Below are 144179 nucleotides of genomic sequence, written 5' to 3'. Positions count from 1 at the left end.
TTATTTAGGAGTTTTATTTTAATAATAAACTTTAAATAATGTTATTAATTAAGTTAATAAATATATTATTAAAAATGTCAATGAATTTAATTAAATAAAAGAATAAAATTTAAAGATAAAGTTATAGTTCTAATTTTAGCATATTTATAATTATTTAATTTAATAATAATTTATTTAAGAGTTTTAGTAATAGACTCTAAATAATATTATTAGTTAAATTAATAAATATTATATTAAAAATGTCGCATGATTTAATAAGGGAGAGAAAGCTTTAATTTAATAAAGTTTATTTTAATTAAATTGCATAAAGTGTATACATGAAAATTAAAATATAGTTTTGATTAAAGGAGGTTGTTTGGATTGTCTGCTTTTGATCCTTATTTTGTCATCTTGGTTGGTAGTATAGCCATGGTTTGTAACTGGTTTTTTGAATTTCGAAATTGGTGTTTAAAGTAACCCGAATCCAATTTGAACTTGTTTGTATTCTCGAGGAGATCTATACTAGAGGTTAGGGCTAAAGGCACTATTTGGATTAGGCTTGATTATTTTTCTCGATGAAGATCACAAGCACTCAGTTTTATGTTAATGCATAGGCTTGGAGGAATTCTAAATTTTGAGCATTTTTTTACTAATCACCATTTTTTGAGTACAGGTTTATTCATGTCTTGGATTCTCATAGGTGGTTTTTCTCATAATTATTAATTTACATACTAACTTTGTTGTTCTATCAAGTTTAATGAAAGGAGGGCTATTCTAGCCAAGAAATCTTTGCACTTAAGGGTGTTTATGGACATCAGATTATATGTATTCTGATTTTCCTATTGTTAGTGTATATCCATATTGGATACTTTGTTGGCAGGGGTATGCCCCTAGCTATGATGTAATTTGAAACTTTATTTGATAGGTTATGTGCTCACTGGGGTATGCCCCTTTTATGATGTAATTATATAGGACTTTATGTCCCAGGCAAGACTAGAGGTTTTGTTCTCCGTTCTTTCCTACCAGTGCCTATTTGAACGGAGTCAATTTGATGTAATATTTTTTTTAATTAATAAAATTAATCAAGGCTTCGACTATTTACCAATAAAAAATAATAATAACAATAATAAATATGATATTAAAAACATCTCATGATTAATAAAACTGAGAAAGAAAATTAATTTAATAAAGATATTTTAGTTTAAATTGCATAAAGTTGTTGCATGAAAATTGTATATAGAAAATTCAATATTTAATTATATTTAATTAATTGAAAAATTAATTAACTAAAAAATTAAAAATTAAAAGATCAAATTAAAGTTCTAATTTTAGCATATTTATATTTAATGATGATGTTGCTTCTAGATTTGATTGTGTAAGTTTTTTTATCATCAACATTTCGGATCACACTCTGTGATCCATCATCACTTATTACATCCTTCTCTCATCCTGATGATGGATCATAGAGTGTGATCCAAAACGTTGATGATAAAAAAACTTACACAATCAAATCCAGAAGCAACATCATCATTAGCAATGGATTATGGAAATCTGATATTATTAATATTTATATTTATTTAATTTAATAATAATAATTTAAGAGTTTTATTTTAATAATAAACTCTAAATAATATTATTAGTTTAGTAATAAATATTATTTGATTAAAAAATTAAAATATGTAAATATTTGATTAATTAAAAACTAATTAAATTTATGCTTTAAATAAAAAGGTCTAAATTTAGAAAGCTGGTTAAAGAAACATTAGAATATGATGTTATTTGATTAATTAGAAAAATTAATTAAATGCGTACTTTAGTTTAAAATATTTATCTTAAAAGTCTAATTTAAGAAGTTGGATAAAAATATAATTAAACTATTAAAAGATTAAATATTTAATATTATTGTATTATGATTATTTAATTAATAATTATTAAATTAGAGTTGCATTTAAATAACGAGCTTTAATAATTCTTATTAATTTAAATAATAAACTATGATTTAAATAGTGCTTACACTAATTAATAAGTGGAGGAAAATTTTTTATAAAATAATATTTTAATTAAAGGATTCTTTAAATAGTCATGAAAGAATTAAATATAAAAAATTTGATTAAAGTTTTAATTTAGGCGTATTTATATTTATTTAATTTAATAATAATTTATTTAGGAGATTTATTTTTAATAAATTCTAAATAATATTATTAGTTAAATTAATAAATATTATATTAAAAATGTCGCATGATTTAATAAGGGAGAGAAAACTTTAATATAATAAAGTTTATTTTAATTAAATTGCATAAAGTTTGTGTATAAAAATTAAAATATAGTAATTAAAGACAAAGGGTTTTCACATGATTGCATGATCAAAGCCTTGATTTGGGAGAAAAACTCTTTATTAAGGAAATTAGAGCTCATTTCTAGATACACAAGTTTGGAGGAGGCAATTTCTAAAAAGAGGGTTTTTGAAGGAAAAGGAAGATTCTTGCATGTTTGTGCATTCATTGTATTAGCATCAAATCCAAGTAGGATCTTGTGGGTTTGTATAGTAGTTGCTCGTTCTTCAAATTTTTGACTTCTTCATGTTTGTTGTGTTTATGTTTTCAGAAGTTCTCTGGGTTGAAACTCTTGTTTGAAAAAATTGATTTCCATTATAGAATTATCTGTGATTTAATCTAAAAACTTTTAGTAAATATTGAACTTTAGGGTTTTCAAAACCTAATGAATTATGAAATTCACTTTTGTATGCACTTTATGTAATGTGTGATTTACAGGTGTTGGGGTTTTCAAGTTTGACTTAGCTTTGGCCAGTCAGGATGTTTGCTAGAGGCTCGAGAGTTCTATTCTGTGATGTCATAATGATGTTTTGATCTTTGATCTTTTATACTCAACCATGGTAATGAGTCTAGTATGCTCTATGAGATGTTTTGATGCATTGATTGTTATTGCTTTCCAATGTTCTTCTGTGAAACTAAGGTGAATGGTGTGACCTATCTGATATAACCTTTGAGTCTTCGATTAGTTGTATTTGGATTGCTTTCCAATTGCTTTTATAGGACTGAGGTGTTTGTATGATTTGTTGGTTTATCTATACTTGATTTTGGGATCAATCCTGTTAGGATGATCGTATTGGTGGAATATGTGATTATGATCAATGTTTTTCAATACTTATCAATTGCTTGTTTAAGAAATAATGTATGGTATGTGGTCTTTTGTGATCTTTTGATTTTACTAAGCTTAGGGTAGGTTATCTATATGTCATGTCAAGAAGTGGCTTGCAATGGAGGCTGGGGCCCAAAGTAGTTGCTAGGGTAACCCATTGTAAGTTATTTTAATAAGTGAAAACATTACACTAAATGAGAATAAAATGAACCTAATAAGAGTCTTTGTATGTTCTCACCCATGCCTCGAGTGCTAATACAGACTAGGATGGGAGTAGAGAGAATGCTTGGTCGTGACCATGCATTGTTAGTATGAAAGGATACTAGTGCTGCATAAAGTCAATAGGGGGTCGGGGTCAAGTTAGACTACCAAGGTAACTCTAGTGTTGATTCATGCAATGAAACTTTCCTGCTTTCATAGTAGATTTCCTACATGTCTGTGTTGCCTCTGAGATTAGTTGATACTTGTGTCTTGGTACCCTTTGAGATATTTTGCTTTCAGGTGATTCCTTGAACCTAGATGTTGGTTTTTGACTTTTGAGTTTATCCTATTTAGGACTTGAGACTATATCCTCAACGTGGTCTTATTGGGCCTTTTTGGGTTCCATGAGGTCAAGTTGTAGTGCTTTTTCTTAGACCATTGAGATCCAACCGTTAGATGTCACCGTTGGATGTGTTTGTGCAAATATTTCTTTCTATCTGTTCTTGTATTTCTATGATGGATGGTTGTATTATTGTATTATATTTGATTTCATAATATCTTAAGAGATGCTGCAATTTATTTCATGATGTATATTATTTTAGCCTTTCATACCCTATGACCTATACAATAAATGATTGTGCATTCTATTTATTGCTAAGTGGCATCATATATAATTGTATATTATTTAAATGGATTCATACTGGTATATTATTATTTGTTATGGATTTATTATATATTAGATATATTATTAATTAAACTTAAATCTGATTCAACGTTATGAGACCCTTAAGAATTGTAATTTGTTTTATGGTATGTGTCTATGTGAATATTAATTGCTTCTGCTATGTTATAACTATTGTTGTTAAGTTATTATCTTTAACTTTATACAAAAATAAATGTTTGACAAACTTAGCAAAACTTTAGGTTAACTTCGTCTGGGTCACATGGCGGAGCGTCACAAATACATACATACATACATACATCTGCATATGCAATTTTATCACCTCATTTAACTAACTTTACTTCCAAATGAAAATTTAGGAAGTAAAATATTTAGGAACATTTTTAAAAAGCAACTAAGTTTTTTAGTGGAGAGAGTCTTATGCAAAGAATATGGCTTTTTTTTTATACCATGAAGGCATAGACCCATTTTATTATCACAATTAGGGGCACTTTTTTGGTTCAATAAACACGCTTTTCATATTGAGTTTCTACACTCCACAATTTCACAATCCTGCTTAACTTTAAAATCTTAGATGACTAGGTCTTTACAAAATACAATCGAGAAATTGGGTGAGATCTTCTAAAGGGGTTATCATACCGGCTTTGTTTCTCTAATGAAAGAAGGTAAGAATGTGAATGTAATTCAAATGAGGTATTCTATGTCCTTTGTAAAAATGTTTTCACATTTCCTAATTTGTTTCCTGAATTGCTTTCTATGCTTTGTGCTTGGTGCATGAATGATGTTTTAGAGGATGATTTGAATGATTAAGCAAGTTGCAAACAAAAATTACCTTGAACCCTTATAACAAAAATGCAAATTACCTTGAACCCTTATGACCTTGAAATTAAGGAAGTTGCAAATAGAAGAGGACGAGAACAAAAATGAAAATTACCTTGAACCCTTATGACCTTGAAATTAAGGAAGTTCCAAATAGAAGAGGACGTGGAGAATGAAAATTAATCCATCAATCTTACCTTGATGGCACTAACAAGCTCTTAATTGGTCATGCCTGAAGCCTCTCGCCTGCACTTTGTCATGTGAATAAAAGAAGTTTCATTTTTTTTTTATATCCCTCATAATGTCAAACTTTTGACACCAAACATAACTTTCATCAAAATTTTAACGCTAAACTTAACTATCATCAAAAATTTGATGTTATCAAGATCAAAAAAATAAAAATTTAAATGAATTTAACAGGCCAAATTGGCCTACTATCAAAAATTAATGCAAAAATTATCAAATTGGTAAAATGGGAAAGACAAGTTTCAAGAGCAAGAACTATCATTCTGAAGAAATCTTGGAGCTAGTTCATACGGACCTTTGTCTACCTATTGGCATTAAGAGTTATAGTGGATATAAGTATTTTATTTTATTTGTTGATGAGTACTCTAGAACGATGACGATATTGTATCTAAAAGACAAGTCTGAAGCTTTTCAAAAGTTTAAGTGGTATCTAGATAGAGTTGAGAAGGAAAAAAGAAAGAAGTTGAAATGCTTGAGATCAGATAAAGGAGGTGAATTCATTTCTAATGAATTCAATGAATTATGCACTGAAAGAGGAATCAAAAGATATGTATCAGCCCCTGGTACACCTTAGCAAAATGGTATAGCAGAAAGAAGGAACTAATCAATCATGGATTGTGCAAGAACCTTGATGATAGAAAAGAATATTGTAATCAAATACTGGAAGGAAGCAATTAGTATAGCAGTTCATACCTTGAATAAAGTACAACTGAAGAAAGACTCAAGTCAAACTCCTTATAAACTATGGTATGGCTATAAACCTAATGTAAGTTACTTGAAAGTATTTGGTAGAAAATGTTATATTTTAAAGGAGATTAGGAAAGGTAAATTTGATGTCAAAAGTGATGAAGGTATATTCCTAGGATACTCCAACAGAAGTAAAGCATACAAAAGTCTAAATCTAACCACTCATAAGATCATAAAAAGTTCACATGTGAAGATTGATGAGTTTATAGAAAAGAGTGAAGAAGAGAGTAGCAAAGAACCTGAAGATTACATAAAGTTTATTTACTTTGAACATGATATATTGACTAATCCAATTGGAAGTCAATAGACTTCACCTCCCAAGTTTTCAAAATCTCCAGAAGCACCCGAGTTCCAGCTAGTGCAACCTGAGTCATAGTTCGAAGGACCTAAGTCATAGTCAGAGGGTACTGAGTTGTAGCCAGTGCAACCTGAGTTTGAATATGAAGGACGTGAGTCACAAATAGTGGGACCCAAGCATGATGTTGAAGATCATGGTGAGGCAAATGGAACAAGTTCTAAATCTAAAGTTCTTGTATTAGAAAGATATGTCAGAAGGCATCATGCACCTAAGCAGATCATTGGAGACAAGTCAGATGGTACAATGACAAGGAACAAATTGAAAGGTACATGTTTGCTTACTGAATTTGAACCTAGAATAGTTAAAGATGATTTGGATAATGAAATTTGGATTGAAGCAATGAATGAAGAGATAGAACATATAGAAAGGAATAAGACTTGGACTCTTGTTCCTAGACCCAAGGATAAGAATGTAATTGGCACAAAGTGGGTTTTCAGGAATAAGCTAAATGAAGATGGAGAAGTTTCAAGAAACAAAGCAAGGTTAGTATACAAAGGTTATTCTCAAGAGGAAGGCATTGACTATGGTGAAACTTTTGCTCTTTTTGCAAGATTAGAAGTTGTTAGGACCTTACTTGCTTATGCTTCATACAAAGGATTTAAAGTGTATCAGATGGATGTGAAATCTGCATTCTTGAAGAAGAAGTTTACATAAAACAACTTGAAGGTTTTGTAGATCCTAGCAAAAATGATATGGTTTGTAAACTACCCAAAGCATTGTATGGTCTCAAGCAAGGTCCCAGATCTTGGTATGAAAGACTTTATAATTACTCGATGAAGATTAGTTTTCAAAGAACAAATGACAACAACAACCTGTATATCAAACAAGAAGATTTTGTTGGCAGAAATCTTTGTGGACGATACATTGTTTAATGGAAATGATGATTTGTGCAAAACTTTTTCAAAGGAAATGAGCAAGGAATTTGAGATGTCAATGTTTGGAGAAATCAAATTCTTTGTTGACTTGTAGATTCAATAGAAGAAAGATGGTATCTACATTACTCAATCTAAGTATATTAAGGAGATACTGAAGAAATTTGGAATGGAGGATTCAAAATCAGTTGAAACACCTATGTCTACTGGACATAAGCTTTCCAAAAATGATGATTTCAAAGAGGTAGATCAGACCACATACAAGTCAATGATTGTAAAACTTTAGTATGTTGTACATACTAGGCCTGATATTGCTCTTGTAGCTGGTATGGTGGCAAGATTTTCAGCTAATTCTAAAGAAAATCATATGATGGCAATAAAGAGAATCATGAGACATCTAACAGATACTAAAGACTATGGATTATGGTACAAGAAAGGGGGAAACTTAGATTTGAAAGCATTCACTAATGTAGATTGGGTAGGAAGTGTTGATGATAGGAAGAGCACTAGTGTCTTGGACAAGTAAGAAGCAAAATTGCATTTCTCAGTCTAGAACAGAGGCAGAGTATGTTGCAGCAACAATTAATTATTCCAATGTTGTTTAGTTCAAGCAACTATTGCCAAGTATGAAGGTAGAAATCAAGGATCCAATGGTTATCTTCTATGATAACATAAATGCAATTAATATATCAAATAATCTTGTGACGCATACCAAGACCAAGCACATTGCAATAAAAATATCATTTTCTAAGAGAATTGGTGCAAGAGAAAGAGGTAATATTGGAATATGTGAATTCCAAAGAACGAATTGTAGACATATTCACAAAGCCATTACCTAAGGATTCTTTTTTGTATCTAAGAGGTAAGTTAGGGGTTATTCCCCTATTTGAAGCTTGCTAAATGAACTTAGTGATGCATCAACCAGTTCATGTTGAAGATCAGTCAAGTTGATGCAGTAACAAAAGGGTAGATTACATATGAATCAGTACATTAGGTACATTAATATTCACTAAGTATTGTCTTTGGCATAAGATGTCAAAGAGGGAGAGTTTTCTATCATATCATATCAATTTTCTAAAAAGGAAGAGTATACATATCACATAAATTTTTTTTGAAGAGGACAAACTTGGTCTGATATCAAAGAGGGAGAGTTTGCTATCATAAGAAGATGTTGAAGATAGAGTTTGCTGACAGAGGGAGAAATTGAAGTCAGAGGGAGTTCACACTGATAGAGGGAGTTCTCATGGATGAGAATCATAATGAAACTAAGAATATTTTCCTTTTTATTTTTCTTTGAAATTTCATTGTATTATGACATGTTGTGTTGCCATCAATGCCAAAGAAAGAGATTGTTGAAAACAATTGATCAAATGTATATTATCTTTGATATCACACAAAATGTCATATCTTTACTAGACAATGTATGCTGAGCTCACTCGGGTGATGAAGATAGTTTCCTTTGTCTACTGAGCATTCTAGTATTTGCCAAGTTCAGAAGATAATGTCTACCAAGTTCACTCGGGCATCAAAGAGAAGTTTGCAAAAGTTGAGTGTTAACCGAGCTCACTCAAGTAACAAAGGAAAGTTGGATGGAACTAGTGTTAAATGAGCTCACTCGATTACCAAAGGAAGTTTACAAAGATGTAGTGTTACCTGAATTCACTTGGTTAACATAGGAAAATCATTTTAGTGTTAGTAGCTACCAAGCACAATCGACTAACAAAGGATTTTCTTGTTCTAGCATATTGAGTTTTATGGATTTGTTTGTTGGTTTTACCCAACTAAGGAGATGAATATTAATTATTCTAAGTTGTATTGAAGATGACTTGACAATGTTAATTATATAAGTATAAGGTCAAGTTGAGGATTGAATGTGTGTGAGAATATGTGGATGATAAGAAGATGCTCAGAGGAAGTGAATTGGAAGGATAAGCATAATATTCTTATTGGGCGGAAAAGATTAATCTAATCAGGAAGGATCAAGTATTCGAGACAAAATTGAGATCTGAAATTAGCAATACAGTTGCATCAACAATCAAGTCATATCATTGTTACTCTGTAACCATTATAGCAGTATATCAAATCTCTTAATAGAGTTGACTTAACAGCTATTTGACAAATCCTCTAGTAAGGTGGCATTTCTAGATTGAAGTGTCTAAAGACCTCTATCAAGGCCACTCCTAACAGGGTGATTAAATCCTCTAATAGGGTCACACCTAACAGTGCATTTTGTAACCTTTAATAAGGTTGGCTCCTAACAGGGTTCACTTCACAAGAGTGAAAATAGTAACTAGTTGCAATTGATGGGTTTTCTCAAATTGGGTTTCCACGTTAAATCTTGGTGTCACTTGTGTTCAAGCTATTTCTTTTATGTGTATGGAACTAAGTTAATTAAGGTTAATCACAGATAGTATCTTAAGATCTGCATGTTTAGTATTTTCCAAGTAACAGTTGATATTATAGTGCTTGCCGAGTTACATCATATTGTTAGTGTTTGCCAAGTGCCTATGTGTTAACCAAATAACAACAGTTTCAACATAGTTTATGTTTTGTATTGACATCTAAGGTATCTGAGATTTATTTTAGTGGTAATTGATTCATCCCTCCCCTCTCAGTTACTCCTCCTATATTTCCAACATATATAAGGTGTTAATGATATTTACATATGATAAAGGTTTGATCTAGATGAGAATGATTTATTTTTATAGCAATTATACCTAGCAAATAAAAGTCCTATAATCATTATGTTGGAAATTAAAGTCCACCAAGATAACTGAGGGGGGGGTGGGGTGAATCAGTTATGCATTTAAAACAACTCTCAATATCTTTATCAATTCTAGAACATGTAAATAATAGATGCAATAATCATATAAAGATAACCATGCACAATAACACCATATATGTTAACTAGCAAAACCCTTGATCAAAGGGAAAGCCCCGGTGGGAATGATGCCCACAAGATGATGTATTGACATAAAATTTCCTTGTAAAAAGATATATATTTTTAGGAGCCAATGAAATACATTTAGCAAATATGATTCCTTGTTAGGAGAGTTTGAATTCTTGTTAGAAAATTCCAACCCTGTAAGGAGATGTGCTAACCCAATTAGTAGTTGAAAGGAGAACAACTGAACCCACAATTCAAATAGCTTCAAACTGTCTTCACCAAACAATCTTTGTGATAATCTATCCAAGTTTTGAACTAACTAAACAACAACTTCTTTTCCAATTTTCCTTTGAGTCTCTGATTACATCATCAACATCATTCTTTGTTCTAATCAAATACAATTCACATCTAGCTCACATACATAATAACCATCTACATTGCATACCAATCCACAAGGAAATGATCTTTCCTTCTATACCAAGTCCTAAAACAATCGATGAGTTAGTCTTGAGGCTTTCTCAATTTATAATGAATAATATAGTACATCATTAAGATATGGACAAAATCATAGGAGACTAATGCATAAATGGAACATATGACATATTTTGACTATGCAATTTGAGATGCTATCCATGATGCATCACCTGATGGTTCTCAAAATATCCCACATAACCCAAGCTCACACAATCCTTCCAATTTACATATAGAAAAGGAACACAAAGTCACAAAATGAAAAATGTACTTTGTGATTCAGCTCTAACATGACTATTGAGCAGTTTCATTGAAAGGTCTTTTGTCACTAGGCTTTGCGCAATGTAAAACCCCCTCTTGATTTTCTTGTTCTTTAGACTTTCCACTAGTGGTAAAATAAAGAGTAAAATTGTTGCTCTTCCTCTAAGCCAATCCACATGGTCTCACTTTTGTGCTCCTGAACACTTTCTTTAATGACATCTAGTGTAAAATAATATTAATAGTTTGTATGGAGTTCATTGGTGAAAATGTTGATGTCTAACCATAGATCTTCAATCATAGACTCTTCCTTTATGACTATTCCTTGTAAAGAAACTTCTATTTTGGGCACACTTAATGACTTATACTACACACCACCTATTTTAAACTCCATTTATAAATGATTCCAAAAACGGGTCATCAGGAAGATCAAGGAGAGAGTAGAGAATCTTGAATCTACATAAGCTCCATCACATTTTGATGTGAGCATGTGGCCTATTCCAACGGTCATGCCTTTCTTGTTCTTTTATGTACATGCCTTGGAATAAACTTGTGGCTATACATCACATATGATTAGATTACTAAGAGGGGGTGAATCAATAATCTATTGATGAAGCAAATTTTCAACCACTCAAAGCCTCCCTACAAGATAAGCTTAATAACAATAAATGAAGCATCAAATATGTAAATACATCCACAAAATAATGTAATAATTGACATATGTGTGTGTGTGTGTGTGTGTGTGTGTAGATATATACACACATATATATGTGTGTGCGCCTAATATATATATATATATATATACACACACATGTATATATGTACATATATATGTGTGTATATATCTACACACACACACACACACACACACACACAGGTCTTGTAGAATCCCAATTGGGGTGAAAACCAAGGCAAGAATTAGCACCCACAAATTGGGCATTCTTATCAAGTACACCTTGTTAGGAGGTTAACCTTGTTAGGAGTTTACAAAGACACTATTAAGTGCCACTTGTTTGATAGATTTACCTCTAGCCATGTTAGGAGATTTAACCGATCAAGAGTAGCCTTGTTAGAGGACTTAGATCACTAATTAAAGTATTACCCCTTCAAAGGATTTATAATAAAAGATCTATTAGGATCTACTTGGTTAAGGGATTTTATGGTAACAACTATCAAGGAACATGTAGAATTATTTGTTGAATAAAACCTCATTTGCTTGATTAGATCCAATATAGCACACACAAATGTTAGGATTAAACCACATACATAAATGATAGTTACATGCAAATATAAACAATTCTAAAAAATATTGAATCAGACAAAAGAGAACACAGGATACCAAGATTTAACGTGGTTCACCCAATCCCTGGGCTATGTCCACCAAACAACAAGTCCAATAATATTACGATCTAGTGATTACAACTTGATTACAATCCATAATCCCTTACAGCTCAATACCATCACAAGAAGCAATTTTCACATCACAAATTATTATAAAAGATACCTAACCCTAAACCCTTTTTATACAAGTATTTTTCCACTTTAGGGTTACAACATGTAGACCATATGTCGACCACAACCCAATTTTATTTTTTATGAAGTATGTATAGTACTTCCCTAATCAATCACCACAAACTAACCATCTCCCACTTGGGGATTGATTAGGCTCCACACTAAATAATAACAAACACTTCACTTAATTCCACACTAACCTCTAGCTTGATTACAACTTCACACTTCAACCACACCTTGATCAACAACCCAGTTCTTTTTCCTTTATCAAATATATAATGATATGTGAAACCCTAAATGTTTGACTACCTTAATGTTGCCCTAATACATTTTTCCTTTGAATTTTAAATGCATCAATTGTACACCACATGCACAAATGCATATTTTAATGCACATAATGAATTTACTATACTGCATCATCCCACAATTAACTTTAGATTCAAATTCGTGAAGAACAATCTAACATGTTTTGGCCAAACAAACCTTTCTTCCAGAATCTTCATGACACACTTGCATTTCTTCTTGGAATACCATATTATCACCCACAATTATTGAGATATGTCACCACATCATGTCCAAATTAGTTGAATTCACTAATTAATCCAATACTGATCATCGATCTTTAATCTACCATCAATGGCTCAAGAACATAAACAATCTAGAAACTTTGTTTATCTTCACAATTACTGCTCATCAATCATCTAAATAAGTTGTAATCATAACCACAAAATCTCCAACCTATTTTCTCCTTACTTTTGTGATCAATGTACTTAACTCTTCATGGATTTGATGAAATGATCAATTTACCTATTGCATGTCACTAATTGTTCTACTAGTTACACTATTAACCTTCAACCAATAATAATTTACTTAGAATTTCACATCAAGACTAGTGGTCATATATTTGATTAATAGAGACACTCCTAAGTCTCTCATAAGGATAACAACCATGAAAACCTACCACAACACCTCATTCATCATATTCATACTCAACACTTGTTAGGAAGAGAATAAATTATCATCATGCAACCAAATCTATATCATAACAACTCCAAACATCACTGCATCATTTATGCCAACTCTAATGCATTTGGAATTATTGCAAGGTTTCAAGCAAAAGCTAAAGAAACACATTTTGTAATTGTATAAAGAATATTCAAATATTTGAATGGAACACTAGATTTTGGCTTGTTGTATGATACATCTAATGATTTTACTTTGTATTTCTTTATTAACATTGATTGGGCAAGAAGTGTTGATGAAAATAAAAATACTAGTGCATGAGCATTATTTCTTGGAAAGAGATTGGTTTTATTGGTCAAGAAAGAAGCATGATTACATATCTCAGTCCATTGTTGATGCAGAGTATAGTGTTCTTATAATTATTTGCACTCGATTAGTATGGATGAAATAATGTTAAAGGATATTGGTATTGGTATTGTTGAGCCTATTGTTATTCATTGTAATGACATGAGTATCAACACGTCAAAGAATACTATTTTGCATTCAAAGGCAAAGTACATATCAATCAAGTATCACTTTTCAAGAGAAAAAGTTGTTGTGAAGGAAGTGAAGTTGGAATTTGTAAGCACAAAAAAACAAATAGAAGACATTTTTAGTAGGTATTTACCTAAAGAAACCTCTAAGCATCTTAGAGGTATGCATGGGATAATAGCCCCACATTATGAGAATTGAATGATTTAGGAATGCATCAATCCAAAGGTTATTAGATAACTATCATTTTTTTGGATCTAATGCTTGGGTGCTAGTCCTTATTTTGTATGTTTTTATTAACATTAATTGGGCAAGAAGTGTTGATGAAAATAAAAATACTAGTGTAGGAGCATTATTTCTTGGAAGGAGATTGGTTTTATTCGTCAAGAAAGAAGCATGATTGCATATCTTAGTCCACTTTTGATGTATAGTGTTGTTGTAATTATTTGCACTCAATTGGTATGGGCGAAATAATGTTAAAGGATGTTGGTATTGTGATTGTTGAGCCTATTTTTATTCATTTTAATGACACAAGTATCAACATGTCAAAGAATACTATTTTGCATTCAAAGACAAAGTACATATCAATCAAGTATCACTTTTCAAGAGAAAAAGTTGCTGAGAAAGAAGTAGAGTTGGAATTTGCAAGCATGAGAAAACAAATACAAGACATTTTCAATAGGAATTTACCTAAAGAAACCTCTGAGCATCTCAGAGGCATACATGGGGTAATGGCCCCACATTGTGAGAACTGAATGATGTAGGAATGCATCAATACAAATGTTATTAGATAATTATCATAAGTTCATATCTAATGCTTGAGTGCTAGTCCTAAGGAGAGTAGTCATTGCGGTAAAAGATAGGCCTAAGAGATATTTGGATCTATTTAAGGGAATAAGTTTTGGTGAGCAAATCACCTAGTATGTGGTACCTATTTTTACTTTGGGTAGTATGTATGCTTCTTTGATAAGAGGAAGTGTGTGTGTGTGTGTGTGTGTGTGTGTGTGTGTGTGTGTGTGTGTGTGTGTGTGAGAGAGAGAGAGAGAGAGAGAGAGAGAGAGAGAGAGAGAGAGAGAGAGAGAGAGAGATAGAGAGAGAGAGAGTGAGAGAGAGAGAGAGAGAGAGAGAGAGAGAGAGAGAGAGAGAGAGAGAGAGAGAGAGAGATGTGTAAGAAGGAGTTCATTTCAGGGTTTAGCATTATTTTGCACCCTTCAATATTAATGTCAAAGGGGGATAGACTATGGAAAAAAACTCTATCTGAGTTCCTAATAGAGGAGAGTTGTTTCTAAGGGAGACTAGTGTTGAATATACTTACAAAGTTGTATTGAGATGTTGATTCTTTCTTTGAAGGAGATTGGTTTTATTGGTCAGGAAAGAAGCACAATTGCATACCTTAGTCCACTATTGATGTATAGTGTTGTTGTAATTATTTGCACTCGATTGGTATGGATGAAATAATGTTAAAGGATGTTGGTATTGTGATTGTTGAGCCTATTTTTATTCATTGTAATGACATAAGTATCAACATGTCAAAGAATACTTTTTTGCATTCAAAGGCAAAGTACATATCAATCAAGTAACACTTTTCAAGAGAAAAATTTGCAGAGAATGAAGTAGAGTTGGAATTTGTAAGCACAAAAAAACAAATAGAAGACATTTTCAATATGAATTTACCTAAAGAACCCTCCGAGCATCTCAGAGGTATGCATGGGGTAATGGCCCCACATTGTGAGAATTGAGTGATGTAGGAATGCATCAATACAAAAATTATTAGATAATTATCATAAGTTTTTATCTGATGCTTGGGTGCTAGTCCTTAGGAGGAGTAGTCATTGTGGTAAAAGATAGGCCTAAGCGATCTTTGGATCTATTTAAGGAAATAAGTTTTGGTGAGCAAATCACCTAGTATGTGGTACTTGTTTTTTATTTGGGTAGTAAGTATGCTTCTTTGATAAGAGGAAATGTGTGTGTGTGTGTGTGTGGCGCGCATGTGTGTGCGCGCGTCTATGTGTGTGTGTGTGTGTGTGTGTGTGTGTGTGTGTGTGTGTGTGTGTGTGTGTGTGTGTGTGTGTGTGTGTGTGTGTGTGTGTGTGTGTGTGTGTGTGTGTGTGTGTGTGTGTGTGTGTGTGTGTGTGTGTGTGTGTGTGTGTGTGTGTGTGTGTGTGTGTGTGTGTGTGTGTGTGTGTGTGTGTGTGTGTGTGTGTGTGTGTGTGTGTGTGTGTGTGTGTGTGTGTGTGTGTGTGTGTGTGTGTGTGTGTGTGTGTTTGTGTTTGTGTGTGTGTGTGTGTGTGTGGTGAGAGAGAGAGAGAGAGAGATGTGTCAGAAGGAGTTTATTTTAGGTTTTAGCATTATTTTGCACCCTTCAATATTAATGTCAAAGGGGGATAGACTACATGAAAAAAATCCATACGAGGGAAGTGTTTCCTAATAGAGGAGAGTTATTTCTAAGGGAGACTAGTGTTGAATATACTTACAAAGTTGTATTGAGATGCTATTTTTGGATTGATGATTTTTCACACATATATTGCCATCAATGGTAGAGGGGGATATTTTTAGATGGAAAACGATATTGTTGAGCATTGGGGGAGATTGTTGGATATTAGGAAATTCTTTAGTTTTAATTATTGTTGTATGATTGTTGACATGTAGGTGTTGCCATCAATGTCAACATATGTTCAAGTAGTTTAGAGATTAATTAGACATGTTATGATTTTGTATTTTAGAGCTTATTGAGAAAGATAATACGGTCAATGTATGAAATTATCAAGTATACATGAGCTTGGATTTATGTTTTTGAGTGTAGACACTGTGTCTATCATCGTAGAGCTTTATGTGTCAATTTAAGAGAGTTACAAATGTTTTGGTAAAGAATGGTTGGAAACCAGTGATAGGGTATTATGCTAGAGGTGGGTGATGTGTTTTGAGTATATGTTGTTGGAAAGCAAGAATTATTGTATGTGAGCATAAGGCATGGTAGAAGAATTGGTTTAGTGTGTGCTTTAGGATTTGTAGCTCATTTGGTCAATGTTCTATTGGTTGCTTGCGTGTAGCATCTAAATAATTGCTTTTGGGAGCCAAGTGGAAGGTGTAACATGTATTATGCATCAATGAGAATTACTTGTGGATATTGGCACATATTTTGATATTTGTAATAGGTATCATGTATGCCTTATCATTGGATGGTGTAATTATTTATGCATTGGGGAAGTGCTTATAGGCCGATCCAATTGCCTGTTTGTAACTTCTATAAAAAAATATATTTTATTTTCCTTTACTATAATGTATGAGAATGTGAATATATGTGTGAGCCTTAATGCTAGATATTAGAGAAGAGTTAAAGGTTGTTTAGATGCTTTGGTAGAGGTATGAGTGGGATTCGTGATCATTCATTATTTCCTTGATTATATCTAAAGAGGAAATTGATTTGTCATTCAATAAGTTCATCAAAGGTGGATTTAACCTTTATCATTTTGGATAATGAGTCCTCTTAAAATGTGGCTTTAACATTCACCCTTCGAGAAGTGTACTCAAGTAGTGAGTCTTTTGTTCTTTATCATCTCCTAACAAGGTTGTGGATCTTTTAATAGGGGTTCTATTCTTTAACATGGATTAATGTACCAAATTTTTTGTATTGACTCCTAATAGGATTAGGTCTCCTAATATAGACACTTTAATATTAGTGCATGATCTTGTGCATATCGTCCCTACCAATATTTTTCCCTTGACAAGGCTTTCCTCAAGAGCAAAAATCGTTTGCCTTACAATGTTGATTCTTATCTTGTTCATACTATTATATATTGCTACATCTTTCATTGGTGATTTGATTAAATAAATTAAAGTTTATGACTATTGCACACAATTGATTCACTCCCTCCCCCTCTCAGTTGTGTTGTGAGGATTATTATTCTTAACAATATCTATCAATGGAAAGAGTTTGACAAAGGTGTTAGTTATAATAGTTTCGCATTATCAAGCAATTGATTGGGTTTACCCAATTAAATTAGCTCTTCTCTCCTTGAAATGACATAGATTTCTTTTTTAGATTTTACCAACTTCTCATTTATAATTTTGTTATCCTTGTTTTATCCATTCTTTGTGACTTTTTTTTTTTGTTGCCTTGCATTCTTCATCACACCACAAGTTAGATGGGAAAATGTTGTTGACTCCTTTCTTATATCGAGACCTTTTGCATTCTTTCAAATCTTTATACACTAATGGATCAAGCATGTTGCTACGAATTTAGTCCTTATTTTACCATACATCCTTATGTGGAGAGTCATCTTTTTCTATTTGAAAAAAATAATCTAAAGCAACCACAAATACCTCTTGATTTTTTGGAGTCACGATGATTTTTCCTTGAGGATGAATTTTCTTATACAAGAGACCACCTTTTGATTTTTGAGCATTATAGGATTCCAAATTTCATGAGAAGTGTCATGTGATTAGATTTTAGTTCAAAAGGATAAAGTCCTAATAATAAAATCTAGTAGTCTAGGAGTATAATCTTGAGAACATAGAATGTAGTCCACAATGCTTTGTCCATTGTATGTTTTACGGATAATACCCCAAGATCTGGGAAGCTTTTCAAACCATTACATATAACCAAATCATACAAACTCAAATCACCTAAAAGCTTTGCTTTGAAGTGCGCCACATTCCCCTATCCATCTTGTGAAACCCTTTCCCAAACACAATCGCTATTTTCTTCTAACCAAAGTGAATTACCATCTTCTCCTTCTCTAATGTCTAACTAAACGACTTGATTGTTTCTTGTCCTCACATTAAAGTTCCCCATCAAAACTATATCTCCCAAAGTGCTAAAGTTAGATATATCTTTTTTTTAAAACATTGTATAATGATCTTCATTGTCAAAAGTCTTCTTTATATATAACTTAGAAGTTTTCAAGGCAAAGTAACACATTGTAAACCAAATCGCAACACCATTTTATGCTAATTTAGCCATATAAACTGCTTATTTTGATCCTCTCTCTTAACTTTTACAATACCTCCCCACTCTTCCTTGATTAGAACTACAACCCCCCATGTCGAATATTTATTTTTTGACTCTTCATTCCACGCTAGATTTTATTGTAACCTTCAAATTCTTGTACTTTGCACCCTTAATGTTCATGCAATTTTGTTTGCTATGGGGCCCAAACTCAATTCTCTTCTCCATGGGAAACCTCTACAATTCTAACTTACTATATGTAAGTACTCTCATGGGGCCTCACATCCTTATTTACTGTGTGAAAATCTTATGCCAATCTGAGCTTTGCCATTCTTTAGCTAATCCCATTTCCCTTCTTCTCTTATTATTTTTATTGTCTGACACTCTTTCCTTCATTTTTCTTATCGTACGAATGTCAAATCCTCTTCAAAATAAAATTACGTGTCTCTTAACATTCCCTTTTTCTTTATATTTGTACTCATATGTTCCATGCACTTTAGTGTGACTCTTACATGTCTAGATCTGTTGTCACCCATCTTCCTTCCAATCTTATTTGCTTGTTGAATATTCCTGCCCACTTTAGCTATTCCCTAAGAAAATCTCTCACTAAGATAACAATATTTTCTTTCTCCCCAAAATCCTTCAATCCTTTGAATACGAAATTTGTAGACTTATGTTGTTTATCCTTCTCTTATCCTAGTTAGTTTCCAATTTATTTTTCTATAATTTCTATTTCCTCATTTAAAGAAGGTCCTCATCCACGATTTGTGCCTAGGATTTCACTACCTCTATTTGATCCTATAAGAATTTTCCTTAGGGAAAAATTCACCTAGGAACTAAGAACTCAAACACAAGCACAACTGTAGACCAAAAAGAGAGAGTATGATCATAATGACGATATATTCATTCAATATGCATTGAGAATACACTAGGAGTGCCTATATATAAAGGCCTTTGAGATGCATCTAGAATGCCTCAAAATTAGCTAAATGATAAGTTATACAACTAGACACATGTCCACTAGATATGGGTTATCCTCCATTAAGCATGAAAGTAAGTGTGATGATGAGAGGATAAGCCTACAAGGGTGTAACATGAAAATCAATGTTGTAGACAACATGTGCTAAAAAGGAAGTGTGAATAATTGTGTTGTCTACATGACAACTCAGTGAATGATTCAAACTCTAGTGTTGTAGACACCATGTGTTGAAATAGAGTTACGTACTTCTATGTTGTCAACATGACAACTCAAAAAGGTGCACAAACTCCCAAGTGTCTCACAAAACAAAATACTAAAATAATGCATTAACTTAAGTAAACTTAAGTAAGTGTAAATAATAAGTACATATTTACACCAACACCCCCCCTTAAGTGAAACTTAGGGGAATACCCTTAAGCTTACAAAATTTAGGATGCAATGCATGATGGGTCCCGGCTACTAGGCCATGTTAGGTACGCATGTACATAATGAAATGCAACCTCTCATAAAGCAAAGAAAGAGGGAAAACCTCATGGGAAAAACCCTCCCCCAAAAAGAGAGATGAAAAGAGATGCATGGATGGATAGAGCAATCAAGACACCCCCATTACAACATACATCCAACATATACAAAAGTGAAGAAGGAAAAGAACAAGACCTCATAAGAGGAAAAAGTCCCCCCCCATAAGAAAGAAGAGGAAGAGAGATAAGGTAGTCCCCCCCGCCTAATGAAGAATGTTGACCAATGAGTGCTGCTCCAAGGAAGAAGCTGGTCCAAGAGTGCATAATGATGTTCCTCCCCTTTGGAAGAAACAAAGGCAAAGGTATAATCCTGAAGATGTATGGTGGCCCCGAAACCTATTCAAGTGTCCCTGTGTTGATGTTGATGGTTGCCCCTTGCAACACTGCTGAAAAGAACAAATGTAGATCTGGCAAGGATGTTTGTTGAACCTATGCCAATGAGCCATCTGTGTCCTCAACTGACAAAGAGACCTCCTTCAATTGCTATACATAAGTATCCAAAATCATGCCAACCTATGAAGATTAATCATGTAGAGATGGACATGAGGGTCAGAGTGAGCCCTCACAACAACTGTAGAAGGATCATCGTCACCAATGAGAAGATGTAAATCCTCAAGGTTGTCTCCCAAGTCTGCAGTGTGTGACTCCATGAACAAACCTGCAATGTTTGCCATGTAGTCATCAACTTGGAGCTAGAAGACAACATGTACCCCGTTGTGCCAGACCTTTCACTATGGCAATATAAGCATGTGGACTATACTGATGATGTGACCTCTCACTGCAACTATCAATAGAACCCCACATGTCTAAATTTGTTGAAGCACTATCACTGATGTCATTATCAAATTCCATTGTGTATAAGTGTGGAGAGGATTAGAGGATAAGCTAGGTGAATTTTCCTCAAAGTGAACATCCTTCTCCACAAAAATCTCATGAGTCTCTAGATCCATAGATCTATAAGCCTTAGAACTGTCTTCATATCCTATGAAAGTACTAGGCCTAGGTGCTCATGCCTTGCATTCCCTAGAAGATAGGTTTGCCCATGTTGGACAACCGAAGACTCTGAAGTGACTCACAACTAGTTTTTTGCAGCACCATGCCTCAAAAGGAGTCTTGCCATCTAAGGCATTATGAGGAGACTTGTTAAGTATGTGAGTAACATTGCTAATGACTTCAACTTCTAATGTAGGATCAAGAGACTTGGCTTTTATCATGCAACTTGCTATGAACTTGAGAGTCCTAATCCTCATAGTTGCAACATCTGTCTTATGTGGACTGAATGCTAGTGGATTCTAAAGATCAATCCCTTCAAGTTTACAACAGTCTTGAAGTCTTCTATCCACATATCTGTTCTCATTGTCCACCTGTAGAAACTTGATGGCTTTCCTTGATTTTTGTTCAACATGAGTCTTAAAGGCTTGAAGCTTATGAACCAATTTACTCTTGTGATGAATGAAGTAGACCCATGTGAATCATGAAAAGTCATCAACAAAAGTAAGGATGTAGCAGCCTTGGCTGACTGACGCCACTGCAAAGAGTCCTTCTAAAAATATGTGAACCAACTAGAGAACATTTGGTGCTCTTGAAGACTTCCCTTTATCATACTTCTCCTTGAGATGCATATCCATTGAACATGATGAATACTCACCCTTAGAAAAGTTGATGTTAGGTAGACCTTTGACCATGTGTTTGAAGCAAAGTTGTTGAAGATGGTGGAAGGCAAGATGACCAAACCACTCATGCCATAAGTTGATTTGTGAATGTGAGTGAGTTAACAAGGCTTGAGAAGAAGACTTAGGCACAAAGTGGGAGAAGGAATAAAGCCTCTTGTCATCATTGACTTTCCCCATTGCAACCAATGAATCATCTCTAAGACTTAACACCATCATTAAATTTGGAAGGAACTCAACTTTGTGACCATCTCCAAGGTGAGTGATTTGGTAAACTGAGAGGAGATTGGAGCTAAGGTTTGGAACATAGAGAACATCTTTGAATTCCCCATTGTCCATTTTGACATGTCCTTTTCTTTCAACTTCCATTGTAGTATCATCTCCCACGAAGATGTGTGGTACCTTTGACTGCTTCAATGAAGAAAAATCTCCCTTTGAAGAACCCATGTGATAGGAGATACTTGAGTCAAGTATCCATTCTGAAGAAGAAATTGTGTTTGCCATAAGTGCTTTCCCTTTACCCTTTGAAGAGGTTGGAGTTGAATCCTTGGAAGTACCTGGCATTGAATTTTGTTCTTCCTGAGTAGATTTTCTAACTCATCGATTATTTTCATCTTGCAATGATGCTCGTCATGATTTGGCTTTTTTCCGTATGCACAAAAAAGTTTGTCCTTCTTTTCATTACTTCCCTTCTTGTTGGAAGAAGAATTTCCTTGCTGTGAGGAGGATTGTTTTGTCTTAGATTGTGATTTCTGCTTCCATTGCTTGTTGTTGTTGTTGTTAAAACTCTTCCCTCCTTGACTTGATTGATGCTCATCACTAGCCACCAAGGCTTTGGTCTTTGATGTCATGAGAAGTTCTAAATCCATCAAGTGAAATTGTTCAATAATCAACATCTCTGTGAATGCATCAAATGTAGGCTTTTAGTAAGCAGTTCCCATGGTCAACCCATGAGTATTAGAACTCGAACAAAGGAAGCATACTCTAAAGGTAGCCTCTTCAGGATGTGATCGATCAACTTTTCATCCTTCATGGGATTTCCACAATCTTTAAGAAGTGCCCTATACTCATTGGCTTTGTTGATGTAATCCTGAATTGTGTCAAAGTTCTTTGGATCTAAGAGAAGTAGATTGTCCTCAATCTAAAATCCCTTTTCTTCTTCCACCTTACCATACAATGATTCAAGTTTGTCCCAAGCTGATTTGGATTCTGTACAACTGGCAATGTGAAAGAAAAAATCTCTATGAACATAACTTTTGATAATTCCTAAAGCCTTTTGGTCTTGGTTTTTTCCAATCAATGAGTTCTTTAGCATTAGTGGGTTTGGTAATTGTACCATCAACATAAAGGCTGTAACTTTTTTCCATTAATCTACATCAAGCAATATCTTTCCATGTAGAATAATTGCGTGAAGTTAGAGGTGGACATTTAGATGAACCCATGATGTAGAAAATGAAAAGAGCACAAAAGAGAGACAAAAAATATAGTACACACCCCCCTTTCACTCAATCAAAAGACCCCCCCAAAAAAGATGCTTTTGGCACTTTAGAAGTAGTGTGTGTACAATGGGCCACTTCTCAAAATGAACAAAGTGGACTTTTTTATTTTGCTTTTACAACTTCTTTTTGAGGCTCAAATCTATCACTAAGCATTGTAGCTCAGATATACAACAATTCTGAAAAGTAATCAAAGCTTTAAAATGTTGAAAAAGCCCTAGTTCTGAAAGTGAGAATTTTGTCCACACAACCCTAGAATATGATTGTAGATCTAGAAATTAGATGAAAAATAACACACTTTCAAAAAAAATAGATCCAAAAAAAGTGACCAGATGTGCCCGTATAGAGTGTTTGAAGTTGCAAAACATATGATTAAGCAGGTACAGTCGCCAAATAATGCAATTTCTAAAAAATCCTTTGCACCAAAACTAGAAAAGAACAACACCACTAGAAAGTTTAGGAAATTCTACCCAATTTCAAAAAAAATTGCACTTGAATTAGAGTCCAGATGACCAAGTTATGGGCTCGCAAAGTCAGACTGCCAAATCAAAAAGCAATCTAGAGAGGGGTCTGGCAGGAAAACTGCTATCTTAAAATTTATGGTCAAATAGCTATTGTAGTAGTTGTAAAATGACTAGGAATGACAATTAGATGATAATCAAATTTAACCGAGTGAAATGACGACATCAACGAAAAAGACCAACTGGGTGACGTGGCAGGTAACTAGATCATACGGATGTGACCTGACACTTGTACGATGTACGGATGGGTGATGTGTCCACGTACGACTGGTGACATGGTAAGTGAGTTGGTTGCCTATTGGTATATGGTTGTGCAAAAAATACTTGCGTATGTGTTGACGTGGCTTAAAGTTGCGACTTGAATAGGTCTACGTGGCTCCAAAGAAGCGAGTGTAGTGATGCCACATGGCAGCTTTTGATGAGTCCATATGGTGGATGGGCCTATCGGGTGGCACAAGTAGTGTTGAGCTAGAGTCTGTGACTGGGTTCTGATGTGGCTCGTTGTCTGCATGGCAACATTGAGGGCATAACGTGTGGCAAGAGCGCAGGTCCACGTACTGCAGATGCAGTGCCAGGTTGTAACGTGTTGTCCACAGGAGAATACTGTTGCTGGCCGAAATATCATTGCGGGCCAAAAACTGAATGGGCGGTGCTAGAAAAGACAGTGCATCAGAAACGAGGAATTTGCAGGCTGGAGAATACAATGCATGTAATGTCCCCATCTTTTTAACCTTTCAATAGAGTTCTTAGCCTTTTGTTCTTTGAAGGCTAAGTGGAGAAGTAAGGTGAAATAATTAAATTAATTTCTTATAAAATCATTAAATAATTTTAATAATTAAAAGGTGACTTTATATTTAATTAATTTAATTAAAAAGTGACTAAAATAAATATTAAATCATAAGTCACTAAAATAATATTATATTATAAAAAGGGAATCTTCTAGAAGCACAACTAATTATTGTTGGAAAAGAGGAAGCTTCTAGAAAAGTGCAATAAAATAATATTTATGATTCTTCTAGAAGTGGGGAAGAAATATAATAAATAGAGGAGAGAGCCTCATTGTAGGGCATCCAGATTTGATATTGACATTGCTTGTTCACTTGTTTAATAGAATAAATAGAGGAGAGAGCCTCATTATAGGGCATCCAAATTTGATATTGACATTGCTTGTGCACTTGTGGAGCCAAGGGTTTCTGCAGGACATTTCAGTCATTAGGAACAATAAATCTCTTTGATTGGCAACTTTAAGGCTGTGAAACTATAAGCTAGTATTGTTGCATTTGCTGGAGGTGACATTTTAGTCATCTCATTGGAGCTTACTGAGTTTTTGCAACAATTCATGAAGAAGATATACTTTAGTTTTAAAGGACATTCGATGCCCTCATTTTATCTGCACTTTGGAAGGAGTTAAGTAGCTGATTCAGAGGCATATTAGAAAGTTTATACCCATCTGCTACAGTGCATGACCCATCTACTATAGTGCATGATAGATTATGATTTGCCTACCAATCTCAGGTTCCCTTCATTTTATCTTCATGTTTATGCATTATCTGAAAGTACATCTACATGGTTTTGTATGGGCAGTCCAGTTAGATTGTTGAAGGCATTGTAACCTGATTTTATATCAAAATTTTTATATCAGCAAAATATCAATTTTGAAGTTTGAAATATAATGTTAGTTTGCATGCCAACTGTTTGACATAATGTCACTTGGCTATAAGTGTTAATTTGCATTGAATATATGCCATATATTGCATCAAGAAAAAACAAAAAGAGTTGTATTTCATGTTAGGTGTAGACTAAGCGAAAGAGAAGTCTTTTTCAGTCATCCTATGATATTAGAAGTCATCTTTCTTATTCTAAAAATAAAATCAGTCATATATCCCTTTGTTGTACAAGTGTTTGACAAAATTCCTAAAAGCAAATATAGCAAGTTTCAATCAGATTTTGATAGGGATATTACAGTGCGATTGCTGAAAATCTATAAGGTTTTGGAGTCTATCATGGGTTCAAATTCATGGGCGTTGGGAAGACTGTTATGCTTGTCGAAACAGGTAAGGATAATCCCACATTCACCTGAGAGTGGTGAAGTGGGTATTTTAAAAAGGATGCTGCTGAAATATTAAAACAAATGCTACTTGTGTTGGGCTTGAGCAATCACCAATTGAGGCTCTCACCGGTTATGTATAGTCCAGTCTTGGTCGCTGAGATTATCAAGAATATGTCGATTGTGAAAAAGAATATTCCCTGCGCCAAAAGGAATATGCCATGCTATAGAGCCGGGGTGTGACTGCGCGGTTCTGCAAAAAAAAAATTCTTTGCTGGTTGCTCGAAGGGTAATTTTTTTTCAAAATAAGATAGATGAAAATAAAATTGTAGAGAATAAAACTACAAACTTGAAAAATTAATCAAATAGATCTGCAAATGACCATACCCGAATTGCAAATCAGGGCCTCTGGGTGTCGATTTGCAATTTTTTTTTTGCCTCACAGTCAACTTTGGCCTAGGGTAGCTAAGTTTATAGTTGATCTTCACCAAATTAGCGTTTTGAACATAATGGCGAGGTTAGATCTAGCTCTAGACTCTCCCAATTTTTGCAATTCTCTAAATTCAGGTCGAGGTGTTGAAGCAACAATGGTCTTGAACGACTATGTGGTGAGAAAATCTCCAAGCTTTGATACCATGTAAGAATTTGCCTTAGGAAAAAATTCACCTAAGAACTAAGGACTCAAACACAAGCACAACTATAGACCAAAAAGAGAGAATATGATTAGAATGACGATATATTCATTCAATATGTGTTAACATACACTAGGAGTGCCTGTATATAAAGGCCTATGAGATGCATCTAGAATAGCTCAGAATCAACTACATGATAAGTCATACAATTAGGCACATGTCCACTAGATATGGGTTATCCTCCACTAAGCACAAAAGTAAGTACGATGATGAGAGGATAAGCTTACAAGGGTGTAACACGCAAATCGATGTTATAGACAACATGTGCTAAAAAGGGAGTGTGAATAGCTGTGTTGTCTACATGACAACTCAATGAATGATGCAAACTCTAGTGTTGTAGACACCATGTGCTAAAATAGAGTTGCTGTCACGCCCAAACTACGAGGGCAAAAACACAAAATTTTTGAAACTTTTGCACTAAAGGATATCATCTAATTAAAGTAACATTTCATCCACCATTAAACTCAGATTAAGATTTCAATATTATTTAAATCCATTCTTAAATATCATAACAAACTTAAACTTTATTTCTAAATAAAAATATCAATTAACTTTGTAATCTATAAAAAAAACAAACCATACTAACATTACTAAATAAAGAAATAAAACATACTAATTACAATATTGCGTAAAACTATACCTCATTAAAGATTAAAAAAAAACTTCCTAAAGTTAAAGGAACTAGCCTATTAAAGATCAACGTCTATCAAAACGATAAATTAGTCATAAAGATATAATTACATTTAGATTGACAATCTAACTTAATTAAGGTATTTCCATTGATAATAATAATTACCAAAAAATAAAACTAAATAATACTAATACATCTAATACTAAAATTAACTAAAAAGAAACAAATATTATTTTAAACTAATCCTTAAATTCTAATAACTTAATTTTTACTAACTTTTAACATAACATAAAATAAAAACAAACCATAAAAAAAATACTAACTAAAGTAAATCTAACTAAACTAACCTACCTTCTAACCGCACCCCCAAACTAACACCTATCTCTACCCCCCCTAACCCCAATCTAAACCCTATGCCCCACTTGCTTGGGTGCATCCCCAAGCAGGGTGCGCTGCCCCACGCAGGTCAGACCTGTCCTCTTGGCCCATCAACGTATGGCAACAGAGCCCAAGTTGGGCGCTAAACAAGGTGGAGGAGGGTTTTTAAAAAAAATGTCTTGATTAACACGTCAACCCCAAGTTAAAACTTTTCCAATTCTACAACAAAGTGGATGTGACCGGTGACGTCATCACTATGATGACTATTGAATGTTTTTAAAAAAAAGATTTACTCTTTCTCCCATTTGCATACTGCGCCCAAATTGATGGGACAAGGAGGTGACGTCATCCCATGAGATGACCAAGGACTTGCAAAATTTAAAACATTTTTAATTCTCTCCTCTATATTGGCGTCCAAGGAAGAAAGTTTTGCATTGATGTTAAAAAAATTTATAGGTGAGAAAATAGATATTTAGGGTATTGAAGTTTCTTATTTATTTATTTATTTCTTTTTTCTTTGTTTATTCTATTATTATTTTTAATTTAAAACAAACAATATTCAAATAGCAAGAGGATAATAAGAGAATCTATTAGATTCTTTGTCTCAAGGGGGAGCATTTAAATTGCTCCCCATACAAAATCCAGAGAGTTTTTTTTTTGCTCTCTTGACACATTTTTTTCCTTTTTGTCTTAAATTTTTCTAAGTATGGATTTACATATTGGAATGGATTTAAACCATGGATTTATTGATTTCTCAAACAACTTTGAATTGAACTATAAATCATAATTATTAATTTTCTCTTTCCTCAACATAGTTTTCATTTTGAATCATATAAGGAACTTGAAAATTTTGCTAAATTTAAACCATCACCATTACATCTTATTTTGATATGCATCCATCTAATAAAAATTTACAATTAAATCACATGACATGCAATTATACTCAAACACCAATTTTATTGGCAAACCTGATTCAAAGGCTCAGCCGGGAAAGAATCAGGAAGAAAACTCGGCTTCATTGCCAATTACAACAAGGTTTAAAAATACAATTTACAATAGGATCTCAATCCCAAATTTCAACAATTTAATCAAATTTTCTTCATGACCCTAAACAAGGGATTTATAATGTTTTCTGCAACTCATTTCTAGAACCATGGAAGAAACATAATCTGATCAGGTGACCAAAAGCATGACCAAGAACAATTCAAAACATGCATATTTATACAAGGTTTTCACAACAAGATCTACAATAAATCAACACTAGGGAAAGGTGGATTCTTCCAACTAGGAGAAGTCGAGCACAACACCCAAACAGATGCCCAATCGGGGCTAATTATCAAGAACTTTCGTTCTTCCATTTAGAAATGCCATACTCATACGAGGTTTGTGCTGACGGGTAGGGGCCCATAACACCCTACTCTTTCTCCCTCTTCTCATCCTGAGAAGAGACTCTACACTAGTTGGAGTCCAACTAAACAGACCTTTCCCAAAATTGGTCACTTCTGCCCTCTCCAAGGGTGAGTAATACCAAAATACCCATGCAAGGAAAATCTCAAAATTGCAAACATAAACATGAAAGGAAAACAACCAAAATAACATGATTTTCAAATCTTCCCAACATACCCACAACCATACAAACATTGAAACAACAACAAAGTAGCATGAGCATGAAACAAAACATAAAAACTGAATAAGGGAGATGAGAATTTCCTACCTTCACAAAGAGGTAATGGCAAAGAACAAGTTTGAGTAGAGTTTCCACTTCCTTCCTTCAATCTTCAAGAACTCCTCTCTAAATGTAGAGATTGGGTAACAACCTCCACAAGTCCAAGAAGGGCCTCTAAATAAGCCTCAAACTCAACCACCAAAAGGGGCAATAACTATTTCCACCCACTAGCAATTGTAGAAACTCCTAACTCAACCTACACTATGGTTAAATCCTAAGTGGAGATGAGGTGAGGTAACTCAAGATAACCATGGTCAATTTTCGCACAAAGGCAAAAAGAGACTTTTTGAGTGACTTCAAAAGTCAAAAAAAGGGGCTTAGGGGTTGGAAAAGACCCCTAACCCATACCCATACCCTTTGGGTATAAATATATCAAGTTTTAAGCCTTAGGAAAGAGGTTTAGAGCCAAATAAAATCTAGGAATAAAATAGGACCTTCTAACTACTCTAACATGCAAGTAAAACACTAATCCAAATTAAGGGATGACTAACCTCGATTAAGAACCTAATTAGCAAACTGACACCAACTAAACCAACTTGGGTCCAAAGGTTAAGCAACTAACCCTAAACAACCACTGAAGCACATAAACATTTTACGAGTGTCAAGCGACACTGAAAGAACATAATTACGAACATCAACATTCACTGAACGAAGAAAATACATACATATATCTCACAAGACAATACGTGAATTACAAACAACAAGGTCTCCAAAATTAGCACAAGGAGATTAGTTCTGTTCCTCCGTAGAGTTTCTCGGCTAAATATCTGCACACTCATTGCACACATCAGTAGTCCCGTAAAATCACATGTACATAAATGTATACGTATCAGAATTTCACATAAATTAAAACATACATCAATAAGGGTTTCTTCATCTTGCTTAATTCTTAATCATTTAAAATCTCTTAAATCAAAGTCTCAATCCTACATTTACTGATTTCATCAACATACATATACATGAAACATTAAATGACAATCATCAAATATATCTAAAAGTAACATCACACAACATGAAATAAATAAAGTATGTAAGCATCAGATAATGTCTCGACATCTCGAGTCGTGAATATCAAAATAATAGTAATGTATCACTATGCTTCGATGGGTCGGGGTGAGGCCTCACAGTTGCGTACTTCTGTGTTGTCAACATGACAACTCAAAAAAGTGTGCAAACTGCTAAGTGTCTCACAAAATAAAATAATAAAATAATACAAAATAATAAAATAATGCATTAACCTAAGTAAACTTAAGTAAGTGTAAATAGTAAATACGTATTTACACCAATAAATCCTTTAAAATACTTTCTTTCATCCTAACATTATTCTTTGCTAATTAAATTTATTCCATATATTTTGTGTTGCTACTTCTTTGCGACTTTCAACTTTCCTTTGCTGTTCTAGCTTTGGGTAACTCTTATTTTATAATACTTATCTCGTCTTGTCTCCTTTCCATTGAGTCTTGAAGTTTTATGACTTCCTCTTTAAGTATTTTGTTTTCTTCTTCCATTTTCTTACTGATATATGTAATTTCTTTTAACTAAGATTCACTGAGTTGCTCCTTTGTTTCTATGCAGTCTACATGCTCTTTCAACAACATTAACTCATCTATACATAATTTAGAAGACCATAGAAGTAGAGAGGTAGTAGAACTATATACACCTTTTTGATCACACCATCTATCCTCCATTTTCTTCTCATCCACATTTGGTTATGTTGGTTTTAATTTTCTCTACCTTGTTTTCCTCTTATACTAAAAAGTCCTCTTCCTTCTATTGTTCATTCCCAGATTGCTTTGATTGATTATTGACAACATGAGATACTTTTGAGGTTGCATTTGCTACAAGCTAGGGTTGTTGTTGCACCAAAAGATCGACTTGTTAATGCTCGACACAACCATTAGGTTTATAGAACACGAGATATAATTTAACCAGGCCACAAATCCTAAAAGGGAATACTAATAGTTAGTCCAAAAGTCTCCCCCTCAATGTTATTCGAGGAGATTCAATCCTGTGATCAAGCTCTAATACCACTTGTTACAAGCTAAGGTTGTCGTTGCACCAAAAGATTGACCCATCAATGTCTTATACACCCACTAGACTTATAGAACACAAGAGGCGATTAAGCCATGACTTGAATCCTAAAAGAGAACATTGACAATTAGTCCAACAATGTTATCACTATTTTCAACTATTTTTGAAAGGATCATAAACAATTTCTTTCTTGATTGTTTCACCTTGAAAATCTACCTACATCTTAAGGTCCCTTTATACTAGTTTGAATCTACCAAAAAAAAACTAGCATCTCTTTTATGGTATGGCCTATATGGATCTATGTATCTATATATTAGCCTCCATGGATCCATATATTTAGAAAAATCAACCTTTGTTCTACATTTACGAAAAGTAGCCTCATGGATCTATATATATATTTTTAATGCATTGTCATCGTCAAGAATAATAATTCATTTTTCATTTATACAAAATGCCAAAGCTGCCGTACCAAATATATTAAATGAATAATCTCTCTAGTAAAATCTCGAACGAGACATGGAATAGTAGGCCGTATGCATAAAACCGTTCCGAGGAGCCCTCCTAACCCCAAAAAGGTCACCTCCAAATTAGCAATGAAATGGAAAGAAAGCTCAAACGTGGGGCCCAAGTAATGAAGAGGGGAAAGGGCAAGCACAACAAGCTGCCCGTTGCCCGCGACAGTCCCAGAGGGTCCCGTGACATCCCTTCAATCCTAGTCACGGGCAGGCACTGTGTCGCAGCCAGTTCCTCCACCCATCTCAATCGGCTTCCGCAAACGTGTCACAATCTCATTCGTCATTCACTACCCCTGACCGGATACAACCGGTAATGTCCCTCACCAGAAAAAAGGCAGATATAAATGTTTAACTGACAGGTTATATATCTATCCTTCACGTCTACTTTAGCCCCACCCTTTACGTAATTCCTTCGCACTTTTGCAGATCGGACGGTCAACACACTTGATCTTCAAATGTCACCGTCGATTGTGGCTGCCTCAGTCTGAGCTTTTACTCGTGGGGTTAATAGGTGTGAAAATAATGACATTTTCTCGGGCTCTCAGCGTGTCCATGAATTACTCGAATCTCGCCGCGAGCTATAGATCGCGAAATCTTTAAACAATTAGGGGCAGATCGGCGGTTGATGTTACGGATCCAGTCTGGAATTCGGATTCTGTGCAAAATTTGGGTGCGGTAGCCGTATTTCCGAGCTCAAATTGGTCGACGTATGCTCAATTCTTAGTGATCGAGGCAGGGCTCGATCTACATTGTGGTGGATCGGAATTGAAACTGTGAAATGGAGTTTAGTAGGGAATGTGGACATAAATTATCGCGGAAGAAATAAAATTAGGCTTTGTACTGAGGATTTGTGGGGGTGTATTTAAAGATTGCTGGTTAAACAATGTCTGAGGACGAGAAGTTGTTGAAGGAGGCAAAGAAGTGGCCCTGGGAGGACCGTTTGTTCCACAAGAACTGGAAGGTTCGAAATGATGGGAATATTGATTTGGCCGCAGCCTGTGACGCCATTACAGATCCGAAGGACCCCCGTCTTAGAGAATTCGGTGAGATTTTTTAGCTAAATCTAGCCCTCATTTTTGCTAAATTAAGTTTCTGTACGTGCGCGTTAGTTGAATCTTTTGTGCGTCTGCGACCAAATTTAATGTCAGTGCAAAATGTAACTTCTCGTGAAGTTATGTAAAACCGAGGACATATTATGTAAAACCGAGGAGATATTCCTAAAGTTCGCTTAACAAAATAGAATTACTTTGCTTTACCTGCTCGGCGGAATCCAATTCCGACAAGAACCTTTAGTAGAAATCTTTGATTAATATCTTTCACTGTAGCAGCGCCGCAATCGAATCCTCTGCTCTTTCAAAGCCGTGTACATGAATATGGGGAGATGCAATGCAGCATCAAATTATATGAAAATGAAGACTTCTCCTTATTGCTTGTCGAATTAAAGCTGATCTAGATACGAATCTTCGAGTGATTTCTGGAGATACTTCGAACTAATGCATCTCACTAATACATGTATCGAAAATATGCCGAGATTCAATTATGGTTGCATTAGCCGAGAGGTTCTGAGTTAGTTCAATTTAAAATACGTGAAAATACTTAAAATGCATTTTACTCAGTAAGAGCCGTATAATATCGGCAATACATGCCAATTTATGGCCGTTGTTGATTGTGTCAAATAAGATTTCCGTATTTGCTTGGCAGTAGAATCTTCTCTTATTCTCAGACGAATGTGTTTATTGCTAGCCGGCTAGTGACTGGAGTGAAGTCGTAACAAGGCGTACTGGTGCAAAGGAACGCAGCTTGTCATAAAATTATGTAAAACAGAGGGCGTCTGGTTAAATTAAAACTATAACTCATTCTATCAATCTGCTGATTATGCCCACGATAGCTTGAAATGATACATATCACTGAAAATGTTTCATTTTTTTGTTTTGTCGAAGTAATGAATGGCCCAGTCTTATAAAATTACCAAAATGGGAGATGGACAGTGTAATCATATGAATCTTTAAATATGTAGCTAAATCGAGGCCTGTTTTATGCTGATTTGTATCTCTGAATTTGTTTGGCAATTGATGTTTTGGACATATTGGCTTTTTGAACCTCTGTACACGAATATTGGAAAATCCAAAAATGTAATATTGATGTAAATTAATACAAACCCCAGGGCCTCTTCTCTTTTTGCTCCTTAGAGTCGCAGTCCTCTTCTCTGTTTGCTCCTCTGAATACAAATATATGTAGTCGCAATATGTTAGTTCATTTAACTGGTGAATTATCTTGGCATGGTTGACCTAAGTTCACAAGCCATGACCAGGGTTTTGCACCTCGTTTCATAGATTGGGTTATCCTGCACCGATAATTGGTAATGGCAATTATTCAGATATCCAATTCATTATTCAACCTATATGGGAAGATTTTGATATGTTTTTTGAAAATTTGAACACTGGTCTTTTCTATTGTATCTCTGATATGTAACACTTTAGTTTATCCCATTTGACAATATGATGTAATTCTGTTCAGAAGAACTTGAGCTATTGCCATCTCACAAATACACTGGACAAAAATGTCCTCTTTTTAGTCTTACTGAAGAGTTATAATAACCTAGATTCCGGAGTAGTTGTGTATAGACCCAGGGTCTCTGCTTTATTTTTCCCTTTGAATAGCAGGCTTCTGATCTATTGGTTCCTCTGAATACAAAGCTGTGGAGCAACACTATTACATTATATTTTATTGGTAAATTTCCTTCTCAGGGTTGTCTTTCAGCTTTTAAACCATGACCCAGGAGTTTCACCTGGCCTCATAGTTTGGGGTATCCCACACGAAGAACTGGTTACAGATGTTTGCCTGATTGAACATTCAACATATACCATATGAGGATGAAGCATTTCTTTTGGAGATTTGAACATGGGCCTCCACAATGAATTGTCTGATCATAGCACTTGAGCTCATTCTATTTCATAATGTGGAGCAACTTTACTTAGAAAAACGGAAATTAAAACAATTATACCAATACATTTAACAGAAGCAAACCCTCTGTATACTGTTGCTGAACAGTTAATAAACTACCTTTTAAAGATTTATAAAATTTTGGAGTCTTGGTGTATAATTACATAACTGATATGAATTGAATTTTAACTCTTGAAGCAAATTAAAATGTCGGTAATGCTCAGCCTACTACATTGTTTGATGTTGTTAGCCAAATCTAGATCTCATTTATACTGATTCATCTCTGTAGTCGTGCACAAATTGAATCTTTTGTTTGATTTCAAGCTGTAATTATTACTGGTGGAAAATATGGAAAGTAGTTAGTGTAAGTTAAAACTAGAAAAAGTCTAACAGTTAGATGCTAAAAATAATGTAAAATCTAGGCCCATTTCTTATATCTTGTTAAGTTAAATAAAATTCATCGGCTTGACTTGCCCCTTGATCTGTCCAACAAATTGATCAGAAAACTTAAATAATTGTAATCTACTAGTAAATTTCACTGAAAATGTCGTGCCTTTAAAAGATACAAAATCTTGAGCAATGAGTGTAATTCATTCCATCTGAAAACAGACAAGCATATTCTACATTCAAAAGAAGCTCTGCAAATCTCAGGAATGTTTGGCACACAATTTGTTTTAAGTCAAGTTATAGGGGCTGGAGCAGCTCGGTGAATGAGTCTTGATGACTATATAGCGTTTAGTTTGGTGTTGATTCCTAGACTGAATCAACTTGTAATTCTCAACCAATCCTCTCCGTGATTGCAAATTGAATCTTTAAATTCTAGAGTTCCATCCAGGAGCACTGAAAAATGCATTGTAGCATCATACTGTGTAAAAAAATCAATGGCTTCTTTTAAAAGTTTATTATGTTAAATACAGCACTCAAAAACGTTTGGGGATAGTGAGGAGATGGCTATTAATTCTAATATACAATTATATTCATGCATATAAAATTGTTTTCTATAGCTATTTTTTGATTTTATTTTATACTAATCATAAATGTTTAAAACTTTAAATTATTATAATGTGTTGAAAAATGCTAATCACAGAATGTGTTATAATAAATTTATCATTCGTTATCCATTTAGTTTTATACTTTATACTAACCATATACAGATTTAGAATGTTATGCTTAGCATGTATTTTACCTATATAATAAATTTAATAATTATATTGCATCATGATAATTTCTTCTTGCTTGAAGTTGCATCATGATAATTTAATCTTGCTTGAAGATAGTAGTTTTCCACAATCCATTATATTGTATCCTGTGTTTTTTGGAAATGACCACATTCCTTTTTTATGTATCAACATTTCAGATTGCAGTTTGTGATTCATCTTGCTTGTCAATGAGATCTCATAAAACCACCAATGATAATGAATTTGCAACCAAGTTCAGTTCTTAGTTTCTGATGCTTGACAGAGACTAATTAACAACAAGGAATCTGTTCTTTATATAAAACAATTATTTTTATTATAATTTATCATGGATATTTTCATATACCTATATCATTGCTTTTCACTTGGCAAGGTCTAGCCATAATTTAGAGTCTAGACAAACAATTACCACATTTCAAACAGAACAAGATAGAACTATGAGCAATAAATGACATTTGACAAAGGCCAAGTCTTCACTCATGGTTCTATTTCAACCTATACGCTTAAATATGTGGCAATACCTCAAAATTGAGAAAAACAGAATTGTTGGTAGAACCATGCTCACTACAACATTTCCAAGCATCAGGATAAGATACGATAAATTTATTGATGTCCAACTAGAGACCAATAAGGGTCTAAGGGCCCATTTGGTTGCTGGAATATTATTTAGGAATTGGAATTTAAAATCCTTGATTTGGGATTCTGGAACTTGAAATCCAGATTACGGTTTTTGGAATTTATTTTGGGACTGTTTGGTTCAAACCCAAAAATATTTGATATTCGGAATTTGTTTTTCCAAGCCTATTTGGTTCAAAAATTGAATATTAAAGTTACAGTGAGAAAGGCGATTCATATCATTAATTTGTTCAAAGACCTCTTCATGGTGCTTCCAATTCCACACATGTTGAAAATATCGATGTTCATTGCAAAATAAAAATTCAAGAAAAAGTTAAAAGAAAGACGAAAGAAATTAGATATGTGCGGTAGTAGTTATTTTATTTAATCCAAACATATGAGCAAGTGCAACAATAGCTGAAAATTTTCCCCTAGTTTAAAAAAAATTGCATTCATACCAATTTTTGCAATAATCTTTCTAATTTCTTCAAGCGACACCTACTAATTTTTACAAAATGGCGTTCAAAGGGTGCTTGAAGTAGATGTAAAGGGTGTCATTTTTTGAATCTCCTCACTCTCTTGGTTACAACTCAATTAAATTTCAAAAATATGTGCGAAAATAGGTGCTCCCAAATGGGCATCCAGATGTCAAACCCAATTAAATTTCACTTTAGTTGAAATCCTCATTTTTAAAAAATGGGAATTAAAACAAGAATTCCAAATAATAATTATTTTGAGGGGAGATGAAATTCTTGTTTTGGGGGTCAAATGAAGATACCGAATCCACATTTTGCCAAATTCCAATTCCCATTTTGCAGACCCAAACAGTGGATTAGGAATTTTTGAGAATTCTGAATTCCAATTCCCGCTCGAATTTGTGATCCAAACGGAACCAAGGGACTGAGAATAGTACAAAAGGAATACACCAGTTAGGGGAGCACCGAATAGCATAGTTAGAAAATTCGCCAAAGCCAAAAACTTACCAAGGTCTGAAAATGAAATATGGGGGAAACTCGGCCAGTTTACAGCAAAAGCTCAACAACTTAAAAAATTGCTTAAATTTAATTAGAAATGCATTTTTTTGCAAAATTGAATGAGAAGATACATCCAATGAGTCAATAAACGAGAACATAAAAGAAACAAGCTTAGTCTAGATATATATTTAAACACAAAGTGGGTACAAAATCGCATTCTCCTAAGGCAGACTCATAGCTGAAAGCAAAATAGTAAATAATTTATGTAAAACTAAACGTAAATACATCATTCCAATTACATCTTCCTCTTCTTAATTCTAATAAAAACTAAGGGAGAGGTAGAACTAGAGGGTCTAATCTTAGAAGTTTGCATTAACCATGATTGCCTTCTTGCTCAGTATGTTTAACTCAATTTGTGTGTCTTGCCCTCAATCCTAGATATAGCTTTGCGTCTAGCTTCTCCTGGGACTAGCAGTGACTACTCATACAACTCAATGTCATCCAATGTGAAACCAAATCTACACCGTCCTCCATAGCCCGCCTGTTTAAAAACTCCATTCCAAACCCGCTGCAAATGTGCTTCAAATCTACCTCAAGTCTGCTTCAAATCAATCCAAATTAGTTTGCAAGTGTTTGGAAGACTTTTCCTCTCTCAGCAAAATTTAAGTGAAGAAATGAGAAATGAAATTGATTTGGGCGATTTTTTGCCTTTAACTGCTATTTTAAAATTATGACCGAGTTTTTAACAAAAACTCAACAAGTACTCAACAAGTTCTTGCCAAAAAGCCTGCAAGTTTTTGGCGCCAATAAAAGTCATAAAACTCGCCAAGCTAGAAAACTTGACCAATTTTTGCAACTCGGAGAATACTTTACCAGTAGTCCATCTATGCCAAATAGTGTCCGCAAAAAGAGCATGAAAGCAAAAGAACAAAACGAAGAGCAAACTAAATACTCCTCACAGATGAGAAGTAGTCCATAACAAAAGGGTACGATCTAGGATGAGAAGGTGCCCTAGATCGTCACCTCTGGGACCTGTTGGAAGTAGGGTGACACTGCTGAGTGTGTCCTCTACAGGGCCTCACAATTCTGGTGTGACTTGAAATAGGGTAGAGAGACCGCTTTGTCCCCCATGTAGGAGCCAGGGGTGTGAAGGAGGTGATGAGATGCTGAAGAATTTGTCTTGATGGGCATTGAAGTTGTAGAGTGTGATCATGAAGGTGTAAGGTCACCTAGAGATAAAGTGCAAGACATCGTTGGTCAATGTATCTAAAGAATGAAGAAAGGGGCTTGCACTCCTTGAACAAGCAATAGAACCTCCTCTGCAATGGAAAACAAAATGGGTCTTAGTCTCCACCTTTCCAAGGGGGCAAAGGCAGTAGATCTTGTCCTCTGTTGACCTGGTGGTTAGTTTGGTTATGTAGCCAATGAGAACCTACTCTAAAAGATCCCAGGGAGGTGCGAAGGGCATAAGTCCAACAATGAGTGAGGTACCGAGGGCACATAATGACCCTGTCCTGGATATCAAGTACGTGCTCAGCATAGAAGGCCATCCTCGAGTGAAGCCCCCTCAGAGGGTTACTCCAAGTTGTAGTAATACATTGACTATACATTTCAAGTTTAACTTGCTCATTCAACTCTTGTTGAGGTGGCAGGAGGTGAGCAGTGGCGTTTAGAGAGAATTGAAAGTGGGAAGGCGATCCATCGCAATACCAACCGAACGAAGAAGGGCAGAGGCTTGGGAAAACCAACATTAAGACCTGCCATCAAGATCAGATCCTGTGATCCCCTTGGAAGAGCAGTAGGCCAAGTAGGAATATTTTTTACGACTCTCGGTAGGGTTAGCGAAGCTCCAAAGCCGGCGAAGAAACCAAACCAAATAAAAAATAGTCCCTAATTGAAAAGGATGAGCCCTAAACTCAGCCAAAACGATACAGTGTGGTGTGGACCAATGACATCTAATAATGCACCAAAGAGAAAGAGTCTGGACTCTCTCAACTGAAGCCTAACCAGACTCCAAGAGGAGGGACCCCATACAATAGAGCCATAGAGGACAGTTGGATTGACCAAAGAGTCTAGAAGGGACATCCTAGTTGTGGCATCCTGGAAGTGGTCACAAAAGGAGGCGAACCCATTCTAGAAGCCGTTGTAGCCCCTCGGGGGAAGAAGCTAGGAGAAACACATCGTTTGCAAATAAGAGAATGGAGATCAAAGCTTGGTGTAAGTAGCAGCCATTGCCAAGGAGTGAGAAATCTTGGAGGAAGGCCTCGAGCTCGTCAATATAGATAGTGCAAAGAGTGGGGGAGAGAGGGTAGCTCTGCTTCACCCTAATGGTACTTTGAATAGGATCCAAAAATCCCTGTGGAGTCCCGAATCTGCCCACAACACTCTCATATAGTCTCATAATAGGCATCAAGAGAACCTTAGAAATCCCAGTAGTCCTAAGTCTTTGGAAGAGAGTTGCCCGAGGAACAAAATCAAAGGCTTTGCGAAAGTCTACAAAGCAACAATAAACTTTTGTTGAGCAGTGTCGAGCCTCCTCAATGATGGTTTGTAGAGTCAAAATGTGTCCATGGTCTGAAAATTTGTATGAAATCCAACCTGACCTCTAGCCCAAAAGCATCGCTGATCAAGCTCCTTAGATAATATAGTGTTTAGCATAGTGGCGTAGAGTTTGGCAAAAGTGTGCCCAACCATGATGGTCTTGTAATTGCTGGGGTCTAAGTCTGGTCCAGACTTATGAATTGGATAGATAATATGCTGTGACCATGACTCAAGGAAGCCAGTTGAAACTACTCTATTAAAGAGCATTGTGAGAAAGGAGCCTAGGACTGAAATACCAAGCTTTGGAACCCTTCTAAGCAATACTTAAAAGAAAGAAGAGCTTATATTTTATTAAGTTTGTTTCATTAAAAATAGTTTTAAGCATCTAGAAGAATCAGCAATATGACAAATAACGTGCAAGAATATAAATAAAAACCATCTAAGTTTGTAACCTTCACTCTTTGTCTGTCATATAGCTTCAATACTCTGTTTTGATATCAAGATTTTAACTTTTGCCACTCTCAGTTGTCCCAAGTGTGTCCACAACTTACCTTTCTCAGAAAGGCTGTCATGTAAGATGTTTCATTGATGCTGGAAAATTATTTGGCTCTGGGGAATGTTAGAACAACACTGGGACAGGACAGCTTGGCTCTCAACAAATGGGAGAATTTTGCATGGGATGTTCCTAGAATCTCCCCATTAAAAAAAAAAATCTGAAACGGTGTCTTGTTTCTGTTCCCGGGATGTTCCTGTTTTGGGAAACACCTGACGAACAAGGGAGTTTTACCTAACTATGTTGTAAATGGTGGTTTGTAATATTTTTGTTGACTTTTGTTATTGATTTCCAAACATGTGGTTCTGTCAACTTTTAAGTTCATCACCTGAAATACTTCTGTCTTGTAACATATTTCCTTGTGTTCCGCAATTTTTTAAAATGATATCAAAGAAATCCAACAATGTAAATTCCAATTTACTAAGGGTGAAAAACTTCAGGCTAATCAATATTGTAAGATAATAAAATTAATAATATCAAATAACAAATTGGAAAAATAAGCTTTAATCTGTCTTTAGTTCAAAGAAAACACACCCAAAAAACATCTGGAATAACATGAAAATAGTCATAAAATAAAAAGAAAAAGGTAAGAAAACATTTGAATTTTAAATTTCATACATTGACTTTCAAAGCTTTTGAAGGAATTCTAACCATGAAGTTATTTTACATCAACTCTCAAGCAAATTTGCTAACTTTTTTCAAGGTTAAGAATAACAATAAGCAATACCTAAAGAAACTACAAGTTGAATCTTATCCGTACCCTCTTATTTGCAAAGATTATCTCTCCAGCCAGTTTTAATTAAACATTCTCTCATTGTGATGTTTAAATTATGGTACTGTATTGCTAATATTTGAACTCTGCTAGGCTTCCACTTGCCTAGAACTGTTGATGCAAGAGTCTCTATTTAACTGTTGTGGAAGAAAAAAGGATGATACAAATAGCTAATAAATGTTAATGCTCTCGATGGTAGGACATCCATTCTCTGCCTTAGTATTATAATGAATTGCCAATATGCTGCTTGAATTCATTAACATACAAGCTAAAAATGATAGGGAATATGTGGTTACAGTTCTCCTCATTAGGTTGTTGTGATGAGCAACTAGTGAAAACTTGCAATTTGTGCGGGTTTCTCAAATATACTCTCATATTGCCCAAATTTCTCAAAGAACCAAATTAGAACAACTATTGATGTTGATTCAGTGGAAACATTGTGATGAGCTGTAAACAACCTATGCTTTTGAACAAAATAATGATAGATTTTGTACATCTTGGTTTGCCTTTTTAATAAATACTAGATGTGGGCACATATCCCAAAATCTAAGTAGTTTCGGTAGAACTTATGTCTCCTATTTAGGAGCCACTTTTGGCATCAGAAGCTAATACACGAGCATTGAGAGTACTGGAATGAAGCTCGACAAAGCTTTGTACATCAACATACATATCAATACTTAAGATGGCAATAAGCTAAAGTACTTATCTTCAAAATATCCATAATTAGTGAAGCAAATGGCTGTATGCACAAAGAGCCTATCTTGTGTGAATTAGAAACAAGGAAGTTAAGAAGAAATGTCATTTGGGGAAGATTGAAAATATGAAATGACACCATAGTTGCTATACAATTTGTGGAGACCAGGAATTTGTCAACCTCAAGACCAATTAAAATTTCAAGGGACAAATTAACCATGCACCACCCCACTTAAATTAGTGCTCTAGCATGCTAGGGTGATTAAGACAACTCAAAGGATAAAGGGAGGTTGTAATGTTCGAAAAAAATAATATGCGGAAATGATAACACTGAAATAACTACACTACACTAATAGATAAACATATTCAGACTACTAGAAATAGGAAGCTAACTACAAGGAGTAGCTGTTAGGCTTTGCAAGCTTAGTGTCTCGGACACCCGCATGGTTCAAGGACAACACAGATTCAAGATGTTAGAGTGACATGTTTTTGTCCAGTACAGATAGTGCACACAGAGTAGGTAGAAAAATCAGGGACTAACTGAAATAACAGAATTGGATAAACTAATAACAAAAAGCACAAAAGAGCAACTAGACTATGGAAAAAAAAGACAACGAAAGCTCACAAATGGAGAAGGTTGATGAAGCTGATAAGTTGCTCTATTTCCTTCTCTAATAAACCTGCACACATGGAGCCGATGAAAATGTTGGGTGGCTGTTTTGAGACTTGCCCAAGTCAAGTCCCTACTTTGGTGTTTTCACCTCTGCAACAGCTGAATAGGTGAAATGAACAGTGATAGATAACTGTAAAGACAATAAATAGATAATAACAATAACAATACTATAAAATTATGACCAAGAGATTATGATACATTTGACAAATTATAAGATGAAAACGGTGTGAGGAAATTCCCCTTCAACACCACAAGTTTGGAGCTTGATGGAATGAAGGCAAGGCGATGAATATGAGGAAGCCAAAATGTTGCAAGCTCTCCCAATACAATAATGAGCTCAAGAGAGTGTGAGAGTGGTGTTAAGAACGATGGAAAGAGTGTCCAAGTAGTGAAAAATGTAGCTTATAGAGAGTGAAGAAGCTGAGAGAATGTCCAAGAAGACCATATGAAGACAAAAGAATAAAGTACAAAGCCACCTAGATGATTCTCAATGTCAATGGGTGATGGTGAGAGGTGTTACATTGTAGGGGTGACAGTTGTAACGTCTAAACAACTCATTGCACACCCATGAATGCGTTGTCTGAAAATGTCTTGTGCTGACCAAGCCGCATGTTCAAGAATTTGAGCAGGAAATCGACAATGGAGATGGAGGGATGTGGATGCTTGTATGGAATTTTTGTTTCTCAACTAAGGCAGGTGCAATTTTACGATACTGCATTATGCCCCCACTTTATCGAGCATATCATAATTGAAGATGTGAGCTAATGTAGAGAAAAACTTACCTTACTTATTGAAGGGTCTTTCCGCTACATGAGCTTGTGCCTAGGGGGAACCCCTTAATTATCGCGAGGCCTCATCTAGTATGGAAGCTGCAAAAGAGCATTCTAGATGAAATAGATAAACCATTGGTAATACAATGGTATGGGTAGCAAGTTGTGTTATGGTAGATAGTCATACGCTAGGGCGATTTTGAGTGCGCCAATGTGAGTTGCAATTGCTAGATAGTTACATGATAAGGTGACTTTAGATGTGCATTGATGCGAGTAGCAATTGCTAGATAGTCACATTATAAGGTGACTTTAGGTGTGCATTGATGCGAGTAGCAAAAGATAGATAGTTGTATGTTAGGGCACTTTTAGACATTTGCCAATACAAGTAGCAAAAGCTAGATAGTTGTATGATAGGGCGACTTTGATTAGGGCATTACAAGTAGCAAAAGCTAGATAGTTTTACGATAGGGTTAAACGATTTGATAAATAAGTGGACTGGCCCCCACAAAAACAAACAAATAGATCAAAAGTTTTCAATATTCAGAAAAACTTGTGATGTAGAAACAATTAGAAAAGGAGACATAACAACCCCCTTGAGAATGGACCATGTTGCTTAGAGGGGAACATGATACATTTTAAAGAGAGAAAAAGACATGTGGCATGTTAATATATGAGATGCTTTCATGGAATGTCACCCTACAATGGGTGATACATCATATCCACAACACCCAGACAAAGATAAGCGGATCCAATTATTCAATGTCAAAATCTATAAGAGTGAAGAATATGTATGATATAAGACCTCTAATGGATATTTCATCAGTGCCAACATGTTTCGGATATGAAGAAGAGATCATAAGATAAGCAAATCTATTTTTGGTCAACATGAAAGACAAGCCTAAACGCCCCCAACATTGCATTGTTCTCGAATGTTGAAAGTCAATTTACGACAAAAAAGTAAATAAGATGATAAATAGAAGGTAATTAATAGATAATCCTTTATGTCTAGGAACAAATAGAGTAGAAGGGCCCTCTATAGGGGAAAACATTAACAGACAAGCATGCTTTAATCTAAAGATGTAGAAGTGGGTATACCTCATAGACCATCTACTAGCAGATCCTTGCCCTTCCAATCTTCATCATATGGCGAGTGAGGTCAAGGCTGCAATGGTAGAGCCATTATGGGAGCTCCAAGCTCCCCATCAAGAGCCATGGCTAAGGATTAGGTTGATTCAGCGTTCTCATTCAATAACTTAACCAAGGCGAGTGTTAGGGATCTTGTAAAGATTGTTGTCAATGTCAAAATTGTGATGTGAATACCAGGATTTAACTGTGTGATTTTGAGTCAAACTCGATGACCCATGTTTCATGAGTAGTGATTCAACATGAATCCATCTCTCATGAGAATAAATGGAACACTTAGCACTCATTGGATCTAGGTGATGCTCACAGGGGTGAAGCACCGGGACTTCCCGGGAGGTCACCCATCCCAGTACTACTCCAGCCTGAGCGCGCTTAACTACAGAGTTTCCTCCACAGTTAAACCCAAAGCTTGCAACCCCATTTGCAAAACCTTCACCAAGTGTTGTGCCTTATGAACCATTCATTAGAAAGCCCCTTAAGCTCATCAATTGATAAGTAGGAGATGATTTCCACAGCTAGTCAAATTGTGATGTGAATACCAGGATTTAACTGTGTGATTTTGAGTCAAACTCGATGACCCATGTTTCATGAGTAGTGATTCAACATGAATCCATCTCTCATGAGAATAAATGGAACACTTAGCACTCATTGTACCACATAGAGTTTAGCCCATTATTATATAACATCTCTTCAATGATAATGCTCACATGGCATGCATGGTCAACTATAACTAGTGCTAGGATATAGAGAGGGGATGGCTCTCTTTTGTAAGGATTATCAAGAGGGGTGAATGTTACGCTCATGTCACATGACCTCTAATTAGGTGGTGATATGGGAGTGATCGTCACCATGTTGACAAAAGTATTGTCAATCAATGAGGGGGGAGATGATGTAGAGGATCCTCATTCATCTTGGGTTCAAACGCGGAGAAGGGAAATTTGCTGACCTGGACAAGCTCACCGTTGTGCCACTCACTTTTATTAGCACAATGGTGACCTAGGGCGATCAAGATAACTTAAAGGATAAACTTAGGTTGTAATGTTTAAGATAAAATGATATAAAAAAAATGAAAGAACTGAAATAACAATGTTAAAATAATAGATAAAAATATTTTGAGAACTGGAAATAGGATAGCTAACTATTAGGATTAACTGCTAGGCTCCACAAGCCTACTGTCTTGGGCACTTGTTCGGGTCAAGGACGATAATGCAGATTTAGGATGTCAGTGCTGCATGCGCTTGTTTAGTACAAATAATGCATAGAGAACAGGAAGAAAAATCAGATTCTAAATGAAATAACTTAGTAGCTAAACTAATAACAAAAAGCACAAAAGAGCAGCAAGACTATGAAAAGAAAGATGAAGAGGAAAACTCATAATAATAGAAGGTTGATGAAACCAATATGTTACTCCACTTCCTCTTCCAATGAACCTGTGTTTGTGGAAACAATGAAAATGTCGGGTGGTTATTTTGAGACTTGTCTTAGTCAAGTGCTTGCTTTGGTGTTTCCATCTTCAAAACAACCGAATAGATGAGATGAGAAGTGATAGATGATTGTAAAGACAATGATTAGAAAATAATAATAACATTACTATAAAACTACAATCAAGAAATTACCACATGATCGGCAAAATATAAAATGAAAATCGTGCGAGGAAACTACCCTTCAAGATCATGAAACTAGAGGGTGATGGAGTAAAGGTAAGGTAACAAAGATGATGAAGTCAAGATGTTGCAAGCTACACTAGTACAATTTTAGCTCAAGAAAGGTTGAAAGTGTTGTTAAGAAAGATGGAGAGAGTGTCCAAGTAATAAATATTGTAGCCCAGAGAGATTGAAGAAGTTGAGATAATGTCCAAGAAGATCAAACAAAGTGTGCATCCTAGGGTAGTGGGCAATCTTGTAGGAGCATCGAGCTTGGATTTTGTGGACCTTATGTTTCATGCGGTTAGGGTTATTTTCAAGGCATATTGGAGGACGTTGGCCTATGTGCGCATAAGGATTGGAATGATTGTATTGGAGTTAGAGCTCTTTTGGTGGATTCTAGTAACGTGTTCCTATTTCCTGGGCGGGCTTTGGAGATTGTTTCGGCGAGCTTCAATTTGTGGGAATTGGCTTGTGTGATCTTAGATGTGGATCGTTGGATGGCGTGTGGTCCTATGTTTGAGGCCGCTTAATATTATTTTACCTTATGAGTTAGTTATGCATTGTGTTGGTTAACAGTTTGTAATTCTCCTTTGATTGGTTTTATCTCGACATTTAATGCCCAAACAAACTATTACTAGCAGATTGGATTAGTGCAAGTTGATGTCACTAATGCCTGAATTGAAGGGTACAACTACCCTATATGCAAGATGTGCAATGAATTATGTTTTTAATTGATCAATAGGGTGGGGGTATTATCTTAACCTGAGAGTAGAAGAGGATTTAACCAAGTTACTCATAACTATAAGTAACTCAAGCGGGTTTATGTTCTACAACTAACATGACTCATACTCCTAAGTGCACATTAAATTTACTGAATGCAACTAACAACAAGAAAGTAGAAAAGATTAAATGATGCAGTAAGACTCAACTCACCCTGTCAAGCTATAACAACTCTTAGATCGCCCCTAACTTGATCAGTTTCTCACTTACTAAACCCACCCTTTGGCATTGTATGAAATGAAGCCAAGGAAAAGAGTAGAAATGTATGTGAAAGACAACACTCAGACTGCTTTGACTGTTAACATTGGTTGACTCTAAAATCAGCTAGACATTAACAGCTTCACATGAACTTGTCCTACAATTCCGAGGACAAACTAATTTACATGCATGTTAGCTCAACAAACAAGAGACGGTGAAAGGGAAAGAAACTCACAAACACCATCAGATCCCTCCCTACAACCTTTCGATTCTCACTCAATAGTCTTAGCTACAGGAGAAAAGATTGTAGAACAAATTTTCGATCCTATTTATTTCTCAAAACGTTACATTTATAGGCCCTTTAGAACTGGCTAGTTACATTTCATGATTACCACATAGAGCACTTGAATCACTCAAGAATCATCAGTCATCAGTTACAATTCAATACATCAGAGAAAGAAAGTAGAAATGGTCAGAAACCCTCAAAACCCTAGCAATTTGGCATCATTATACGATTTTGGTAACGTTCCTCACTCTGGATTTGATAGCCTGATATTCCCTATTTAACCTTTGGCATCCTCCATGGCTTTTGTAGTTTACCGTCCTTCTGGAATGTGCTCAAAACGCTTCATTTTCCCTTATTGGTTCAACCAAATTCTTGCGCCACCTTTTCCATTTCATATTTCTAGCCATTTCTCTGAGTTTAAATCTCTGTCGTCGATGTACCATCTTTAGTTATCAAATCGATGATCAAGATTGGTCTTCATGCTTTGACTGGGCCTTTAACTTTATCCTTCCTTTGCTAAGAAAATGGATGGCCACGATTAATCCAGATCAACGATCGTGATTGAGTCTTCATGCTTTGATTGGAAACTGCATTTTAATAAGTTGGGTCTACACCCCTACGTGGCATTATTCTATTTGCTTTGGGTCCACGCATTTAACTTTTCAATTGTTTCGCGACTGCTGTTGATTTCCTTGAAATCTATGACCACAATCATGCAAACTCTTTGCCTTTATAATTTGAATCACAGTTACCATTTACAAGTCAATTTTGATCCTTTTAATTTTTGGCTCGAAATGGATTGAGCGTGGACTAGTTTCATTATTCTAGAGACTTTCTCCAAAACTTTTTGTCCTTCAACATTTAGGCCCAAAATGGATTTGAGTGTGGACAAGTATCATTATTTCGAAGACTTTCTCCAAAACTTTTTTGTCCTTCAACATTTAGGCCCGAAATATGACTAGGGCGATTTGGTCTTTTGCTTTGTTGGACGATTAGGATGAATTGATGATCTGGGTCCGTAACTTACTAGGTGGAAGGAGATCTACAACTTCCGTGGTCTCGTGGAACTTAACTAGCATGCATCTTTTGCTTACGGGACAACGAGGATTGTTTGATCAAATCGAATGTTAATCCGAGCTTACAAGCATCTTGCAGGGCCCTTGACTTTTCAATCTTGATTCTCATTCGTCGATCTTCATACATCTGACGATCCAGATTGATCGATGCATTGGGACCACCTCCTTCCAAGCTTAAAGAGATCATCGACTCCCGCATCGTCATGATAAGTAACTGAAGGTCATCTTTCCTTGGCGGATACACGAGAACCGTCGAATCATCTCGATCTTTAACTTACCTTTACTTAGTGCACTGCGGGACCCTTGACACATGGAAACATCTGACTGGAGCTTGACTATTCAACCTTCAAACCACATAAACATTAGATTAAAACTACTGATGTCGATTAAACCTTCATTTGACAGTCGAGATCACCTCTTCGAACATTTTGACTTTTCTGTCTTCGTTGCGTAGATATGAAGATCAAATTTGTGCCATTGATTTAGTTCTTCATGCAAAAATCAGAATTGACAAGAGGATTCGCCATTGGTGGTCAGTTCCATTGCTTCCTTTCTCCAAGTGACTTCGTACCTGATTCCATTGAACATGATTTCCATTCTTCAATCACCAAGATAAACTCTTTGACTTTGACCATGCAGTTATATGTTGCCTTGTTCTCTTGTGTTAATGTGATCTTCTCCAGCTGGAACTTGTCTCAGAATGAGCATTCATTAAACATATATTGGAGCTTATGAGAGAGATAGCTTTCTTCTCATCTTAGGGATATGCTTGCCACTTACCCACTTGTCTAGAATCACCTAGCAGATTGATAAGCATTGATTTCCCGCTTAGATAGTCTTTGAGTGAGGGGAGATGAGAGAGAAAGCATCCTAGTGACCACTTAGACATGAACCTTGACTAGACAACAAAATAGGAGTTCAAAACTGGGAGATTGAAAGTGCACCAACACATTGTAAACATGGGGCTTGTCTTAAGTGCTATGTAATCTGCCAGGCCGACTTGTGGCTTGAGTGTTTAGTTAATGTAACTTGTTGGGCCAACCTATGGCTTGGTTTAGTATAAGTAGAGGGTCTTGTGATGTCTAGAGTCATGCATTCATGATGAAGTTGAGCAAGAGCAACTGAAAAGAGTGAAGTTTAGCAGAGCTAGTAGCTGAGTGTGGGCTTAGGAAACAAGAAGATTGTTTGGTGGCTTGCGAGCTCAAGTTTAGATCCTTCTTGGGGTTTCTACCAAATTGTTGTGTTGTTGAAGATCTGGGCTAGCTAGGACTTATTTGAATCTTCTGAGAACTTGCAAAATTGTTACTATAATTGCTTTGTATATGGCCATAATAGGGAAGGTTTACAACCCAACATATTGCATGTAATTAGTTATTTGATGAATAAAGAGTTGAGTTTGGTATCAGATCTTGTTCTTGTGTTGTGTTTCCATTATGTGGCTATTAGTTGGTGGCTTGGACATCTCCTTTGGGGATTCTCTAGGCCTTGCATACATCAGGTGGTATGCTAGCAAAGGTTTGATCTGGTGGATTTGTTGCTTTGGGTTTACGAAGATCTTAGAAGATGCCTCTGAGAAGATTGGACCCTAGTGTGATTGTAGATCTCTGTGATGCTGTAGAGACTAAGATTTCAGAGAATGTTAGATCAGATTTCAGATCTGAGTTGGAGTTGATGAAGAATGATATGATTGCTGAGATCATGAGAGCTATAGATGGTGTACTGAGGAATTTAGGTACAAAACATGGTTATGAGGAAGCTGCTAAAGACTTCGAGGTTGTTGGATCTAGTGGAGATGATAGAACTGATCGCATGGAAAGATCTGTGGAAGCCAGAATTGATTGGTGGGATAGATCTGAAGCTCAGTTGAAGCTGAAGAACAAGATGAATGTTTCTAATTTCTCAGGTACTTTGAGTCCAAAAGACTTAACTGATTGGATTAGTGAGTTGGAAAGCTACTTTGAGTTAGAGGATATTGTAGATCCAGTCAGAGTGAGGTTGACACAAACTAAGTTGAAAGGACATGTTGCTTTATGGTGGAAAGAATTGCAGAGAGATAGAGAAGAGGAAGGTGAAATGAAGATCATTATGTGGAGATTGACGTAACAAAATTGAAAGCTAAGTTTATTACTTCTGATTATGAACTTGAGTTGTCTTAGAGATTGTAAACTCTGAAATAGAGGGATATGTTTGTGAAGGATTATACTGAGGAGTTTTACAAGCTAACTATTCGGTCTAGACATAGAGAACTTTCTAAGGAAAAGGTAGCTAGATATATTAATGGTTTGAGATTCAATATTCAGGATGAGATTGACATGCTGAAGATTGATTCAGTTGAGGATGCTTATCAATATGGTTTGCGGGTTGAAGATAACTTGGAAGAGAAGACATCAAGGTAATTCTCGAGGGAAGGAGAAGCAGGTGAAGGAAAAACAAGCTATTGAGGATGAACAAAAACCTGTTGAACAGAGGAAGAGAACAAGTAGAGGTGGATTTAAAGGAACTTTCTACAGATGTGGTGAAGGACATAGATCTTTTGAATGTCCCAGTTATCACAGGAAGGTCGGTGATAGAAGAGCTATTGTGGCGAATGAGGATGTGGACTCGATGAATGAGCCTGAGGTGGAGGATAACTTGCTGGTTTGACAAATATTGTTTGGTAAAAAGTTGCCTAAACCTTGTCAAAGGAGGAATTTATTCAAGATTTGTTGTAGCTCTGGAGGTAATTGCTGGAATGTGATTGTGGATGGTGGTAGTAATGATAACCTAGTTGCTGAGGAGATGGTGAAGAAACTTGGTTTGAAGAGAGTTAGACATCATCATCCTTATAGGATTAGTTGGTTGCACGATGAACATGCTTTGGAGGTGAGGGAGAAATGTCTTGTTAATTTTCAAATTGGATATGTGGATCAAGTGTTGTGTATATTGTGCACATGAGTAGTTTTGTCACATATTACTGTTGATGTCAGTTTTGTACCACTACATAACATATAGCGATTGAATACTTGATATGGAATATCAAACATTCAATCCCTCTCTTGAAAAGTAAATACTCATGAAGAACATGAGAAAAACTCCAAGTTTCCTTACACTTGTGGATACTAACTTAGTTATATTAATGTGATTTGCTGGTTAATCACATAGGCGGGCTTACGTTATTCATTCAAAGATAACTTGGACTTTTGCTGTGATGGTGATGAATCTAGCGTTGCAATGTATACTAGCATCAAATGATGATGGTGATGATGGAGGGTATGTCCACGAGCAATGCTTGAACTTTCTAACTTTCTTCTTGAATGAACTCCAACTATTGAACTACTCGTTGTATTACTCCTACTCTTATGAATGGAAAGATTAGCAAATGAACGGGGATCAAATCTGATAAAAGCTTACTAGCGGCTCTACCTCCATAGATGCAATGATTCTAGGGAAAAAGACTAGACTACCATGCAAGGCTTCTTAACCAGCCGCTAGGATGTTAGTGGCCTAGTTTTTCGATCCCTATCAAACATCCACTAATATCACCATACAACTATCCATCTACTCTTACTCTTACTTAACAACTTTATTGAAATAAAATCTACTTTAACAACTTAAATGAAATTTAACTCTAACTATTGGAAGTAAAAACCATGCAATAACACCAAGTGTTCTTATCACCATGCAAGTCACAACAATGATAAGAGAAGCAATTTTGGTATTATCTTAAGCAACAATTTTCTTCAACCATTGGAAGTAGAAACCATGCAATAACACAAAGTGTTCTTGAAGTGTTCTTAATCACCATGCAAGACACAACAATGATAAAGAACCAATTTTGATATCATCTTAAGCAACAATTTTCCTAACCTTTTACAAATGAGAGCAAATGGCCTTATATAGGGGCCAAAATTATAACCAACGGTAGAGATTAAGAGGCAAAATCAACGATCCAGATCAAAACCCAGAAACCCTAATTAGGGTTGCCACCCCGTTGGCCAATTAGAAGGCACCACCTCATCAAGGGACCAAAGAAAAAAAGGAAAAGTGGCAACCAATGAGAAGGCACCAAAATGGTAGCCAATCAGAATCAAACACCTATCCTACGCAAGAAGAAGGAGAATTTGCCACTTGGGCTTACAACAAATGATCTTCTAATATAATTCTACCCTTTTCTTTCATCTTCTTAGCCAAACCAATGAACTTGTCTAGCCTGTCGTTGACTTCCTTCATGGGAGGGCAAGGTGTGTGCTTCATCTTGAGCTCAATTGAATTTGTCTTGTTGCTTGCTGCTTGCATTGTCTTCTCATGATCCTTCTCATATTCTTTCACATATCCGATAAAGGCATTGAGGGAGGCAAGGGTGCCCAAATGTTTCTTCTTGATGGCACCCTTTCCCAACTCATCCAATCTCGACCTAGACATTGTCTCTTTGACATTCTCCTCTTTGATATCTTCAAAATCAAGTGCAACCCTAACATTTCTCAACATGGTCAAAATGGAAGTGTCTATGCTTGGGCTATGCTATTGAATCTCATTTTGTATCACTTCAAGTACCCTCAATGTGATGGTCAAGTGCAACAAACCAAGACTCCACCGTACTCATTCCTCCATCTACCGACTTGGTTCTCTCCAAATATCTCTCCAATAGCTCAATAAATGCTTGTAGCCTAGGAATGGCTAAGTCCTTGACTGGAAGGAAATCCTTCCATTCCCCTTCAAATGTTCTGAATTTGTCTCTAATAGCCACCAATGACCTAAATGTCGAGATAAAGGAAGGCAAGAAATTTCGCCTATCTTGAATTATATCACTGGTCCAATCTTTGACTTCACGCACCTGAGCCGATATCTATTCTATATTGCTCCTGCTGTCTTGTGGGAGAGCTGCCTGATGCAACTATTGGATAGGTTGGCAATCTCTCCAATACTTGTTTTCAGTTTCCAACTTTACAATCCTTTCATTTGCCTTTCTCAACCTTTCTCTAATTGAAACCATGCCTTCCTGGATCTCCTCACATTCTATGTCATCCGTGATTCTTCCCAAGTTATGCTCCACTATCGAATACTCTTGGGCTACAATCTCATCCACCGCCTTGCTAACCCTTGGTATAGCAATCTGAACTTTTCGGTGACCATCATCATCGCTTCTGATTACCTTTGCCATCATTTCTGCAATTTGTTTCTGTTTCTCGCTATCTTCCTTTTCCACTAACCCTTGAATATCTTTGATTGTTCGAACAATCACCAACTTGCCTCTTGGCATAAGCATTTGCCTTAACCATAGTGGTGAAGTGCATCTCCCCAAATCTGGATTCGGTTCGACTAGCAAAGCATCACCAACGACCTTAGGTGCCTGACTTATTTCCTCAATATCAATTGGCCTATCCTCTTCTTTACTAGTGATTGTCATATCATCTCCATGTTGGTTCTCTGAGAGAGGAGAGTACTCAGTACTGTCACTGTAACCGCTTGATTCCGAATCAGACCACATCTACTTCGACCCCTTGTCCACTTGTATTAATCTCTTGGCTCTTAGCCTCAATTATGCTCTCCCTTGATGGTGCTGCATTCTGTCTCTTTGCTGGAGGCTCCTGATGTTCTTTTCTCAACCTCCAAATTTCTCTTCTTGCTCTTATTTGCTGGCTACTGCCCCTATCTTTTTGTTTGACTGACTCCGCTGGAGCCCTTTCCTCCAGTTTCATCTTCTCATGAGTAAGGCGTACCTTCCAGCTTTGTAATTGCCTTAACTTCCCACTGTACCATGACTTAGTGTGTAGATCAATTGTCCTTGTAATTGCCTCTAAGGAAGGATCATGATGGTTATCCCAATCCACTAGACTCAACTTTGTTCCATCTACTATACCAATCTTCACCTCTAAAAATGAATGAGAATTTTACCTTAAATCTGCCTTTACCAATAATCGGGCCCTTTCAAATCCGGATCTGATCTCAGAAAATTCAATCCCGCTTGCAAATATGATGCCCTAGCAAAAATCAGAATTTCAACTTCCTTGAAATCATCCACATTTGCCAAAAATCAGACCTTAAATCACATTGTCCTTTCACCAAATAAAATTGCCAAATTCTAGACGAGAAATCGCTGCCAAAGATGGAGAAATCAGACTTAAAAAAAAAATATCGCCCAAGTTGGAAAAAAATCAGATCTGCTCCAAAAATCGTCGCAGGGCAAAAATTTGCCGAAGCAAGAAGGAGAAAAATGCTGCCAAGAAATGGAGAATCTGCCCCAAAAATCGCCCAAGCAAGAAATTCGCCTCCCTTTGAAGAAAATCGCACATTCAAGGAGGAGGAAAAAAGGAATGAGGAAATAAGAGGGGGAGCCCCGCTTATATCAAACATTTTGCCTCTCCAAGTGGGCCGACCTGCCTGGAGGGAAAACAAAAATAAGTTAGTGCCTTAATTAATGGCCTAGATTTAAATGCAATATTAAAATTACTTAGCCCTATAGTGAAATTGACCCATTTAATTGCTAGTTTTGATTAGAAATTGCAAAATAGAAATAAGGTAAGCCTAGAAGATGTCAAAATTTTCATTTAATAATGTTTTGGCAATTAAAATATCATTAAAATCGAATTTAGCAAACCAAAATCAATTTTCAGTTCCAAATTACCAATTTCCTTTAACATTTCTAAAATCCTCTAGGCAAAATTTCAACCAAATTAACGAGATTTTGCAATTTAATCCAATTTCAATTTTACAATACACTTACAATTTTTTAACAAAATAAATCCTTTTTCTGGCAATTGAAATTTAAACTCTAAATCCAATTTCATTGTCAACAAATTTCTTTTCACCAATAAATTTCAAGATTTTCCAAAACAACCAAATCTGAAATTTATTTTGAAAATGTTCAAGCTCATACACTTATACCAAATTTCCAAAAACCATCTAAGTCCAAAATTTGCAATTTTATCCTACCAGATATTGTTTTAACCATTGAATAAATGTTGTTGTTGAATTCTATTTGGCCTAAGGATAAAATTACATGTTTCGAAAAATGAAGTCTCGCACCGGGTGAAAACAAACCGAATCCCCTCTTGGCCCGAAGGCGTCCAAGGTGTAAAATTGACAATTAAAAAAAATCCTCTGGACAACTCCAAATTTTGCTAATGCAACTGAAAAATTCCAAAAATTCGCGAAAATTGCCAAGGCTTGCCCGAAAAAGGGGATCCCCAAAAATTTTGGGGCGATGGTGTGAAAACCTCACAACAATTACTTGGTAGACATTGGCAGTATGATTGCAGGGCAGTGCATGATTGTGTTTATTTTTGAGAAGGGTGGTAGGAAGTTTTCACTGATTCCTTTGTAGAAAGCAGAGCTCGGTAGGAAGAACCTGAGTTTTGGTAGGCAAGTTGAGTTGAAGGATTCCTGAAGGGTTAGAGATTAGCATGGGAAATAGGCTTGTGGCACACCAAAGACAGATGTGAAAATAACAGTTGTAGAAAAGGAGTTGCGAAAGTTGAACAAAGGCAAGAGTGCACAAGTGGATAACGTGGAGGACATGTATGTGAAGAACCAGTTTGGGGTTTATGTGTTGAATCTTGGAAGATGTTCTTCTAGCTATTGAGAACATCTTTTCGCACTTGGGGTGTGTGATGCATGAGCATCTTGGGGTAGTGGGCAATCCTGCAGGAGCATCGGGCTTGGATTTTGTGGACCTTATGTTACGTGTGGTTAGTATTCTGTTCAACACATATTGGTGGACCTTGGCCTATGTGCACATAAGGATTGGAGTGATCGTATTGGAGTTAGAGCTCTTTTGGTGGTTGCTAGTAACGTGTTCCTATTTCCTGGGAGTGTTTTGGAGATTGTTTTCGCGAGCTTCAATCTGTGGGAGTTGGCTTGTGCGATCTTAGATGTGGATCATTGGATGGCGTGTGGTCCGATGTTTGAGGCCGCTTAATGTTATTTTACCTTATGAGTTAGTTATGCATTGTAAACATAGGGCTTGTCCTAAGTGTTATGTAATTTGTTAGGCTGACTTGTGGCTTGAGTGTTTATTTAATGTAACTTGTTGAGCCGACCTGTGGCTTGGTTTAGTATAAGTAGAGGGTCTTGTGATGTCTAGAGTCATGCATTCATGATGGAGTTGAGCAAGTGTAGTTGAGAAGAGCGAAGTTTAGCACTGAGTGTGGGCTTAGGAAACAAGAAGATTGCTTGTTGGCTTGCGAGCTCAAGTTTAGATCTTTCTTGGGGGTTCTACTAGATTGTTGTACTGTTGCAAATCTGGGCTAGCTAGGAGTTAGTTGGATCTTGTAAGATCTTGCAGAACTGTTATTGTAATTGCTTTGTATTTGGCCATAACTGGGAGGGCCTTATGGCTTGACATGTTGCATGTAATCAGTTATTTGATGAATAAAGAGTTGAGCTTGGTATCAGATCTTGTTCTTGCGTTGTGTTTCCGCTGTGTGGTTGTTAGCTGGGGGCTTGGACATCTCCTTTGGGGATTCTCTAGGCCTTGCGCTGCATTAGGTGATGAAGCCAAGATTTTGCAAGCTGTGCTAATACAGTTTTAGCTCAAGAAAGGGGGAAAGTGTTGTTAAGAAAGATGGAGAGAGTGTCAAAGTAATAAAAATTGTAGCCTAGAGAGATTGAAGAAGTTGAGAGAATGTCCAAGAAGATCAAAGAAAGGAAAAATAATGAAGTTTAAAGCCACCAAAATGATTCTTGACATCAGTGGGTAGTGGTAAGAGGCGTTCCACTACAAGGATGGAAGTTATAACATCTAAATGACTCACCTAGATGCAATCAGTGCCAAGCGTCCCAGTCATTCTCGTGAGAGATGGGCTCTTGTGAACGAACCATGGGTCAATGAGTTTGACTTAAAAACTACACAGTTGAGTCTTGATATTAATATCTCAATTTGATTTCTTGTGGAAAATATCTCCTATGTAAAAAACGAAATCTGAAGAGCTGCAACACAATTTTTTTAACAGGTGAATCTCTGCAAAAAGTCACTGAGTCCAAGTAGGAAACTTGGCAAGTGTTGTTGAGTTTAAAGTTTTCTTGTTGACCCATGAGTCCTTACTGGATTACTCACAGGGCAGACAATCTTGCAAGTTTAGTGAGAACTAGCAGAAAATCAACAAAAGAAATTTTGCTATTTTCATCAAGGCAATGTATCTTTCTTGACACATTTAAATTTGCTTTCAGTGCTTCAGCATCTTTAGTTCTTGTCAAATCATTTATTCATCGTTAAAGTTCCATGGGCAATTCGTGCAAGGAGTTTGTTAGAGTCTCAAAGTGTGCCATCGCTTTTTTGGTCAAAGATGTCATTTTTTGGAATACAGCCAGCGAAGAGGTTTAAGTAATCTTCTAGTCTCAGCCATTTGGTTGTCTGTTGAACAAACTATAGGAATAGTAAATACATGATCAGATGAGGTGTTTGAGCGAAGATTGAATGCAATATGTGCCATGCCCCTGCTAAAGTAGGAGGTTGAACTTTTATTTAAGAATCAGATTGTAGCCTTTTTCCAGTCAAAGTCATGCTATTAAGTTAATAAAATAGCAACGACCCGATAAGGGAATCAATCAAGGTTTAAGTAGAATATATCATTAACAATTGCCAAAACAAACAAATGAAGATTAATCAAAGTTCGTTGGCATAAAGTTATTTTAGGCCAGCAATAAAAAAGGAAGACATGTGAGTCTTAAGAAAAAGAAGCAATGTTGAAGGGGTATAATTCTTGCACTGGAATTGATTTAACAGCAATTCTTATTAAGAGAAGAATCTGATAAATAATTAGTTTTATAGATCTATGCATATGTTCATGTATACTCGCAGAAATTATTGATTAATCTCAATGTGCTGTCTAATATAAACATTTAATGGATGATTCATATAATAGGCCGTTGTGAGTTTAGAGAAATGGTTGCAAAGCAGGAAGGTCAATCAGCCTTTTGAGTTCACGAGAGGTGAAGACCTGAATTACCCATCATGAAGTATCCCACCTCTAGGGGCCTAAGCCTCGTGGGCCAGGGGATGTATGTGTGCTCCGGGCTTGGCAGAGGGAGGTAGTCTTCATACTTTTATCAAGCATACCACCCATTGGTGGTTAAGCCTCATGGACTGGGAGGCTGATTACTGCTGCTAGGCTTGATTGAGGAGGATGGAGTGCCTACAAGGTGGACTGAGGGATAGAAGGGCAGCCCCCCTTCCATGCTCTCCCAGTACAAGGGCGAGCCAGCTTGAGACTGCAGTTTGCAATCATTTCAATGAATTCCTAATGAGACTATTATAGGAATCTACTTTGAACTGGTGATTGCTTATGTGGATTTCAGTATGAATGCTTCTTATGAATATCTTGATGTTTACTAATGATTAATAAAATATATATTATCATGACTATGATTTAATCCTAATTCAGTGATCAGTGACTAATATTGTGTAGGATCTAGATGAGGATTTCTCTTCTAAAGGAATGGCAATAGGTTGATTTGTCTTCTTAAATGTTCTATAATTCTTATATTATTGAAATTTGATTTTAAGGCAAATTATAGTAATATACCCAAGAGAACCATTACAAACTGGGGCTTCATTTGTATGATTTTGAGATAAAGGTTCGATAAGAAGGATTTGTATTTTAAAATGTGGCCATTACAATGAGGTAAGGAACTCGAATTTATTTACTGCAAGATACACTTCTTTCTTTTATTGTATTTCTTGTGTTTTAAGTATTTCCTCAGAAATGTTAAATACATTCAAGATAACTGTGTATTATGTTGCCCTCTAATATTCACTACTTATACTATATGGCTGTATATAGTTTTTTTTTTTTTTGTGTTTATTGAATCACGAGTTAATGTATTTGGGTAGGAAAAAGTATCCCAAATGTCAGCAATTATATGGCTACTTGATTTACTGGTTATCTTGAATCTTGAATCAAGCCTCGGTGCGAAGGCAGCAGATTGTCTTCCCTACAAGTGCATAGTGATTTGTGTGAAATACTTAATTTATTCAAAATAAGACAATTATGATGACTGAATTATTTTTGTTTCAGTAGATTAGTGTTAAAACATGATTACAGTCCTGTACACTGAGATATTATTGATCAGCATAGCACTTTGAATGTTACTCTAATGAGATAGATTAATATTTAACAGGTTTTAGTATACATGAGCATTGGATTGCCCTGCAAAATTGATATTAGAATTGTGTTCTGTGCATAGATGGAAGCTAATTCAGTTGATGCCTCAGGTTCATTTTTCAAAAAAACAGTAGCAGATGCAAATGCACCAGTGCAAGAGAAGGCGCTTGATGCTCTGATTGCATACTTGAGGGCAGTTGACGCAGATGCTGGGAGGTATGCATTTTTCTTGTTAAAATTAGTCATATCAAAATCTTATTAATGCAATGGAATATATAGAGTAGTTACATATATGATTTATTTAATTATTTTTCAAATGTAAGGAACTTCATTTTTTATAAGATGGAACTTCCAGTAAATCAATTTATGAATCAGTCATGGCAATTATTGCCACAAAGTAGTGCATGCCCTATTGTCTTTAATATACCCCTAAGTAATTTATCATCAAGTAGTGTTTGACATACTCCTAAGTAACTTTGTCTGCAATATTAGCTTCTGTTAATTTAGGAATTAGAGTTATTAAAATGTCCAACCACATTCAGAGGCCTGATCTTCTGGAACCTACTTGTTATTGAGTAACCTTATAAATGCTTGTTTTACCAATAAAATCTATAGGCAGGACAATCATAACCATTGGGACATCAAATTGTGTTCCAGTATTTGGTATTTTAGTGGATCTAATCCCTGTTAGATAATGTAAAATATGCCATTTCATTTAATAATGTCTGAGAGCATTATTCTTTGCCTTAAATAGGAAAGGGAAGCATAATGTTTAAAACCTGTAACAATATTTCTATATAGTTATTTTGAATTAAGTTAAAATTTTAGCTGTAGGATGAAGATGTCTACGGTCTAGCACCAAAATAAAATACTAAATTCATGCATATATAGCACTATACATTACAGCATGGCTCTTTTATGGATTAGATACTACATGAGGTGGTTCTTTACTGCAAAAATAGTTCAGGGTAAACCAGATGGTAGTAATGTAAAATTCCATCAGATGAATGGAGACGCTTCTAATCCTCTTAGACTATGGTCTCCATAATTGTTAAACAAAATAAATTGACTGGAGATTACTGTTGAATCAGAAATTTCAAGCCATAGCCCTATGAACACTGAATAGATTGTTTCAAAAATATTGAATGTGTACTAGATATCTATGTATTTTTTCCCCTTAACTTATTTTCATCTGATTATTCATCTTCCATTGCTTACCAGTATTATCTTCCTTGTAGTTTGTATCTTTACAAGAAGTGGTTGCAAAACTACTGGATTCAATCTTCATATTCATACAGTAGCATATAAATTTATCCTTATCCACTTTAGTAAATTATCTAAACATTTACATTTTACTGTATCATATTCTCATATTCAATTAAACCATATCATTTGATGTGATAGCTTATTTACTATCCCAGGCAAGTAATTCTCTTAGATGTTTTTGGTGTGATTATGATTAGCAAAGATGACAAATTGGTATTTTATGTTTCAGGTATTCCAAAGAAATATGCGACTCCATTGTTGCAAAGTGTCTTACAGGTCGCCCAAAGACGATAGAAAAGGCACAAAATGTGTTTTTGCTTTGGGTGGAGCTAGAAGCTTCAGAAGTCTTCTTAGTAAGTTGGGATGTTATATTTTCTTTGATAAAGCTGTTATTTCAATTCTGAGGGTACAATCTCTTTGAAATGCATTTGGGAACAACCAATGTGGAATATTTTATTGGCAAAAAATAAATTTTGGAATTGAAGGATAATATTTCAGTGTATATGAGCCTTTTTTTTGGACACTAGTTCACTGCAGTATATTTTCTCTTTTGCCACTTACTACTGAACTGCATTTAAGATTTAGATACTGTCTGTCATTGGTCTCAGACTCTCAATACCTGTAGTTTATTTTCTCTTTTATAATCTCCCCTTAGGGACAGATAGCTGAACAGTAACTTGTGGCTAGCTGTTTGAACTTCAATATTAGATTAGCATAATAGTCAATAGGTCACTGTTGAATTATCAGTAATGAACTCACAAATTGTCTTAACTGTTTCAAATGCTTAAGTCATGGCAATCACATACTACTCCAACATGGCCACATCCTCATCGTGAAGTATTGACTGATTAATTGTGATCCATTCTAAGTTTGGATTAATCACATCAAGGTCAATATGTGATCATTTTTTATGGTGCCTTATGTCGTCAAGGCATAAGTTCACGATGTATCCATATGTGCATTATAAATTCAAAATGATTGCAAATTCATAACATGTAGGAATAATTAGATTTTCATAGTTTGACTTGGTAATTTCTAATGTTGAGTTTTATTGAGCCATAGGTGGAGGTTGTGGTGAACAATCCCCGAACCTTTCATATTTTGGGTCAATCATTTTGTTTTCTTGGAGCACGTGTTTAAACACACCAATTATGCTCACAAGTGAAAGTATTGTAGGGCTAGTTTAAAATTTGCATCACCATACATTGTAGGGATTAAGTTTCCTCCCCGGGCCCCTAAAAATAAAAGTCCCACCCCATTTTGGTAGAATATTCTTCCTTGATGGTAGAATATCTTTGTTTCTTTCCAATGGAAAAATCTGATTCTAGATTTTTTTACAAGTAGATTCAAAGAGCTTTCAGATGGTTTTGGTTGTACTTGAAATTGGTTTGTATTTTGCTAGATATTTGATGCCCTAGGCGGATTGGGTAAGCAGGCTTGCTTGTTTTATGATAGAAAAATGGGTCTCTGTACGAGGGGTGTATCTCTCAATTCCACTGCTGGATTTTGTTGAATTTGGAATATGTTAGTGAAAACCTGATTTTCTAGATTCTGACTGAAGTGATTTCAAAATTGATGCCTGGAGCAGAAGTTGTTGATGACTGTGTATGGGTCTATCCAAACTGTTAATGACAGTCATAATAATGAAATAATCATGTATGGTTGTTTGAGATTAACTTTGTAAGCAGAGATTTGAAGGATGTTTAAAAGCATTAGTTTGATGGACTTTTTAAGGATACAAGACTGATGTTTAGTCTTTTTTTAAACCCCTTGAGTTGGACATTCTCCTCAAAGAGAGTACCAAAAGTATTGCTCTGCATCAAATTGGAATTAGAGCTCAGTGAAAGATCTGGGCTGAGCAGCGTTTGAGTATTTTGATTTTTGTTGGTGAAGTGTTGTGGTTGCAAATGCATGTTCACTTGTTGCAACAAGTGGACATGAAGGTCTATTGTGTGTTGCCAAGAGATGAGGGAGAGAGGACTCCTAGGTCCTGCACAATTGTTGTTGGTGTTTGGAGTAGCATTGGGAGAGCGGACTAAAGATTGGAAGCAACTTATGAACTCCATTGATGGGAGTCTAACCGAAGACATGGTTCAGTAGAGGCATCAAAGAAGAAGACACGAAGAGGCAAAATTGAAATGAAGACAAATTTTTTTGGCTCCCTTTCAAGGGACTTGCAAACTTTTGAAGGTTGGGAGTATGGTGTAAGAGCATCTAAAGTACAAAAACACTTGGAGATTAAGACTTATTATGTGAGAGATTGAAATGTATTTGGCTTTTTTGTGATGTATTGAGTCATATTGAATCTATATATAATGTATTTGCACTAAGTTGTCAAAATTGTTCAAATAGGTCCTTGTAAGGGCTATTTCTCAGTATGGTCAAGTATTGTAAATGTACTCACGAAGAGGGTAAATAAGTTGTGTATTGGAATATTATAATGTTTCTTTAATGATCATCTTAGTTAGTCTTTAGTTTATTAGGTAGTTTCTATTTCTGTCATTAGTTCACGATTGTTTCTTTTAGAAACATCGTCTTTGTAAATCTGTATAAGGAGATTTCATCTCTTTTGTTGAATACAACTACAACAATATCGATTTATCATAACATGGTATCAGAGCAGGTCAATGGGATTTCATGAAATTTGGCAGATTTTTTAAGGAAAGTTTAAGCCTTTTGTGATCTGGATTTTTCTTCCAGAAATTTGCTTTTCGATTTTTAGAAATAAAAGCCGTTGGTATTTTATGAAACTTTTGGGGTTCGCCTTCAAGGATTTTTATTGGAAATTACAAACTTGGTTAAGGGTTTTGGTCCCACGATTTCTTAGTTGCAGCAAAAGTCTGCTTTTTTAGGGTTGCATGTACTTGCATATGCTTGCATGTGTTGGTTTACCATGCGAAGTCTTGTGTTTTGCCGCCCTTAGAAATATTATGGTGGGTTTTCATAATTTTCATTATGATTTTGCACCGTATCAGACTTTCATGTGAATCAAATCTGAACTTTAGCCTTTAGGGAGTGAATGTGGTAACTTAGTAAAACAATAGTTTTGAGACTGGGATTAGAGGTAGTAAAAATAAAACATATAATCCTAAGCATAAATCATTTTTTAAAGGGTTGGGTTAGGGCTAATAAAATTAGAAAAAGGCTCTAACCTTAACAATAAACCAAAAAAATGTTTAAGGTTGGGATTAACATTAGAAAAATAATATTAGGGTTAGGGATAGAACTTATTTTTTATAATTTATCTATAAAAAAAAAAAGGTGAGGGCTTTGCTAGGGACAATGTTTCAAGGTGGAAGATTTGATGTGTAACCCTAGTTCTTAGGGTTTATTGTAAATACCCTAATTATTGTAGTTTACGACCTTAAACCCTAATCACTTATTTACCCTAATGCTAAAAAATTGAATAACTTAGACTGTCCCTTATGGCCTCACCTCCGTCGTGTGCCCTAACTGAATGAGAATTAAATGGATAATAGTCAAAGAATTAGTGATTTGGGATGTGGTCTAATTGAATCAATGCTTGTTAAAATCAAAATCTGCACCTCTGCTGCGAAAAGTACCAATTAGTTGTGTAAAGTTAAGGCAAAAATTTGAAAATACGAGTATTTATTAATGGTAAGCTTTGGAAATGTGCATGGGGTAAAAAAAATTGCAACGATATTTTATTAAGATTGGGTTTCCTATCATCCTCTACAGCGATACCTGTGATCAATTGTGCTTTTTTGGTTTTGAGTCCTACACTGTTATTTAGTGATCATGCTAAGTGCTTCTAATCACCTTAACCATGTAGTGTAAATATCGCATTTTTTTCAACAAAATAATACTCTGATATAAACATGATATATTTATAATCTTGCAACAAGGATGTGTAGTTCTATGAGGGGTTTTGAGTTAATCTAGTAATCATTTGTTTTTTTTCTCTTTCTAGTAGGCATAAACAAAAGTAAAATATGCCAAGGAATGCTCTATTGATTGCCACTGTACCTTTCTCTAGCTATAGAATGCTTGTAGTGCCTATATACAATTAAGAGGTTTAGTCTTGTAAGTAGAATGTTTGAGAAATTTCTGAATGTTTCAGGAAGTTATGGAGAAGGCCATAAAAAATAAGGTTGCAAAGGCAGTAGTGCCAGCCATTGATGTCATGTTTCAAGCTGTCAGGTATTATTCTCTATTTTGAATATTTTTCAGTTTGCAACTCTGATCTCCATATAGTATATTTTATAACATTTGAAGCTCAGATCGGGATATCTTTAGTTTTTCTATATACACATTTCTTAGACCATTGTTATTTCAAATAGACATGTACTGTTTGTAGACAATTATATTAATTGTATATACATCCTGTGTTGTCAGTGAATTTGGGACAAAAATAGTTCCTCCAAAGAAGATTTTGAAGATGCTTTCAGAACTTTTTGATCATCAAGACCAGAATGTTCGAGCATCTGCGAAAGGCTTAACAATAGAGCTTTGCAGGTGGATTGGCAAAGATCCAGTAAAGTCAATCTTATTTGAGAAAATGCGAGATACTATGGTAAGTAGTGCAAGTTTTGAATATCTTTCTTGGTTGAGAATTTCATTGCACTTTACTAATGCTGTATTTCATTAATCCAGAAAAAGGAACTTGAGGCAGAGCTGGCCAATGTTGTTGTTGCTCCAAAACCCACGCGTAAGATCAGGTATATTTTTGCCCAATAGTATTTAATTCTTTTTTTTTAGCTGGTTAATTAAGATCTGGAAAGGGACACCATTCCTTTGTTCCCAGAAGATTACAGATTAGTGTGAAATGTCCAGCTTTCATATGAGAAGATATGCCTCAGTTGCTAAAATCAACAATTAAGGATTTTAACATGCTTATACTACTGGCTAACAGAAGCATACATATAAGGATAAATTACAGCTTTAATCAGAGATCTATTTGTTGGTGTCAGAGAAATCATTGATTTTCAAACCATCAACAACTGACTATGCAACCATTGGTAAAAGTTTAAAACAGTGGTGCCTAAGCTATCAAAATTGGAAATAAGGATTGAAAGATTTCTCTTGTACAAGCCTACAGAACCATATGCTTATGTTGCTAAGTTTCACTATTATGTAACAGAGATAACAGATAAGATGAGATAAATTTATTAATGTCCAACAAGAGATCAATATTGGGGTCTAAGGGACTGAAAGTATACAAACAAGGCAAACGCCAACAGCAGGAGCACCAGACGGTGTTTGCGGATAGAACAAGCACTAAAGCAAAAGAACCAAAGAGGGAAGACTAGAGGTCCTTCATAGATAAGAACAGAAGTGAACAAAATAGCCCTTTTGTGAGTGCAAACCATGTATGAGAAAGCTAAGAGGACCACGAAGCATTAAGCAGAAGTTAAGGTTTTTCAATGGCCAGTGAAGGTTTATGGGCATAAGAGAATAAAATGTTAGAATAGCTAGTTAAGAATGATAAGAGGACCTCCAACAACCATAAGTGAAATATCTTAGAATGAATTAATTAAGCCATAAAAATAAGCAGGAGATGGTGGATCCAAATTCTGAATGTAGAAAGGCTAAGGACGAATAATCATTATTTCTAGTTTGAATTAAGATTTTGAATATGATACCTGAGCCATCATTATGTGGTGGAAATGATGTATGGGTAATTCTCTATTCTTGTCTTTTCTTCTATAACAGCTTTGATATATAATCCAATGTATAGAGAGGTGATATCTTGATATTGAGATTTTAATAGACTGTATTGACACATTACTTTGTTTCTTCTTAGATCAGAGCAACTGAAGGAATTGGAGCAAGTAGTTGTGGAAACAGTTGAGTGCCCTAGGCCAATTGATGAAGCTACTGCTTCTGGTAAGTTACAAAGTTCCATTAAATAGTTTCCACAAAGCTTATCTGCATATAGCGACATCTTGGCCATGACACTCGTTACTTTTTTATTCTTTTTCCATTTTTTTTCATACTTATTTTATTGACTAACATATTTGTAGGAGATGTAAGGAATATGGTTATTAAAATTAGTATCCATTTATTTGTCTTAGGTCCACAAGACATTGATGAGTATGATCTAGTTGACCCTGTCGACATACTGACTCCATTGGAAAAGTCAGGTTTTTGGGAGGGAGTGGTATGTATCCCTAGACCTCTCAATTTTTTTGATATTATTGCTTGCTCTCTCCTTTATCCATGTATTTGTCCTAGTCTATGGAGATTCATATTGGATAGTTATTTATCTCATAGCAACTTTTTAGAGTTAGCTGCTAGTATAGTTCAAGTTGTTTTATATTTAATGTTTTCTTTGAAATTTAGGAGCTAGAAAGCTTTAAGTGATAAAGTTATAATTGTATCTAATTAAATTTGTAGAAAGCTGCAAAATGGTCAGAAAGACGGGATGCAGTTGCAGAGCTCACTAAACTTGCTTCAGTTAAAAAAATTGTTCCTGGAGATTTTAGTGAAGTTTGTAGAACGTTGAAGAAGGTGAAATTTTCAGGTTTCTGTCAATATACAGGTTTTGGATATATTTCATATTTTGGAACCCAATTGTGACTGCTAACCTTTTCTTCTCTTGGCAGCTGATCACAGATGTGAACTTAGCTGTAGGGGTAGAGGCTGTTCAAGCAACTGGAAATCTGGCAAAAGGTTTGAGAAAAGATTTTGGTGGGGGTTCACGTCTACTACTTCCCATTTTACTGGTAACTACTTCTGTATAGATTTGTGTATTTGCCCATCTAATAAATTTAGGAGCTGAAGATTTTTTAATTTAACTAAATATAAATCCGTATTTCTGGTTCTTATTTATTTTAATTATTAATTTAAAAATAAATAAATAAAATATTAGAGTATTAAATCCAGTCATCGAAAAGATCAGATAATAACAGTTGCATTGGACTCTGGAGAGGGATATCACAATGTGTAACTTTTTATCATTGAGAACTTGAGGCCAGAACTGCATAGCCACACCTTATTATGTTTGTTTTAAAGACAAGCTACATTGATGTCTTAGTATGACTTATATGAAGGACATGACATCAAAAAGGTTGCTGACAGTAGGGCTGAAGTTTCTGGTGCCATTTGTTAGAATTGGAAGTTGAAAATAGAGCTGGAATTGGTTTATATATTTGTGATTATCTTTATATCATTCTTTCTCTTGACTAATTACTAGGCCCCCAGCTATGACAGGGTAAATGAAATAAAAAGAAAGGCTCTGATCTGGTTAAGTTTATAATTTAATTTTGTGTATAATTTTCAATTTTTAGATTAAGATGCAATTCAGCATCTTCGTCAAAGAGGGCTATGGTTTCACTGGTAAGGATAATGATGACTTCTTCCAGTAAAATAAGTCCATCTGGTTGAAGAGAGAACTTCTTATTGCTGAAACTGAAAAAACATAGTAAAATACAAAAATGAGAGACTGAAATCTGCTGGTAAAATTTACAGAGTACGTAATGCTGAATTTGAAACACCTTTCATAACTACATCTGAATTAGATTCCAATGGTATACTCATAGGGTGATATTTGACAGTATCTAGGTTTATGATTTATTCATATATTAATGCCATTAATATGAACTTTTTAGAAAGAGAATCACAAATACATATACAGTTATTTTGAGTCACTTTGGATATTTTTTAATGGTATCAATTGCAGGACAGAAGTTGCATATGAAGTTTACCATATTTTATTGTATTGTGTCATTGGACATCATGTGATATCAACTTCTAATACATTTAACCTATATATTAAATTTACAGGACAAACTGAAAGAGAAGAAGGCAGTCATGTCCGATGCCCTCACACAAACTCTTCAGGCTATGCATAAATCTGGCTGTCTTTCTCTTATTGATGTCATTGAAGGTTTGTTTATTCCTGATGTGTGTAATAAATAATTGTCTGATTTTATTCGTCAGAATTTAGAAAAGAATATGCATGGATCACATTTGAAGTTTGTATCGTCTTGTTTAATGTATGTGAAGAAGTTGTATTGTCTGTGGTACTACAGTGTGGCGCAAGGATGAGGTGATTGAGTTCTGTATATGCCTTTCATGACCATGGATTGTCTACATACTGTTATCATTAGTTCTTCTATTTCCAGAAATTTGTACAGTGAACAATCTTAGTTTGAGTATCATGCTTTCTTTTCAATGTTACAAGTTTTACTGTTGTTTTACATAGGCCAAATGTAATTGTTGAGGTTTTTTTTTTTGTTTGAAACCCAAAATATTAGACTGATATTGGAAAGTAGATAATAGAGGTTTTCTTATATAGATGCCAAAGTTCAGTCAAGATGCAACTTTTTGTTATGTCTACAGCTTTTTGTTTTGTTGAGAATTCTGTGCCGAATTTCTTGTAATTTAGTTTTCATTTCAGCCTGAAATTACAGCACTCAAGAGTGATTTCTTTTCTTACACGTGCTATGTAGTTTCTGTTTATGTCACATTTTAAATCTTTATACAGTGGGGACAATGGTGTAACCCCAGTTTTTAAGAACATGAGTTCCATCTCTGTCACATTTGGTGTAGCACCCATAAAAAGTACCATGATTAGACTTGATCAATTTTTTTCTAACCAAAGCAATTGTAATCAAACATGCAAAATAACCCCAAATGCATGCATACTGTCACAGTTGCAATTACAATTGCAATCGCAATCACAATCACAATCACAATCACAATCACAATCACAATCACAATGAGGAACCATTACATATTGAAGCAAGAACCATGACCTATTAATAATAATGACTGTTGAACATAAGAATTACTCTGAAATTCCATAGGAGGTAACAACAACTCGATATGATTATAAAAGTAAGCTATGTTCAAAGTTGCAGATGATACTACCTCCAAGAAACGTCTTATGAGGATCAAAATAGGTAAGGAGAATGCAATTATGTTTGTAAAATGGATGGGTCTTACACCACCCTTCCCTTAAATGCGAGTTCCACCTAGAAGTCACCAAGAGGAAGGATATGAAAAAGTAGGGGAAAGAGGTAAGGTCCAATTGTGCAAGCTAGAGATCAAATCTACTCCTATTCCACTTATTTTCATGAGGATTAACACTTGATTCAACTTAAAGCCATGGAGGTATGCAAGAGCTGAATGCAAAGTGGTTTTGAGCGATACACTCCCTTTTTATTGATTTAATTAACTATGATATGTAATAAGACTGAGTAAAAGACATGAAATTGCACATTTATCATCATAAACAGAGAGCTTGTCAGACAAATATGGAAAGGAGAGTAAGAGAGAAACCTATAACTGATGCTTAGTCTCAGAATGGTAGGACTAATTTGCTTAGCTCGATTGCCCTAGTAGGTTGAAAAATGATAGTGTGCGGATGCAAAACCAGAACGCCACTTTGATGTGTCCTTTGAAAAATCTCTGAAAAAGTGCTTTACTAAATCTAAAAGTGCAAACTATGTGTGGAATACAGAAGTGTCCCAGATCATGTTTCAGATTTTAAATTTTCCTTTCTCTGGATCTGCAACACTTCTTTGTATAGGTGCTTGCCCCAGTCAAGCTCGAGACAATTCAACCTTCCCAACAACAATAATGATAAGGCAATCTGAAGTACAATGCTGAATATCACAAGATTATACCTCAGGCTTGATGATGTCGATGAATGCTAATATTTTGTTGACAATATCTTCAAGTGTTGATGCTACAACATTACTCTTCTAAACAAGATCAATCATAAAAGCTTCTTGATATGAAGAATATTACAACTTGCTGCTTCTTAATGCCTAGTTTTGAAGAAATTTGCCCGCAAGGCTTTCTCTAGGAAGTGATTTGAATGCTTGAGGATGAAAATGAATGAGTAGAGGATGCTCTTACATAGGTTTCCCAAGGTATTTCTTAAATTTGGATGACCTAATGGTCATTTGCAAATATCAAGATCAATTACAAATGGCGGGAATGAGCATGCCACAATATTCAAATTTGGGCCCATTTTGGAGGGGACTAAGGTGCTTAGTGCCATAGTCCACTAGGACAATTGCACCTAGCACCTTGGATTACTAGGACTATGGTGTCCACACTCCTAGTTCACCCATAAAAGGGTCAGATCAATGACATGTGGAACATGTAAGGCTTAGTTGACAAGAACTGATAACTTTTCGAGTAGATGACAAAAATTTGATAGTGAAGTGGCCAGAAATAGGCTTGGAAAGAGTAGTGAGAAAACATAGTAAGGCGAGGGCTCAAAAGGGAGTATGAAATTGCAAGGGGTTACAGTTTATGATGCCAGAAAGATAAAGAATCCAAGCTTGTGTTGTATTCTCCCATGTGGTCATCAGAGTATTGCATCAACTGAATTGAACCTTAACTTGGTTTGACTTTTGGTGTTGAAGGCTTGTTTCTTAGGGTTCTAACCTTAGTTACTGGATTCGTGCCCTAGAGGCCGGATCCGGATTCGGGTCCGATCCGGATCCAGATTCGTGCTTGGATTCGTGTAGATCCGGGCAGGATCCTTGTTTTACACAGTGGATTCGTCCGGATTCGTGGGCCACGAATCCGGACGAATCCGCTGTGTAAAACAAAGATCCTGCCCGGATCTGCACGAATCCAGGTACGAATCCTCAAGGATCTAGCATAAATCCTCAAGGATCAATAGGTTTAAGTGAGTCTAAGTTATTTAATATGACTTTTTTAAATATATTTTTTTGCTTTCTAGTGCTAAAATGACCTTTTTATGCATTATATATACTAATAAATGAGAGAAACAAATTTAAAAAATAAAAAATATATATATATATATATCTATTACTAGTTGGGGCTTGGGCAAGATCAGTAATATATATATATATATATATATATATATATATATATATATATATATATATATATATATATATATATATATATATATATATTCACGAATCCTCCACGAATCCTAATTGGGAAAAAAAAAAATCACGAATCCGATTCACGTGCCCGAATCGGTAACTAAAGTTCTAACAAGTGAAAAGAACTCAAGGTTAATCTGTCTTCTACCTACACTAACAAGATAGTCCAACGAAATGATAATCAACCTACGTTACCCATTTCTTCCCCTAGCCCTTCGGATTAGGCAAATTTTGAAACAGTCCTTGGTCCTTGTCTCGACTTTCTTGTAGGTTCCACCTAGGTATAAACCTAGGCAGGCGAGTGCCTCCAAGACTAACCTTGGTCAAACCATGACCAAACTAGGGTAGGCCTAGCTAAATCATGTGTGAACTAGGTACAATTCCAATGAGAAACATTTTATAATTTAGTTTAGGAAACAATTATTATAGAATTTGAATAAGATCTTTAACATTACAAAACAAGATTTTCTGAAGTTCAGATATTTATTACATCAAATTAAACTAGCCCTCAAGATTTCTTTCAATGAAATGTTTATATCAATGTAACACTAGTATTGGGGTAGGTCGGGACGTGGGGAAAATGGGCCTCATTTTCAGGACGATGGGTGTTGTATAGTATACATATAGAACTTGAAGTGCTAGTTATGAAATGATATTTTAGAACATACCAAATTAAAATACTTGAACACAACAAAATTGCAACATGAACTAGAACCATTGAACATTCAACATAGTAACATATTACATACTGAACAGTATCATCTAAAAATCAAAATGCAAATAAAAATTCAAGTACCCATCCCGTCGATAACATGGTTGCTAAATGGTGAAGATGGGGATACTTGGGTACTTAGTTACCAGGTGCAAGACATCTTGGGGACGGGTACTTCGAGGTTTCAAGGGGGTTGCGAGTCCCCATGTTACACTGGTTTATGTTATTAACTCTTGTCCAATCAATTGGAAGCTCTCTCTATATACATCATATTCTAAACATTAAACAATATCTTTAATAGGCGAAGGGAGTTGCAAGCTACTTTTATAACATTTTTCAAGTAGGATGATAATTACAAATATTTGAGGGCTTCGAAAGAAAAAATGTTATTAGTGCAGTCGATCCCATTGGCATTGACATTGTTTTTGAATCAACTAATGCTTTTGATGAAGAAGAAGATGAAGAATTTGAAACTTAGTATACAATTCCTTTTGTTGAAAGTCAAAACAATGATACTTGAACTCAATATTGTATCAAGATTTTGATGTTTAAAGTAGATATGATGCTATGATTACAAGTTTGTAGTGTTTTTGTTGTTTTTATGATACTATGTGGCATTCTATTCTCTCAATTCATGCTTCTAGGTTGAATACATATGTACATGCTTTTGTACTAATGAACCCAAATGAAACCAAACCCTATTTCGAAATTTTGTTGTACTGGCGAATAGGTTCTTCAAACCCAAACCCAAACCAACAACTTAGTAATTGACCAAAAGTAATCTTAAAAAATATGCATGTGTGGTAGTGAGACAAGTTGAGTGGTGTGACTAGGTTATATTTGGTTCTATCAAGAATTGGGTAGTGTAATCACAGGTAAAGAGTAGAGGGAGCCCTAACAATTAGTTGGAAATATTTTGAAGAATTAGTACTAAAATCTCAAGGAGATCAATAATCCACTAGATTAGATTAGAATTTACTTATTAAATATACAAAAGTTCAGCTACATGTTTCATAGCATAAAAGGAAGTCATAATGTGAAAGCACATGCTAGATTTCCTTCAATAACCTTATCTATACACAAATAAGAATTATACCAACATTGTACCACATATTCAAGTTCGTGTACATTTTGCTAGTAAATAAAGCATTTTTTTGCCTATTACTCAAGTCAAATTATTTGCCTAATAAAGCACACTTTACAAACATAATTCAAGGAAATATGTGAATGTACACATCACATGATCCACATCACAAGGTCCATCCATTTGGTTCATGGGGTTCAAAGTTAACATAATGGCATCAAGTTTCCAAAGAAATATTTGATAACATGGTTTTCCTTTGTCTAGGTTTTGCTTCTTGTAAAGTAAGGTTTATAGCCTTCAAGAAAAAAGTACAATTAAGAGATCAAATTTATCACATATAAACATGTAGGGGGTTGGGGGAACTGATTATGATCATCCCATATGATCTCATTTATGGCCTGCATACTTGCAAATAAGATTTCTTAGGCCATCTACTCCCTTGCACAACTTGCCAAAAACCTATGGTGTTTATAATTATACACAATACACCGCAAACATTACTGGGCAGAACACATTGCAAAGTCCAAAATTGAGTAAGTGAAGGAGTTCAAAAACCCGAACAAGGTATGAATAGTTCATTGCTAAAATCTTAATGGGAAAAATCAAAATTCAATCTTCGACAATCAGGAGAAATGAAATTTGTTGAAAGTATTCAAAGTCAAGGCATGATCAAAGGCAAAAAACTAATCACAAGTAAAAGCTAATTATTGCTAATGTTGTGAAATAAGAAAATGAAGTCACAAACAAGAAAATGAAAAAACAGTAAACACTTTGCACAAGACTAGCACATTGTGGCTTGTTAAAAGCCACCTAAGGGGAGGAAGGGAATACTAGAATTGATTGTATGTCATCAATGTGCAACATCTTGTTGTGCAAACACTTGCCACCATGCTGAGTGACATTCGCATTAATGTTTGTCAGTAGTTAAAAATATTGTTATTGGCAACTTATTGCCAAAGGCCAAAAAAAATGGGAACTCAAAAAGTTCTTAAGTTTAATTAGAAATGCTTTTATTCCTTTTTATAAAATTCAACGAGGAGATGCATCTAATGAGTTGGTAAATTAGTAAACAAAACAAACAAGCTATGTTTAGATATATTTAAATGCAAATAAGTTACAAGCCATTGCTAATTTTGAGGGGCGATTAAACTAGAATCCTCATGTGGAATGCTGATGGTTGGTAGCTGTAGCCTAATAGTTTGAACTCTAAGAAAACTAAAAATAGTCTATGTTTTCCTCTTCCTCCTCCCTATAGTTTTAATAAAAACTTTTGATTGGGGGGGGGGGGGGGGGGTGTTGGAGAGGTCTAGTCCTAGAAGTCCACTGTGGATATGCCTCTCTTTGTAGAGCTGGTTGTGACTTGATCTCCATCCTAGATGTGGATGATGTTGACACTGGCAATGACTCCTCATCATCCTCATCCTCCTAAATGTCACCCAATCCCACTGGGAATCCACCCTCCATAGCATGCCTCTCCAAACCGTAGATCTCATCCTTTGTAAACAATGAAGGCTGCTCCTATGATGTCCAATCATAGTAAGGATTTATGTCATCCGAATCAAGTGGATTCATTGGTGTTTCCTCTGCCATTCTTGCATGCAACCAAAGGTTATATTGCACAAAGACGAGGACATTGAGGCATTTTTGTGCTAACTTGTTCCTCTTCCTATGTGGATGGCCTTGAACAAGCTCCAATTGTGCTCACAACTAGATGAACTACATGGTTAGTATAAAATCCTGATGGAAAGTCTTTGCAGATTTGGGCATATACACCCCAACCATCAAGCCTCTGCAAAATAAAATATTAAAGAGTTAGAAAGCAAGGTGAAAATATGGTTTATTTTTTATCTACTTATTATGTAATTGAAAGACACCAAGGGTCCGTTTGGTTCCTGGAAGATGACAGGAATTGGCTGTTTCAAAATCCGGATTTGAAATTTTTTGTGTTTGTTTCAAAATTGGCAAAATGGAATTTGCATACCGGACTTCCAATTTTGCCTCAAAACCAGGTTTTCCAACTTCCTACTAGCAAGTAGGAATTGAAAATCAAAACTCGGTTATGTTTTTTAAAGAGTGTAAAAACAATAGATTGGACTATTTTTTGAAATTTGCCTTCGACTCCAAGCTTACGCATAAAAATGTGTCTTCACATGCATCTTCCGAGTGAAACAAACGGTTTAAGTAAAATCGCAAAAATCGGAACAAAGATTTATAAAACCTTGATTTGGCTAAACCAAGGTTTGTAGAAATCCTGGTTTTTTAAATTCCACGAACCAAACGGACACCAAAATCCAAAGAGAATAGGGTTTGAGTGTTCTTTCCTCTATTTGTCATGTCTGAAGAGAACAACTTGCCCCTTGCATTTTGATACATGTCCAATTCAGACATCTGAGGTCTCTCACTTCAACCTTGGGTACCATCCTCTGCACACCTTTAGCAAGACCCTCCATGACCTTGCCATTGGGATCCAAGTAGGATGGAGAGAATGAGGGATGAGGAAGTACCCTGCTACATGAATGGATTGATGAAGCCGATTGTTCTACCTCCTATCAATAATTTCCCATATGGGGTCAAATTTGAGGCTGCCCCCTTGTAATTTTTGATAGCCTCTTTGGCCCTATTCATGGCCTCATAAAGATAACACATTGAGGTTATATCTCCGTCTACCAAGCGAAGAATTCTAACTAAGGGATTTGTGCCTACAATTGATACGTAGAAAAATTATTATCATTAATCATTAGAGACTAGAGTTATAGATTAATAATGAAAGACTTGAATATTAAAAAAAATAATTAAATTTTCGACTTTTGATGTTTTCAAGTTATCTCCATAGTTTTTATAGCATTCTGTGCAAATTGGCTATCAAAGACAATGTATGCATCACTTTTTCCATCAAGCTTCTTTGAATAACTTGAGTCTAGCCATGCTTGACTCACAAAAATTTGCTTCAAAGTTGTCAAAGAAGTAAGAATAACAACGTTGAGAAAATCTTCACAAACCTTGTGACTCCTTTCTTGACCAACTCCTTCCCTTGGGTGTGTTCTCCCATGAAGTGAAGAACCCAAGGGTGATTGCAAATACATTTTGTTATCTTTCTTGCATCCTCGACAACTAGTCTCACCCAATGTAGCTTTCCTTGTCCTCCAAAAGAAGGTCAAGGACATGCGCTCTACAAGGAATCCAAACTATATCTATCTTGAGAGGGTCTTACTCATTGCCACATATGCCAAACTAAATTAACGGTTTTGATTCACACCACATTATCAATCCCCACTTCCATTACAATTTTCTTTAACAATAGAGAGAAAGTGCCAGCTATCCTTACCTTATTGGAGGTATCTGTGGGGTTAAAAAAAACCACTTTATCCATGCAAGAGACCAATTTTTCGGTGATGGTTCAGTTTTTTTCATCTATCCATCCATTTGAAAGAATGGTGCAGCCACATTGTTTCCATTGTGGTTTTTGCTTTTCTACCACATCTTTGGCTCTAGAAACTACATCTGTGAACAACCTACAAGTAAAACTAACGTTAAGTGCACAATTTTGATTAAAAAAAAACATAACTTTAGTCATTATAAGTTATCAAAATTTAAGTTTAAAAGGTAAAATTGTAGAACATTCAAAAATTAAAACAAGTGAACTAAATTCCCACTCAAGTATGCACAAGAAGGTGCCTTGTAGCCCTTTCCTGCCACAGTAATTCCGGTAACAAAACTCAATCAATATGGACTTCTTGTAACATTGAAGGGGATGATGTTGAATTACCAAAAATCAGTACATTGAATGTTTGCTTGCTGATGCACATCACTATTACATCCAATACCTTCTAATGATGAATATGATCCAGGTGTGTTTTTGTGAACAAAAATTCTATCTATAGAAGACAACTATGGCATTGATGGTGGTGGTATACTAGAAGCAACAAAAGTGGTGATTGAGGGAATATTGGATTCACGGATATGTTGGCCCTAAAGAGAGCCCACTATACCCTCAAGCTTGCTTCTTCTTCTTCTTCTTCAAGGTTGACTGGGATACCTTGTCACAACCCACATTAATTCATTATGATCCTTTGCATTTTGAGTTGAATCTAAATTGTTTTAGCAAAATCCAAACTAATAGTGGTGATTAGATAATAATAAACAATTCTTTAAAAGGAACATAGTGGGATACGTTGAGATTTAGAAATAGCTTTCCTCATGGCTAGATTTTTCCATTTCCTTTGCGATTTTTTCCCTTCTATAGTGTTCTTGCAAACCCTTGTGTCATGCTTTGTGAACCCTCCAAGGTGGTATTTCAAGTAGTATACGCCTCCACTTATACTTTTTCTCACTTTATGCAAATCACAGTATTAATTTCGGGTCCTTCAAAGTACTTCCATGATCTCTAGCCCCTTTAGGACATGTGCCTACATATCTGGATGAACATGCCTTTACTAAGGCATTGGCAAATCTTGCAGCTGACCTAGTTGTGGATGAATCTCTATTTGCCATTTTAATCAATCTTCAACCTACACATACAAATTGAAACCACAAATTAATATATTATATTTTAGTAAAGAATTGTAGCAAGCAAACTCAATTAGTTTAAAATTTAAAATAATTCAAAACATAGTTGACACTTGAAAAAAAAAGTGTTAGGGTTTGAAAATTTTAAGAAAATATGGATTTCTCGACAAAATTAAGAAAATAAATTTACAAGAATATTGGTGTTAAATCTTGTTCATTATAATCTAAAACAATTTAGAGTATGTTGGAAATGCTAGTACAAAGTTTCTACAAACTTGCATGCAACAAAGACAAGAAAAAATTATTAAAAAACAAAGAAAAAGAAAATTGAAAACTTACCTGTGAATCCGATTTTTCTTCAAAAACATTTTCAAATCCTCCAAAAATCGCTCTAGATCCTTGCAAACCACCTTTGTTTTCTTTGGAACCTTTTCTCTTTCTCCAAAGAGAAGTTTCAACTCACAAAATGTAAAGTGAAGTTGAGTTTGGCTGACAATCCCTATTTGGTGATCATGGCCAATAAATAACCATCTAATCATTGGTTTACTGACGATAAGTTGGTGTTTTATTTGGAATAAAATGCCAACGTATGAATGGTAAAGTGCCGAGTTTTAGTGCCACGAACAACTTATCATGATAAAAGCCCTTATTGTCGATTTATCGGCGATAAGTGCATCCTTATGCTGCCATAGTGTCCACAACAATTTTGGGTAACAATCATGCAATACAACTAAAACTGTATAACACTACCAATGAAGAAGAAAACAACTTGGAAATAAATAATAATGTTAATATGCATGGAGCATGCATCCATAGTATGACCCATTTACCTTCTACTTTTAGTATTAGATGTTACCAACCAAGGGATGTGTTATTTTGATGAACATACGTCATATATCCTAGACAATTAATGACCGTTGGCTTTTACACACCACATCGAATTTAACATAATAGGGTTTCCATCATAGGGTTTTGAAAAATTTCAAGTGATTCCAACACAAGTAATGGAATGCCATATGACACTCAACGACAACAAATCTTACAAGGGTTTTTCCTTTATGTGAACAAGAGACATAGTGCAATGTATTCCTAGCATAACACAATAGGTCCAATTCCTTCCGAATCAAACTCAAATTCTAGGATTATCACATAACATAATTTTAATTGCTACACACAATGTTACAAAACAGTGTACATCAGTATTTTACATAAAAGTTGCTTGTCAACCAATAGCATTATTAATTTCTTGTCACTTCATTATTGGATCGATAACCAATCAACTATTAACACCAAATCACTATGAAACAAAATGTTCACCTATCATGGTATTCCTATCATTTAAGCAATTTTAAATAAAAGATTAATCTATTCCATTTCAGTTTCCAAGCAGATTATAGTTTAGATAAGTTAGGCTTAGAGTACATTCGTAAGTTATTAGAAGATTACCATCCAAGAATGACCATTCAAATGCTTAAAGCAACGTTATATGATCCCCCCTACTCAATATTTACCTTTTGAAATTTTCAGACCATGCTTAAAGCAGATTGTGCTCAAAGAAAAATAATCCTAACTGCTAACTGAAACTTAAATCAAAACAATAGACTCGAGTATGATAACCTATAAACACACCCTACTCAGGAAAACAATAAACACTTAAAAATATGCTATTTATTAAACTGAAAACCAATGTAACACCAGCACTTGGGTATGTCGGGAAAAGTTTTGGGAAGGGGGGACAAAGGGCTTCAACTTTGGGACGACGACATGGGACACAACGTACAGGTGTAGGGGGTGTTCTGTATACTATACATATTGAACTATGTTACTTCAATATATCAAAATTGCAACACAAACCAAAACCATTGAAAATTCAATATAGTAACATAGTACATACCCTATAGTAACATTAAAAACCAAAATTCAAATAGAAATTCAGGTACTTGTCTTGAGGACAGAATGGTTGTTGAATGGTGAAGGTGGGGGTACTCCAAGTACCCGGTGTGGGGATGTCTTGCGGATGGGTACTTCAAGGTTCTGGGAGGGGTACGACTCCTCGAGCTTCACAGCTGAAAACTGAAATTGAGTTAAGCATTAGTCTTTCTCTATTCAATATATTTTCTAGTGCTAAGTTATGTGCCCAATATATCTCTTATGAACTAACATAATCTTTTGGGCTTCTAAACACAAAACAAAAACTGAACCTTAAATATACTTTCAGCGCCTAGCTGTGTGACAAAAACATTAAAAGTGAAAACCTAATTTATTGAACCCAATTGAAGGAGAACAACAAATAAGCAATACATTTGAAAAAATCAACAATGCCTCTACAATTGAGACAAACATAACACCCACCATAGGATTGTTCTTGAGTTGGTCAAACTCTAGTTGATTTTCGCACTTGTGATTGACCATGATCGACTAATTCTTATCAGATATTGTGTTGTAGTTGGTAAGGTATTGGTTTCTATCCTTGTGGTATTTGGAATTTCAATATGTACCTTTGGTTTGGGTTTGATGAATTCCAATTTAGTTTCCTACACCAGCATAACTAATTGTAGTTAGGTAGGATTTGTTTTCTATTCTTGAGGTCTTTCGACTCTCAGTTGGACTTCAGGAATAGATGTCTTAGAGAATCTCTGAGTGGGGCTGGATGAATTCCAATTTAGTTGTCCTACACCATCATAACAAATTATTGAAGCTCATGTAGAATTTTTGGTGCAAGGTTCGTGGTTGAGTTTATGGCTTAGCTCTTTATGGTTTGTCCCTTCTCAAAGCTTTTCTATATCTCAATTTTCAATTTTAAAAATCTTTCTCCTCATTGTAGATGCAAGGTCTCTATAGACAATGTTTGTTTTTGAGGTCTGCTAAAGAGTATTGACTATATGATTATGAATTGAGAAGAATAAGAACAAATGAAAACATGTTAGTAATAAGCTTTTTCAATATTAAATATTTTCCCAATGAGATAATTGCATTAAATATTTATTTCAATTGCTTTTATAAGATACAAGTTTTCCCAAGAATTCCCAACCTATGTGATGCACGCATCATTGACAGCACCATAATTACATATTTATTTGACATTACAAACTTAATTACAATCATGCAAGTGAAAAACATACCTTTACCAACAAGTAGATTTTGTCCATTTGTAAATGGACTTGTACCACTTGATTCTCAAGTACAACTTGAGACACTTTGCAACTAGGAAATTAGCTCAACAAGCAACCCTTACAATGAATTTTGTCCTTGTACTTATTGTATTTGGTTATGTTGCAATTTGGTTGTCTGATTGGGGGATGGGGGATTTCTTTGCCAACCAAAACACTTTTCTTGCTAATGCAACAACTTGGAAAAGATATTCCTTGAATTTTTGTTCCAAATGATCTAGAACATTAAAATATTGTTCTTGTGCTCAAAAGAGTAGCCTAGTATTTATTTGTTAACATGCAGATGCTAGTGTTAGTAATAATGGTATTCAAGCACCTCTATACAGATTTATCTCCTTCACATGGGCATTTGTGTCTTTGATGGGCTCAATATCGAGTTGGTTGGATCTAAATGATTTAGACACACACACTATTCGTTTCTAGTCATTAATGTTGTCTTGAGGCTATGCATAGAGGTAGATAAGGTCTACTATTTGACCAATATAGGTCTCTGGGTTCTTGCGCCTGTGAATAATTGAATGGTAAGAAAACATGATAGAGGCTTGATGTTAAGAGTCGAGGAAAAGTAATGCTTAAGGATGAGATGCTTTAGAGGACATGGAGTTAAGGGCTAGGATGAAGGCATGTTAGGTAAATGCCAAACAAAAATGTTTATAGGCTTAAAGGCAGTGAATGGAGGAATGGATTGGGGGATTCATGATATACTCTAGATACATTGCATTAGCAATCCCAAAGGTTTCAAAAAATATGTAATGAGGAGCATGGACAAGGGAAAATGATTGTTAACTACCATTGGAAGAATTGTAGGGTGCGGGGGGGGGGGGGGGGGTGGTAGCCAGTCTCAAATGCCCCAAGGGCGGTGTATGGATCGAGAAAGAAAGCAAGGATTTGGTTTACATATGCATGATATCAAATTCCTATGGGATAAGGTGATAGACAATACTTTGGGAGTATCACAGGGAAAAGATTAGGCATGAGAAAATTTGAAGGTTTGGGAAGGGATGTTGATGTTAAGGTTCAAATATTGTGCTAATAGGGTCCCATGTACCAACTAAAAAGGAGGAAACAAAATTCTAAAAAATTGATGCTAGTAAACATAAACAAAGGGGAGTTGAGGATCAAGATTATGGAACACCCAATGCTTAAGGAATAGGAATGTAAAAGGTCGTCGATGATTAAGGTTTGAGAACATTGTTTGCAAGGTACTAGGTTTGTTGAATCTCCAAAGGCTCAAACTCGATAAAAATAAGTAGATGGGGGGCAACAAATGAATGTAGAGAATAAGAAGGCAAGGGGACAAGTAATGAAAAATTTCAAAAAGATATTGGGGGAGGAATAGAAAAGGTGAAGAATGGAGCACAGGGAATTGGGACTTCTTTAGATCAAGTTCTCAAGTAAAGAACATCCCAGACTCTGGACTTTGGAAGATATAGAATGGCCTCTAAGACTAAAATGTTTTGACATTTGAAATTGAGGGTTATGAAAAAGGTCAAGACTTGGTATAAATTTAACATTGCGACCCCAATGAAGGATTTCTCTAATTGGATATTAATAATGAGAAAATAGGGCCAAGGCAATTGTAATGGCCCCATTTTAGCTCATCTTGGGTTGTAGTGTGGATTAGCCTATTAGTAGTCCTCGTAGGCTAACATAGATTGTTAGAGGGTTTCAATTGGTAGAACCAGAGGCCAATTCCCACTCCAAAGGTTAGGGATGTTCAGGATTACTCTTTGTTTGGATTAGTTTGGCACATTTACTATTTGTTGTAGGTGTCTATTTTGGGGAAGTCAGGGTTACTATTTTTTTTAGGGCACCTAAAAATAGTTGGTAGCAACAAGGAGTTGTGGTGATGTTTCCAGAGCTCTCATTCTGAGACGTCTATTTATAGTAAGTCATTTTATTCAGTTGCTATTTTTGGTAGAACACTTATTGTCAAGCTCAAGTAGTGAGTATCTAGATTGCGAGTTATTCACTTGAAGGAGTCAAGGAGCTATTGGTTTAATTAATTGTTAATTAATTAAAATATACTTAATTAGTATTTAAGTTGACCTTATTATTAATTGGAAAATTCATTAATTAGTAAATAAAGTGTTGTTTGGAGGCCGAAGTGTTAATGATTTGTAGTGTCGGTTGGATTAATCAAATTGATGAATTCAGCCTCGAAGCATTCACTATCTATCCACAATCTCTATCCTACTCAAAATTGTTATGAGTGTTGTTAATACGATACATGATTTAGATAACACTCATGTAATTACACACATGTGCGTGCACACACACACACACAGGCGTACGTGCACACACAGACACGCACACACACAGACACACAGACACACACGCGCGCACACACACACATATTTAATATGTCTATATATTATTTATATTGTTAATAAATAACTATTTCATATATTACAACTTGTATCGATTTTATGTATCAACTTATTTTTGTGTAATATTATCACTGATTATTGATTGCGTGCATGTTGGTTGTCTTTGATATATTTAATATCAACTATGTATTGGTCTCTGTACAAACTTATTCTATGCATCTCATTGATTGCGACTACCAACAGCAGTACACATGTTATGAAATGGCATCATAAGTTTACTATACATCGCATTAACTGTGATCACTAACAAATGAGTGTATGTTATGAAATGGCACACGAGTTGGGTCAGACATGCGTGAATTATGTTCACGTAGGGACATGTTGTTACGTGAGACACATCCCTTCTCCAGTATATCAACATTGAACAAACATGAATCTTGGAAAGTACAGAAAATAAATAAGCGCAAGTACAAGATACAGAAGCAGTATTACTTCCCTTCTCAAGTGACAAAATATTATCATACTTATTCAAATCAGTCTTGATCTTTCATCTTAGTTCTGCAATATTATATTGGTGGCAAGATTAGAGACATTGTAAAACAAGATAATAATTGAAATAAATTATTAAAATCCCGTACCATCTAAATCTGATAAAATTTAACACTAAGTGTTGGAGTGAAATATAACAAATCATCAGAAGCAAATGTATTCACAAGCTAAGTTATGGGTTTAAGCTATGAAAAGTGTGAGAGTGAAGCTTTTGGTCGACTTCCTCCTGCCAATTATAAAAGCTTCATTTGTTAAAATCGAATCATTCATGATATTGTGTGTGTGAGAGTGAAGCTTTTGGTCGACTTCCTCTTGATGATTATAAAAGCTTCATTAAAATTGATTCATTCATGATATTGTGTATTTGCTTTTGTTTTGTGGAGAAAGAATTGAAACAAGGGTTTCAGATTATCAGCTTGAGGAATAGTAAATTCTTCATTGTTGTAGCACTTTGAATTGTTTACAGAGTACCAGTGAATTGTGCAAGTGCTTTGGCTTCATACAGAGGCCAAGAAGGTTTCAAAGGTGCAGGAAACAACAATAGATAGACCTCAAACGATTTCAATCATATTAACAAGGGCAGAGGACAGTATTTTGTGCAGATCACAGCCTCTTAGAGGTCTGCGTTTGGGGTTTAGAGAGCTGTCATTCATCTGTAGAGCACCATCAGTCATTTTAGAGGCTGCATTTGATTATATGGGGCATCATTTGACATCTATGAGGCACAAGTTTTCTGTTTGGTGCCTTAATTCAGAGTTTGTGAGCCTTAGAGAAAATCTGTGATCATTACCATAGGGCTGTGATACAATCTGGAATGTTTATACATGCATGTGATCTATTACAGTTCCTCATAATAAGTTTCAAATATACTTCAATTGCATTGCATTGCATTGTCATTATGAATATTTTGTTTTGGAAAATGTGATTAAAGTTGCTTGTGAATAGTTGCATGGTAATTAGTCTATTTCAAGCATCGTTATTTGTAACTCCATATATTGTACAAAACTTGAAAAAATAGAGCATAAAAATATGAAAAGGCACAAAAAACAAAAAACTTGCAAAAGCAATACTTTCAGTGACAGAGATCAGAGGTAGAACCATTGGGCACTATTAGATGGGGTCCTAACAATGGGCACTCAAGAACACCTAAGAATAACCCTACACCTGAAACAAAATACTAACAACTAAAAACAAAGAACTCACTCGACAACTAAAAATTGTTGTGGAACAATTGGAGATTTCTGGCATCGTGTTTTCATTTGAGTCATCCTTTTTTGAATGTTTTGTTAGTTGAGACATTTTCTGCTTGATCTCACTCATTGTGTGAGTCATTAGATATCCTATTGTGGACTCTCCTTGTGTTGGAGAGATTTATGAGATGTTTGACAACTTTTTCAAATAGATGAAGTGAGCAATTTCAACTAGGACTCAATTTTGGGAGTATATGAGAAGTATATCAAGCTCACTGTGTTGTTGCAATGAACACTATGATGGGTCTGCTTAAAATGACAACCTATGCATTAAATCTCAAATGGGCTGCATTAAGGCTTGTGAGAGTGCCTCCTAATAATGAAGAGATGAAAGAAGGCTGGCACTTGAAACTTTAAAAAGATATACGACAATGAGGAGCCAACTGTACCTTGAATGCAATGGCTTGCCTTCGTCAATCTTTGAGGTTGAACATTTAGCTAGCCCAAGGCTAGGACAAAAAGAGCGTCACTAGTTCAATTCTCTCCTTTTGGATGGTGGAAATGGCATGCAAATATGCACAATAATTGAGGATGCTTGCTTCTTACCTTCTTTCACTTTTTTTAGTTCTATAAAGAGAAATTGGTCCAAATATAGCTTTAAAAATTAGTTGAGATGAATAGGCTTGCCTCATTGAGCTAAAAGTTGGTGGCCATGCTTGGTGCCTTGCAAATTTTGGATTGACATGCCCTTGAGTATCAACAAACTCTACCTAAATGATGGGTTGTTAATGTTGAAGTACCAGACATATTGATGATAACTGATAAGGCATAAGAGGATGGATTAGGGTTCTATTGGATGAGGTAGTCCCTCATATTGGTAATGAGTCGACATTTTCTTAGGTGAAGATGAGACAGAGGCATAGCAACAATAGATCTAGTTGTGTATATTTTTTCATTTAGCAATTTCTTCTTTCTGTTTTCTTCTCAGTTAGTGTATTTGTATTGGCAGTTCGTGCATCTGATGTGGATCTGCAACCAAAAGAAGTCCAGATGTTGTCATGATTCGCATCCCCATTCGGTGGATGCATCCAGATGTGCATCAGCAGCTAGATACGGTCCGAATGCTGTTGGGATATGCATCCATAGTTTGTGGATGCGTTTGGATATTTGTCAAGCACATCCACAAACATGGATGAGTATCTAGAGCACATCTGGGCCCCAGAAGAAATTTCACTTAAAAGCAGTTTTAAAATGTTTTTTTCTCACAAAACCCTAAAATAACACTTTATGAGGCCATATCATCGTAAAAACATATCATTTTTGAACTATCAATTGGCATCTCACATTGATCTATGATGAAGTATCATATTATCAAATGATTTAATTTTGTATATTTCTTTAATTCTTTTGCATATGTGTAAATTTATTAATACACACACACACACACACACACACACGTACCCAAACCCATGTAACCACACCCTTAATTTTTTTTGCTTGTGTCCACGTATCAGATACTCATACCCATATCCGAATCTGCATCCATACCGGTAACTTAGGTGTTCTTGTTTTGTAATGTCCCCTTTCTAGCATTCATAGCATGATGTTGTCATTAGCCTATTTCCCCACGGTCCCATAGGCTAACTAGGACATTAAAGGGACTTAGAGGCCATTTGGCCTAGATAGTTTCAGTTGCAGGTTTTTCTAAGGGGTTTTGAGGCAACTTTGGGCATACTTACTATTTATAGTAAGTCATCTTGGATATGGTCGAACATCCAGTGGCAGCGGTATGTCGATGGTAATTGTTTAAAATTGACAAGAAGACTTGTTTATCATTGATAAGATTTGTTATGCATTGATAAAGCTATTTTATAAAGTTAAATTTAAATATTTAACTTTATTAATGCATAGACTATAGTTTATGGGAAATATTTAAATTAAAAGAGTCCCCTTTATTTTATAACACATTGGAGACATAAGTTACATAAAGGGAGTTATCTTTTATCCCACATTGAGAAAACGAAAGATGGAGCTCTTGTGAGAACACTATAAAAGAAATGGAAGAGTTTCTTTTTAGCATGGTTGGAAATATCAAAGAAATTGAGAAATTTTCTGGAGATTATGTCTCAATAGTTTGAAGGACGAAATCCCTTCAAGCTGGAAATCTTGACGCCATTGAAAGATATGGTCTTGAGATTCAACAAGGTAGCAGTCTGAAAAAGTAGATACGAAAAAAGCAGTCCGAAAAAGCAGAACCGAAAAAGCTGGCCGAAAAAGCAGGCCGAAAAAGCAGTCCAAAAAAGCGGAACCGAAAAAGCAATCCGAAAAAGCGGAATCGAAAAAGCGGAACCGGAAAAGCAGTTCGAAAAAGCAAATCGGAAAAACAAAGTAGAAGGGGCAGCATTGAAGAAAATTATTACAGCCATCTACAACCAGGTTCCTTTATTAGTATTGTTTTTTTAGGGTGTTATAAGTTTCAGCTGTAAGTGTGCATTATACCAGCATTATCATTTTGTAATCCATGTAAATGCCGAAAGTCTTGGCCATATTTCATGAGCATTGTATTAGAAATTTCATTGCAAATTAAGAAGATAATAGTTGCTGGCGTCATTTGAGCAATTCACTATTATTATTTATCAGCTAATTAGTTTGCATACCAACTGTTTGTAGAAATGCCAGTTGGCTGTAGGTGTTCATTTCATTCATGATCAGCTTATTAGTTTGCATGCCAATTGTTTGACAAAATGTCAATTGGCTGTGGGTTCTCTTTTTGGCATAAATAATGTTATAATTTTACATCCCAAGTGTTTGTCAAAAATACTAGTTGCTGTAGCTGCATATTGCAAGTAGTTTTAGTCACATATATGCATTGAATATTGTCAAAATAAGTTGCACATTCATGTTAGGTCATTGTGTAGTCCATTTTGAGTCTTCTAGCACAAGATTCTCATTGATGCAAATTGAAGAAAAAGTCATTTAAAGCAAGCTGAAATACTATATCAGTCATACGTCCCATGCATGTGAATTGTTTGATGAAATTTCTTGAGTTTTTATCAGCATTTTTGAGAGCAGATTTGAGGAGGGCCATTATAGTGGTATCAGAGCTTGCTTGCAAAGTGTTTGACGAAATGTCAAACAACTGTAAGTATAAATTTTTTTGGTGTTTGAAGAAGTTATAACCTATTGGGGTTATTACAGTAGTATCAGAGCTTGCTTGCAAAGTGTTTGACGAAATGTCAAACAACTGAAGTATAAAGATTTTTGGTGTTTGAAGAAGTTATAACCTATTGGGGCTTGCTTGCAAAGTGTTTGACGAAATGTCAAACAACTGAAGTATAAAGATTTTTGGTGTTTGAAGCAGTTATAACCTGTTGGGGTCATTACAGTGGTATCAGAGCTATAAGTCCTGCCATCCTGTAGAGGTCTTATAGGGAATTTGGAACAGCCAGATAGAGGGGAAAGTGTTTGACGAAATGTCAAAACACTAAAATCAGAGCATTTATGTTTGAGCATGCGATAGGGGCCTTATAATTTCCGCAATACCAGAGCAAGACAAAATAGGATTTCAGACCTGCAGAGCAAACAGTCTAGTTCATCCGTGCAGGTGGACATAGAATCCAGTCATACAGACACAGAGGAGATATTCTTTGATCAAGGAGGCAATATGGGAGACAGGAATGCTCGGGATCCTGGAGAGGAAAGATTCGTCAAATGGGGTTGAATGCTAATGTGGTTGGAGAAAATAATTAGAATGGTAATAATCAGGATGGGGCACATAATGGAGGCGAACAAGTTGAGAACAATTTCGGTCATGCACGCAAACTAGGACAGTGAGTTCGAGGCCCATGGTTCCAACATTTCCTCCTAGAGCTCCAGAGCAGCCCATACCAGAGCCCCAGATCACTGATATACAGGACTAACTGAGGAGAGATTGGGAAGCCGGAGGTCCAGACTTTACTGCTGCAATCACCTTTAGGGAGTATATAGATGTGCGGATGAAGCATATGCCACGTGGACATGACAGGAACCAGAGCTATGAGCTACAAAAGAAAGTAGGGAAACTTCAGTTACCATATTATGATGGTTAGAGGAAGTCTAGAGCAAGAGCTTGGGTTCGAAAACTTGACACATACTTTCAAATGAACCCTATGCCTGAGGAAGAAACTATTAATTATGCAGCAATTCACCTGGATGGGTTAGCACACAAGTGGTGGCATCATGGTATGGTCACTATGGGTCATGCACATATTACCTCATATGTGGAGTTTAAAGAGAGACTGATTGAACGTTTTGATAGGCCTAAGGATCGTGCCTTTCTTGTGACAGGCAGAAACTTGTATGAGGAGTTTAACAGACATGCTAATTCGATACAGGGAGACATTAGCACATCTTCAAGTAATGGTTTATCTACATCATCTTCACAGGCAGAAGGGGTTACAGATGTTGTGCAGATTGAGCCAGTTGCATCAAAAGGTGATATCATAGGCACACCGGATTGCATGATTGACACAGATAGTGATTCCAGTACAGTTGGGCTGGATGAAGTTACAACAGTTGAGGATACTGTCATGTTTGAGGATAGTACAGTTGATCAGAAAGTGAGCATTCAGGACTTTGCAGAAAATGAGTATCAAGCACAGTTGGATGCTGCTTCACATGAGATAGAGGCTAGTAGCTCTTCACTTGGTTTGGCAAGCCAGCTGAAGACAAGGGACAAGGATATTGTCACGGTTTTATCTCATCATGACAGGATACATGGATTGATTGAGAATCACATTTGGATGATTCAACTGCAGAAGAGACAGAAAGGAGTCACAACAGGTTATTCTTGTGACGACTTACAACAGATCAAGGAAGATGCAGTGAAGAAGGAGAAGGAGGTTGACCGGCTTTTTCATGAGCTGGAGGATACTCGAAATTCCTTGGTGTGTACTTGGTTGGCTCTCCAGGATTCTGAGAGACACGTGGACGAGCTTTGTCATGAGGTGAGTTCAGTTTGGAAGTTAGCGTGTATAGCAAGGACTCAATTTTCTTTTACAGTCGGGTCACATGATGATGATATGAGTATGTCTAGCATTCACACTCCGGATTCAAAGATTGTAGACAGGTGCGTGAAGTCAGTTGGTATTGTTCACATTACTCAGGTGAGAAGTTTACTTGAATTGCAAGCTGGTTTCCGTTCATGGATTAGATGTTGGGATCCTTATCTTAGTACTTGGGATCGTTTTGACCGGAGATATCTACCATTCCTTGGTAGTAGTATCTATTGCACCATCATGGACTTGATTAGTAGTTTGCCAGGTGTAGTTCTCATCCATGCCAGCAGCTTGTTTGATGCTGGAATTAGTTTTTACACACCTGTGTTGGGCATTGTTCATATATCTAGTCGACCATTCTTGTTGGAATGGGTTGATGATCTCTCAGATATGACAGAGTTTACAGAAGAGTCCCAGGATCCGAGTATTACAGATGATAGCTATTCCTAGGTTACTCCTTTGGACAGTGTACCAGGGATAGAGTATAGGAGTTCGACTAGTCGGCACAATCATGTGTCTAGTCAGCTGAGAGTTGGCGAGCGAGACATTTCTATCGCTTGCGAGCATTTTGATGCTGCTCGTCAGTTGTTAGCAGTTTATGGATGGGGTTCTCCTACTAGTGATGAGCAGGGAGGCAATTATCTTTCCTTGACAGAGATCCACTCTTTATGGGAGGCTATCCGGATTCTGAGACAAAATTATATGCAGTTGGTAGAAGACAGAGATTATCTTATGGAGTGGGGGAGTACAGAGTACGATGCATTATTGGCCAAGGAAGATGAGGTGAGTGAGCTTACTCAGTAGCTCGAGGTGACTTCTGAGATTCTTGAGAGTACACAGTTGGCTTTCGAGGAGTCACAGTTTCATTTGGCTAAGGTGACCATGGAGTTAGAGCGACTTCAGTCTTTACCAGATTCTGTACAATCACAGACCGTGGTGTCTGGTGATCCGCGGATGTCCATGGTCGAGGTTGATAGAGGTAGTGGAGATGAGGATATATCTGTCCACGACACTACTATTGGCATATTTGGTCCATTTCCACTGGAGGCAGGTTCAGCTGAGTTGGGCGCTGCAGCTGAGCATTGTGGTATGTTTGACTTTGAGGGCACAAAGACTAGTGATGTTGTTGTTGATTCTGCACTCTTGGCTATATCATCCTCTGACTTAGTTGATGATCAGTCATAGTTGGTTGTATCATGTCTGCAAGATGAGTCTTTGACTGGGATTGGTTCTTTTTACCGGCATTATACTGTAGAATATGTTCATCGGTTTGCTTTTGATCCATGTGTTGAGGAGTTGATGGCAGACAGGTTTGGTCTGGGCTCTCGTTTTTGCTATCTACCGTGTAATGACTATACACCATCAGCAGTGCATGGGTGTTATGGTTATGAGACAGTGGCCGGTGATTTGCAGAGTTGTGTTAATTGCAACAGGTGTGCAGTGTGTGGATTCTTTGTATTTGGTGCAGTTTCATGCGGGAGTATTCATCGTTGTTGCAAAATTGTATTGTACATTCCACATAGGCTAGTGGGATGTGTTGATGGTATTTACTATGTTGGCAGTTTGGGTTATCTACTCTACTTGGGTTCTGATATTTCGAGATCTTGTTTCTCATGGGTTCCTAACTTTGGAGTTTGGGTGAGTTGTATTCGCCAATTTGATTATGGATTCCTCTTGGTTAATTTTCAAGGGTTGTTGCAGGAGCCTATGTTGACTAATAGCAGTATAGTTCATGACTACATTTGGGATCCAGGTGGATTGATTGGGTTGTTGTTCGACCATTGCTTGGGGACAAGCAATTTTGGGACTGTAATGTCGCCTTTCTAGCATTCATAGCATGATGTTGTCATTAGCGTATTTCCCCACGGTCCCGTAGGCTAACCAGGACATTAAAGGGACTTAGAGGCCATTTGGCCTAGATAGTTTCAGTTGCAGGTTTTTCTAAGGGGTTTTGAGGCAACTTTGGGCATACTTACTATTTATAGTAAGTCATCTTGGATATGGTCGAACATCCAGTGGCAGTGGTATGTCGATGGTAATTGTTTAAAATTGACAAGAAGACTTGTTTATCATTGATAAGATTTGTTATGCATTGATAAAGCTATTTTATAAAGTTAAATTTAAATATTTAACTTTATTAATGCATAGACTATAGTTTATGGGAAATATTTAAATTAAAAGAGTCCCCTTTATTTTATAACACATTGGAGACATAAGTTACATAAAGGGAGTTATCTTTTATCCCACATTGAGAAAACGAAAGATGGAGCTCTTGTGAGAACACTATAAAAGAAATGGAAGAGCTTCTTTTTAGCATGGTTGGAAATATCAAAGAAATTGAGAAATTTTCTGGAGATTATGTCTCAATAGTTTGAAAGACGAAATCCCTTCAAGCTGGAAATCTTGACGCCATTGAAAGATATGGTCTTGAGATTCAACAAGGTAGCAGTCTGAAAAAACAGATACGAAAAAAGCAGTCCGAAAAAGCAGAACTGAAAAAGTAGGTCGAAAAAGCAGTCCAAAAAAGCGGAAACGAAAAAGCAGTCCGAAAAAGCGGAATAAAAAAAGCAGGCCGAAAAAGCGGAACCGAAAAAGCAGGCTGAAAAAGCAGTCCAAAAAAGCAGTTCGAAAAAGCAAATCGGAAAAACAAAGCAGAAGGGGCAGCATTGAAGAAAATTATTACAACCATTTACAACCAGGTTCCTTTATTAGTATTGTTTTTTTAGAGTGTTATAAGTTTCAGCTGTAAGTGTGCATTATACCAGCATTATCATTTTGAAATCCATGTAAATGCCGAAAGTCTTGGCCATATTTCATGAGCATTGTATTAGAAATTTCATTGCAAATTAAGAAGATAATAGTTGCTGGCGTCATTTGAGCAATTCACTATTATTATTTATTAGCTAGTTAGTTTGCATACCAACTGTTTGTAGAAATGCCAGTTGGCTGTAGGTGTTCATTTCATTCATGATCAGCTTATTAGTTTGCATGCCAATTGTTTGACAAAATGTCAATTGGCTGTGGGTTCTCTTTTTGGCATAAATAATGTTATAATTTTACATCCCAAGTGTTTGTCAAAAATACTAGTTGCTGTAGTTGCATATTGCAAGTAGTTTCAGTCACATATATGCATTGAATATTGTCAGAATAAGTTGCACATTCATGTTAGGTCATTGTGTAGTCCATTTTGAGTCTTCTAGCACAAGATTCTCATTTATGCAAATTGAAGAAAAAGTCATTTAAAGCAAGCTGAAATACTATATCAGTCATATGTCCCATGCATGTGAATTGTTTGATGAAATTTCTTGAGCTTTTATCAGCATTTTTGAGAGCAGATTTGAGGAGGGCCATTACAATGGTATCAGAGCTTGCTTGCAAAGTGTTTGACAAAATGTCAAACAACTGAAGTATAAAATTTTTTGGTGTTTGAAGAAGTTATAACCTATTGGGGTTATTACAGTGGTATCAGAGCTTGCTTGCAAAGTGTTTGACGAAATGTCAAACAACTGATGTATAAAGATTTTTGGTGTTTGAAGAAGTTATAACCTATTGGGGTTTGCTTGCAAAGTGTTTGATAAAATGTCAAACAACTGAAGTATAAAGATTTTTGGTGTTTGAAGCAGTTATAACCTATTGGGGTTATTACATGTTTGTACACACTGATAATGAAAATTCAAATTGTTATGTTCAATTATGATTATCAATTGAAATCTATTGTTTTATACTACGTTTATACAATAAATATGGTGAATGCCTCATCTTACAAACATTTGAAATTTCCCATATACTATTTTCTTTTTCAATTTTTAAATTTTTCGTCCCAGAAAAAGTGGCCTCCCAGAAAAGCCATTTCAGAAATGCATCCTTCTGTTCTTTATTGTTCTTATAATTATTACAAGCTGTTAATTGCTTAAGGTTAAGGTGCAATGTGATAAAATGCCTTCCTCATTTGGAGGTTTTGTTTTTAAGGCTTGAACTGTGGAATTTTCTGCCGAAGTTGGTATATAGGTTCCCAAATTGTGTCTTCCTACTGAAATCCTTGTCAGTGGACCAAACCCTGTCATAGTGCAGTTATTGAGTTGGTGTGATTATTGGCCCGAAATAGTTTTAGTGCAAGGATGATATATCCTTTGTTGTTGAATTCAGAAATTGTTAACTGAATGTGATTGTGTTGGGCAAGGACCTTGTTTAGACACGAGACATGGAAAATAGGGTTTATCATGATTTATGAAGGATGGACGAAGATCAAGTTGTATGCCACTTTGACCACTCATTGTAAAATCTAGAAGGGTCCATGAAATTTTGATGCTAACTTCATTTGCCTGTATGCCTCAGAATGTTTACCTATATTCCTGCAAACACAAAAGACTAAGCTTTCTTTGGTGAATGTGTTGTTAGGGTGGTGTTGATTTTCTTGCTATCTCATATGGTTCTTGAGCTTCCCTTTGAGAGTTCAGAGAAGATACGTTTAGTTGTTATGAGTTGAATCAACAACTAGTGCCAGAACTGTACTGGTATTGGCATGGGGGTCTTTAGAGTAGTACTATATGTGTTGCAGAGTAATAGCAGTTCCCTTCGTTACTGCCTTTTTAGGAAGCACATGAAATAAGCAAAATAAAAACATGTTTAATGAGTTGAACAGAGGTCTAGAATGCACATATAATCTCATAGTGCCCTTTTCAGATTCAGCTGCTGAATTCATCTGACATCTCTCTTATTATACATTATTATATGTTTCTTTAAACAGTGATATTTGGCATTTTACCAGCATTGTTAGATAATAAAATTTAACTCAGTATTGCATTTTCTACATGATTGTACTACTTCCTATTTATTCATTTACAGCTCCATGAAACTTGGTGCAATTTCACATCACATTATGTTGAGTTTGCCCAAAATCTTTACACAAAGAATTAAGCTTGTTCTGTAGATAGGTTGTTGGAGAACTTAAAGAATTGAACTTATGGCATCCTTTTAGTATTGAAATTGTGGTAATATTTGTAATTTGTTGAAGTATACGATTAGAACTCTTTTGAAGTGAACTTGCTAAAATTAACAAAGAAAGTATAAAAATGATTTGGAAGATTTGTATGTTTGGTTCAAAACTTTTAAAAAGCTATAAGTTATTGACTCATAAAACCAGGTTTTGATGAGGTGAATGAAATGAGGGGCAGATATTTACTTGGATTCTTTTTAAGACATAAATTTATGTTTTAAGTGATTTCATAATCATCTCCATGAAACTTTACAGGATACAGAGGATGAGGAAATGTATCTTTGGTTGTCTGTTTATGGAACTCACCTGACCAGCTCTTTTTGCTTATATATCATCAACATATTTTTCCTTAAACATTTAAATATTTAGTGCTGTAAATATTTACTTGCAGATGTCAGACTTGCAAGCAAGAACAAGGTTCCTTCAGTACGTTCCTTGACGTTGAATTGGGTTACATTTTGTATTGAATCGAGTAATAAAGCTGTGGTTTTAAAGCTTCATAAGGAGTATGTTCCTATTTGTATGGAGGTATGGTGCAAATCTAGTGTTAGCTATCCCCTGCATATCATTTCAATTTTGATTGATCAAGATCTGGGTTATTCAATCGATACAAAGACCAAAAGTTCATGCATCGTTTTAAGCTTGGATCCAGTAGATCCAGTAGAGCAGGCTTAATTTTTTTATTTTCTGGTTTACTGCAATTTATTTTATGATCTTTTTTTTTCTGATATATAAAAAATTAAAATGATAATTTTCTGGTCTCCATCTTTTCTCAGTGTCTGAATGATGGTACACCAGATGTACGAGATGCTTCATTTTCTGCACTAGCAGCAATTGCCAAGGTATAATACAATAGCCTTTTTATTTCTTGACATTAATTGGACTTTATCATATTGATTTTTAGCTTCTTTTTGTTGATTGTTCTTCATATTACTCATTACTTTTGATTTTCTAATTTTAAGATTACTGTCATGTTCATTTCAACATTCCTTTGTTCGCTTGGTTTCTCTTGTATCAGTTAGTTGGCATGAAGCCTCTTGAAAGATCCCTGGAAAAGCTAGATGATGTGAGAAGAAATAAACTTAATGAAATGATTGCATCCAGCGGGAATGCTCAAGTGCCTAGTCTACCTTCAGGTTTCTCTACTTTCGAAGGAAAAAGAAGACATTTATTATTCATTGTTTATTATGATTATTTTTAACTCCATGCTTGTCCTGGCCAGGCACATCACGAGCAATTCCTAGTGGCTGTGGTTCTTCACCTTTGGAGGTGAGTGGCAGTTGATGTTTCTATTACATTTTGGAACACTTGATTTTTAATCTAGGGCTTTCTTGAATAATTGAGTTGTGCCTCATTTGGTCGAGCCATGTTGAGTCCTTTTTAACTATATTTCTCATGCCTTTAGGAATCTTGCTTGTTTGCTTGTGATACATGCAATTTCTATTACCATGTCGAGTCTTACCTAGGGTCTACAAACAGTCTTCTGTCCTGTACCCACAACCAAACCATTAATTGTTCCTTGGTAACTTAGCAATACAAGCAGGGGAGGTCCCAATGTTGTGACAGAGGAATTTACTGATTTTTGCAACAGCAACTTTTTTATTGACAGATTGTTGCATGATTCTTTCATTTGTTTTACTGCCTAGAATATTAAATTGTTTAAAAAGATTATATTGTACAGTTAGCTTTTCCGGTTTCCACCATCTGTGTTCTGTGATCTGGAATGAATCAGCTGTGCTAAAAACCATTTGAAAACATAAACATTATGTTGTTGAATGGAAACAATGATGCATAGAGCTTTCCTATTCTGCAGTTTCAACAAATTGGGTTTTGTGATGGAATCTGTGGTTTCTACCTTGAATGTTCTATGTTGTGGTTGTTTCCTTTTAATTCTACACTACCACTCTACAGTGATACAATATGAAATAGTAGAAAGATTATACAGAAAATAATGTTTTAATTGCAAACATAGTATTGTTAGAAATTTGTTCAGCGCTCCCCTCGGGATTCGTGACAAGGGCTTAACCGCCTCCTTTGTACTATAAGTTGAATGGTTATATCGGGCATTGATAGATCGGTCTTTTGGTGCAACGGCAACCCTACTCTAACAAGTGGTATCAGAGCTTGGTCATAGGTTCGAATCCTCAGACCCTTGGGTAACGCTGAGGGGGAGATTGTTAGAAATTTGGTTAGTGTTCCCCTCGGGATTCATGACAAGGGCTTAACTGCCTCCTGTGTACTATAAGTTGAGTGGTTGTATTGGGCATTGACAAATCAGTCTTTTGGTGCAACGGCAACCCCACTCTAACAAGTATTCAGTGCAATGTTTCCTTAAAGCAGTTTGTGTCCTGTACTTGTAACCAAACCATTAATCGCTCCTTGGTAACTTAGCAATACAATGCAAGGAAGGTCACAATTTTGTGACAGCGGAGTTTTCTGACTTTTCCAAAGCAACTTTGTTTTGGACAGATTGTTGCATGATTTCTTCATTTGTTTTACTACCTAGGATATTGAATTAATTAGAAAAATTATATTGTACAGTTAGCTTTTCCCCCATCTGCATTCTGTTATCTGCAATGGATCAGCTATGTTAACGGCCATTTGAAAACATAGACATGGAGGGTGTTGTTGAGTGCGAACAATGTGGCATGGCTCTTTTCCATTCTGCAGTTTTCACAAATTGGGTTTTGCCATGGAATCTATGGTTTCTACCTTGAATGTTCTATGTTGTGGTTGTTTCCTATAAATTCTACACCACCAATCTACAGTGCTACAATAGAAAAATAGTAAAAAGCCTATACAGAATAATCAATAATGTTTTAATTGCAGAGATAGCATTCAGTACACTGCTTCCTAATAGAGCGAGGACCTGTCTCAAAATCAGCACTATCATCCAGACAATGGAAATTATATTGGTCAGACTAATAGTTGTCAGTTAAGTCAACTGTTTGTCTAACTGCTCATAACCACTGTTGGCCAATAAATATTCAACAACACAATGAAGACAACTTGAAAACATTTGTCAATAACATAATATTTAACTAACTGTCTACTGTGTTTTTTATTCAGTTTCCAACTTTCCATTTCTGTAGTTAAGTTTATAGTTTTTTCAGTTGGAGCTTACTTTTAAATTCATTATTTGCAACATTTAATAATATAGTTTTTCCTTATTGCACAACAGTACAAGTAGAGTATGCAATTTAATTCATTCAATCTCCATGCCTGTGAATTTTGTTAGGACTGTATTGTACACTTCCAAATATTTGTGCAGACATCTTTTCATATTTGATGTCCATCACATAGAATGTTTCATGTTTGAGGTCCATCATATATTACATTGTATATGAATGTTTTTTCCATGGTATATGCAAATGTGGTGCTAGAAGAAATTTTTTGCTCCATAGAAGGCTTCAATGGAGGGACAAGGACTCTGTTCCCATCTCCCTGCCTGCATTTTCTTGTTACTGAGTTGTATGGTTGGTCATTTCCTTTGGCAGTTGGTTACCTCTCCCAGTCAGTCCAGGTCTGTGAGACCTCACAGGGGCTACATTCAGAGGTTGCCCTCTATCAGTCAGGCTCGTAATAGTCAGTGGCATTGTACTATGGCCTACCCCTCATTTTTGAGGTTCTTCTCTGCTACCCCGGTCTCTTAGTGCCGGCTCGTTAGGTTAAGTTCTGTTTTGGCCCTTCCCGCTTCGTTGCCTCCATGACTGTGGTTGTAATTCGTGTTTTCTTTTCTTTTTCTTGGTCACCAATTGGTGTTCCTGTTGGGCCCTGCCCCCTTGCTGTTCTCTTCAGTCCCCTTCACACATTTGCGGTCACTTGTTGGACATTAACAAATTTATCTTTATCTATATCTTTGGCAGGTTTATTCCAACTTTTATCCTTATCTCTAGGTGACAATTGATAGGTAGATTGTTTTATCAGAATTTCAACTCAGAATTTATAATCCAAATTGAAATTTTTAAACAAAAATTAGCTTTCCCAGATTCTGGGTAAGAGATATTTTTCCCTCATTTTTGTCTACTCCCTGGCAGAAATATTGGTTTTCTGATTTTATCTTTTTTGCTATGTAAGGCAGGTTTGTAATAAGCTGACTGAACATTAGTTAAAATGGAAGGCTAATTGATATTTAAATTGTTGATGTGTGTGCACAAGCAGGCTGATGAGAATGGGTTTGTAAAAAGATCAGCTGCTAGTATGCTAAGTGGAAAGAAGCTTGCTTCTCCAAATACGGTTAGTCTATGATGAACTCAGCAAGCACATTTTGTTGTAAATTTCTGTGCTCAATGTATTTAATATCTAGTCTTAGGAATTTGTTATTTGGTTTGAATGAGATGTTGATTGAACGGCATATGGCTAAAAATCTAAAGAGAACACAATTTTTTAAGGTTATATCCATACTAATGAATCTGCTGAAATTTTTATACATGCTCAGTAAAAACATGGATGAATTGCAACTTTTGAACATCATACAAGTCAACATTTCCTCAAAGGTTGTTATAGATCAAATAAAATAGCAGATTAACATTATGCTTTGTGTTTATTCTGGCCTCCTTTTGCATCCTATCAACTGGCCTCTCAAGTTTCAGGTTAACATAATATATATTATAAAAAAATGTGTCCAAAGAATTGACTTTTAGAAACTCACAGAAGAATTGATTTTCTCAAAAATATGAACTACTGATCATAAATACCCTGTAATTTTATGACCCTTTTAAAGTATTTGACAGATTACAAAAAAGGCTGGGCACAAGAATTTATTAATCTTCACTGTGCAGAAAAAGAACAGTTAAAACTGAGTTAATTCAAATTCATTGTCTATTGAATCTTTCTGTTCAGCAAAGTGCAAAAAGGAGCACAGGGAAGAAGGCTGATGAGACAAAACAGAGCAAGGCTGCAGCTGCAGTTGAAGCTGTTGAAGATATTGAGGTTGATATTTTGCCTTGCTGACTTGCTTTCATTTTTTTCTAGAAATTAAATGAAACTAAAGTTTTCCTGTTGATTGTAATTGTTTTAGTGCAAAATAATCTACTGATTTTCATTTGATTAATTTTAGCCAGGAGAAATGAGCTTGGAAGAAATTGAAGGAAGAGTTGGGTCTATATTCCAAGAGGAAGTGCTTTCAAATTTAAAGAGTACAATTTGGAAGGAGCGCCTTGAAGGTTAGCTATGCATTCCCTTCATTTCATCTATGCCATCATTATTGGTATCAATTTTCTTTTGTATGGATTTTTGAAGCTACATATTCGAGTAAAACACTGTTACTAAAGGTTAGCAAGAGTAGGTGTGTTGGAGTTAGTGTATACTGGGTATGTAATAAGTAGATTTCCAGGAACTTAGCAATTGATTATGCGAGATAGGTACATACAGTGTGCATGTATAGATTGTATATAATATCTCTTTAAGTATTTAATGTATCATAATAAACTATAATTGCAGATGATTAAATATATACTTATCATCAAACTATCCAAAGTTTTATTTTTAAATTTTATTATTATAATATACTAGTTGAGCAAGGCAGTTTAAATATGTATAAATTACTATTGCCCCCAAAGTTTGGGGGATGGGGATGACAGGGGATGGCGGGTTGTGCTTGTATCAATCAGGATGATACAAATATCTTATTTTCTTATTGAATATGGTTTGATACAAGGAATTGGAATACTACTAAATGAAAAACTATAGATTTACTGCATTTGAAAGTTTAGAATTATGCATAAGAAACAATTTTCATTAACCAATTAAAATGAAGCACTAGATATATTGCTTGTAAATTGAATCATAGATGACTTTTTCCATTGTGTGTGTTTGTAGATGAGGATTGTAGAAAAAGTTATTTAAGACAAATTTCCTTAAATGTTATTAACATTTTGGAGGCTCTCATATCAACTGTTACATTGTTCTCTATTTAGAACTTCATCCCACAAATGAATGTTCTTGGTACAGTTCATTGATTATTTGAAAGAGTTACTATTATCTTTTGTTAATTATTAAAATTTTCTCTCGGTTCTTTTGTATCTGTCATCTTTACCCCAGTTACAATGTACTTAATTTTAGGAGATATAACGAGATTTATTGTGTCTTGGTTTCTTATCATGAATTCGTGTGAAGTGTACAATTCTGGTTTTGGTTTGCACACCCTTTAATATTTATAAACTTCCGTATATTATATTTTACAGCAATGAACTCATTGAAGGAGACTGTTGAAGGTTTAAGTGATATTGACCAGCGTGCTGAAATACTGGTTCGTTTAGTGTCTGTGCTCCCTGGCTGGGGTGACAAAAATGTGCAGGTATGGATAGCTTAGTAAAGAAACATACTTTTGTCCATTGAACAAAATAATTTGGAAGCATTATAATCTGGTATTAGTTAATTGTAATGTTTCAATTTTATGAAGTACAGGTTCAGCAGAAGGTACTTGAAGTTATTACACGCATAGCTTCTTCTGTCTCCAGATTTCCAAAGCGGTGTGTTGTCTTATGTATTTTAGGTATGAACTGCCCAACATTTCATAGATCAGCTTTCAATCTTTTTCAGTTCCTACCAGAGTAAGCTTGAAGAGTGTAATTGATAGTTTCAACATTTTGGGCATAATCCAAAGTAGTAACTCATTATGTATTATCCTAACAAACTAGCATATCATTTTAATAGTTTAAGAACTGGTCATCCAAGAGTCACCAATTTTCTTATCTCAATTAAATGATAAAATGGAGTACAAGTCTGTACTATACTTAAACTGAAACAAATAAAGTTTAAACTAAGACCAGTGTTTTTAGAATTCAGGTGTTGCTGAGAGAGTTGCGGATATTAAAACTCGTATTCAAGCCATGCAGTGCCTTACCGCATTTTGTGAAGCTGTGGGTCCAAATTTCATCTTTGACAGGGTAGGTCACTATTTTTTTCTTTCATTTTGGCTACAAGTCACCTTACTTTCCAATCATTCATTGCATTTTTGGTCAAGTGTCCTGGTTTGAAATGAAGCATTGCTTTGAAATGATTGGTTTTATTTCATTAATTCATATTTGTTATAAATATATTTAAAAACCTAATGCCATTTGAATTGTAGCTTTATAAGATCATGAAAGAACATAAGAATCCCAAAGTTCTTAGCGAGGGTATAACATGGATGGCTGCTGCAGTTGAGGATTTTGGAGTTTCTCATATCAAGCTGAAGGTGATATCTTCATAATTTTTGGCACTCTTAATTTATTTTTATGAAGTAGTGTTTTTTAAAAGTCTATTGTGCTTTCTTTCATCCTGATGATGGATTACGGAGTGTGATCTGAAACATTGATGCAAAAATGACATACACAATCTAATCCAGAAGCACTGCAAACATAGTCAGCACTGTAAAAAAATGAAAGCTTATTTGCCCTTATTTTCTTCTTGGTATTGATCTGAATGCTTTTAGTGGACTCCAGGATTTGATAGATTTTTGTAAGGATATTGGATTGCAATCTAGCGCCGCAGCCACTCGGACCTCCACTACAAAGCTGATTGGCATCTTACATAAGTTTGTTGGTCCTGGTACACTCTTGTTATCCGTGTCACATCTTGCAATAGTTTAAATTAGAATGCTAAATTGAAGTGAGATGAAACTAGTAGGATCCTCTTTAAAATTTATTTGTATTTAGAATGCTGACCTCAATATTGATTGCATTACAGATGTTAAGGGGTTTCTTTCAGATGTCAAGCCTGCACTCCAGACTGCAATTGATGCTGAATTTGAGAAAAATCCTTATGAGGTCAGAATAATACGAGTTTTTTTATACTGGTATTCCAAGGAATATTGCTCCAAATATCTAATTATATAGACAGATTACTTTCAGAGTGTAGCACATTGACTTTCTTTCTGAACAGGGCCCACCCGCAACTCCAAAAAAAACGATAAAAGGACTAGATTCTTCATTAGTGTCTTGTGGTTCTGGAGCTGATGGATTACCTCGTGAAGATATAAGTGGAAAGATTTCTCCAATTCTGATTAAAAACTTAAGCAGTCCTGATTGGAAGGTATAGAATTGTCTCTGGCAGATGCCAAAGCAATTCTCTTCAAGCTTCATCCATGTTTCTCTTTGGCGAATTGTAGTGGGCGTTATGCAGAAATTTTTGTTTTTTGATGTTTTAATGTTAACCTCAGGTTCGTTTGGAGTCAATTGAGGCAGTCAACAAGATTCTAGAAGAAGCAAATAATCGCATTCAACCTAATGGAACAGGTAATGTATTTAAAATTTTAATGATAGATATCATGTTCCATTTTTAGTATAGAAAGAATGTGCTAGACAAAACTTTTTTGTCTATATATACATATTAGTTTGTCGAAGCCGAGAACAACATTGGGGATCAAGCAGACTCGAACGCATGATCTCCCAGATGAGAGGCTCACAGCATACTGCTGCAGTATGGGGTCACCCCCTGTTTGTCTATTATATTTGAAGTAGTCCTCATGTGTATTGTTTGAGGGCTGATAACTTTTTGATGTTTGTGGTATTTTGTCCCTGAAACAGGGGAACTATTTGTAGCTCTAAGAGCTCGTTTGTTCGATTCAAACAAAAACTTGGTGATGAATACACTAATAGCTCTTGGAAATATTGCATCTGCAATGGGCCCTGCAGTGGAGAAAAGCAGCAAGGTCCTACGTTTTCTAATTGACATATTAATCTTGATTAATGTTGGGTTTTGGGTTTCTTAGTTAACGACACTCTTTGCCACCCTGATTTTATGTTTTGCTATGTTCAGGGTATAATTTCAGATGTTTTAAAATGCCTCAGTGACAACAAAAAATTAATGCGTGAAACTGTAATCAAGGCATTGGACTTATGGGTTGCCACTGTTCAACTTGACAAGATGGTATACTATAGAAAATGAGAAGTATTTTTCAAGCATAAGTCTGTAATCAGATAGAAGTTTTAAGTTTTAGCACACTTTTTGTTGCAGGTTCCATACATAGCTTCTGCCTTGGGTGATGTCAAACTTGGTGCTGATGGTCGCAAAGACCTCTTTGATTGGCTCAGTAGGCAACTCACAAAAGTAAATGACCAACCTGATTTTGTGCAATTGCTAAAACCGACAGCATCTGCTCTACAGGTAAGACTTGGTATGGTTAAGTCCTGTTTTAATTCTTGATTAACTTGTTGAATATGTAACTGAAAATAGTAAGTCTATATGGGTGATATCTCCGTTATAGAAAATAAATGTTCTCTTGATTAAATATATTTGTTTTCAAAAGGATCCATATTCAATGCTAGATTTCTCAATTGGCTAGTCAAGATTTGTACAAATTTCAGATGATAAATGTTACTGTTTTAGCCATAAAAGAATATTAATGCAAAGAAATATCATTTTGTCACCCTTGTTTCTTTTAATAGGGTTTTCATACTATCTTTTAAGAAATTGTTTGACACGGTGAGCTTCTTTATTCTTATTCTGTGCATTGGTGTGTAGTCCTCAAACAACCAGACAAACTTCTTTTGACAATGGAATCATTTTGTTCATAAAGAGGGGTTTAGCTTTGAGCTGAATTCCAAATGACTTTTATCTGTTAGAGGATTTCTTCCTCTTCTATGTTTGATCAATCTTGTTATATGGGCTTCCATGATAACTTCAAAATTTATCTAATCTCTTATTTGACTTTAAATTTTGCTTCATCTGGCAGAGTACCTCCCCTTTTCCAATTTTTGCAAAATAATGCTCCCCAATCAGTAGCATGAGTATTGCTTTCTTCCACATGCTATTTACCTTTTTCTAAGATCAATATTGAATTTCAATGTACATTTTTTGATCTGTTGGAGATGCCTACAACCAAGGCGGCAAAGCTAGATGATCTTGGGGGGGGAATCTAGTACTCCTTCAGAACATTTCCTAATACCCAAGATGGATAAATCCTTGAATTAAATAAAAGCTAGTGATATGCACATCTTCTTGTGTCCAAGGCTTGGAATAAAGAGAATTACGTGGCTGTCAACATAGATGGAAGCATAACCATGATGGGTAGTATTAGATTGAGGATTGGGATGTGTTGATGTGTGCAGATAAAATCCCATGTGTGCTAAGATTGTGAAAGATCATATGGGTGACTCCAAGGTTCTTTACTATCAGGGCTTGACTTGTGGATAAGCTCAATGGTTGATGTGACATACTGGATCACAAAGGGACTTATGTTCAAATCGTCCTTCACTTTTTCCATAATGTTGATTCAAACTCTTTCATCGGTTATTACAATCTTGTGATGCTCTTTCAATGATTCAAGTGAAGTGTACTAAAATTAAAGGGAAATGGTTAGAAGAATCTAAATCTATGCTTCTATTGGAAATGATATCAATAGATAGTGCTCCAGTGGACAAACTCCCAATAACCAAGCTTCCCTTCGCCAAGATGAACTACAACTCCACAAGAATTGGTGCAATCTCTAAGGGTTATGCAAAGAATTTTTAAATCACACATATTCACCATCATTTTGAACAATGAATATAATAATGGAAGTTAAGCATCCATATAAAGGCAGGCTGAGGCTAACTTTACACAACAATTTACAATCAACAAGCTACCAAACGTATGAGCCAGGGAAATTCGTTAGACACCATTACATTTCTCCAACATCTATTTTACAAGTGAGGGATTAATGAAACCATACAAGAACGAAAATACATTAAGTAATTATCGTGGAGCTAACAATGAAAACTTTGTTATCTTGGTAGCTCGTAAGAACAATTTCAAGATTTTTGCCTTACCAATTGGAAATGAGGCCTTTATATAGGGCCCCAATTACAATGAATGGACCATATTGATATAAGATTGATGCAGGTGCTTCCTAAATTTGTCATCTCTCCATTCAAATTTTGATAGTTGGTCATTAGTTAGATGCATTTAAGTGTTTTATGCATGTTTGTGTCATTTCATAATAAGGTGTAATCATTTGGTCATATTTTACATCAATAATACATATGTTGCTCATTGGTCAATAGGTAGTCAAAGTTGCATTTTGGGCTTGTGATGTAATAAGGTTGATTTTGGCATGTTTTGGAGCTATTTGGATACGTTTGTAAGGGTCACATGGTAGTTTGCATGTAAGTTGTCAATAAAGTTAAAAAATTGCAAAAAATGTTGCAAAAATGCCACTTTTCAACTTATGAATTTTTGCAGAATATGAAGTCATAGTGGATTTTTGCTGTGTTGTTTCACATGGGAAGTTGGGAAGTTATCTCCCATGCTGACTTAAGGTGATGTGAGACATTTTGGCAAGGTTAATGAAGATTGGCATGATTTTTGGGTGTGAAATTGCATGCTTGTGGTAACTGGTAAGCACAAACTCACTTGAAAATTTAATTTCCTTGAATATTGATACCTGTCAATGCATTGAATATGTGGTGGATGTTACTATACTCATTCTTCATATATTGATTGATTGAGATACTTGAATTGGTGAGTTTAGACAAATTATTTCTCCTTGTTGGCCCTATTCTGGCCTAAACCTAGGGTTAGAAGAAGAATGGCATATTCCTCTTGATTTCACCATTGTAAATTCTTGATTCTTTGCAAATAGAGGGGTAGGCATGTATATTAGAAGATTCTATTACAAATTTTATTGCCACTTGCCAGGCCTTAACAAAATGCTGCCAAATTAAGGCTAGGCATGAGCATGTGACTAGCTTGGTAAACGTAATAACTTATAGAAGCAGAGTGTTTATGAAGTGTAAAATGAGATTGAAGGGTGGAAGACATGAATTTGGGATGCCCTTGAAGTGTTGGTGGTGTTAGTTTGGTTGGATTGCTTCTGAAACATTGAAATTGAGGAAGCCCTAGTTGAATAGGCTTAAAACCCTCATGATTTGAGCTATTTGGGGCTTTGTGCCTTACAATTAAGAACTTGAAGCCTTCAAATCCTATAGAGCTCCCAAATGTGTATCCATATATCAAATTAGTTTGGATGGTGGTTTGGGGAAATTTGAAGTTTGCCAAAAACCGAGTTTGGATGCCTAATTCTACTAGGTTTACTTACGTCTAGGAGCAAGTTTTGGTTGTTGGTATTGAAAGACAGGCTTGTAACTTTGTGAGTAGCTGGAAAAGATGTCTAAAGCCTTTGTAATGCTCCTTGGTTGCCTTGTGGTGGTAGTTTTGTAAAGATCCTAGGGGGTGCTTGTGAAGGTTGTGTTGTTGGAGGTAACAGTACGAAACTTTTTCAACTAAGTTTTGCATATCTCTAAGATAATTCACTATTTAATTGGCCAACATGGATCAACCAATTGTTACCAATTCGCATAGTGAATCCTTTTATTGAAGGCTTTTATGAAGTCCTTTTTGTTTTTTCATTTTATTAGCCTACGCTTGATCTTTGAAGCCTTCAAAGTCCATTTCCGCATTTTTGAGTATTAGTTTGGATTGCTTGTCTTTTTGTTTTGTTCAATCTCTTTCTTTCAGTTTTCTCGTCGATTCAATATATCTTAGGGCTTAATCAGACTTATTAGTCAAACGATATGACCATTTAAGTGCCCAAAAAGTGGACTCTCCAAGTGCAATCGCATATTTAAAATATGAATGTCATATTCTAATCTTGAGTTTCACTTTTTGAGAAATGTAACTTTATGATATGTTTTTAAGTTACTTTATCACTTTTGATTTATCACATAAGTGATTTAAGTGACTATAGTGCACTTTATGTTATATTTTCATGTTGAGTTGCTTTTGAATTTTTCGCTTAAGTGACTATAGTGCACTATATAGTCTAATTTAATGTTGAGATTTACTCTAATGTTTTATTTAAGACATCTAAGTAAAATGTTGCTTTTAAATAAATATTTACACAATATGTAAACTATATAGTGTAAAGATTCCATTTTGACCCATTTAAATTGGTTTCTAAGCAATAATCAATTAGACATGTGCTAAATAGAAACTTTAAGTTGTTTAACTCAACAACATGACTTTTTAAAACATGTTTCATGCAATTGCATCCCTAGAGTGATTTTGTCTTGCAAAGCCAAATGCATGTAAAGTCAAAGTCTATTTTCAACACATGCAAATGCACTTGGAGAGTGCGTTTTGTACTTGAGGCCAAAATATAACATATGTAAATGCACTCAAGAAGGGAAAGATTGACTAAGGCAAATGAAAAAGCAAGTTGTTTTAAATATGCAAAAGGCTTCCAAGATCCGATTCTGCATGAAAGACACATTTCTAGCCTAGGCATCACATGCAAGTGGCCTCCTAGAGTGCAATTTGCACTAAAACATGACATTTCCAAGTTCTTTTAAATATGCAGTGCCCTTCAAGAGTTTGACTTGAATGGAAAGTGCTTTGTAGAGTGCGATGTGTAATGAAAAACACAAATACATGTGTCCACACTTCATGCGTTTGGGTTTGAAGACCACGATCTACACGTAAATTACTCTTTAAAGCAAAAACATCACATCTTTGCATGTTGAGGGTCCGATTTTGCTCTCCAAGCAAAAATGTTGGAGTTTGTGGAAGAAATAAAATATGCATATACATCCATAAACTGAGATTTAGCATTTAGATGCATGCAAACACCATTCAAGTCCATGTTTTTAACCATTACATGTCCAAATATCTCTTGTAAAGGCAGCAAAAGGGCACTTTTTTCTCCAAAAACACCCAAACACATTTGTTTTTTCCCATGCGTTTGTATTTGAAAGTTACGTTTTGGTGTTTGAATGCATATAAATCCATTTAAGTCCACGACTTTGACCATTTCAAGCAAAAACGTCTCATGTATTTGCATTCCAAGGGCATAGTTTTCTCCAAAAATGTCCAAACACATGTTTTGCATCTAAAGGAGTTGTGAGATTACATTTTGGCATCCACATGCAAAAATGTCCATGCATTTGTCCTTGGAGATCACGATTTGCAACTTTGAATTTTTTAAAGGCTCTTAGTTATTGCATGCGTTTGTACTTGGAGAACCTGATTTTGGATAATACTTGGTCATCGAAACTTCTCTTTCCTCCATTTTGGTTCATTGAGCTCGAAGTAAGTAGACGGTTTCAACTTTGCTTGTATTTGTTACTTGTTTTGCTACAATATTGCATTCTTTGGCTCGTTTTTGTTCATTTGTTTAAATGCAGCCCATGTCTTTTGCATTTTATCTTTGAAATCTTCTTATTCCAAATTTAAAAGTCTTTCAATTCCAAAAATGAAATTGCATGTAAGGAGAGCTTTTAAAGTTTGTCATGTTTGAGTCAAAAGCAAGAGGTAAGTTGTTGTTTTGTTTTTAGTTTTTCTTTCTTGTTTGTTGCTTGTTTTTAATTTTTAATTTTTTGGAGAAAAGTTGAAGATTTACACCCAAGAATGCAAGTACATTTCCATGTTTCCTCCTCCCTTACTTCATCCATTTTCCACTTTACCATATATGTAATCACACTCTTTGAACTTGATTGCAGAATTTACCACATGCAATGACATCTAGAGAACTCGATTTGGGTGAAAAATCAACTTTTAAAGCACCCAAACTCTCATCTTGCACATACCCAAATGCTTCCAATTTGCATTCTTGACCTTTCCCAATAGAAGCCTTTTTTTGCCCACGTGCAATCCATCATCCAAAACCCCATTTTGGTTTTTTGCCCAAAATACAAGTTGTTCCATTCATTCCCACTAGTGTTCAAAAGTGTTCAACAAGTATCTAATCCATGCTTCTAACACTCATCCCTCATGGGTCTGTCATTGTAACTCAAATTCCAAAATTTTCATGGATCCAATCTCATTGGAAGATGTTTTCATCTTCATATTGTAGCACACTCTTCATGATATGTCAGATATTTTTCAAAGAACAGAGACGAAAATGGTCAAAAAGATGTGTTTGAAATTCAAGGAAGTGATAATTCATTTGGTGCGCACTTTCCCAGTGGCTGGCCTAGAACCTAATTTCATGTGGGAATGCATCAAAGCACTTTGATTTGTAAAATAAAAGAAAAAAGAAAGAAAGCAAGAAAGAAGAATCATTTGGAGATGTTGATGGGAAAGTTGTTCCAGGTTTACATCTAGACATCATTGAGAAGGTTTTTTAAAGTGTTAGAAACTCCAGAACGTACAGATATGACAAAGAAGAATTCACAACCGTGGAATGAGGAATAGCTTGATTACATCAATTTTTCAAATAATAAATGACAATTCATCAAAGAGAGTGCAATAGCGTAGAATACAGGGACTTCCAGTTCGGCTATCGTCCACGTTTTCGTCACCAAGTACAAAGGCTTTTTGTTGACAATCTACATAATTGATTCAATAGTACCAACTTATTTTTCCTATTGTTGTAGTTGTAGAAGATGAATTGCATGTGATGCAATTGTATGCAACTCGATTGCATGTTCTCGTGACATGTCATCCAATAATTCTTCTCGCCTAGTTTGACTAGGTCAAGGTGGGTGAGTTCCACCTTTTTGTCCTTTCTGTCACTTCTTTTCCCTATATAAGTGCCCCTCATTGTTAAAATCATCTTTTGTTGTATGCAAGAAAGCTCTGCCAAACTTGTGCGAGCATAACTTTGATTGTGTAGTACCAATTTGGAAGAAAAATGAATAAAAAGAAGCAATCGGATTCGAAGCTTTAACTAGAAGCAATCATGATAGCACAAATTGGAAGCTTTGATAGTAATTTGTGTCTATTGTCTTTAATTAATGTTTTGTTGTATGTATAAATAATAGAGCATAGTGAGTCAAGAAACAATCAAAGTTGAAGCTTTGACTTGGAACAATTATGGTGATACATAGACTAGATGCTTTGACTGTACCTTGTATTACCATCTCAAGTTCACAACAAATAGTCAAAATTTCCCTACTTCTGGAAGTCTTTGCACCCCAATTGTAGAGGTTTTTCTTATAGAAATCATCTACTTCTGGAAGTCTTTGTGCTCCAATAGTAGTGATTTTTCTTATAAATTAGACAATCAAGATTTAGAGCCAAACCGATAACTTTCAATTAGGCTTTGAGTTAGTGTTTGGTATGGGTATCATTGTTTCTAGCTATTAGATACAAGTGTAGTTAGAGATTTAATCTTGTCCATTACTCGCTCCGCTGGTAAGTGGATTCTTTCCTAAAAGTTAAGAGGAAAGAATATTGGTAACACCCCTTACAAATTTCTCAACTTCTTGCTTACCTTGAGTTGATCTAAGGAATGGCGAGAAGGGGCAGCCTTCCCTTTAAGGTAGGAGAGGCTTTGTCTCATACACTATGGCTGGTTTTCCTATTTTGTGATTGGGTTTGCACAAACTATCGGTCGCAAAATATCCACCCAATAGGTTGAGGGAAGGTAAGGAGTCAAATTGGAGTTAGGTAGAGTTTTGGATGTGGGAGTTGGGACAAGGGGTTGAAAGTGATTAGATAGATTGGGAAAATAATTCAGTATCTATTACCTTGTGGCCTGACCCATATTGGGAAGTAGCTTGGCTTTGGAACTCACCTAGGCTAGTTTGTACTTTACCTAATCCTAGTGCGACCTTACTTGCATCAAAGACTAACGACTTAGATTGCATCATGTTAACCCTAATTAGGGTTAGGCCAAAGAAAGAGAATCTACAATTAATGCATGGGTCCACATAGATCAATGAAGAGAAAACAATTTTCTTAATGGGGTAATAAATATCCACTATGCATGTTCATTCAGTAGGAGAGTAGAGTGAAATAACTATCCATTATGCATTAAATGCTCCTTTGCTAGGAATAGCTTATGCTTGATTCTGTTCCTTAAATACAATGAACTTTGACTTAGGGATATTTGACTAGCTAGTGAAGACGACTGGGTACCATGTCAACATTTTGGGTGTCATCTACGGTCGAGTATCTGCTAATTGCATCATTTTGTAACCCGCATTCAACTTTGAATACTCCTTATGAAACTATCTCTGCTTGAACATTTTCATTCTTCCATGTACTTGATTGTAAATTTAAGGATTAAAATCCTTTGTTGATGATTATGTCATTTTGGAGTTTCTTCACATTGAACTTCCCTTAGCCAAGCTTTTGGATTTTTGGTTTGAACTTTGATCTTTTAAAGTCCTAGACATTGAATGCCTTGATCTGGGGCACTTGAAACTTGGACGTCTTTAACACTGCAACTTGAGTTTTGGAACTTGAATGTCATCCTTGATCATGTGGGACATAATTCTTCCTCTTGCAAAATGGAATAATCAACATAAGAATCACATAATTTTTTTCATATTCTCTCTCTAAAACTCTCTTTAAAAATCGTTTCTCTAACTTTCTCACGCCTTTTCTCCAATTCTTCTACTTCTATGCAAATTCATCTCTCTAGAAATATATTTTCTCTCTCCAAAACTCCCTCTCTCTCTCTCTCTCTCTCTCTCTCTCTCCCTCTCTTCAAAACTTTACAACTTTGTCTTCTCATGCATTAAAATTACTTTGTCATGTTTTTCTTTTATTTTCCAATAATTTCACTTTTGTTGTTTATCTTGATCAACATTTCTCAACCGATGGGGACACACTTGAAGAGGGTGAAATTTGAGACCTAGGGAGGGAATTTCCATACTTAGCCAAAGTTTATCAATTCTTTGCAATTTATTCCACGGAGGAGAAATTTTCCAACACTTAAGTCATTTTCTTCTATAATGAGAAATTTTCCAACACAACCATGTTTTCTTCCATGAAGGAGAAATTTTCAACACAACGTTATTTTCTTCTTTGGAGGAGAAATTTCCAACACTTTACATTTTTTCTTCCATGAAGGAGAAATTTCCAGCATAGCCATTTTTTCTTCCATTAAGGAGGTTATCCAATACTTCATTTTTCTTCCATGGAGAGATTTTCCAACACAACCATTTTTTCCTTTAATGGAGGATAAATTTTCCAACACAACCATTTTCTTCCATGAAGGAAAAACTCTCAACCCATGGGGCACACTTGAAGAGGGTGAAATTTGAGACCTGGGGAGGGAATTTCCATACTTATCCAAAGTTTATCAATTCTTTGCAATTTCTTCCACAGAGGAGAAATTTTCCAACACTTAAGTCATTTTCTTCTATAAGGAAATTTTTTCCAACACAACCATGTTTTCTTCCATGAAGGAGAAATTTTCCAACACAACCATGTTTTCTTTCATGAAGGAGAAATTTCCAACACAACCTTATTTTCTTCTTTGGAGGAGAAATTTCCAACACTTGGCCATTTTTCCTTCAATTAAGGAGAAATTTCCAACATAACCATTTTTTCTTCCATTAAGGAGAAAGTTTCCAATACTTGGCCATTTTTCCTTCCATCAAGGAGAAATTTTCCATCACAACCATTTTCTCCTTCAATGGAGGATAAATTTTCCAACACAACCATTAGTTACCTATTCATGAAGCGAATCCGATTTGGGCATGTGAATCGGATGCGTGGATTCGTGATTCCCCCCCCCCCCCCTCCCCACAATTATGATTCGTGTGGATATACGTGCGTGCGTGCGTGTGTGTGTGTGTGCACGCACGCATGTGTGTGCACGCATTATATATGCTAAAAAATGAGAGAAATATACATAATCCTAAAACTAAATCATTTCATGGTATGAATTTTTGATTGTGGTATGAATCTATGGATCAAAGCTGTTATGATTATAAGAAAATAATTGGAAAAAAAAAAAATTAAAGAAAAAAGAAAAAAGCAGATTTCTTTTGGAAGAATCTAGACGAATCCAAGCATGAATTTGGATCCGGATTGGATCCAAATCCGAACTTGGATCCGGATTGGATCCAAATCCGAACTTGGATCAGGTCCGAATCTGGGTCTGGATCCGGCCTCTAGAGCATGAATTCGGTAACTAAGAGAAATTTATTAACACAACCTTTTTGCAATTCAAGGAAATTCCTTGACTTGGTGGAATTCCATCTCTTTTCCTTTTCCCTATTTTTTTGAGTCATTCTTCAAACTTAACTTGTTTGCCCCACTCATTCTTTTGATATAGAATTGGATACCCTTTTGTCTCTTTATCATCTAGAGGTCACTTGTTGCGAAGATAGACCTGCCAAAAATAGACTTTCAAAAAATACTAAGTTGCTCCATAGTCAAAATAAGGCCAATCTAGGAGGCAGTGAAATTCACTAAAAATAGACTTCTCTAAAACTAGTAAGTTCTTCCAAACTCAAAATAAGGCCATTTTGAGCTGCAGTGAAACTTACTAAAAATAGTAAGTTCCAAATTTAAATTAAGGCCAATCCGAGAGGGAGTGAAATCCACTAAAAACAAACTTTGCTAAAACTAGTAAGTTCTTCCAAACTCAAAATAAGGCCATTTTGAGCTGCAGCGAAACTTACTAAAATTAGACATTTCCAAAATATTAAGTAGGTCAAGACTCAAAACAGTCAAAATTTCATTGGCATTCTTTTTTCAAAGATCAATTCTCAGTCACATTTGACCTAATTCATTGACGAATGCACAGTTTCCATTCTAGGAGCTAGGTAGATGACAATTTTCTGGACTTTGCCAATTTTACCAATTCTCATTCTAAACATGGGGAACCTAATGGAATTGAGCCAAAAACTACTAGGAACGAAAGCCAAAAAGTCAAGGACTCAAGGCTAACAACAAAAAAAGGGGGTCCCGATTTGGTATGGGGCGATGTGTGAAAAAGTCACAACATGATGCTTTAATAGTGTCACTTGGAGGTAATTGTCTTGTGACTTGTTATTAGATCTTGAAAGTCTTAGAGGCCTTATGTTTGAAAGTGATATCTTCCCGAGGGATGGTCCAAGTATCTCTAATCTGTATAATATAGGAAGATGAGTGGGAAACCTTCTAAGCCTATAGAAAGAATGATACCTACCACAAATCTCTTTGTGGATGGGATGGTTGAAAACATAAAGCTTGTTTTCTACTTGTTGTAGAGACACAAATGCCACTTCTTGTTGCTATAGTGTTGTCTAAATTTATAAGTAGTGGGAACATACTTGTGTTGCGAGTCTTTGAGTACTCAACAAGCTTCTCATCATTGTGCATAGACTGTATAGACCAAAATGAAGCATGTTGCCTGATTTTGCTAATTTTGGAATGGTTTGACTATTTTTTTTCAAAAATAATATTTTTGGTAAACTATTCATATACATTGTTTAGTCTACTAATATTTTTCAAGTTCAAGTTTGTGCCAAGTACAAGATTGTGTTAAGTACATTTCTGGTAATTATTGAACAAATCCTCATCTAGACGAGCAATCAGCAAGCCATGTGACCATTGATATGAGAAAACATTAGGTAGGAGGGATGATGACAGAGGAAGTGATATTGGGGGCATATGTTGATTTATTTTTCTTGTTTCCATATGGGATAATATAGGCCTGCGGGTGTCTAGGGATTAACTAAAAGTAGGAAGCCAAGTAACAAAGATTTTGATACTTTGAAGTTTTAGGAATTCCTAATATTGACAATGCTGATGACCAAGGACACCGTAGGAGGCAATAGTCTTTAAATCATTGATTGTAATATATTGGCATCTCTCATGGCCTAAGGCTAAATTACCTTGATACCCAAGTCTATGATTGATTCCAAAGTTATCCTCAACAATGGGTCTGGGAAGGAAAAGTAACTTGGACTTTTGCAAGCTGCTAGTTTGGATTCCTTTCTTGGTTCCAACTGATCTGCTGCCTTATTTTTCCTCTAGAGGTTGTCTATTTATGTCAAACTTTGACCGTAGCAGCTGTTGAAGCAATGCTCCCAAGTTGACAGGATCACGAACACAGATACTTCCACAGAGAGAATGATACAGAATTTACCAGGAAATGAAATGTATTGCTGAGATTGAGATAAACAATGCACACAAGATCTACTTACAAAGGCACAAGTGAGGATGCTAGCACCAATGAGGTGTGAGGGCAGGTACAACCACCCAACAACTATTTGCCAACTATCAGCCCACGTAATATTGTAGGTAAACAATAAAATATTAATAAAGTAATTCAACCACCTAGTCATTAGCCTAAGTAAACTTAAACTTGTGAATAAATAATTATTTACTCTTAGAGGAGCTTCTCTCCACGGTGTTTTCAGCATATTGCCTTTGCAGACATCAGACTGCACTCTTTTTTTTGAACTTAGTAGTTAATTGAAAATTAAAATGCCTTCAGATCTATTTTTTATTAATTGTGAAATAAAGTAAATGTGTTGTCTGATTGCTGGGTAGAGTCTCCGTGTTTTCAATGCCATACTATGGCATTTTGTTGCTGTAATGAGGAATTTTAATTACTGCTTGTGTACCTTTGATATAAGAATGCATTTTTGAAATTAAAACAAACCAATCTTTACCCCTATTGAAACCATTTTAACTTTCTTAATAATGCTTGCTGCTACATTTGATTGACATAGGTACTGGTAATGAAGTTTCCATATATTGTGTTTTTACATCTGGTAAATCCTTATCAGTGCATCTTTCTTTGTTAGGCTGAAGCCCATATTGATGTTCCCAACTTTTTTGTTTGATGTTGGCAGGATAAGTCTGTTGATGTTCGTAAAGCAGCAGAAGCTTGTCTGGCTGAAGTAACCCGAGTCTGTGGGCAAGAAATGGTACTTCTGTTTGTTTATTGACATTTTGATTTAATATACTTTTAGTATCATTTTCTTATAATCTGGATTCAGCAGGAAACTAATGATGATTATATGTTTTGTGGGTCTTAGATAGCAAAGGCCATGAAAGAATTGCAAGGTCCTGCTTTGACAGCTGTCCTTGAACGCCAGAGAACCGGTGTACTTCAGGGTCTGTATCATTGTTGCATTGCTTGTTGCAGGACCTATAATTGTACATTTTCCTTTGTTACTTGCATGCTTTGTTGAAATTGATTCTCCATTTTCTCATTTCAGTTTCATCTTGTGTTGAAAGCAATTCTCTTTTCTAATTTCCAACAGAAATTTCGGAGCCATCAAAGGCTATAATTGCAACTCCTGGACCAAGATCAGGAGGTAAAAGTGTGAAGTCCACTGCAAATGGCAGTGGGGAACGCTCATCTTCAAGATCCAGTCACAAAGTCACAGCTTCTGTAAGTTTCTTGTAATTAAAAAGTTCTCCAGTCTCAGTAAATTATATAGTATTGTTAAATAGCTTGGTAAATTCAATGAATGGAATTATTTTTGAGTGTGCCAAATTTTTTACATAGGTTGTTTTATGACATCTCATTTACAGAGAACTTTTCCCACTAAGGCTTCAAAGCAAGCAGTTGCATTGGCTGCTCAGGATTATGCAGTTCAAGGACAAGCTTTGTTCAACTTAAAAGATTCTAATAAAGTTAGTATTTAGAGAAAAATTGCAAGGCCAACAGCTTCTGTGTTGCTATTTGTTTGAGTACTCTATTTTTGGTGTCCTAGAGCAATATAATTTACTATAATTTCTATTATCTAAAAAATATCTTTCATACATAAAGAATGTGGTACCTGTTTATCTACAAATTTGTAATTCTAACAGGAAGATAGAGAAAGGCCCATCTCACGAAAGCATAAGTTTGAGGAGCCTCGTCTGGAACAGATTCAAGAGCTAGAGGTCTGTGTGCCCACTGATAAATCTAATTTTAGATTATGATTATATGAAATCTTCTTAGGAGAGTTGATGTTTTTTTGTTTGCAGAATGATCTTGTAAAGCATTTACGGGAAGATTTGCATCGGCGCTTACTGAGTTCAGATTTCAAGAAGCATGTTGATGGCTTGGACTTGTTACAAAAGGTTTTCTGTTTATCCCTAGAATTGTTTAGAAAAAATAGGCATATATTCTTTCTACAGTTTATTTGACTCATATTTATTTGCAAGTGGGGAAAACATTTGTTATACAGGCAATACATTCTCATATCAAGGAGATGATAGAAATAGTAGATATTCTCTTAAAATGGACTGTACTTCGGTTCTGTGAGTCCAACACTACTTGCTTATTAAAGGTATGGATTTTGATTCATTTTATTGACTTGCATTTTTAAAATTGTTTCGGCATTCTATCTTATCAATGCTATTTTTGGAATAGGTTCTTGAGTTTCTTCCAGAATTTGTAGATGGTTTGAAGAATGAAGGTTATATGTTGACTGAATATGAAGCTAATATTTTGCTTCCTTGCTTAATGGAGAAGGTATGCTGTGCTACAAATCTATTTCTCATTTTTTTTCTGTAATAAATAAACATTCTGCATGTAAATGAAAATAAAATTATATTGCTCGTGCTATTTACTCCTAAAAGTCACAATTGTTGCATTTTTATGATTATTTAAATTATGCTCTATTATCATGCAGTCAGGGCACAATATTGAGAAAGTGCGTGAAAAGATGAGGGAGCTAACAAAACTTATTGCTAGTATTTATCCACCACCAAAGCTTTTTGCATATATATTGGAAGGCCTGCGTTCAAAGAACAATCGCTCGAAAATCGAATGTGTAGATCATATAGGATTTATGATTGATCACTATGGAGTTGAGGTTTGTTGTCTTATCTTTTGAAAAAGAAGCTTCCCTGAAGTCACTTGTAGCAGAATATAGGCCAACAGGATGCTAATTTGTTTAACATCTTCGAGAGCAGATAGCTGTCCCATCAAAGGCCCTGCAGATTGTTGCTGGATTGACATCAGAAAGGGATGGTGAACTTCGGAAAGCTGCACTTAACACTCTGGCAATTGCATACAAAATACTTGGTACTATTTGGCTGACATTTGAAGCATTCAATACAGTTTTATTCCACAAAATATGATTGTTTGAGTGATCAAAGAAATCAGACTAGTAGGAATTTATGTTTGTAATATATGATTTACTGTTTTTTTAATTTGTCAATCTAGCAGTACAGATTCTAATATTTTCATATCTCAAACCATTTTAAGGCTTATTGTCCATTTCTAAATGAAAACTCTAATCTTTTCACTCTTTACTTTTTGCTTGTAATCTCTCTGCATTTTAGCACTAGAAAAGTTGCTAAGGTATCTAGAATCTAGACGATCACCAGTCTGCCAACAGTTTAACCCCAATAGTTCAAAATTCACATAGAAATCCTATAATCGTGCCACAAAACTATTGGTCATTGTATCTCTCCTTTGTACACAAGTTGATGGAAGTTCGATTTTTAAGTTCTAAATTCTAACATGTAAAAGAAACAAGGATTTTTCTGTGTGCAAGGATCAATTTGTCTTCTTTTCTCTGTTTAAGATTCACGGACTTCAGTATGGACGCTTGTTTAGGTGTGCCATGTTAGTATTTGGTCAATTATTTATTGTGCTAGGAACAACTTGTTTGTGAAGTGCCAAATCAAATATTTCTCTTAAGATGCCAATTTGTTTTTTACTTTGATGCATTTGAATTTTGAACTTGGAGCATTGATGTGATAATCACCCCAGACCAGTAGAGTACATATCAATGGAAGAATGTACCTCTATGGTGAATGCTTTTCTTTTCCCAATTTATGAATTTGATGATGTCATCTTCATTCTTTGAGTCAGCCTTCTTCACATATGTTATTTCCTTTTTATGAACATACTTTAAGGTTTTATCTTTCATTGTTGTCTTTAAATTTCTTTTGAAAAGATATGGGGTGTGACATATGTCAAAAGGGTCTTCCAATTGTAATTTTTTCATTCTCATCCCATGTTTCTTGCTCAAATTTTATTCAAATTTCCCCAAGTTTAGGATTCCAAGGTCATTGGGGCAATGAGATGTCTCGTTTTATTATACGAGTTTTCTATTTATCTTTGAAAGTTTATATCATACGATAAAATGTTTTATTATTTCTCTTTTTCACAGTTTGTGTTAAGTTTAATTAATATGCTTTTTTTAAGAATTCTAATTTTACTTGTACTAGATATTTATGATACTGAGTTTTCCTTCGGGTTTTTTCTTTCAATGGATATACTTGTCAACTTTCAATTTATGATGAATGTGGGGCATACTCCCTTGTCAAGTAGCATTTTTCTTGCAATTCGTTGAAGGCACTAGTAACTAGCTTGTTGTTCATGTAATAAATGTTACATTATTTCTATTGAACATAGTTTGCATTAAGTTAATTAAGACACTTTTTCTCTTATTCTAATTTTACCCGATCAGAAAGCTATGACATCTTTCTGTTGGAGTTTGATTTTGAATGAATTTATATTTTTGAAACTTCTCTTTATGTTTAAAGTGCATTATACGCTTCCATGGTCAATCAAAAGTATACAAAGAAGATAAACTACAATATAAATTCCCATCTAATACCTTCAAATGGAATTGTAATTTGTGATGAGATAAGATAACATAAATTTATTAATGTCCAACAAGAGACCATGAAGATCTATGGGCTAAAAAGAGTACAACGAAACACCTAGTAGGAAGAGCACCAAATAGTGGTCGTAGAAAGAACAAGCAAGAAAGAAAAAGAACGAGGGAAATAAAGCTAGATACTCCTCACAAACAAGAAGTAGGCCAGAACCAAAGGATACAGTCCAAGGTGAGGGTGTGTCCTGAATCGTCTTAGGGAGCTGCAGGCCCATAGAGTGAGATTGTTGAGTTTGCCCTCAGCAAGGTCTCACAAATCTGGTGTAGCTCGAGGGAAGGTTGAGTGTGCCCTTAGCAAGGTCTCACAGATTTGGTGTGGCTTGAGGGAAGGTTGATGTATTATATAACTGAGAGGTGGGGGGGAGGTGAATCAGCTATGAGATAATATTACTTTTATCAATCTTATTAAGCCTCAAACATGTGATCAATATAAATAACTATAAGAAGATACACATACACAATAACACCATATATGTTAACTAGGGAAACCCTTGATTAGAGGGAAAACCCTAGTGGGGATGGTACCCACAAAATGATGTACTAATATATAAGCTCCTTGTAAGAGGATAGACTTTCTTAGGAGTCAATGAAATACATTCAATACATATCAGTCCCTGTTAGGAGTCTTTGAATCCCTATGACGAGATTCCAACCCTGTTAGGAGTTGTAAAAGGCAGAAGGACCCACTATCCAAACAACTTCAGGGGCAAGACCACCGAACTCACTGTCCAACTGGCCTCTATATTATTCGATTCAGAATAATAGAAATACAACTGATCTCAACAACTCAACTCTTGCTTTGTCCTCTTACCTTTCCTTTCTTGCACCAAACACTTCTCAAATCTCCAACTTCGCATTACAATAATCCCTTTGATTGCTTATTCCCACTTACTAATCTTCTCTACTTATCACATACACTTGCTCACTTGCCTTACTCTCTTCATCACAAAGAAAATAACTTTGCTTTATACCAAGTCCTCAAAATAATTCATTGAGTCGGCCTTGAGGCTTTCCCAATTACAATTACAATAGGACCTCATTAAGATAACACACTACATTACATCTTTTCATAATTACATAATACTGTCAGCTCAAAGTCTTTACAAATCTTCACATGTGTGACCTCGGACTTCAGGCATTCACTGATGTCATCATCAGGATGTTTTCTTCTTTTGTTTAACTTCACTCATTCAGATTCTATCCCTGTTAGGAGATATAATCCGATCACCAAAAACTACTACTTAGGAACTCTATTTGCAAATTGTCTTTTGTAAATCTTGAATAATTGCTACTAGTCTTTGACTTTTTGCATGCGCTCTTAGACACGTCATTAGGACACTCTGTAGAACATGTCCCCAATTGCGTTTGACCTCATCTTCAACCCTTTATCCTTACGATCTCTATCTCTGTTTGCTACTTTGCCAATCTTCATAGTATGTTGACATCAATGACACATATAGTCATGAATGGAACACACAGTCATGCTATCAATCTCTCCAATGCTCCAACAATGCTAGGATACTCGCCCACAAGAATATCATCAGCATTCATGCTAACAAAGTGATCGCTTTGTCCCCCAAGCAAGAGATACTGGAATAAAAAAGGAGGTGACAAGCTGCTCAGAAGTCTGCCTTGATGGGAACTAAAGCAACAAAGTTTGATCTTGAAGCCACATGGCCTCCTAGAGATAAAGTGCAAGATAGTGTTGATCAATGTATTTGAAAAAGGAAGAAAGGGATCCATTCTCTCTAAATAAACAACAAAACCTCCCCTTGATCTCGTCATGGATGGGGAAACAAAAAATAAAAGGGGTCTCAGATTTTGTCTCTCCAAGGAGGAAAAGACAGCAGATCTTGTCCTCTCTGTCAATTTGGTGATAGGTTTAAATGCGTAACTGATGGGAGCCTACTCTAATAGACCCCAAAGAGATGTGTAGGGCATGAGTCCAGTGGTGAGTGAGGTATTGTGGGCGGGCAATGACCTTAGTCAGATATTATTTTTAATTAAAATAAAAGCTAAATTTGTTCATGTTGGAGTATATGATGATTATGTATTGTAAGGTAGCAAATGAAACTTGACATATGATGTGGTTGAAGAAGTTAGTGAGATCCACCTTTAGTGAGTTATAAGAAGATAAATTATAAATCTCTGAGTGAAGGTTTGTGACGGCAGTGGAGTGTCATGGGAAGGTAAAAAGGACATTTAGATGACTGGAATGGACATTTAAAAGGAAAATAGGTCAGTGTGGTGACAACAAGAAATATAAGTGCCTCTTTGCAAAGAGGACTGTCAAGTGATATTGTAATGCCCTGCTCAGAGATCCTTGGAAACAAGGATGAATAAAAAGCAAGATTTTTTTTTTTTAATAAGTGTAAGTGCACATAACAACAACATACACGGATGACAAAGATTGCAATGGAAGATTGCCAATCATCCAACACCAACGGATCTCCAAGCATCACCACTGACCAAAAACATAACAAGAAAACATAAGAGATCCACCAAGTTGAAAGACAAAAAGCTGACTTTTGAAAATTGGCTAAGTCTAAAATCCTGAAGCCCTAAAATTTGGCCGAGTCTAAATTTCTGAAGCCCTAAAATTTCCTAGAATCTTTATCTTTGCTCTTAGAGGTCTGGAACCTATTTCAAAAGATTCGTTGCATATATTAAAATATATCTTAAGTATAAGTAACTTATACTTAAAAGATATATTTTAAACCCCTTAGGAAATCTGTTTTGAATTAGAAAGGTGAAAAACCAAAAAGGGTATCCAAAACCAACTTTCAAACTTTTCTCTGACAAGCCTAGATAGCCCTTGTTTTCCACATGAAGCCAACAGAGTTCCAGTTTTTGCACGAAGATGTGCTGCATGCCTCGCGAAGAAGTGCATTTTCGTGCGAGGAAGCACCTTTCCAACAGCATAAAATGATGTTGGGTTTTGCGCAAAGAAGTGCAAAGCTGCACAAAGAAACCCAACATGCCATGCGAGGACTTGCATTCTTGTGCAAGAAAGTACAATCTTGTGCGAGATCTCAAATTAGCACGCAAGAACAAAGAGCAGAAAAAAGCTAAGGAAACTACAAAACAAAGTTCCTCCACACCGGGGAGTACTGGATCCACATTTCGAGGCAAGAACACTCGAACCATAACTGAAGAACGAAATGCTAGAAATAACATTTAACCATCTTTTCAAACAACAAAGGAAAGAATAGAAGGAAAACATCGTAGAGTATTGAAAGCAACATTGCAGTGAATGAAAAAAACAAAGTACGCGGTTCCTCCCAACCCTCAATAGCATCATAAGACTATCGTGGGTCCTAGCAATCCCCCGTGTATAACATCCCAAGCCACCAATCAGATTGTTGGTACTATCGTAATAGGGACGCCACTACTAAAACATGCTACAATCATAAGCATAAGGAAATCTAACATGCTAGTGAAAAGCATAAGATAATCCTACAAGATAGATAACATCACCTATCACATGCTAATCATCAAAGTAAGGAAATGTGTCAGTAAATAACATCATCTAAACATGATATACAAGCATTCCAATGATAGCATAAAAACCACAAGAAAGCACACTCTGGAACCAGAAGTACCAAGTGTCAACATCTAGCAATGGTTGCGCTAGAACAAAAGACCGTCTGTGTACACCAGTCCCTAGCAGTGGTGAAGGTAGCTACACCTCCCAACCACGTGGCACTTGTAGGTCCACACTCGCTGTGCTGATGGAGATAATGATCCAACCACAAACACACGCAAAACAACATCCATGGCTAATACACACACCAAGCAGTATGATGACTGAATCCAAGACAAAGACAATGCATATACTATAGGTACTGGTTAGACATCTCAATGGGCTACTAAGTAGGGGCTAACATCATGGAGAGTCGCTTGGCATCGAAGATGCTCCAAGTTTAGATCACTGTGGCAACACTCTCAAGGGACTCCCTTGGAACCATCACACGATTGCATAACTTTTCATTATCTTAAGTTTTATTACCACCCAATGTTTTGTTTAATTATCACTTATATAAAGCTTCCTTTGCCAACCTCCGGTGCCATGAACACCAAGTTGCAAGATAGAAGCCTCCTCCATATGCTACCCCACCCCTACCCATGCTCATCCAACGATGAGTGTCCGTAGGCATACAAATTCCCAACCCAACACCAATGATCATAACTTCCAGAAGTGCCACAGAAGGTCAAAACTAGCAAGTCCTCCGAAAATCGTATGTGCATGTACTTGTGGGTGGCACACCACCATCACGAAGATCATAACACAAGGATTGGATGAGAAACATGAAGCAGAAAGTCCCTTATCCGAAAACAAAATCGAGGACGGATGCAACACGCATCCCAATGCAACATAAAAGTGCAATAAAGGTCTGACCGATATCCAAATGGATACTCCAAGTCCACAACCCAACTCATGCCAACCCAAGAAAACAATGCGGCATGCAAAACGAGGTATAAACCTCAAATTTTGGGAAAATTCTGAAATAAAAAACCCATTTGGCGTTTGGGTGCAAAAACCTCGAAAATTCAAAAATAAATGAAATTGGACACCGTATGCAAAAAGGGCCAGCATAAGGCTCAAAATCTCAAACCCCCATCCCGAAAATAGGAAAAACGCTCATACCCGACCAACTGGGCAGAACCGACAAACAAAAATGGAGGGGAACACTAGTTCTCAGCCTCCTAATATACTGCTACAAGAACGGAAGCTGAAACGAAGTAAAAACAATAAAACGGGAAGACCCTACCTGATAGCAAAAGGGGCATAAACCGAAACCTGCGCAATAAAATAAATAACCCGCCAAATCTACTGAAAGTGACAGCAAAGCATAAACTCCCCGAGCTAGATCCAACGAGATTGACCTCGCGAAAAACCCACACTCACAGCTCCCAGAACGAACAGAGTTTGAATCCTTCAAAAGAGGATTCTCAAAAAGCTCTCAAATATTCTATTTCAAAAAGTGAGAAGTGAATAATGAATTCACTTTTTTCAACACTTAGTCACTTTTCAAGTGAATAGCCGATTAGGGCAAATAGCCAACTATAGCAACTAGACTCCGAATCGACCCAAACAAAAACAAGTTATTCTTCGTAATGGAAATTCACCTAAGGCAAAGTTGCCAGAAATTAAAACCAAAAAGATTTAAAGCCCGAAAACCCAAAATCACAGAAAATCACCTAACAATTTTGCGACAATACGAACTTCTAAATGCATAGACACACTTACTGGTCATATCACATAACGCAAATGAGTTCAGATTTACTAATCACCAAAAGGTTTCAATTTAAAATAGTTAAAATAAGGATACATCGACCATACAGGGATGACATTGGTAAATTATGAACCACTGAATCACTAACTCCATGTGCCACTGCCAGGGATATAAATTCTGCACACTAAAACACACGATCAAGTGCAATTGTATATAATATAATAGCCGAAGCAATTAATGCATTAAATAACTAATTAATCCATTTACACCACTCACGTTCGCAGAAAGCGTAAAGATACATGAATGAAGTAAATCACCATAGCATAAACTCCATCACATAACATAATCAACAAATATGTCCAATAACCATAAAACCAGATATCATCATAGATCTACTGTCATCTCAAAATAGCATCAACATGCAAATATGATAAATTGAACAGCATAGCAGTATAGCATCTATGGTATTGAATCAAAGTATAACATCTAGTCCAAGGGTCATCATAAGGTACCAAATAAGAGTATCAAGTATCGCTTGAATCAAAATAGACAAGGTACAGACTGCAAACGTGAGAGGTACTACAGATATAAACACCTAAAATAAGCTCTTGGCCGGCTGCGGTTGGTTTATGACTTTTTCATGAAATAGCAACAATAAAATTATGCGCCCAGAATAAGTTTCTGCAAGTAACAACTGGTCATATGTTCTTGAAGAGTCAAACATATACCTACCCTCATCCTTCACCAGGTGGCGGAGTCAGCCACTCAACTTGCTGAAAACATTGAATCAAGTTGCATATGATAGCATATCCTTGATTTCCTACTTGTAGCAGTTTTGAAAGCTTCACAGTAGGCAAGTTCTATCTATTTGATAGAGTGCATGTCAGAAGCATTGCGTAGCTCTCTTTGTGGTGAGTGTCCTTCTATATGATCAATCATTTTTCAACTTTGACTAAACCCCATGAGGTATATCTCAGTTTACAGCTGGATATTTAGCTCTTACAATTCTAATTTTTCTTTTCTATGGAAGACATCAGATTTGAGTTATCAAGTTGGTATGGTGAGGTTATTGACAGATTGAGGGTGTTGAGGTGTTCGTTCTTTAGAGGATTCAGTACTTATAGAATGAAAAGTTCCTTCACAGTTTTAAGGGATGTCTGTGTGCAAATTACTATATTCTGGCACTGACTGTTTCTATTGTTCTATTTTCAGGCTAGGACGAAGGCTTATTTTTAGGTCCTTTTAATTAATTTCTAATATTCACTTTGTTAATAATAAGATCTGCTTGAAAGTTCTTTTCTTTCAACTTTTCAGCAGCCTTTAAGCATTTTTCTTTAAAGCTCACTTTTGGTATTAAATAAGGTTATTTGAAAGTGCCAATGATTGGGCAGTGTTTGATCACATAAATTCTAGAGAACAATAGTGCATGTTCTTTTTTTTAAAAGCCTATTGTTCAAGCTGAAGTTATTGTGCGATGACTTGATTAAGAACTCTTGCACATCCATTTGGTCTAAATTTACTATTTATCCATAAACTCTCAACTCTTTTCTTTGTCCTTCTGTGAGTTGACTTTTGTGAGCATGTTTTCTAGCATTTGCTTCTAGATTAAGTTTGCATATTTTTCATTTTGTATACAATATCTTCCTTCCCTCTTGCTCCCCTATTGTATTCAGAATGTGATTTCTTCTCCACCATTATTGGTGGTCTTTGGGATTCCAACTTAACTGAATTTTTCCTTAATTAGTTCAGGTCCCACTTTTTAAAGCTTGTCGGATTCTTTTTCATGCCTTTTGCTTTTGTTATCAATTTTTTTCTGTATGGATATCCTGAAAGATATTAGGTTTATTGGTTGATCAAATATCATAATTTTCCTATGCTAAATTCTTAATGCTTCTATCTGAATTTGAAGGTGATGATATCTGGAGATTCGTGGGGAGGTTAGCAGATGCTCAGAAGAGTATGCTTGATGATAAATTCAAGTGGAAGGTGCTTCAAATTATTCCTTTAGTGATCTGATAGTTGAGGATGGAATTTCCTCGATACTTGAGTATTGATGTATTTAGCTTATATCTGTTTTGTCAGGCTCGTGAAATGGAGAAGAGAAAGGAAGGCAAGCCTGGTGAGGCCAGAGCAGCGTTAAGGCGTTCAGTCAGAGAAATTGGGTATATCATATTTAACAATTTGATGTTTTATATATCACTATGTACCCACTATTACCTGCAACTCATTTATATTAAATTTTCTGAGTGGAAGCTTACCATGTTTCTTTGTTGTTTCTCAAACAGCAAGAGAACTCTGTATATTAAAATCACAATAGTTTGAAGAGAGGATATAAAAATCCAGTTTATTCTAACTTAATTTCATGCAAAAAGTTATGGCATAGATATCAGAAATTCTAGCCCATTCAGTAAATTGATTAAGTAGACTGCATTTCCATATAATTGAGAACCTGACTAGGTCCAAATTCTACGAAGTAACTTAGTAAGTCTTAACCTATTTAAGCCAACTACAAAGAGTATGGTTCTTCACATAACCTGATGTCCTTCCCAAAACAATTTCTATCAGTTTTACAGTCTCACTTTGTTGAGAACTTTCAGGAAGTTAATCTCTATGGAAGAGCTTTAAATTTTGTCTTTGTAGACCCTTGGAGATTCTAATGATTAGACGTACATGCAAACATGATCTCCTAAAAGTGTTTCCTTTTATGCTGAATTGAATCTCAGCATGTAGGTCAGGTTTGAATTCTGATGAATCTTAAAAACAATCAATTATTTTTTGGGTGTGTAGTATCTAGTCCCTTGGTTTACTACAAATCAGACATTTTTTCTCCATCACGGTGTTTCAAAAGGTTTTGCAATCTTTTCCTTTTCCCCTAGATTTAAGTTTGTCTGATTGCTTATTCTAGCATGCAGAGATTGTTTGGGTGATCTACAGAAGAAACATCGCCTTCCACTAAGCAATCCGTGCAAAGCAAGTTCTGGCTTAGTAAAGCATAAAGAAAGTCGGATAATAATTATGTGAAAGAATAATGGGAATTTCTAAATGTAACCTTCATTTGATTAAATAACCAAAGCAAAAGTGTGAAACAAGTCTCTTTGGATGCAATGACTAGCCTCAGATAAAGATTTTAGAGTCTTTGCCCATTGTTGTAGTTGATTTTTGTGGATAACGATTAGAGACTCCATTGTATGGATTAAAGGGCAGGAAGCTGTGATTACCATCATAGCTCCCGAAGACCAATTTGTCTTTTTCTTTATATCATGCTTATGTTTCTTTGTACGGAAATGCTTTCCATCTGTCTTAAAGTATCCTCTGGAACTTAGAATTTCTTTCCCTGTCAGCAACCATCTAATATGTATTAAGTTTAATCTGTCTTCTTGCTTCATTTTCTATGTTATAGAGATCTTAAACCTAATTTTTGTAGTTACCTTAAACATTTTTAATACACCATTGATAATTGGGCACATAGTCCTGTTTTCTTTTCCTATGGTTTCACTCTGTCTATTTTGCATCATTATTCTTATATTTATCCATTTATCAAGCTCCATAATAAAAACTTGGCTAGTTTAAGTCAGTACTATTATATGACAGTTTAATTGGTAACTTATTGCTAGAGAGAGCAAGTTGTCTAATTTACGATACAGGTTTCTGGGTTGGGAATCAAAACATTGTTTAATATAAGATGTGTTCCAATTTACAGGTTAGAGACTGCTGAACAAAGCGATGATTATATTCCAAGGCCTATTTCTGCTCCAGTTTTGCCAAGGTTTGGTTGTTTTACATTGGTCTTTGTACTTGGGAATGTTATTGTTGGTCAACCTATTTGTTTCCACTAAATGTTCAAAGATTCTGTTCTTGGCATTTGTACTTCAGGTTGATACTTATGTCTTCTTTGAGTTTCAGAAACTATGTAATTGCACCTTTCTATATCTTACTTCTCTGGACAGAGTAGTTACCTGATGTCTGTTGTCCCCTTTGCAGTATTCGCACAAGCTATGGACATTTTGAGGCCCTTGCAGATCAACAAGTTGTGAATGGCCCAGCGACAGGCCCATCCAATTGGAAAGCAGCAATTGATGTTATTGACTGTGGATCACCAGATCAGGTTATTTGAGTGATGTAAATTGATTTTGTCTTAGTTACCGATTCGTGAAATGAATCTGATTCGGGCACATGAATTGGATCCATGGATTCGTAATTTTTTTTCCCAATTATGATTCGTGTGTATATATATACACACACACACGCACATATACATATACATATATATATACACATATACATATATACACATACATACATACATATATATATATACACTAAAAAATGAGAGAAATATACATAACTCTAAAACTAAATCATTTCATAGTATCAATTTATGATTCTGGTATGAATCTATGGATCATATATATATATATATACACACACACACACAAAAAAATGAGAGAAATATACGTAATTTTAAAACTAAATCATTTCATAGTATCAATTTATGATTCTGGTATGAATCTATGGATCAAAGCCATTATGATTATAAGAAAATAATCACAAAAAAAATCAATAAATCAAAAAAAAATCTGGAAGAATCTGGATGAATCCAGGCACGGATCCAGATCCGGCCTCTAGGGCATGAATCCGGTAACTAAGATTTTATACATTAGACCAGATATCAGTCTCTGTCCACAATTGATATCCATCATTTGGCTTTCGAAGTGAATAAGAAAGAGCATATTGCTATTACTTTTAGTCATTAGATAATGTCATTTTCTCCTTATATGGCTTACATTTATTATTATTATAGAATACAGTTGTCCATTTCCCTTTTAATTGTATAAATTGATTCTTAAAATCAAGAAGACTCTTTTCAAAATCATGGTCAAGAAACTTGTATTAATATTAGTTTTTATCGAAGATGTTTATTTCAGCTTAGAGTCTCCACTGTTGTCCAGGCTGTTGAAGGTATGAAGTTTGTTTGTTGTGAGCTGAGCCAAGCTAATAATAATTCCAGTAGCACAGCTATGGAAGACCTTGTAAATGACGCAGATCAACTTGTATCATGCTTAACAACAAAGGTTTGTATGTATGTAATTTTGAGTTTTCTCAGATTTTTATGGGTTGACAACTACCAGCTAACATTTTATTATTATGTTGATTCAGGTTTCCAAAACATTTAGCCTTGTCCTTATAGGTGCATCTTCAAGGTCTTGTAAATATGTCTTGAACACCCTTATGCAGGTAAATTGCATAGAGATCTTAGTTTTCTCGTGTTGTTACGAGTGACGTTTGGATCAGTTGTTTAATGTTCTATAAATATGCAGACATTCCAAATAAAGAAGGTTGCCCATGGGGTGAAGGAAGACACGCTGTATAATCTTATAACCGAGCTTCTCTTATGGCTTCTGGATGAAAGGATTCAATTGGTGGATGATGGGAGTCAGCTACTGAAAGCATTGAATGTGTTGATGCTGAAAATTCTTGTAAGGCTTTTATTGTGTTAAGTCTTTTATCCACCAACTATATTGTCTTCTTCTTTTTGAAAAATATTCCACATTATTAAAAATCTTGCTCTCTGTATTGAGTACCCAAGGACAAAATCTTAATTTTTCTATGTTGCAGGAAAATGCAGACAGAACTTCAGCTTTTGTAGTTCTAATTCGTCTTCTTCAACCTCTAAATCCTTCTAAGTGGCCCTCTCAAGTGTCTAGGGATGCCGATGCTATTAGAAGCCATAAATTCTCTGATCTGATTGTCAAATGTCTCATCAAGTTGACAAAGGTAATGATATGTCTGGCGCCTGTTCTTTGAACTAATGATTCTAGCACCTTGGAGGAATCCAAGACAAGCAAATAATTGGATTTTAATGTTCTGCATATTCAGGTTCTTCAAAGTACCATTTTTGAGGTTGATCTTGACCGACTTCTGGAAAGCATACATCAGTATCTGCAAGAATTGGGGATAGAAGAAATTCGCAGGAGGTATTTGTAATGCACGTATCTAAAAATTTCCTCGACACGTGATAAATATATTTGTTCTAACATGTTACTGATTTAATTAAATTATCACAGAGCTGGTGCAGATGATAAACCATTGCGTATGGTTAAAACTGTATTGCACGAATTAGTCAAACTTCGTGGAACTGCAATCAAGGGCCATTTATCTATGGTTCCCATAGATATTGAACCACAGCCTATAATTCTTGCCTACATTGAACTTAACCTTCAGGTGATATATTTGTGTGAGCCTCTTGTTAACAATATATTCTACTTCCACGGCTGGATTGCATTTGTTATGTATAAACTTTTGGTGGAGGAAGTACTGCATGCTATAGACATGAAATTAGATCTTGATTTGAGATTATAACTATGACAGATATTACAGGAGGGAGCTTTATGCATATAAGTTATTTGTATTCTTAGTATAAATAAAGAAAGTGCAACGATGGTTTATCTGAGCCTTGCATCTCCTTATTTCAGACATTGGCAGCTGCCAGAATGCTGAACCCTGCTGGAGCGGTTGGTCAGTCCAACTGGGGAGACTCAGCTCCAAATGGTCCAACATCAGCAGCACCACACTCTGCAGATGGACAGTTAAAGGTGGAAAATAACCCCTTCTAGATTTTTTTGTTGCTTTAAAGCGGTGTTAGGTAGTCTTTATGTTCTTTCTAGCAATGATTGATTAAGGTCTCTAATATAAATGCTATGTGTACTTGCTCCGTTCTTTTCAGCAAGAGCTTGCTGCAATTTTCAAGAAAATTGGCGACAAACAGACTTGCTCAATTGGTTTATATGAATTATATCGCATAACTCAGATGCACCCTCAGGTAAGGCTGTGATGTTAACTTTCCTTGTCAATTTTAGCCCAGTTGTGGAAATTTCAAGTCTCTATGTGGAGAAACCATTTCAGTTAAACAAAAACTAGTACAAGGATTGCCTTGATCGGAACAAATTGCAGTTCATCATTTACAATATCATCTCATGGGTTTTTTTCTTCCAAAATTTAGGGCAAGAGCCACACATTTTGCTTCTCAACTACACATTAGATAAAAATACTGGCATCCTTGTTTTTAACAAGATTGCTATGCTAGACTCTAAATACATCTTTAATCCTTTGTACCAACAGTTGAAGCCAATATCGGGGAATATGTAGAGACAGTTTTTTGAAACTCATTACCAGTTACTGATGATTGCATTTGCTTGCAGGTAGATATTTTCTCACAGCTACAAAATGCAAGTGAAGCATTTCGGACGTACATTAGAGATGGTTTAGCACAGGTAATACAGGCCTAACTACCATTCATATGGAAAGATTTGTCATTTTTACATCTATTTATAGATCCGCTGAGGCTTTCCGTGTTTCTTGTCTGGGCACGCAGATGGAGAAGAATTCGGCAGCTGGCAGAACACCCTCCAGTGTGCCTATATCAACACCACCCCCAGTTTCTTCTCCCACTTATTCTTCTTCACAGCTTGCCCCACCTTCTCCTCTGAATGATAGGTTACAGATGGTTCCTAACATGCTCTCCTACCGTCAGGAGCCTGTAGATGGAAATGGCCCTGGAACTTTTCATGCCGGGGCCTACGATCAATATGATACAAGGAAGCTTTCACAGATACGCTACCTAGCTAGTCAATATGAAAGCAACAATTTTACAGAAGGTAAAACATGCTCTGTATTTTGCCTTTATTGTTGAAGCTTTGCTCGTCAATAGACTACTAGAAACTTATCAAATGTGCTTGCTTTAAAAGATGAAAACAATTCAGGTAACTCTGCTCCACGTGGCGCGTTGGATGCAATTAGGGAAAGAATGAAAACCATACAGGCTGCTGCTGCTGGAAATCCTGTGACTGGATCTTTGAATTCTTATTCCAATGGATTGCTGCTCTCTCAAGTAAATGATCCTTCTACTCTACAGGCGTTGCCAGAGTCTGTTGATGCACCTCCAAAGGATGAGAAGGCATTATCTGTACTTCAAGCCCGTATGGAGAGGCTCAAAAGTGGCGTCATTTAGGTTGTCTTTATGATAAATACCATGGAATCATATTTTGTTGCTGAAGGTAAAGATATTTCATCCCTTTAGTTCTTGTGCTTTCCTGAACAATATATTGGAATTATTGCACTTGTTGTCCAGAGAGGAGATCTGATATTGCAAAGGGTAATTATAGGCTGCTCAATTGAGGTGAAGACGAGTGTTCTGATTATCCAATAAGCCTAGGCCATTTGGTTGCTCTACGAAATAGCGGCTGATCACCCACCTCCATATATGTACTCTCTTGCAAGGCAGAGCTGGTGTTGAAAATCGTATAGGAGATGTTTTGCAGGTTGTAAATGAAAACTAATTTTGTCAGCCAATATTCTATCTCAGGCATCCTGGCTAGTCTTTTCTCCAACCCCTTATGTGTTTGGGCCTTATAAAAGTCGTCAGCATCTCTGGAAACGTTTGAATTATTCTTACATTATTGAAGAGTCATCAAAGTAATTCTGCCCCTTTGGAACGCTGGCAGCAGCCTGCCTGCGGCTTCCACTTTTTTGATAGGGAGCTTTGGTGGAATTCCATGTAAAAGGTATTCATGATATGTTCTTATAATCAAATGAAGTTGTAATTTTAGGTGCATACATTTTTGTGTTTGGTCTTACATTGTGGAAATACTCTTAATTTACTTTAGTGCTTCGTAAAGGGAGGCGTCTCAAACTTTTAATACAGTACAATTAGTTGTCAAAGCACGATAACCAAAATGAGGCAAACAAAGGCATAGCTAACAGAAAATTTGTTATTAAATTTTACACTATCATAGAAATAAAACCCTTGTTGTCTAAGTGATAGTAGTATCATACCCACCTTAACTAGCATTTGAAACTACATATTTGAGCTATGTCTATTGTATACCAGTTTCAGTCAAATCAAACGAATAAAGCAAAATCATCTGAAGAGTTTTAGTTCTTTATAATTGAAATGAAAGAAGCAGATTCATCGGGAAAGCTTGGTTGTACTCAATCGTTAGCATGTAAAATACTTCGAAGTAGTGGAATTGAAATTGGATGTGGTAAGGATCCGTCGGCATAAGAATTGAAAATTAGAATAGAAAAATGGAATGAGAATGAGAATGGAAATGGAATGCAGAATGAGAATAGAAAAGGGCAATTCCAATCTTATTTGGTTCGAATTCGATTGGGAATATGTTAATCCATTGTTTTGGTTGTGTACAAAAATGAAATAGGAATAAAGTTAAGTTTTGTATTTTTAAAAATATTTCTCTTGATTTTTTTTTATTGTTTTAATTTATTGCTTTTTGGTTTATTTTTTCAATAATGGTAAAAAGGTTTTTTTATTTTTAAAAATTTTTTGGTATAAATTTTATTATATTCATTGAAGGCTTTTTTTAAATCCGTAAACGGTCAAGGCTTTAATAAATTTTATTAATTAAAAAATTGAATTACAATAGCTTCACTTTGTTCAAATTGGCATTGGTAGGAAAGAACGGATAAAAAAACCTCTAGTCTAGCCCGAGACATGTCCTATATTATTACATTTTAAAAAGAGCATACTCCAGTCAAATCATCATTACTACATGTTTAAATTACAATCAATATAGGGGCATACCCCTAATATATTACAAACAGTTTTGAATATATAAAATCTGACAAATAATGCTTGTTGAAAAGTCAGAATCCGCCTTTGAGCTGTCTAGCCACCCTTATTGAATACACATTCCATCTTAACACTTATCGAGGTTAGAGAACATGAGAAGAAAAAAGCCAGCTAACAGAGGCTTCAAAATGCTCATGATTCCTGACTAAATAATTGATTAACTATTATTAAAGAAATCAAGAAACAAAAATTGAAATGTTAGGAATCCTTAAATTAATCTTTAAAAAGCATTGATGAAAAATGCGAATTAATGAATTTACTTAGAAATCCTCTACTAAGCTTAATCATTATACACTAGCCCGATAAAATGGGAGCTCATAAAAATAGAAATCATCATCATTTAACCCGCTATCTAATAGTTCAAGGAATGTATAGATACAAACAACATACCATATAATCGAAAATCATACTACAAGAACCTTGAAGCTAAACATAATCCAAATAGAGCGTTCATAAACCATGCAGAAAAATAATTACCCACAGAAAATCCCTCAGGGATACCAATTTTGACCAGCAACCGAAAGTTGAGAAAACAATAAAACCTTAAATTTAAAATCCATAACCATGAATCCATCGATGATCGAGAATAATCTTTGACAAAATTACAAATCTACCAAAGCTCTCATTATACCAGGTCGCTTCAAGACGGATCATGTAAACCTAAAAACCCATACCTGAACTTAATAAACCAGAGAAGAAACCAAACCTACATCTCATGCATAAACCTTCAAAAGCCATCCCAATTATTGTAAAACCAAACACAAAGGGACCTAGGAACGAAACTTGGATAGATAAATACCATCTACCCCAAGATTTGCAAGAGAATCTACCTTCGAGTTACCTTCTTTGTAGATATGACAAAACCTAGTCTCTTTGAATTTGTTGAGCAAGAGGTTAACTTCTTGTAGTTTGGAATCAAGAATCCAATTAGGAGTTGAGCGCTTCCTAATGGTGTTTAGGACAATATGAGAATCTCCCTCAATAATTAGCTTAGAAATACCTAACTGAAGACGGGTATTCAACCCTTCTTCCAAGGCTAGGAATTCTGCCATGTTATTTGAGGTCGGATTAATAGGCTTGGCCTTTTTGGCTAGCCAATTGCTTGACTCGTTATTAATAATACAACCAATGCCAACCACCCTTGGGTTGCCTCTGGCAGCGCCATCGAAATTCAGCTTAGACCAACCCTTTGGAGGTGGAGACCACTTACAATTTATCCTAGCTTCCTTGTTTGCTTTAGGATATACTAGTGGGGGATTGATCAATCTGGGCCAGAGCTTCTTGATGGAACCATCCCAGCAAGAAAAGGAACCTTCAACCATCCTTGACTTCTTGAGGTAGGAATTAATGTTTTCTACTATGCTAGCTTCTATCTTAAGAATCAATTCTTCTCCTTTTGACTTTTTCTTGCAGAATATCCTTCTATTTCTCTCTTTCCAAATCTCCTACATGAGAATAGACGAGCTGATATTCCAGAGTTTACTGTAAACACCCTTACAAATATTAGTTGGCCATCCACTGAGAAAATCCTTTAAGTTCTCAGGGAATGGAGAAAACCAACCAAGTTTATGAATGAGCCATTTCAAACATTTACGAGAATGGGAACATTTATAAAGGAGGTGTTCAACATCTTCATCGTCACTCTTACAAAGAACACATCTCAATGGGCCTATTAGACCAATTCTCTTAAGTCTATCTGCCGTAAGAATCTGATTTTAAGATGCTAACCATAAGAAAAAGCTCGCTTTTGGTAAACATGCAGAGTCCCAACACAGTTGAAGAGGAATCTCAACTTCCTCCCACCTTTTGGAGTTGATGATGGCTTTGTATCCATTTTTTACATTATATTTGCCGTCATTGGATGCAGTCCAAATCAATTTATCTTCCCTTTCCGATTGTTTGATCACCCTTGTTGAGATGATCTTTTTATATGCCGCTACCTCCTTAGAGTCCAAGTCAATTCCATCCACAGATTTCCAACTCCAAGTAGAATTGTTATCTGTATTAGACTGTGTCTTGTAATCTCTGACTCTTCTACCCCAAAGATTAATAAGTTTTTGTTTGAGACTAAACGGGACGAGACCATTATCTATTGGTGGGAGTCCATCCCAAGGATCATCCCAAAAAAGAGCATCTTCACCATTCTCGACATCCCAAGTCAAAAATTTGCATACTAAATGTTGACATTTAATCATGAAGTTCCAACTCTCTAAACCCTTCGGGAGAGTCTTCATTTTAAAAATCGAGCTTGTATAGTCTATATTGAGATATTTATAAAACATAATTTAGCCCATTTATGTTCTCTTTCAAAATAAAGACGCCAAGCCATTTTAGCCCCTAGGGCTTTGTTTTGCCATAAAAGGTTCTTAATTCCTAAACCACCAAGCTCCTTTGGTTTACAGACTTTATCCCATTTAATGAGTGCCAATTTTTTGAATTTCGTAGAGTCATTCTATAGAAAATCTCTTAGCTTAGCTTCAAACTTATGAAGAAGATGTTTAGGAAGGGGTATACAAGAAAGCAGATAAGTCGAGATTGTCGATAATACTGATCTAATCTTGATGCTCTTACCTGCTTTCGTGAGCCATCTGTCTTTCCAATTACCTATCTTGGCTTCCATTTTCTCCAAGGTATTATACCATACCTTCCCTGATTTCGAACACCTTTCCAAATCAATACCTAGGTACTTACATGGGAAGATACCTTTTCTGTATCCCATAATTTGACAGATTTGATTTTCCATCTTTTCCTCAGTATTAAGAAAAAAGATCTCAGATTTGGTTTCATTAACTTTTATCCTGGAAGCTCTCATATAACCGTCAATGATTGATTTGTAATTAATTGCCTCCTTTTGAGAGCTTTCTCCTGGTAAGATTGTGTCATCCGTGTATTGTTGGTGAGTAATATTAGGCATGTTCTGAGTTATAGTTACACCTTTGATGTCATTGTTCTTATATGCTTAGGTAATAGCTCTTCCAAAGGCTTCGGCCATGATAATGAAAAGAAACGGGGATAACGGATCCCCTTGTCTTATTCCCCTAGAGACTTTAAAGAAACCTTCAGGCAAGCCATTTACAAGCACCAAGATCCTGGTGGTAGAAATGCACTTAAAAATTAGGTTGATCCATTGACGGGAAAAACTGAAAGCTTCTAACAGTTTACATAGAAATTGCCAATCAACCATATCATATGCTTTTTGAATATCCAACTTCATAAACATACATGCTTCTTTGTTCTTAAGAGTTGAATAAATGACCTCTTGTATAATTATGATGCCATCCAAAATAGATCTACCTAACATGAAGCCTGTCTGCTCTTTTGATATAATCTTAGGCAGAATTAGTTTTAGTCTATTAGCTAAAATTTTAGAGTAAATTTTGTAGATAGTATTACAAAGAGCAATTGGTCTGAAGTCACTTGGACTCTTAGGCTCAATGTTTTTTGGAATTAAGGTAATGAAGGAGTGATTAATTTCAGACAGAAGGGAGCCACCCTTCCTCGAGGTTTCTAATGCCTCCCAAAGGTCTCGACCTAGAATATCCCAACATTTTTGGTTAAAAAAGACCTGGAATCCATCTAGTCTAGGGGATTTCTATAGGTTCACCTTAAAAACTACACTCCTAACTTCTTCTAGAGTAATAGGTTGATTTAAGGCTTTATTATCTTCTGGAGAGACCAATTTGGGAATAACTCCAACCATTTTATCTTGCTCTATTTTACTAGACCCCTCCAAATTGTTTAATAGCTGCTGAAAGTGGTTGACAAAAGTTTCAGCAATTTCGGATGGGTTATTTGTAACTGTACCATCTTGATTTCTAATCGTATTTATTGTATTCTTAGTTCTGTTATAAATAGTTGAGTTATGAAAATATTTAGTGTTCCTATCTCCTTCTTCAAGCCACCTTTCTCTGGATTTTTGTTTCTAGAAAACTTCTTCCTTAGACAAAATATCTTCTTGTTTAGCCAATAATTCTTTCTCTAACTCATAACTGTCATTATTTATGCCATATTTGATGATTTCTAAATTCAATTCTTTTAATCTATCTTCAATTTCTAATTTTTCTCTAAAAATGTTTTAAAAATGTTCTTTGTTCCATCTAAGAATATATTCTTTGAGCATCTTCATCTTGGAGACAAAAACAAACATTTTAGAACCCTCAAATTCACCTTGAGACCACCATACTTTGATGTTTTCTAAGAAATTGGGGTCCAAAAATGACAATTTTTTTTGCATTTAAACGCGCTTCTAATGGGCTTGTGTGGTTCAGTCAACTCCAATCTAATTGAGAAATGATCCGAACCAGCAATTGGCAGAATTGTGGACTGGATATTGAGATTATTGATTTCTAGATTACCTTTGATAAAAAATCTATCTAATCTCTCCGCGATATATGCAAAATCCTTACGCTTATTGTTCCATGTATATATCCCCTTACAACAAGGGATATCAATCAAATTGAGATCTATATACCGGTCAGTAAAATCCTTCATGGGTTGAGAGATTCATGAGACTCCCCCAATTTTTTCGCTTAGATTTAAAATTGTGTTAAAATCTCCTCCTAATATGATTGGAATATTTTCAAAATTTTCCATATAGTTACTAATATCTTTCCAAACTGCTTTTTTTTCTAAAGTATTGACAGTTCCATAAACGTTAAATTAAATCAGTTTGATATTAGATTTGAGACTATTGACAAATCCACAGATCCAATTATTTTTAGAAGTTAATATATCTAAAGAAATTTTCCTATGGTTCCATATAAACCCTAAACCCCAAGATGCACCTACCAAATCATGCATGCTACAACTCCAATTTCCTAACTTTTTTCCTAAGTTAATTCCTTTAGTTTTATTTAACTTAGTTTCTTGTAGTAAAATGATTTCTGATTCAAATTTATTTAGATTTTGTTTTAAGATTCTTTTTTTGTTAGGGGCATTTATGCCCCTAACATTCCATGTCATGATCTTCATGGCTCTACGGGAAGGCTCTTCCCCTTCCCTTTATTAAAAAGAGAACTGATTTTTTGTTGTTCCCGTGCCTTGCCATCTACTTCTCTGAGCTCTTTAAGTGATTTCCTTCCTCTCTTTGCTGATGTTTTCCCACAATTTGGTAGTTTATTTCCATCCAAGTACTTTGAAATACCCAACTGTTCCAAGTTATCTTGAGCACACTTAACAATTCTAGATTTAGGACTATCTTCCTCATCTAAAACTTTCCCCTTGTCCTTAGATTCTAATTCCAATAGTAGATGTTCTGATAAATCTTTTAATAATACAGAATCTCTATTTTCATGTTCTGTAGAAGTATTATCAATTTTTGAGTGATTAACTACTTTATCCTTCTGATCGAATGACTACAAATCCCTTTTGAGATCTAAAAATGTATAGTTATTTCCACCCAACTTAAAAAATTTCTTCAAGAGTTCTTTTTGAGCCATAATGTCCTTATCTTTATTATAAGAGTTAAAGACTCTACATAGTTCTTCTGATAATTTCTCTATGTACTCATTTTATTCCACTTTTAACCGCTCTGAATCTAATTCCTCTTGCTTATTCTCTTTTTGATTCAAGAAGTTCCAGAAGTCTTGAATAAGGATTTCTTTAGGAGCCATTTTGTCAGAATGAACTTTCTTTGGAGATGGGGTTAGCCAAAATTTGGTAAGCCTTTTAATAGGTTCCTCTTCTTTAGTGCCAATTATCAATACATGATCTACCTGTTGACTTTCAACAATTTTATCTTTTGGTCCACTGTCATACTTAGCTGTGACTTCAAATAGTAGAGCTTGTTCCCTATCTTCTAAGCATTTTGGAGAGACAGCTGGTTCCTCTATGTTAACTTTTGACTGAATTTTTTCACCTTCATTGTTTGCCTTCCTGATTGCCTTCCTTTTCTTGGATTTTCTTTCATTTTTCTTGTGCTCTCTTTCATCCACTATGATGCTTTGTAATCTCTGTCTATTTACAATTTTAGGAGACTCCTTTAAGGGACTAAAGTAATCCTTTTGTGTTGACTAATCTATAGGAATTCCCTTAACCTCATTTGTATTTGCCGACTTGTTTATGTCTTTCTGAGAATTACCCTATTTACTCCTGACCTGTTAATCTGCCTTATCATGGTATCCTGCTTTGATAACAGTTCTACCTTGCTTACTTTCTGGATTGGTAGCCCTTTGCCTTGCCGTGTCATCTATTCTTCTTGACGATCTTGGATTTCCTGTATTATGCTTTTCCTATTTTGAACACAATATCCTTTTATAGACCTCTGACGAGTAGTAATCAAGGTCAGAAGTTCTAGGCAGAAATCTAAAGGAGGAGCTTCTGTCATCATCAAGCCTTATAATTTCTGAGATTCTGCCCTCATACTTCTGAAAGTTTAAATTATAAGTAGATCTATTTGTAATTAGTTTTATATGTTTAGGGTTTGAATTATTCACATTTTGTTTGATAAGAAGTTTTAGATTATTACAACTTTCAAAGGTAGCATCCATACCTATTAATTCCCCAGCTGCTCTACCAATACGTCTAGTGATACTAACCAGATTAAGCTCTGAAGGAAAAGAATTAAGAACATACCATGTAGAAATACTTAGATCTAAATTATCCTCTCTACAATTAGGAATCTCGTCAAAGAATTTGATCGCATGGCCCTTGAACAAGCATTCAGAAACCCTCAAAAATTCTTGTTTAACTTCAACATTACTACAAAGCAAGAAAATTAATCTATCTGAGTAGTGTGATATACTTACTTGGCAGCCACAGAGGTCCTCCAACAATTCAATCAAATGATGAAACTCTGCTTTAGGGCCGTTCTAGTAGGCAAAGAAGCCAAAATCCTAACAATCTTGCCAACAATCCTCACCCTCTTGATTACTAATAATGAGTACATTTTCTTCATCATTTGCAAAGAGTGGTTGAGGAACCTTCAGATTAGTCTGAATTGTCTGGGGATATAAAGGCTCCCTTCGGTGCGACGAGATGTAAATAGAAGGTGAATGCATATGGGTAGTTTCCAACTGAGGCGTTGGTGATGCCTCAAATGGACGACCTTCAAAACCCTTTTGCCTTAGGTAAAAGGAATTCTGATTTCGACTTGCATATTTGGTGGCGTTGAAAACAAAAATCTATTTGTCTAAGCTTTCGATTGTATGAATACTTATCTCAAGCTTCCTTTGAAGATCCACAGATTGATATGAAGGTTTTTGTTTAGGGCATCGAGTGACATTTTTTTCAGAGTAGCCAGCATGCTGATCTGCCAGTAGTGCGAAAGCATTTGGGGATTCGACCCTGGAGAGCCCTACATGTCTCGGTTCAAATCTCTGATTCTACTTGTAAGGACTACTAGAATAATGCCATGGTAGCTGATTTGCACAGAGAAACCCTTGTTTTTTCTTCTTTGAAAGTCTTTTTGCCAAACACCTGCCTGAGTTGAAGGAATTTGAATTTGAATGCTTGATTTTTTAAATTTCTGCCTGCCATTTTTCGCAAATATTTTCGGAGCCATGTAGGGTTAAATTAGCATTTTATTCATTAAAGTTAATGGCAAATACAATTGATTTCTTTGTTTTTTAACAAGTAGATATAATTAAAAAAATGTTTTAAACAACAAAATTAAAAAACAAAAAAAAACTCAAATATGTTTATTTATATACGAAAATACATAAAAATTAGTCTCCACGATAATACTTGGAAAAATTATGCTTAGGCAATCACAATAGATTTGAAAAAAGTATGTCATTTGAACAAATTAGATTGGGAATAGGAATTACCTATTCCAATAACAAATATTTTCTAGCATAGACATGCTCATTTTAGGGACAAATTTGGAATATGTCTTCCTATTCGCAATTCTAATTGAGCTTACCAAACAATGACTATAAAAGATATTCTAATTTTCTCTTCCTATTCCACTCTTATTCCAACAACTAAACGAGCCCTAAATGAATTTTTTTATATATTGCTTTTTATAAATATATAAAAATATTCGATAATATAAATTAATATTATTGCTAATTAATAAGTTGCATTTTCATATTAATTTTTTTAAATATAAAATTGGTTGAGATAATAAAATATAAAATAACAAGTACATTCATTGAAGATATAATTATTATTAGATAAATAATGGTACAAAATTATGCATACGGAGATTGTGAACATATCTATGTATAATAAAATATGCATATAATCAATGTGTGACTTAAGTAGTTGTATTAAAGAATAAGTAGTCATTTATTTTCTCAAACTCTTTCTTGTGAATATGGCATCTACAACATTGTAAAATGGACACACACACACACACACACACACCCCATCAAAACATATATATATATATACCTATTTTAACAACATCAAGTTTTAATTTTTATGGAAATTTACCAAGCATCTATTAAAGTTTCCATGGTCAACTAGACAATTCCAAATATTCCATAAAAAATAGATTGCATATTTGTAGTAGGTTATTCTATTTTATTCAATGCATATTGTAAACTTGTCACAAGCACTCGAGCTCTCATAACACTTTTAGTCATAGTTGCTAAAAGCAAACATGACAAAGTTTTCTACAATTTAGCCTTAGGGCATTGTTCATGTAAGGATAATGCCCCCTTGTTTGTTTGCTCTATCAACAACAACAATAAT

At 35.5% G+C, this 144179-nt stretch overlaps 1 protein-coding gene and 1 pseudogene across 3 annotated transcripts; one reads left to right on the top strand and one right to left on the bottom strand.

Annotated features, from left to right (window-relative positions):
• Positions 1-10576: 10576 nt before the first annotated feature.
• Positions 10577-11239, bottom strand: LOC149564922 (GDSL esterase/lipase At4g10955-like; annotated as a pseudogene).
• A 20971-nt stretch (positions 11240-32210) lies between these two features.
• LOC149564921 (protein MOR1-like) lies at positions 32211-134507 on the top strand. Of its 3 annotated transcripts, none has more exons than XM_089818458.1 (55): positions 32211-32883; positions 59891-59996; positions 61276-61399; positions 65128-65207; positions 65403-65580; positions 65661-65725; positions 66811-66893; positions 67082-67167; positions 67404-67517; positions 67613-67732; positions 68793-68895; positions 95849-95985; positions 96234-96299; positions 96476-96593; positions 96680-96726; positions 99619-99693; positions 100300-100389; positions 100517-100622; positions 101643-101755; positions 101866-101953; positions 102247-102347; positions 102530-102637; positions 102885-102990; positions 103129-103208; positions 103324-103473; positions 103601-103676; positions 103968-104092; positions 104200-104310; positions 104398-104547; positions 116883-116957; positions 117069-117147; positions 117297-117427; positions 117571-117672; positions 117850-117924; positions 118009-118104; positions 118212-118313; positions 118397-118498; positions 118659-118841; positions 118942-119053; positions 127806-127882; positions 127979-128058; positions 129597-129662; positions 129878-130001; positions 130846-130968; positions 131054-131131; positions 131215-131373; positions 131513-131671; positions 131774-131871; positions 131962-132118; positions 132370-132489; positions 132621-132716; positions 133096-133167; positions 133269-133551; positions 133642-133950; positions 134059-134507. In XM_089818458.1, exons 1-54 carry the CDS (start codon positions 32724-32726, stop codon positions 133902-133904), a joined length of 6078 nt encoding a protein of 2025 aa, XP_089674584.1. In that variant the 5' UTR covers positions 32211-32723; the 3' UTR covers positions 133905-133950; positions 134059-134507. The 3 variants fall into 3 exon arrangements, with proteins under 3 accessions (XP_089674584.1, XP_089674585.1, XP_089674586.1); XM_089818459.1 differs by having other exon boundaries at positions 32376-32883; positions 133657-133950; XM_089818460.1 differs by lacking the exons at positions 32211-32883; positions 59891-59996; positions 61276-61399; positions 65128-65207 and having other exon boundaries at positions 65443-65580; positions 66816-66893.
• Positions 134508-144179: the final 9672 nt, after the last annotated feature.

The sequence above is a fragment of the Cupressus sempervirens genome, chromosome 3 (genome assembly GCF_028749045.1).
Source record: "Cupressus sempervirens isolate cs-2001-9-10 chromosome 3, ASM2874904v1, whole genome shotgun sequence".
Taxonomy (NCBI): domain Eukaryota; kingdom Viridiplantae; phylum Streptophyta; class Pinopsida; order Cupressales; family Cupressaceae; genus Cupressus; species Cupressus sempervirens.
This window is presented reverse-complemented; position numbering and strand designations above follow the sequence as displayed.

Excerpts from the sequence above, each read along its gene's own strand:
- LOC149564921 (XM_089818458.1), top strand. The coding sequence starts at position 32,724 with ATGTCTGAGGACGAGAAGTTGTTGAAGGAGGCAAAGAAGTGGCCCTGG. Across the intron at positions 103,209-103,323 it reads TTGAGAAAAATCCTTATGAG|GGCCCACCCGCAACTCCAAA; the intron begins GTCAGAATAATA and ends CTTTCTGAACAG. Across the intron at positions 118,499-118,658 it reads TTCCTTGCTTAATGGAGAAG|TCAGGGCACAATATTGAGAA; the intron begins GTATGCTGTGCT and ends ATTATCATGCAG.